The 144,179-nt window shown below is 40.3% G+C and overlaps 3 protein-coding genes and 2 long non-coding RNA genes across 7 annotated transcripts in view; 2 read left to right on the top strand and 3 right to left on the bottom strand.

The window, feature by feature from the left end:
- Nucleotides 1–13,930, bottom strand: part of LOC148147927 (uncharacterized) — a 15,310-nt gene extending 1,380 nt beyond the window's left edge. The window contains exons 1-5 of the long non-coding RNA XR_015759364.1: nucleotides 13,802–13,930; nucleotides 11,946–12,024; nucleotides 8,476–8,512; nucleotides 5,341–5,599; nucleotides 1–956 (exon numbers count right to left, since the gene is read on the bottom strand). The exon at nucleotides 1–956 is cut by the window's left edge and continues 1,380 nt beyond it. This is a non-coding gene — a long non-coding RNA (uncharacterized LOC148147927). The remainder of the gene's footprint in view (nucleotides 957–5,340; nucleotides 5,600–8,475; nucleotides 8,513–11,945; nucleotides 12,025–13,801) is intronic.
- glyctk (glycerate kinase) lies at nucleotides 585–15,055 on the top strand. The gene is made up of 4 exons (XM_043707689.2): nucleotides 585–976; nucleotides 3,414–3,565; nucleotides 5,878–6,053; nucleotides 8,813–15,055. Exons 1-4 carry the CDS (start codon nucleotides 585–587, stop codon nucleotides 9,725–9,727), a joined length of 1,635 nt encoding a protein of 544 aa, XP_043563624.1. The 3' UTR covers nucleotides 9,728–15,055.
- Nucleotides 15,056–21,876: 6,821 nt separating this feature from the next.
- Nucleotides 21,877–42,663, bottom strand: tcta (T cell leukemia translocation altered). The gene is made up of 3 exons (XM_043707691.2): nucleotides 41,184–42,663; nucleotides 27,670–27,724; nucleotides 21,877–25,701 (listed from the first exon to the last, which is right to left on the bottom strand). The coding sequence occupies exons 1-3, from the start codon at nucleotides 41,395–41,397 to the stop codon at nucleotides 25,659–25,661; spliced, it is 312 nt and encodes a 103-aa protein (XP_043563626.1). The 5' UTR covers nucleotides 41,398–42,663; the 3' UTR covers nucleotides 21,877–25,658.
- Nucleotides 42,664–57,946: 15,283 nt separating this feature from the next.
- Nucleotides 57,947–75,528, bottom strand: LOC148147926 (uncharacterized). Its single transcript, XR_015759365.1, has 2 exons — nucleotides 75,426–75,528; nucleotides 57,947–61,422 (listed from the first exon to the last, which is right to left on the bottom strand). It is a non-coding gene; the product is annotated as an uncharacterized LOC148147926 (long non-coding RNA).
- Nucleotides 74,711–128,640, top strand: LOC122558846 (transforming protein RhoA). Of its 3 annotated transcripts, none has more exons than XM_087994092.1 (5): nucleotides 74,711–75,184; nucleotides 116,614–116,771; nucleotides 119,333–119,453; nucleotides 125,116–125,246; nucleotides 127,566–128,640. In XM_087994092.1, the coding sequence occupies exons 2-5, from the start codon at nucleotides 116,616–116,618 to the stop codon at nucleotides 127,737–127,739; spliced, it is 582 nt and encodes a 193-aa protein (XP_087850218.1). In that variant the 5' UTR covers nucleotides 74,711–75,184; nucleotides 116,614–116,615; the 3' UTR covers nucleotides 127,740–128,640. The 3 variants fall into 3 exon arrangements, with proteins under 3 accessions (XP_087850218.1, XP_087850219.1, XP_087850217.1); XM_087994093.1 differs by lacking the exon at nucleotides 74,711–75,184 and adding an exon at nucleotides 103,344–103,482 and having other exon boundaries at nucleotides 126,679–127,701; XM_087994091.1 differs by lacking the exon at nucleotides 74,711–75,184 and adding an exon at nucleotides 103,460–103,482.
- Nucleotides 128,641–144,179: the final 15,539 nt, after the last annotated feature.

The raw sequence follows: 144,179 nt of genomic DNA, 5'->3' as shown, positions 1-144,179 counted from the left end.
TTTCTCCTGAATTTATGATCATACTTTAACTTGCAAAGATGTTGACACCATTGTGGAGTAGCTCAACCTGACGATGAGTCCGCTGTGAAAGGGAACATTTTTAACTTTATGTGATTTATTGCACTTGCAATTATTTAATTATTATTTCTTTGTCACCTTAATGAACACTGAATGAATTCTTATCCAAGAACTCTGAAATAACAGCTGTGAGAATTGAAGGTACAAGTCAGTAATTTACATGGTATAAATAGTTAAAGTACAAATATAGTCTTAGTTGTCAATCACACCCATTTCTAATTTCCAACACCTTTTGTAGCATTACAAGAAATAAAAATGATATTTGGAAATATAAGTTTTTGAAATTCACTGGGATGAGAATATGGAAATTAGAAGGTAAACAAACAGCTTGTGAAGAATTACGATCTAACCATCTCTTGTGGAATTTACTCTACAGGTTTAAGTTGTGATGCTGCAAATGGACTTATTACACTGCAGAACGGAATAACTTCTTACTGGTTCCCATTTGTTCTCTGGCAGGATGATATCACTTAGAGCAATCTCAGTGATTAATATCAGTGATTAAGATGATCACTGCATTTGGAAGATACTTCTGGCTTCATTTCAACCATCAACACATTTACAAGACCTGGAAGCCAAAGAAGCTTCATCTTCACAGTGCCTCTGTAATTAACAAAGAAATGTCCCTTCGACAGCACGGTCTGCAGATCTTTCAGGCAGCAATCAATGCTGTTTTGCCTCAAAACATGATCAAGAAGAACATTAACATAGAAGGAGACAGATTGATGATACAAAATCAGTGCTTCCCTGTCCATAAAAATGTCTACCTTGTTGGATTTGGGAAGGCAGTGTTGGGAATGGCGGCTGCTATGGAAGAGATCTTGGGAGACCATCTGCTGCAAGGCGTGATCAGTGTTCCACTTGGCATCCAAAAGATTCTTAGTGAGACAGGAAAAGAGTAAGAAACAAAAAAAAAAATAAAATCACCATGTGGATTATTTCTTTTCTATTCACTAGTAGTGCTCCCCTTGATCCTTCCCTAATGACCACCCTATCCGTCCCATTGACATCAAGCCAGAAGGCACAGTATCTGTTAATTTTGTGATTGCTTAAATAACTTAGTCGGTAAATTTTGTCCAGTATAAAATAGTTTTTCTGCTCACTATCTTTGCAGATTCAATTTCTGGTCTTGCTGATTTAAGTAACCTCAGCGAGGGGAGAAAATTTGGAGCTAGTTTGTCTCAGTATTCCTGTGAAAACTGAACTGGTTTTCAACACTCACTGTCCACACTCCAATTATAAAAAAACTGAGACTTTGACATGGTACTGAGGATGCCCAATAAGCATTGAACCTTACTACAACTGGTTACCATCTTCAAGACAGGAATTGGATCTTATTGAAACTTCTAAGATTCTGAGGATTTGATAGGGTAGATGCTAAGAGGATATTTCCCCTTGTGGTCTAATCTACTTCTGCACTACCCCTCCAACTTACTTTTGTGTCTTATCCTATACCTGATTCCAGTGCAATCAATGAATAAAGGCGCTACAAATAAACCATCATTGCACAGATAAATTGAAAGTCAAGGCTCTAGACATTCGATGTAGCCTGCCTTCACTCCAAATTTAAGCTCCAATTTATGCTGTAACTAAAATAATAATGCAAAGTGAAATCTCTTAATACCAACACTTTGTTGTCGTTTAAATCTGCAGTAAAATGTTGGAAACTGCAAACATTAACATATTCATTTCTAGCATATTAGTATGACAGTTGTGTTACTGAACTAGCACTCTGGAAACCTGGGCTATTGATCTGGAGAAATGAGTTCAAGTCCATCATAGCTGCTGGAGAATTTAAACTAAATTATTTACATTATGATCTGCAATAAAAAGCTGTAATGGGTACTGTAAGACAACCTGATTGTCATAAAAACCCATCTGGTTCATTGACATCCTTTACGGAGGAAATCAGCCATCCTTATCCAGTCTGGACCCAGGAAATTAGTTGATGAGAAGCAATTCAAAAATTGAATTGCATTTCAAATTATACATTTGGAAATGTAAATGAATAGAAAGGGTGGAGTTGGTCAATGTAATTCACATCAACCATACTGCATAACTGCTTCATCCTTGATGATTCCATTGGGACATGTTTTTAATGTAATTGACTGTTAGGTGCCTCAAAATTCAAGCACATTATTCAGTTTGGCACATCACCAACAGCATTCCCATTATAATGTGTTGTTGTGGGTGGCCAAAATTCTTTCCTGTGCAGTGTTCTGTTCCAATCTTTTTGTACACCATTTTGTGTACATTAATTAACATGGAACAAGGTCACAAGAACATTGTTCACCACCACCACCTTCTTGAGGAAATCGGGGATGGGCAATGTGTTGACCTGACCAGCAATGCTCAAATTTCCAAGAATGAATAAAAACACTACACGAGAATTGTTTGTGCAGTTAAAGTCTTGTAGCGATGCAGGTGCAAAATTTACAGGATTGGTCTCCCACTGTGCACAGCATAAAACAGACCTTAGAATTGTTAGAACACAGAAAAAGGCATTCAACCCCTCATTCATGCTAGCTATCATAAGGAAAAAATTCATGTACTGCTATACCCTCCCATCCTTCTCAAATCCCTGCACATTCGTCCACTTGAGATATTTAACATAATTAAGAATAACAGCATGAGGTTTCCCCAGTAGCTAAGTGAATACCTCAATTTGCAGACCTTTCATTTTGTTTTTATTCCCTTGTATGGTATGGGCATCGCTAGATGGCGACCATTCCATTGCCCATGAGAAGGTGATGACAAGCTACCTTTTTGAACCATTGCAGTCTGCATGCTGCTGGTGCATCCACAATGCCATTAGGGAGGGAATTCCAGGAATGGGTTTGATTATCTCAACAATACCACTGATAGAGATAGTACTATCAATCAGTCTCGGTGTACGTGGGTTCAATCCGACATATATTAACTAGGATCGCATCAAGTTGCCTTTGGTGTTGAGTGGAACTGTTGTTGAAGTAAATATGTTTGGATTTTTTTTATTCACTCATGGGAATTGGATTGCGCTGGCTGGCCAGCATTTATTGCCTGACCCTGATTGCCCTTGAAATTAAGATTAAGTGAACTTAATCATAGTCGTGATACCCTCCATGGTTTAATAAGCACTATGAAAGTTGTGCATTATTCACACACTATTCAAAATGTGTACCTAGACAAAGTACTTGTGGTCAATGAATTGTATTCAAGAGAAATCAAAACCTCCAGGAAAGGAAGAAATTTTTATTGCATTATGCTTTGCAAACGGCTATGAAGTAGTGCAGTTCATCGATGTATTCCATGTTGTCACGCACTGTTTAATTACTTCACTCTGGGTAATTCCACAGGGACATGCTTTTGAAACCTCAGACAAAAATACAAGCAATGGAAGGAGCCAAACATAACCTCCCTGATGAGAATTCTTTAAAGGCAGCCAACAGTATTCATCATTTAGTGGAAGGACTTACTGCAGATGACCTGCTATTTGTGCTTATCTCAGGTACATAAATTCTCTTTTTCATTGTCACAGCAAATTGACTACAGAGATTAATCCACCAGCTACAGTTTAGCACAGATCAATATCCAACAGTTCTACAGCAGGCTGACTGCAATGCAGTACCATCTATAGAACTGGTGCTAAATCCGATCGCTGTTTATAATAAAATGAAGTACTGGGGAGGGGGGAGAGAGGGAGGAAAGGATGAGAGAGAGAGAAAGTAAGTGAAAAACAGGAGATATAAATGAATAAGGGAATGATAGGACTAATCAGATGAAATGAAACTGAGACAAGAAAAGTAAAAGATGAAACGAGATGAGGTTTAAATGGGAAAAGTGACTCATTTCCACCAGCAGCTCTGGTCCAAACAAGAGTTGTATCTGAAAGAGTTGAACCCAGTGTTGAGTCATGGAAATTTTGAAGTGCTGAATCGAAAAATGAGTTGGTGCTGTTGAGCAGTTGATAGTTTTTAAGACTTGATAATGCATTCGACACTTTCTTGCCCTCCCTGCAGCCAAATTTCTCTGTATTGTGGATAATATTCTAACTGTACTTTCTGAAGACATTGTCACCTACACTGACATTCAGCACTGAGTACCAGTCTTTGGGCTCCACATTCCGAAAGGAATCTTCTGAACTCTGTAGCCACAGGGTAGTCATAGAAACATAGGTGCAGTAGTAGGCCCCTTCTAGCCTGCACCACCGTTCAATATGATCATGGCTGATCATGCAATCTCAGTATCCCACTCCCATTTTATCTCCATACCCCTTGATCCCTTTAGCCACAAAAGCCATGCCCAGCTCCCTCTTGAATATATCTAATGAACTGGCCCCAACATCATTCCACAGGTTCTCAACTGAGTGAAGAAATTCTTCGCATCTCAGTCCTGCATGGCGTACTATTTCTTCTTCGACTCTGATGCCTAGTTCCGGTCTTCCCTAACATCAGGAACATTCTTCCAGCATCAAACCTGTCCAGTGCCATCAGAATTTTATGTGTTTCTGAGGTCCCTCTTCATTTTTCTAAACTCTAGTGATTACAAGCCCAATCAATCCAGTCTTTCCTCATACATCAATCCTGCCATCCCAGGAATAAGTATGGTGAACCTTAGTGAAACATGCTGTCCACAAAGTTCTCATTCTTAGGGCTTGACAGAGCAGATACTGAATTGTTGTTTCCCCCTTAATAGCCTTGGGATAATAAGCTAGCCACTTTAGATTGATACAAGGAGAAATGCACTCGAGGTTCATGAATCATTGGAGTTATCTAGTACAGATGGCTGTAAATGCTCAGTCACTGAGTATATTCAAGACATGACTGATAAGAGTTTAGGACACCAGCATGTAGGAATAGGGTAAGAAAGTGTATTGATGTGGAGCATCTGTCTTAATCTTTTTAAATAGAAAAGCAAATTTCAGTGCGCCTTAAGGGTTTTTTTTCTCTTTCACGTGCACGCTGATAATACTACATGCCTTTAAATAACATTGGAGCAATTGGATATATAGGCTGCATGTGTATAGGGATGGCCCAGCCATTCTGCTATGTTGCTTTCCACTTATTTAGCCTTGTTTGTTTTGCTTAACTGCTTAGTTAACATGAGAAACATGAACCAGTTAAATAAATAAACTAGTTAAACAGTAACCTCAAAATACTTAACTAAATACCAATCTATTATTCCTTGGGTTAAAAAAAAGGAGCATTGCAGTTGTATTCTGATTTCAAATTTTTGCTAACAGATGTCCAGAATTTGTAGTATTTTGCTTCTATTTGTAGCTACCTGTGGATAAGTATCTGAAATACTTGACACTCAATGTAATTTCCTTTCTGTTCTCCAAGGATAATGGTTTCAGTTCACTCTGTCCCATAGATGTTTGTAAAATTGTAGGCACAAAGCTATATGAGGAGGTATAGAACAAGGATAGGCTATTCAGCTTATCAAACCTTTCCAACCAGAATTTGCATTTAATGAATCTCAACATAAACGGTCATTCAAATATGTGATGATCCTCCACTGGAATATAATTTCCATCCTCTACCTGCAGTAAAAAGGGAAAATCAAACATTGTTCAATATCTTAAATCATAATTCCATTTTTAACAAGTTTCAATCCTTTCAACTGCTCCAGTTGGCCACAATTTAACTTCCTTCTGTACAAGTTCATATGCCCACTAGTTTCAGAGAGGATTTTCTTTTTCCAATTCTAACATAGCCTGAGTGAACTCTATTCTTAAACTTGCATTATGCCACGCAATGGTAGTGTGCTGGAGACATGGTATGGTCATGACCATAACAACTTTTTAAAACTGCTTTTTAGGTGGAGGGTCAGCTTTATTGCCAGCTCCAATCCCCCCTGTCACTTTAGAGGAGAAGCAATACCTGACCAAACAACTTGCTGCTAAGGGGGCAACAATTCAGGAGCTCAATACAGTCCGCAAGATGCTGTCGTTGTTGAAGGGTGGAGGTTTGGCAAGGGCTGCCTATCCTGCACAGGTTTGTAACCTTTCTGTTTCGTGACTGAAAGTGTTGATTATGAAACTTTGAATGGGATTATGATCAATATTTAGCCTTAATCTCTAATAGGGGTAGTCAATATATCAGCTGTGTGCCAGATTACAAGTTCAAGTCCCACCAGTGTACAGAGCACAAAATCTAGAAAGACACTCCAATGCAATTCAGAGCAAGAGCCATACTGTCCGTGAGAAATGGATGCAAAAAAATCCCTATAAGATGAAGAGTTTCCCAATGGCTTAAGCAATATTTATCACCACTTCAATGATTATTCAGTTATTATCATGATGCTATTTGTGCAACTAACTTCGATTTTTCCTACATTATATCTATCACATTACGTGAAGTGATTGAGATGTTGTGAGGTTATAGAGTAATAGAGATGTACGGAACGGAAGCAGACCCTTCGGTTCAACTTGTCCATGCTGACAAGATATCCCATATTTATTTATTTATCTATCTATCCTATCAATGCCCTTCATGATTTTATAAACCTCTATGAGGTCATCCATCAGCCTCTGACACTCCAGGGAAAACAGCCCCAGCCTATTCAACGTCTCCCTATAGCTCAAAACCTCCAACCCTGGCAACATACTTGTAAATCTTTTCTGAACCCTTTCAAGTTTCACAACATCCTTCTGATAGGAAGGAGACCAGAATTGCATGCAATATTCCAAAAGTGGCCAAACCAATGTCCTGTACAGCCGCAACATGACCTCCCGACTCCTGTACTCAATACTCTGACCAATAAAGGAAAGCATACCAAGCGCCTTCTTCACTATCCCATCTAACTGTGACTCCACTTTCAAGGAGCTATGAACCTGCACTCCAAGGTCTCTTTGTCCAGCAACACTCCCGCGTACTTTGCCATTAAGCTAATATTTGCTTTCCCAAAATGCAGCACCTCTCATTTATCTAAATTAAACTCCATCTGCCACTCCTCAGCTCATCTGTTCAAGATCCCATTGTAATCTATCGTAACCTTCTTTGCTGTCGACGACACCTCCAATTTTGATGTCACCTGCAAACTTACTAACTGTACCTCTTACGCTCACATCCAAATCATTTATATAAATGACAAAAAGTAGTGGACAAAGCACCAATCCTTGTGGCACTCCACTAGTCACAGGCTTCCAGTCTGAAAAACAACCCTCCACCACCATCCTGTGTCTTCCACCTCCGAGCCAGTTCTGTATCCAAATGGCTTTTTTTCCCTGCATTCCAAGAGATCTAACCTTACTCCCATGTGGAACCTTGTTAATTGCCTTACTGAAGTCCATATAAAAGAGGTGAATTAAATGTAATTTCTTAGTATGTAACAAAGAGGAAAATTCCAATTTTCTGTCTCACCCACCCAGCCAGTGACCCCTGCTGGTGATACTTATTCATGCTGTCAAAGTCAGAAGTTACACAGTGCCAGGGTATAGTCCAATCGGTTGATTTGAAATGACAAGCTTTTGAAGCCTGGTCCCTTTGTCAGGTGAAGTGGTGATGGTGGAGAGGTGATCCCTGAGCTTATACTTCTTTTGTACTTCCCAGCTAAAAAAATAATGATTTTTGATTACTGCTCACAAATCCTCATTTCTATGAGCACCTTACCCTGTCTCACTGAATATATCCTCACTCACATTTTCCATTAAAGGACTACATTTTTGGATATTCTAATACTGAGCAATGAATTCTTGTAATAAAAGCTTCCTGCTTTCTAGCCTGATTCTTTACCTTCATTTGGTTCCACCATGTTAACTAAGTTATCCAGAAATTTTACATTCTTTAAAAACTATATACCCCACTATTTCTTTGATGTCCAAGTGACAATCAGAATTCATGGAACCGTTCCCATATGTAAGGTGCCTGAGTTATCATTCAAGGCCCTTAATTCAATTTCCTTCACATCCAGGGGTCAAAACTGGGCACAATAACTCAAGTGCAGAAATCTGAAACGTGTCATCTTAATCTCTTAAAGTTAAAGGTACTAACTATAAAATCTGAAACTTTCCTTCCGTACAGGCATCTTCTCCTGCTTTGAAATTGGTGGAGTCTAGAAACTGAGAAGTTTTTAGTTTATTTTCTATTGCTGACCCCCACTCTTTTCAGTTAGGTACCTAATTGTGGTCAGGTATGATTCACAGTGCTGACTGCCTTAAGTTCCTGAACCAGGTAGCTATTATCTTTGGATGAACCTGAACAATTCATTGCAGCAGAGAAACCACTCTTAAAATTTTGTCAGTCATAGAGATGTACTTGCAGTAAGGGTAGACATGTGGCAGTAAAGAGCAGGAATTAAAAACTTGTTTACTCCTTTTTAGTTTGACCTATGCTGAGCTCACTTGTAGCCCTTCCATCTCTTTTCCTACACCACATAATTTAGGAATTAAAATTGGAATGTATGACAGTACTATACCATGTAGAGTGTTCACCCATTTTGCTTATGGACGTCTCTGTTGATGGATTACAAAATGATTTAATGACAAGTTTAGTAAGCAAACAGTATTTATATATACACACACTTGGTGACTGTTAATTCAATATAAAGGTCAGAACATTACTGCATATAATCAGAAATACAAGGTAAAGTGTCCATGCAATAGTCCCTTTTGATCAGAAATTGTATTAATAATTGAGTTCATCTTTGGAGTTAAAATTCTAAACACATTTCAATTAAATGTATTGTAATTAGATTTGACTGGACAAGAAATTGAAATATACAGAAATATAAAACATGACTCTTTATTTGGCAGGTGGTGAGTCTCATCATGTCTGATGTTATAGGTGACAATTTGGAGTATGTGGCCAGTGGCCCAACTGTACCTACCTTACACAGCAAGGACGACTGTCATAAGATACTGTTAAAATATAACTTGTTATCATCCATGCCAGAATCTGTAAAAGAAGTTCTGTCTCAGTCCAGCATGAAAATGGACAAAGAGGAGACCCAAACATTTGCTCATGTTTGTAATTTTATTGTGGGATCAAATACAATTGCCTTAGAGAAAGCAAAATGCAAATCAGAAAGCTTGGGTTATAATACTTCTGTCCTATCTAGTGTAGTCAGTGGAGATGTCAAGACTGTGGCTAAATTGTACAGTCTTTTGATTAGATATGTGTGTTCAGTTCTGGCAGCTGCCAGTTCAAAATATGTACATGTAAGCAAAATGAAAGATGAGATCCTGCAGATGGTCGTAAACATGGAGCTTCCTGATTTCCAACTAGATGGCTGTTTGGAACTGTTGGAGGAGACACAGCATTCCAAGAAACCAATATGCCTTTTGGCAGGGGGGGAAACTACAGTTCGACTCCAGGGTAAAGGTAAAGGAGGTCGAAATCAAGAGCTGGCCTTACATCTAGCCTTGGAACTTCACCATGCAAAATCAAAGATTCCACAAGATCTACTTACAAAGTATGAAGTTATTTTTCTTAGTGGCGGGACTGACGGACAAGATGGGCCCACTGAAGCAGCTGGTGCATTCGCTTACAGTGACCTGGTTGACAAGGCCTTTGCTGAAGGGCTGAACGCAGAGGACTTTTTAAACAACAACGACTCCTTTACCTTCTTTAACAAGTTTAATAATGGAGTGGACCTTATTGTGACAGGGCTGACAAACACTAACGTCATGGATATGCAAGCAATTATTATTCAACCCAATGAAATTTAAGTCTAATATTAGCCTTTCATGAACAAAGAGAGGTGAAGAAGAATTTAATTTCTTTATAAAGGGACATAATATTGTGCTCACATAGTATTGTATCATCAGTATAGGGGACAGGGATGCATGTATAATTTTAATGTGTTGAACACTGGCATTACAAGTTAAAGCAAACAATGTTGGATCATATGTGCCACAAGCCGGCAGCGTTTTGACAGCCATTATCGCTGACCTTACAAACAAAGCTATTTAAATAAAAATGTAAATATTCAAGCATTTCTCAAATGAGTGCACTAAGAGGTAGTCAACATTTTGCAATATTTGTAATTTTTTAAAGATTTTTAGGGGTTTGTAAGTTACTCCCAGTAATCCAAAACAAAATTGAAGTGGAATTTATATCCACAATCAGCAGAAAAAGCAGATTACTGGGAATTGTTTTTGATGTATGGTATTAGGGAAGACCCTTCAATACCTATTTGCAACATCATGTTGAGTACATTTAGATAGATCAGAAAGGACTCAAACTCAATCTCTTGTTTTAAGACCATAAGATATAGGAGCAGAATTAGGCCAATTATTAGGCCAGAAATAACCATTGAGTCCTTCGGTCATGGCTAATATGTTTCTTTACTTCATTTTCCTGCTTTCTCCCCTTAACCTTTATTAATCAGTAACATATCTATCTTTGTCTTAATGCCTCCATAGCCTTCTGCAGCAAAAAATGTTCCACAGATTAATCACCCTCTGATGAAATTCATTCTCATTTCAGTTCTGAAGGGTCGTCTCTTCACTCTGAGGCTGTGCCCTCGGGTCCGAGTCTCTTCTACTAGTGGAAGTATCTTCTCCATGTCGACTATATCCAGGTTTCTAGTATTCTATACATTTCAATGAGATTCCCCTCTCTTTCTCTAAATTCCACTGATTACACACCCAGAGTCCTCAACCACTCTTCATATGATGAGCCCTTCATACCCAGGATCATTCTTGTGAACCTCCTCTGAACCCCCTCCAAAGCCAGCACATCCTTCCTTAAGTGTGGGGCACAAAACTGCTCACAATATTCCCAATTTGGTCTGACCTGAGCCTTCTACAGCCTCAGCAGTAAGCCTTATTCTTGTATTCTAGCCCTCTTGAAATGAATGCTAATATTGCATTTGACTTCCTAACTGCCAACTGAAGCTGCAGGTTAATCTGAAGACAATCCTCAACGAGGGACTCCCAAGTCACATTGCATTTCAGATTTCCAAAGCTTTCCCCATTTCGAAAATTGTCTACATCTCTCCTACCAAAATGTATAGCTACCTCACACTTTCCCACAGTGTATTCATCTACCACTTCTTTTCCCACACTCCTAGCCTGTTCAAGTCCTTTTGCAGTCTCCCTGCCTCCTCAACACTACCCATCTTTCACCTATCTTTGTGTTACTTTCAAACTTAACAACAATGCCCTCTGTTCCTTTGACCAGATCATTAATGTTGTATAGTTAATTAATTAGGAATTGGGATTAGCACCCTTAAATTGACTTCCCACTCTTCATTGCAATCAGTGACTCTTTCTCCATGTGCATAAATCATTATGATCCTATCTGATGCTAACATTGGACAAGACATATTCCAGATGAAACCTGACTTGATGGATCAAAAATTTTATTTCTGTAATTTACCTGGTAGTCAGTCATTGAACATATACACATGAGGTTGTCAATGTTCTTTTAATAAAAGAACCTAAGCTTATTTTACCAAAGAAAGTAAAACAAAAAACAAACGGATATTATATGGACACAATTGGAAACAGAAAATAGGTACAGTGGACCATTCAGCCCTTTATGCCTGGCCCACTATTTAATATGATCTTTGGCTAAACAACCAACTCAGTATCTTGTTCCTGCTTTCTCCCTATATCCTTTAGCCACAAGAAAAAAATTTGTATCATTATTGAAAGCATAATAGAAATAGATTATGAACAGCAAAAGGAAGAGCCACCACTTTTCAAAGCAATAACCATGATAAGTACTCAAGTTCAGTGAAGTATCATTCCTATTCAGACTTGAAATTTTCTTACTCAGGTAACAAGATCACAAACCTCTCCTTTCAAGGACTTTCTACAAATACACCAGATTTGGTTTCCTCCACTGCTGCCACCCTCTAAAACACACAGCCACTTATGCCCAATCACTGCTTTTTTCTCACTAATTTTTTGAAGAAATAAACTCAAGGATTTGACTTACTTTTAAGTTGCAAGAAAGCACATCTGCTGATAGGGGTCTTCCAAACTGCAACCTGCTTCTTAGCCCCAGCCAACTCTTTCTGTAATTCACAAAAACTCAAGTCAACAATAAACATCAGTTCTCTAACCGAGTAGCTTGTTGAGTCATTTGACATATTTCTTGGAAAGGCTGCCTTTCGTTGTCTGTTCAAAAAACCTTCTGACCATTAAAAAAAAATCTTCACAGCACTAAATAAACAAAATCCCATTTTCCTCACCAGTATCCAAGTTCCCAAATAGTAGATAGAACACAGAGATAGCAAAAGAAATCATGGGACAAAAACAGAAATTGCTGACTTCAGAGTTATATCAGAAATTATACATTCAGCTGTGGTCCTTTGAACCTAGCCTTATACGATTTTTAGACAAAGTGAAAAGACTTGAACTTCACAAGCACCACAACACTCACATCAGAACACACTGAAATTTCATGGTGTATTCTATTGGCATGTGACTTCTGTTTTCACTTCCAAGTTTAAAAACAGCAAAGCCTTCCAGTAAATAAATACCAACTAATTCATCTGCAATAATCTGCCATTTTCAACCAAAGGAGATTTGTGAAGGAAAAGTATTTTTGCATCAAGTTAAACATATTTTCCCATTTTAATTAAAAACTACAGAAGTAAAGCTTTCTCCACAGGAAGGGGCAGAAGGATGACTTGACCGAAGTTAACAATTTGGGCAGCACAGTGACTCAGTGGTTAGCCCTGCTGTCAGGGATCTGGGTTCGATTGGGTGACTGTCTGTGTGGATTTTGCACCCGGTCCTCCAGTTTCTTCCCACAGTCCAAAGATGTACAAGTTAGGTGGATTAGCCATGCTAAATTGCTATGAAGTGTCCAGAGATGTGCAAGTTCAGCTATGGTTTACCATGGTTAATGTGGAATTACAGGGATATGGTGGAGGGCTGGGCCAAGGTGAGATGTTTTTTTGAAGGGGCAGTGCAAACTTGAGGGGCCAAATAGCCTCTTTTCATGCTATAGGGATTCTATGCTTCTATGATAAGAGTCCGATGTGTAACACCGTTTCCACTAATAAATTAGGGTAGTTTTTGGGAATGTGAGCAGTTCCCCCCTCAACATTTTAGCTGGGGTAGGGAGGGGACAGAAAGGACCACCAGTACTCCACAAAACCCAACTCTCTGCATTTTCCATTATTCAGCTATTAACATTGCTCCTACTCAAAAATCTATATCCTACTGCTTACTGACAGAAAATGTGTCAAAAACTGCCATTGGGGGCTTCGACACATGTTTAAAGGACAAGAACACCTTTCCTTTTGTAAGATTACATTATTGAAATCACATACAACTCATTTCCTGTGTAATTGAAACTGTGTAAATAGATTTGTTACATAAGCATAAAATCACAACAGTAAATATTGCTATTATGTAGAATGTGGACATGGCTAGCTGGGCCAGCAATTTTGCCCATCTTGGATTGCCAGCCCACCCCAGCTGAAAATCAAAGATGGGGGAAGTCTGCTGTTGTAATTTAACGGTGGGAGGAAGTGCTGCTTTACAAAGCTCCCAGCCAAATTGTTTCTCTGGCAGCTCTGTAGGCCGAGCAGTGCCTACTGAGAGTGGTGGCTACTGCTGGGGCTACAGAAACTGCCGCCACAACAGGAGCCCAGCAAAGTCCAAAGATTGGGTAGTGGGTTCAAGAGGCTGGAGGGAGGGTTAAAGATGAAGGAATGACCAATGTGGATTGTACAATATAGCTGTTGGATTTTACGTGAAGTAAAATGTTCCTTTTTTTAAATTAGCGAATTTAAAGCATTATAAAATAATAAGTATTAATGTAAATTAATCAATACTTACTCAAATTAGCAGTCGAGTAATTGTTAGTAATGATGTTCCACTTGTACAGATTGGTAATTCCCACATAACATACATAGGTAACAGTACATGGCTCAGAGTCCCATGAGGTTGACTGTTGATCATAAAAAGTACAGAAGTACTCATGTTTACAATGATACAACCCCCACTTTCTTTTGAAGCTAAGTTTTAAGAAATCCCCAACTCTTTGAAATGTGAATTAAATCGATGTGAAAATGGAGTTCACAAAAAATGCACAGAACATAGGTGCCGTGTTAAAGCATGCATTAATAATTTAGATTGCGTAAACAATGTGCAGGTGTGAAAAAAAATACAGAGATTGCAAAATGTGGCAAAACTATTTTGTGTCCTTAATTGTGACGATTTCTTGTAATGTAAAAAATGAAGGCGTTAATGCAAATTACTGATTGTTGAAGATCAAAATTTGTGGGCAGCTTATGCAGACATTAGGTGGATTTTACATAGATTCCTTTGCCTAACAAGAATCTAAGTTTATTGGGGTAGATAGAAATGTTGAGTTCAAAACACAATCAGATCAGCCATGATTTATTGAATGAGAAATAAGCCACCGAAAAGCCTACGTCTGCATCTAATTCACAGGTTCACTTGTATTTTGACATCAAAGGCAACAACAAAAAATGGCTCATGAGTTTGACACTGTTAGTTATTCTTAAACATTAGTGAAAACAGATCAGTGTAAGAATCTACTTAAAGTCTTTGTCATTAATTGTGTTTGGGTGAATTCCAAGTATAATAAATATATATTGTAAAGGCTGTATTCAAAGGGAAATTTCCTTCCCAAATAGGTCTTTTTAAATTTCATTAACAGAGCTAACCATTTGGAAAAGTTATTCAGATTTTTACATCACCGAACCAAATTTCTAAACATCCTTCTGCTGAGTACAGCAGCAATTAAACGATTTTCATCTTACTTACTAACAATTGTTAGTTAGCCAGTGATATTTATCTTCAGTAGACACAACACAAGATAATTGTTCTTCCTTTTTGGTTTGGGAGTACAGCCAAAAAGAGAATAAAAAACTATAGAGCAGCTGTCAATTTATAATTGTCACCCAAACTGAGACAAGATTACAGCCTTGAAATACCATCTGCTATAAAATTGTGATGAGTTTTAAGTCTTCCTTTTGGCAAAGGCAATTCTTGGTGCACACTCAAGAGTATTGTGTCAGGATGTGATGACAGCCATGCTATAATTAAAATAGCCATATAACCTTCTATTAGTCTACTCAATTCCTGCCATGTTGCAATGGAAAATAATCCACATGTAGTGTAATCTTACCAGAATTTTTAAGACAAAGGTTCCTGATGGACCTTTATTTCTTGGCCACTTGCACATTCAAAACATTGTTTGCTGAGACCTCGAGTGACAAATATACAGATATTAACCCAGAAATAGCTTGATATACATAAAAGTTAACTAATTTTGCACAAGTTGTGTAGGATTAACATTACAGAATTCCTGTGAAAATGTTTTAATCCCACCACTACCAAACACATGAAAGGCAAAGTCACCATAGTCCTACAGGACCACAGGGCTGCTATTTCTACAGAAAGAGACAGCTGGTGGTGGTTTCACCTAAGGGTCACCATGCTTCAGACAAGGGGAGAGGCTGAGGAGAGTCCTTCATGGTAACCTCGTTAAGAGACCTTATGGGTTACAGGGAAAATACAGGAAAATATGCGTGAGGATTATCAGCTCAGTCATGGTCCTATTGAATGGCAGAAGTGGCTTGAGCCACTGAACAGCCTGCTCCTGTTCCTATTTCTTATGGTCTAATAGTAAATATGTTCAACAAAAATATTTTCTGCAACTTAACTTTGCACCTGGATTTTTCTGCTGGAAGAACTACAAGCCTGTGACCTAAATGCTTGGTAGTACAGAACTTAAGCATTGCCAAAAGGAGACCATAAGTTGAAGCTCTTTGTCTTCAGAACTAGGATACAAGAAACAGCCTTGAAAAACAGAAACACCAGTTTTTTTTTGTGACTAAATTCAGAACTCAAACCATAAGCTAAGTTTAGTAGGTTTAAACAATGACATGAAGCTATCATTGAATCATATTGAACAATCATTTGTAAGTACAGTGGCACTCATTTGCCAACATTTGCTGAAACAGGCATAATGTCAAGTAACAGTGCAAAAGTGACTTCAAGCACGCAAAGATCACACACAACAGTGCAAAAGCCACAACTAGGATCCCTTGCCACAAAAACCTACATAAATTATTATACAAGTTTCATTATACAGGAATATTCAACGTCGTTTATAGTTCACAATAGTCCAGTGTATTTTGTAAATTTAACTTTCCAATGTTTGTCAACACTGCAACTTATTGAACTTTTCAAACTTAAAGAAAAAAACTCGGATTTTCTTGGCACCAAATAAAGGATACAACCTAGAGTCAGGCTTACAGTTATGCCATTTATCAGATGGCAAATATGGTCGGAGGGATTCAGCTCTACAATCTATGAAGTAGATTTTACAAAGCAACAGCAGCTTGAACCTTGTTAAGCTTGGATTGTTTTCTTTTCAGCAGAGAGGACTATTGGGGGGAGCGGGTGGGGGGGGGGTGGGGAAGAGAACATGATTGAGGTGTATAAGATTATGAGGGGCATGATCAGGGTGAATAGAGAGCAGCTGTTCCCTTTGGTTGAGGGATCAGTCAACAAGAGGGTACAGTTTTAGGGTAAGGGGCAGGAGATGGAGGGAATTTGGCAAAAACAGTTTCGCTCAGCAGGTGGTGGGTATCTGGAATGCAGTGTCTGGGAAGGTAATGGAGGCTGGAAACCTTATAACCTTTAAATATTTTGCACAAGCACTTCAAATATCACAACATTCAAGGAAATGAGTCAAGTGCAGGAAATTGGGATTAACACATTTTTTAAGTGGCATTTATGAAGAGCCTTTACTGCACTGCATGAATCTACGAATGCACTTTTAACAGCATTTTTAAAAGATCCAAACATCTGGTGTTAAATCAGTTAGATTGAACCCTTATTATATAAATAGGTTTTGCTTATAGATTCATACAAATCTACAGCATGGAAGTAGCCATTAGAACCCCTCACCTCTTTTTAACAACTGTCCAATTTAGTCCCAAACATTATTACAATTTCAGAGTAAACCAATCAATAACAAAAAGGTCCAAAAATTGAGCAAGGTCACAGAACTTTAGCATTTCCAGTTGTTTATTTTAGGGGTAGGAATTACACTTTTCTGTTTTCAATCTTAAACACATCATTATAAGGAGTTTGGAGTTACATATAAGGGAATATGTGAAATACAGTCAATGTCTGGATCACCCAAGCTTCCCTTATTCATTTTCTGTGAATGTTTAAAATGACATTAGCTAACACCCAAGACCTATTTTTATTCCTCAACTTGGGATCAGCAGGTAGAAGTTAATAGATTAAAAAATTAACGGATAAAGGCAGCAGCTGATGAAACACTAGGCAAAACTAACACTAAGTTTTAGGTTTAATTCTTCTTGGAAGTTTTTACATTATTTTTGGTCTGGGTGACCTAGGGGTGGGGAGGTAGGGAAGAAAAATAAAACAATTCAAAAGCGGAATTTCTATTCCCATTTGTTATCCGGTGGCCCTTGGAGAAATTGGTACATAAAAAACTAAGAAAGTAAGAAGTAGGTCATTTGGCCCTTTGAACCTGCTCCACCATTCAAAATGAATCGTGGCTGTTCATCCAACTCAGTACCCTGTTCCCACTTCCTCTCCCTACTATTTCATCCCATTAGCCCTAAGAACTATACCCAAGTTTTTCTTGAAAGAAATTGCAGCAAGACATCCCTAACTCCTGTACTTGAACCCTCTCGAGATGAAGGTCTTTTTAATCTCAGGTTGCAAGTGTACTGCTTTCTTACTTTCAATGACTAATTTAATGTCTGGTTGCACATAGCCTTTCTCAATCTATCACCACTCAAATTTTATTGGTACAACCTCATTTATCCACATTATACTTCATCTGCCATGCATGTGCCAACTCACTCAACTTGTCCAAATCACACTGCGGCATCTCTGCATCCTTCTCAGTTCCCCCTCACACCCTGCTTTTTTCGACTACCGATGTCAGGCTAACTGATCTATAACTTAGTCTACTTTCTTTTTTAAATATTGAGATACATTAACTACCTTCTAATCTATACAAATTACTCCAGAGTCTATGGAATCTTGCAAGATGATCACCAATGCATCCACTATTTCTAGGGCCACTTCATTGAATATTCTGGGATTATTGGGCAATGGAAATTTATTGCCTTTAATCTCATTAATTTCTCCAACACTATTTCCATACTAATAATGTTTCCTTTAGTTCCTCTCTCTCACAAGGCCCTATGTTCCCCAACATTTCTGAGAAGTTATTTGTGTCCTCCTGTGTCAAGGCAGAAATAAAGTTTGTATTTAATTAGTTGTCATCTTTGTTCCCTTTTATAACTTACCAACAGGAAACTGTATTTGTCTTCACCAATCTTCCTCTCTTCACATACCTATAGAAGTTCTCACCATCAGTTTTTATGTTTCCCACAAACTTGCTCTCGTACTATTTTCTCTCTTAAATCAAGCCATCTTTGCTGAAATCTAAAAATTGTTCCCAATCGTAAGGTCTGCTGTTTTTTTTTGACCAATTGTTTGCCTCTTCCTTGGTTCTAATGTATTCCTAATTTTTCTTGTTTAGCCTCAGTCAGATCACCTTTCCCTCTTTATTTCTGGGCCAAACAGAAATGAATAATTGTTTCAGTGTATCCACGCCCCAATGCCTAACCACCAACATTCTGTTAAGCAATGTTCTCCAATTGTTCATAGTTCAAATGATATTGCGTCTCATATCATTGCAGTTTCCTTTATTTAGATTCAGGTCCTGATTCTCAGAATCAAATAAGTCACCCTTCATCATAATGTGATCTTACACAGCTAGACTGTCAAATCTGTTTCCCCTTACACAATACCCAGTCTGCAATGGCCTGATCTTAGTTGTTCCTCAATATATTGATGCAGAAAACCATGCCATACACATTTCAAGAAATTCTCCTCAACAATATTGTTACTGGTTTTATTTGCCCAATTTAAATATAAATTAAGTTTGCTCAGAACTCAGCTGTACTCTTATTGCTTGTGCCTCTAATTTCCAATTTCCCCAGGTGACAATACAATGGCTTTTAGAGATTTTATCCTGTGTTTTTAAAAAAAAATCAAGGAAGATTGAGAGGGGTATCAAATGGTCTGTTAAATGCCAACAAACAGCTTGTGAGGCCTTGTTTTATTTTCTTAAGTAGGAATAATTGAAGCAGCCTGAATGGGTGGGATCAAGCTTCCACAGAACTATGACCTTGTGGCTTTCAGCAGGTCCTGGGGTCTTGAAGCTGGATATGGAAGCTCTTAATTCTCTTTCTGGAGTTCTCTTCCTGCTGCTAAAATTGCATATGAGACAATCTTTTTTACTGAATTTGCCTAAGTGTGTGTTTATGGAATGTTACTATAATATTGGAACAGTTCATCAGTAGTAATTAATGTATTATTTTGTTGAGCACTTTGACAGTCAACCAATTCTTTATTTTCAGTTTGTCTGTATTTTACCTGTGGTGTAAAAATAACATTTTGCTTAAAGTCAAGTAGCTTGACCATCAAAATGCATCTAGAAATGCAATGCCTTATTCTTACTTTTAAAATAAGAAAATGTTACGGTCTAGGCTAACTTCTAAATATATTAAGAGGGGGGTTTGGTCTGGTCCATTGCATCCAGCAGTACCACTAAAGTTTGGGAGTCTACACACAGTCGCCAATATCATTTTCTGCTCCTGGTTGTTTCAAAGCTCTACCTATACATATACCACTTCACTCAAGCTACAGGAGAATCACTAGTCTGTAGGATCAGTCCAGTTGCAAACAAACAGTCAGTGACCTGTACCATCCATCATTAGAACCTAGCACACAGTGCATAGTGATAAGCTTCTAGGACTTACTGGCAAGTCACCTCCATTGCCTGTCAGAGATGGGCTTCAGAACAGTTTCACCTGGTAGACCAAGAGTCTGATGAAGATTGATTACTTAGACAAGATGCTGGTGAGCTCCCTTGAATCAAACACCTTACAAGAGGTTGGGGAAAACTGTGTGAAGAAAGAGTCAACCAGAATAAAACAGGTGAAGAACTCAAAGCAGCTGTGCACAGAGTTGCAAAGTTTCAGATGAATGGCCTTTTATCCAATAAGGAGAAAGTGAGGACTGCAGATGCTGGAGATCTGAGTCAAAGAGTTTGATGCTGGAAAAACACAGCCAGTCAGGCAGCATCCGAGCAGCAGGAGAGTCGACGTTTCGGGCATTAGCCCTTCATCAGGAATGAGGCTTTTTCCAGCACCACACTCTGACTTTTCATCCAATCAGCCACCTGAGTAAATTAGAAAAAGCAAAATTGACAGTATTTTTGCATTTGTGCAAATCTCAATAAAACAAATATCAATTGTAAGGCTTATATAACTTTACAATGAGATAACACTCTGTGACTTTAAAAACAAAAGTATTTCATGCTCAACCAAGTTCAAAATAGCTCATAAAGAGATTAAGTGATAAAAGAAATTCCCTCCTGCTACAGTGTCATTTTGCTCTCCAAAGATTCTTAGCTCCTTCTTCCACTGGACCTAATTTCTTGTTTTTTAAAATTAGTTGTGTTCAATAAACAAGCAGTGACACAATGTACTACAGCTCTCCGATTCAGCCAGACCTACTACACAGCTTGCATCCAGTGCAGCAAGCCTCAGAAACATATGATTAAATCACTGAAGGAGCTAGAAACTCAAATCCTCTTTAGTGCCAGGTTGTTAGAATTTTGGAAGTTGAGAAATTTTGCACTTTAGTAATTAGTACAAGAAGTAACCTTCAAATGATCTTCAGCGAAAGAATAAAGTACAAACAGTCAAGTTTTGTTTCTGCAACTCCTTTTATACAATTAAAAACTATCTAGTACCGTCCCTCCCAAAACAAAATTAAGGATAAATATACATATATACATACACACATATAGCAGTTTTTCTGATGTACAGCAGTCAGGAAACCTTTACATTTTCAACATAAATAGAAGTTAATCAACTTTAGGGGCATATGTTTACAAAGATTATCCAATTTAAGGATTACAGTGATTTACAAAATCTACTGTATATATACAAAATATTTATATTAGAAAAATGCATTTCAGTAGAGTATAAATTACTTCAGTACAATTATTCCAGGGACTCTAGAGATTTGAGACTAACTCTTGGCAAACTGCTGTCTAAATCCAAAGTTCCTCTTTTATTTTTTAAAGTGTAACATAGCAATGGTGTATCAATGCCGCAGTTCAAAGGGGACCAGTAAACAAATAAATTATCCTTGTATTCATGTAAACGTTCTGCATAAAACTGAAAAATATGGCTACTTGTCTTAAAAAAAAGAACATTTACTTTTGGATTTATTTCAACCATTTCTATCAGCAACATTTACTGAAGCATTTAAGTATTGCCAGTGGGGGAAAGAAAACACCCAAGAAACGTATGCAACATGGTCGCAAATCACAGAATACATGCAAGTATTGAGTGACTAATCTTGTTGCTACTGCAAACAATATTGACAAGCAGAGGCCAAGCACTTCCTTTCAGAGTAGAGAGACAGAGAAATAGAGAAATAAATAAGAATCAGTCTCCCTGGACTGCATGCACACTAGCATTCAGTTAATGGAGGCTTCATTAGAAGTCTCAAACACCTTTCTCCTTGCACTTGTTGTTACACTGAACATCTAAAAGGAACTTTAAAAGGGAAAGAAAATGAATCGAAGCAGCTATGTGAGGCTTTCCTGCATCAAGAAAATATAAATACATAATATTGTGATACTGAGCCTTGGAATCCAAAAAAAACCTCAGTCCGCATGCTCAGTGATGGTATTATATAATTGACCCTCTTGGGCTGGGGCACTGGGATAGGGGATTGTACTAGGAAATCATAGGAAAATATAAGTGAGAGAAATTCATTACAAGTAAGATCAGTACAAAACATGGTGTGAGAGAATATCACAACCATCACCCAACTTTTATTTATGTGAGGACGAACATTCAACAAGCTCAATCAAGCAAAGTACAAGTGCTAAAGGCCATCTGTTTCAGGGAGGGAAAAAAGCATGAAACAAATTACAAACAATTTTTTAAAAAGGGTTTAGAGAAGAAAACTGAATAGCTTCATATGACTATTTAACAAAACAAAACTCTTCTTCCATCACATTCCATTACTATGACATAGAAAGACAAGGGTGTGTCTTTTGCTGATTTTTTTCTATCATGAACACAGTCAGTGATACAGAATCCATGTCTTTTAACATAGACAATATCTGACACAATGCTGACTAAAATTGTAACATCAGGTACGTTGGACGGAGAATTGGCTTAAGGTGTGAGAATCAGCAGACTCTGGACTGTAGTCTCTGTAGTGGGGCCAACATATGACTCCAACCCAGAGTAACTGCTCAACTACACTGCTAACCTGGGGAGTTGTAGTTTTCTGTTCTGAGCTGAATGGTCTAATTAATAAAATGTCCAATTCAACCCAACATAATTTGGTGTGTTTGTGTGTGTAGATGAACACTTAAATTGGATTAAAATATGTAATCTCTTTCATTCCACCATATTTTGAATTCGGATCACTCCTGATACAGTAAAAAAAAGCTTAATTATACTCACTTGTCATTAACAAATTTTCAGAAGTAAGATTTATTGTACTATCATGTCACCAATTATCTTTTGAACTCAAACACAACCCTTACATTTTATTGAAAGCTGGCTCTAAGCACAACTATTCAAGGATACTAATGGCCTTTTACTCAAGGAAAAAAATTTGTCAATGCACCCATGTAATTCATCATACAACGAAATGGGCTGTGCTCCTCAGAGCTCAAGTTTACACAGCAGAGAAGAGAATCCTCAGCTTTAGGTTTGGATAGAACAAATAAATCAAATTTGTAGAACTAACTTTTTGACAAAAAACTCTCATTACATACTCTCTCTCTCTTCACGTACCTCAACCTCAAAACCAGCTATATATTATGTCAGAATAATCAACCCCACCACTTACTGAATAAGGAATAAATAGTTAATGATTTATTTTCATGAATGCAATACTATCTTGTAAACTTAAGTCCAGTGAAACAAAGTGATTCTAACTGAAAAGAACATAGAATAATAAAAATGCAAGTAGAATCTAAAACATCAAAATTAGAAATGTACTTATGGTTCTGTTTGCTCCTGGAGATTTTTAAGCAATATACAAACAGAAGATGCCTGTTTACATCTTAAACTTCAGTCCTTCTTTTGGTGCACTGTTGAAAAACAAAGGTAAATTGCTTGGCATACACTTCATGAGTTGCTCTCAACTTAGATGGTCTTTGTATGGACGGCAAAATAAAATTTTCCTTCAAGAATTTTTTGCTTTGAAATTACACAATGTATCATGACAGCAACTAAAGATACAATATCACTTCACTCCAGCTGGCAGATTGCATGGACTTAAATATTCATTCTGTGCAAGGTAACCATGTTTCTATATTGTTACATAACATTGCATCACTATTCCCAATAGTTTTGAGGCCTGGCAAAAGAAAACATGGAGACAGATTGCCAAAATATAGAAAACTAAATGGCAACTTGTGATTTATTTGGAATTTAAATAGAGACATAAAAATCAAGATTAATGGAGATGAAGAGTCTACCATTATGTATCTATTTCTGCTATGACAATGTCCTTCACTATAACTTCCTACTGATTTCTTAAGATGGAAAGTTAACTTAAATTATGGGTTCTTGTCCTGACTTTCCACTTAGAGTTGATTTTTCTGTGGTACATTGTGGACTTTAGCATTTCAGGTTTCTTAGACATTATGTATGTAAAGTCTATTTCATTCACATAATGTTAAAGCGAGTAGTAAGTGCACGATAATCCAGTCAGCAGATTGAAGTGTGTTAGTTAAGCTTTGTGGAACAGGGTGAGCTGAACCAAGGACTTATCCAAACCAACACCTTTGACAAAGCCAAGGTAATGCTTTACCTCCCTGTAGAAAAGCAATGTGACAGTCAACAGGTACGAATACTGGTTCTGCTCATGCAGTGTGCACCTAACATGGTTGTTGGGAAACAAACCATGCCCTAATGTGGGTCTCAGTAACATTCGGTAGCTAAATTGGGGGTACCAGAGGGTTCAGTTCAGTTTACTAGTTTTCCATGGTGAAAAACCATGCAGCTGGCAAGTAAAGCTTGTCAGTATGTTGGCTTACACAGTTCAGGAAATGGGTCCGTAGCGGGCTACATCATTATTGTAAGCCAGTTAAGCACTCCTGCTTTTCTGAATTTTAAAAAAAATAACATTTCCAGAAAGGGCATCCCTTTATAGAGAATCAATGAGGCCTCTTAAGGTATAGTCAAAAAGTACTTGCATGCTCTGGGAGGTCCACCCAGTATTCTTTTAAAAGTTAAAATCTGGGTTTTACAACAGGTATGGAATCCTGATTCGAATGGATGAACAGCCTCTCAGCCGTTCTGGGCTCTCACTTTACAGCATGCCTGAAAAGTTGGTTCAGTCAGGCAAATGAGTACACAAGATACACTATAAGCAAGGTGTCATGAATTTTTCATGTAAGAGACAGGGTACCATCATTTGAAAGTTTCTCCTGAAAAATATTTTTCCCAACAGCAAGATCAAGATTAGAATTATACTATGTAGGCCAAGTTACTGACATGAGCTCACCATTCTAACATAGAACATCATACAGGCATACCAGAATCATGCCACCCAATAATTATTTTACTGGATATTGGTAATAAGGTCCTCAGTTTCTCACCAATTGAAAGACTTAAATTGAAATCAGCTGTTATAGGTCCTCAACAGGTTACAGGTCATTAACTTCCTGCAGGACATACAGTTGCCAAAAGGCGTTCCCAGCATGAAGAATTAATGATATGTGTTCACAGGAAGATTGAGCAATTGCCTCAGATATTAATACTTCACTTTATTTAGCTCCTTCAGAGGTCATCCCATTCTCATCATTGATAATGCTGCAGAGAACTGTTTTGGCCATGTCTATACACAAATCAGCTTGGGTTCTGCCATTATTTGCATGCATACAGAGGACAAAACAAAAGCAAACTCAAACTGGTCTGTTTTAATTCCTACCAATGCCTCTTTTGGGTCTACAAAACGATCGCATTGCACTTTGGGATCAACATGAAAACAATTTATAGATTGGCATGTAGACATTTTACCAGAAGGATCTGTTTTCCCTGATGTTACCCAATTCAAATTAGTATATCCTCAACAAACTGCTGCAGAACATCATGTCATTGCTACGAAAACCTTGTTAGTTCTTTGATAATCCACTTCTGGGCTCATCAAATGACACCCATCACTACTTGATTTTAATCTTTCCAAATAGAATCATATTGTTTCTTTTCATCTCCTACGGATAAGATCCATTTTATAGCACTATTCAAAATCCTGGGGAGTTGCGTTAGCACAACACATTTAAATAATCAACATTTTCATTGCTGGTACCTTTCAATTGACTTGTGCCAACATATACTTCCCTGGATTCTCAGCAAAGCCTAAGAATATTAGGAAAGAAAAATAAAATAACGGCACTGAGTCACAATGGCACATTTCAAGTCATCAGGCGCAACATACAATATTTTGTAAAGTTTAGCACCCAACAGCAGTTTGAACATTCCACAGTCTCAATAACTTTACTCCACACAGCAAGCCACCTCATGTCTCAGCTGCAGGTTTCACACATCTTCATCACTCACTCCCTGTGACTTTTAATTGACTCGCCACTGGCATTGTCCCTGTAGAAACAATTAAAAACATTTTAGGAGTCAAAATTGGAATCATTTTCTTACACTGGTTGAGGATTGCATTCTGAAAAAATGTAATACGACACTTGGTCTTCAGATTTCCAGAAGAGGAGCTTATGGTTTCAGTCAAATTCCACATTATAGGCATTTTCAAAACTTGATTAACAATACAAACACATTTAGCAGGTCTACAACTGGCCCCATCATCCTTAGGGTAGGGGAAGCAAAGCCCTCTCAATGCTATCAAGAGATCCTGTTGCAAAGTTGTGAACATAATTTGACATCACTATGAAACACACTATAGTTCAACATTTACCTGTAAACTCTCAATTTACTTTATGATAAATACTGGAAGACCAGGTGCGGATAGTAATCCAGCATGTTAGCAAATTCTAGGGGCTGGCCACTCGAATGGCTGTTTATTAAGGCAGAGAGTACAAGTGAGGAAAGTCAACGGTTCATAGAATTATAAAGTAGAGAGGCTCTTTGGACCATCAAGTCTGCACCAAAAAAACTATTCTAAATTTACATTGCTCCCACTTTCAAGCACTTGGCCCACTCCTTTCAAATGTTATGATACTACAAGGGCTAAAAATACTTTTTAAAAGGTTGAGGTTTTCTGCCTCAACTACCCTCCAAGCTATGCATCCCAGATTCCCACTAACCTCTGGGCAACATTTCGACCAATTCCTTCTAAAACTCTGGCCTTTCCACCTTAAAATTATATCCCCTTTTTATTGACCCTTCAACTCGGGGATCAGCTGGTTTTTATCCAACTTGTCCATGCCCCACAATCAGGTCTCCCCTCAGCCTTCTGTTATAAAGAAAACCTCAGCTTATCCTGCCTCTCTTAACTAAACTACTCCATCCAGGCAACATCCTGGTGAACCTCCTTTGCACTCCCCCCATTACCTCATAAAATGTGCACAGTGCTCCAGCCATGGCCTAACCAAAGTCCTGTACAGCTCCAAAATAACCTCCCTGCTCGTATAATTTTTGTCACAATGGATAAAGGCAAGTATCTCATAAGCCACCTTAACCACCCGATTAACTTGTCCTGCTGCCTTCAGGGATCTGTGCCCGAAACGTCGATTTTACTGCTCCTCGGATGCTGCCTGAACTGCTGTGCTCTTCCAGCACCACTAATCCAGAATCTGGTTTCCAGCACCTGCAGTCATTGTTTTTACCTCAGGGATCTGTGGACAAGGACCCCAAGATCGCTTCCTAGCATCCTGCCATTCACTGAGTACATCCTTATGCTGTCTACACTGAAGGTTAAATTCCATCTGCCACTGATCTGCCCGTCTGACCAATCCATCTATGTCCTCCTTTCACCTAAGACCTTCTTCCTCACAGTAAACAATCCAGCCAATCTTTGTGTCATTAGCAAGCTTACTTATCATCCTCCTGCCCACATTACATATCAATAACATGGAAAATATTCATAAACAATAAAGGACCCAGCACCAATGTCTGTGGTATGCCATTGGACACCAGTCTTTAGTCACACAAACGGCCATCTACCATGATCCTCTGACTTCTACTACTGCAATCAATCTGCAGACTATGATCAAAAAGCTAATTTCATTTATGAGCTAGTTGGGGCAATACAACTGGGCTTTTCTTTTAGTGCCTCATTCACATCAAACAGGTTTGAGTCAGAGTTCATATGTATGTATTTTTCAGCAACTTACAAATGTGCTCTAATGGGAATTCAATTACTAAAAGCACTCAAATCATAAGATAAAGTTCCCAAATGCAATAGCACCTTGAGACTAGCAGATTTACTTTAACTGCGTACTTCATGAACAAACATATTGAGATCTTTAGCAAAATTAGCTTTCAGATCAAGGTAGAAATTGAACAACAAAGCTGTTTTAAAAATGTTCTATTGTATCAGCATTTCACAATGTGTGATGTACCACATTTACAAAAGTTTCTTTAAAAAGAAAAACATACCAACTGGTAAAGTTTGAAGAGCTGTCTGGAGTACCTCCATTCTGACCTCCAATACCTGTAAAATAAGCTCAAAGTCAAACAGCTTGTTCCACCACAGACGAAAAATCACAATTTGTATTTTTTAACAGCTGGAATGCACTGTGCAGCCCTAGGAATCTCTGACAACTTTTTTATTCTCAGGAAAATATTTTCTTCTGAAAGAAAAAAATCATTCGCAGGAACAGGACATCACCTGTAAGGGTCGCATTCACTGCGCATCTCTCTTCAACTGAATAATTTGCTGGGCTGTTTCAGAGTCAGAAATATTGCTATGGGTCTGGAGCTACGCATAAGCTATCAGAGTAAGGATGGTAGATTTCCTTTCCTAAAGCACATTACTGAGCCAGATGGATATTCAAGGGCAATAAACTGTAAGGTATAAAAGAGAATGTGACTCACTGGATTGCACTAGAGACATATAACTTGGGCTTAATGGGCAAAATGACCTCTTCTGTGCCATAAGGACTTGTAAACTGCATTGTAAACAAGAATGTCAAAATAGAATTAAACTATACCTCAAAAAGATTTAGCTCCACAGCTTCTAAGGATCTAAACTTGAGCATCTCCCTATCAGTGCTCAGTGACACCATCTATAAGCATGGTATCAGCTCCCATGTACTTTGACAATATCCACCTCCACTTCTCTTCCATATGTCTTGATCTCTATGGCATCTGTACTGTCAACTGCTCATTTGATATTCAGTCTTGAATAATCCACAATTTACATTCGATGAACATTAATTCCATTCCTCTTATCACCCTGAATGCTTATCCTAACTTTTCCCCACTTTTATTGGCCATGCCTTCAGCTGACTAGAAATTTCACTCTCTTACTCTCAAACCCAGACCGTTGACTAAGTTTTTCAACACTTTCCCTAAGAGCTTCTTCTTTGGCTTGGCACCTATTTTCTGGTTGAAATTTCTAAAGTGCAATGGGACACTTTGTATCTTAAAGGCATAATATAAATGAAAAACATTGATACACAAATTGGCATGAGCACATTTCAGAGATGTAACACATATCAAAGTTCTGATAAAATTTTAATGATGTTTTCTACTTAAAAACAACAACTTGCTTCAGACAGTGATCAACAAACTGATAACAAAGATGTCATTCTGCCTCACTTAGAAATAATCATGAGATGAATGATTAGTTTATGCTTTAGATTGGTAATGGTTGCTTGAGACAACTTTCTGCTCAAATAATGCTATAGGATATTTTACAGACCAGCTTGAATCACCAGCAGAGAAATTATGAGACACCACCTGCAGTGTTCTGGAGCATTAGTCTCGGTCCTGAGCTCAAAAACTGCTCTGGGCTACTTTGCTGTGACAGGCTCAAAGTTATCATATTCTGCACCGGATCCTTAATAGTTTGTGGACATTTTTGGTTTAATTAAAAATAACTTGAAAAAAAAAATGACTGTACAACTGTCCAGTCCCCGTGTCACAATTCTTTGAACCTCACTTACACTGCACCACCTCAAACAAGTTCAATGATTTGTTTTATGGTTAGCACTGCTGCCTCATAGCACCAGGGACCCAGGTTCGATCCTAGCCTCGGACGAGTGTGTATGGAGTTTACACATTCTCTCCATGTCTGCATGCGTTTCCTCCGGGTGCTTGTGTTTCCTCCCACAATCCAAAAGATATGCAGGTTAGATGAACTGGCCATGCCAAATTGCCCATAGTATTCAGGGATGTGTAGGTTAGATGCATTAATAGGATAGGGGATTGAGTCTGGGTGGGATACTCTTTGGAGGGTCGGTGTGGACTGGCTGGGCCAAATGGCCTGTTTTGACATTGTAGGGATTCTATGACATCTTGATAAGGAAAGTGAAAATTTAACTTACATTATACATTCCAAATGTCTTGGCAATGAATTTCAGTCAGTCAGTTTGTTTAGAATAAGGCAGAGAGTCCGATATTGATATTAGAAATAATGCAGACAAGAAAACAAAAACGAATGTACAAACCTGCCTCTCAAAATCCTCAATGTTCCAAACCGCTTTACAAATAATTACTTTGTCACATATCATGAGACCAGTCCCTGAAGTCTGTTCTGCCATTCCATAAATTATGATCAATCTGTACCTGCAGCAGCATTTACCTTGCTTTTGATCCATATCCTTCAATACCCTTACACAAAAAAAATCCTATACATCTCAGTCTCAAAAGCAATGATTGGCTTAGCAGCCCCAGCCTTTCATTTGGAGAGATGAGGGGGGGTGAGGAAAGAAACACGTTTTGGATTTCTGTTATAGACTTGCTGGGAAAGTGTTTCCTGATTTCAACCTTATATACGCATCACCCCTATTCTGATACACCCAACCACAAACAAATTTTGCTTCAGCTATTTCTGTTCAAATGTACTTTTTAGATTAGATTAGATTAGATTACAGTGTGGAAACAGGCCCTTCGGCCCAACAAGTCCACACCGACCCGCCGAAGCGAAACCCACCCATACCCCTACATTTACCCCTTACCTAACACTACGGGCAATTTAGCGTGGACAATTCACCTGACCCTGCATATTTTTGGACTGTGGGAGGAAACCGGAGCACCCGGAGGAAACCCACGCAGACACGGGGAGAATGTGGAAACTCCACACAGCCAGTCGCCTGAGGCGGGAATTGAACCCGGGTCTCTGGCGCTGTGAGGCAGCAGTGCTAACCACTGTGCCACCGTGCCGCCTTGATTTTGTTTCAAAAGGCAGAGGCAACCACAAAAATTTCGTAACAGCATCACTAATGAGAGCTGTATTAAGTATGGATCACCAGTTTACAGACATTCAACTTATAAATGTAATCCTATACAAGGATGTAATTTTAAATATCCAAAATACAACCATCTGTACTTATGAACGGCTGTTTTATACTGTCTGGACTGTGTTCTGACTTGTGCACAGAACCCGTTCGCAACCCACAGACCGTCTGTATTATAATGTATCTATTTTCCCTATATAATAATCATCACTATCTATCCATCCCCCATCTTTCCTCCACATTTGTTGTGTATACCTACAGCAAATGGACAGATGTTCAAAGAGGCAATTCACCAGCACCTTAACGGCAACTAAGGAGAGGCCATAAATGCTGGCCTAGCCAACAATGCCCACATCCAATGAATGAGTAACTTTGAAATCTCAACCACATGTTGCACATATTGCCATTGCTTCTTTTGCCAGTTACCTTAAACTTGCACTCTCTTGCTCTTGATCTTTATACCAAGAGAAACAGTTTTCCCTTACCTCCATACCCATACATCTCATGAGTTTTTAAAATAATTTTTTTTAGAATCTGTCAGCTTTTCCACATGACTCCAAGTTTGAATTTGTTTCATGTTTCAACCAATGTCTGATTAATGCACAGAAAGTTGCCAAAAAGTAACTATCTTGCCTCAAGTAGTTCAAGTAAAAACTCTATTCTTCCAGTGACTGAAGGACTAATTTTTCATCAAAGTCTTCTTTGAACCACTTCTGGTTCAGTCTCCTTGGAAATATGAAAATGGCAGATTTTAAATCTCAAATATGTTTCTCTCTCTCTTCTCAGTTCAAAAAGGCAGCTGTCTTTAATGTGTTCCTTTGTCCTTCAAATCTTTAGAAGATCTTAAATACTGCTCTCATCTTGCAGCTTTACAAAAGTTAAAGTCACAATCATTCTTTTTCCCTCATGGAAACTAAACTAAAACCAAAATGCCATCATGCTTTCTGAATTCAACTAAAATGAATTACAGTAAATTCTATCCTCTTTCCAGGCCCATTTCTTACCCATCTCATGATTTCCTGGCAAACTTCAGCCTGAGATACCATTCCAAAGGCACTATTTAGACTATTAAAAAAGATCTAAAAAATATCCATATTTAGATATTCAAGTTCATCCTTTCATTTTTCTTAAAAGCTGTTATTAAAAGTCAGTAAGTTCAACATTTTTCAGCTGTCAACCTCCAATTCATATTCCACACTAATCCACTTTGCAGGACTGGGTCATTGGAAAACAACTTGGGAAGAAAACGACAGTCAACTTTAATCAATCTCTCTCAACTGAAGCTAATGCAAGATCTTTTACTGTTTCCCTGGAGATGACCTTGGTATAGATGGTTTAATTACAGAGCCAAAATGAGTCAGAGGGTAGATGGAGATTTGCTGAACATTTAATTAAATGTTCCTAAGCAGGTTGAGAAATTGTTTTGACATTTATTTGAATATATCAAAAAAATTTTTCTACAATTTATTCAGTAAGTGAAAAGGCGAGACAATCTGGCTCAAATACACAGTGCTACCTAGACATCAGTCACTTGGCATATGCATAGTAGTAGTCAGGACTCCTCCTAACATTTTTTTCTCTCCGTTAAAACTACATTGTCCATAATTGTAGCCAATTCACAAAATATCACATTTGAAAGGTGAAAATTGGCAACTACACATTTTTATTTCTGATTGCATTATGTGAATGATAGGAGAGATCCTGAAAGCGACCAGCTGACCGATGTGTTAATTTACTTTATATCTATTACTGCTACTGCCAGAAAGTTGTAAATCCAAGCAGTACATCATGACCTGTGGATCTAATACAGCTGACTATCAGTGTACAGCTGAAAAGTTAGTTGTCTTTCAGATTACACATTAAATCAACAGTCCCATTCAGGTGTTGGCACACTTTTCAAGCAGAAATTCTTCTAGAGTCTCAGTCAACCTCAACAACACCTACACCAACACCCGGTCACCCCTTCTCTGTTTGTATTGCCAAAAGTGACCCAAGTGCTAGGGAACTTGAGCAGGCCTGACAGCATATTTGGAAAGAGAAACAAAGTTATAATGGAGTCCAGTGTGAGATTATGGCCATTCCAAAGAAGAGTCACACTGGATTTGAAATGTTAACTCTCTCGTTCTCTCTCCATAGATGATGCCAGACCTGAAGTTCTCCTACACATTGTTTTTTATCAGTTTTTGAGAAGATTTTAACTCAGGTCTGAGTAGTCTCGAAGTCATTTCTGATATGTCTTTGATGTAAAGTAATGTGGCTATAGATTTTGGTTGCGCTGTGCCTGCTTGTTGGGCTTTGTTTCTGTTCCAGACTACTCAGACCCCTTGGTATCATGGTAGCCCACAAACCTACCAACACAATTAAACAGCAACGAATAAACCTAAAGGATCGATTAGATACTATCAGCAAAACTAACATCATTTACAAAGTACCATGCAGAGCTGTAAAAAACAACCCACTACATCAGACACACAGGAAACTTACCACCAGGATACACGAACACTAACTGGTCACCAAAAGACACGACGTACTATCACTAGTTTCCATACATGCAGACAAAGAAGGACATCACTTTGACTGGGACAACACACACATCCTGGGACAGGCGAAACAAAGACACGCACAAGAATTCTTAGAGGTATGGCATTCTAACCAACACTCCATCAATAAACACATCGACTTAGACCCTTTCTACATTGCCTTGAAAAAAAAACAGAAATGACATCACCCACCTTAAGAAACCAAGACCTATAGAGGCAAGGCATACCACCAGCGCTTCACCGGAGACTCTCACTGGTTATGTTACCAAGTCATGGTGACAAAACGTCTGAAAACAAACCTTACAGCTCAGTAAGCTAACTTACATACTTACTTTAGTTTTTATTTCAGAATCCTAGTATCTGCAATATTTCGCTTTTATTTGAGTGCCATTTATCGGATCCTGCTCAGTTCAAAATGGTTGCTCTATTTATAGAGTCATCGAGTTGTACATCATGGAAACAGACCCTTCGGTCCAACTCATCTATGCCAGCCAGATATCCTAAATTAATCCAGTCCAATTTGACCACAGAACATAGGAGCAGAAATTAGGCCATTCAGCCCATCGAGTCTGCTCTACCATTCAATTATGGCCTCTTGCTGAGATATTTGTATCATCGATAGCCACAGGTGAGTTGCCGGAAGACTGGAGGTTGGCAAATGTGGTGCCACTGTTTAAGAAGGGCGGTAAAGACAAGCCAGGGATCTATTGACCGGTGAGCCTGATCTCGGTGGTGGGCAAGTTGTTGGAGGGAATCCTGAGGGACAGGAGGTACATGTATTTGGAAAGGCAAGGACTGATTAGGGACAGTCAACATGGCTTTGTGCGTGGGAAATCATGTCTCACAAACTTGATTGAGTTTTTTGAAGAAGTAACAAAGACGATTGATGAGGGCAGAGCAGTAGATGTGATCAATATGGACTTCAGTAAGGCGTTCGACAAGGTTCCCCATGGGAGACTGATTAGCAAGGTTAGATCTCATGGAACACAGGGAGAACGAGCCATTTGGATTCAGAACTGGCTCAAAGGTAGAAGACAGAGGGTGGTGGCGGAGGGTTGTTTTTCAGACTGGAGGCCTGTGACCAGTGGAGTGCCACAAGGATCGGTGCTAGGCCCTCTACCTTTTGTCATTTACATAAATGATTTGGATGCGAGCATAAGAGGTACAGTTAGTAAGTTTGCAGATGACACCAAAATTGGAGGTGTAGTGGACAGCGAAGAGGGTTACCTCAGATTACAACAGGATCTGGACCAGATGGGCCAATGAGAAATGGCAGATGTAGTTTAATTCAGATAAACGTGATGTGCTGCATTTTGAGAAAGCAAATCTTAGCAGGACGTATACACTTAATGGTAAGGTCCTAGGGAGTGTTACTGAACAAAGAGACCTTGGAGTGCAGGTTCATAGCTCCTTGAAAGTGGAGTCGCAGGTAGATAGGAAAGTGAAGAAAGCGTTTGGTATGCTTTCCTTTATTGGTCAGAGTACTGAGTATAGGAGTTGGGAGGTCATGTTGCGGCTGTACAGGACATTGGTCAGACCACTGTTGGAATATTGCATGCAGTTCTGGTCTCCTTCCTAGCTGAAAGATGTTGTGAAACTTGAAAGGGTTAAGAAAAGATTTACAAGGATGTTGCCAGGGTTGGAGGATCTGAACTACAGGGAGAGGCTGAACAGGCTGGGCTGTTTCCCTGGAGCGTCGGAGGCAGAGGGGTGACCTTATACAGGTTAACAAAATTATGAGGGAAATGGATAGGATAAATAGACAAAGTCTTTTCCCTGGGATCGGGGAATCCAGAACTAGAGGGCATAGGTTTAGGGTGAGAGGGGAAAGATATAAAAGAGACCAAAGGTGCAACGTTTTCACACAGAGGGTGGTACGTGTTTGGAATGAGCTGCCAGAGGATGTGGTGGAGGCTGGTACAATTGCAACATTTAAGAGGCACGTGGATGGGTATATGAATAGGAAGGGTTTGGAGGGATATGGGCCGGGTGCTGGCAGGCAGGACTAGATTGGGTTGGGATCTGGTCGGCATGGACAGGTTGGACCGAAGGGTCTGTTTCCATGCTGTACATCTCTATGACTCCATGGCCGATAAGTTTCTGAACCTCGTTCTCCTGCTTTGTCCCCGCAGAAAGTTGGTAGCCTTACATCTGCTAAGGAGATGCAGGAAAGCACTCGACCGGGGTGGGGGGAATGAGTTAGCGCGCGCGAGAGCGACAGAGCGAGCGACAGAGTGAACATCCTTCTTGAAATTACATTCACTGGCTGAAGGGTTCGGGGGGAGGGAGGGGGTGGGGGTGGGGAGAGACAGAGCTCACAGGAGAGAGTATATGCCTGTTTTTATATTCAAGTCCTATCAAAGAGCGAGCGAGAGAGAATAAGTGTGAGAGAACATTCTTCTTGAAATTACATTCACTAGCTGAAGGGTTCTGGGCGGGGGAGAGAGAGAGCTCACAGGAGAGAGTATATGCCTGTTTTTATATTCAAGTCCTATCAAAGTAAATGCCATCACTGCATTTGCCCCCTACTAACTACTGGCTCAACCTGTGAGTTTACTTTGAGAGAATCCAGGATTAGAACTCCCAAGTCTCTTTGTACAAATAGTTCAGACTTCTGAACTTTCTCCCCATTTAGAAAATAGTCCATGCCTCTATTCTTCTTACCCAAGTGTATAACCTCTTATTTTCCCACATTGTACTCTATCTTTGCCTACTTCTACTCTCTACTTCTTTGCCCACTCTCCAAAGCTGTCCAAATCCTTCTGCAGCCTCTCTATCTCCTCAGTGCTACCTGTCCTCTTATCTATCTTTGTATCGTCTGCAAACTTAGAATGCCCTCAGTACCTTCATTTTGATTGTTAATGTATAAAGTGAAACGTTGTGATCCCAACACTAAGCCTCGTGGAACACCACTTGTCACCCCACCCTAAGAAGGGCCCTTTCATCCCCACTCTCTGCCAGACAGCCAAGCTTCTATCCATGCTAGCACTTTGCCTCTAACACCGTGAGCCCTTACCTTACTCAGCAGCCTCCTCTGCGGAGCCTTTTCAAAGGCCTTTGTTTTTTTTAAGTCCAGGGATGTAACATCCATTGGTTCTCCTTGGTTTAACCTGTTCATTACTTAGCGTCGCAGAGGTGTACAGCATGGAAACAGACCCTTCGGTCCAACTCATCCATGATGACCAGATATCCCAACCTAATCTAGACGCACCTGCCAGCACCTGGCCCATATCCCTCCAAACCCTTTCTATTCATATATCCATCCAGATGCCTCTTAAATATTGCAATTGTACCAGCCTCCACCACTTCCTCTGGCAGCCCATTCCACACACGCACCATCCCCTGCATAAAAAAAATTGCCCTGAGGTCTCTTTTATATCAATAGACAATAGGTGCAGGAGTAGGCCATTCTGCCCTTCGAGCCTGCACTACCATTCATTATGATCATGGCTGATCATCCTCAATCAGTATCCTGTTCCTGCCTTATCTCCATAACCCTTGATTCCACTATCCTCGAGAGCTCTAACCAACTCTTTCTTAAACGAATCCAGAGACTGGGCCTCCACTGCCTTCTGGGGCAGAGCATTCCACACACCCACCACTCTCTGGGTGAAGAAGTTTCTCCTCATCTCTGTCCTAAATGGTCTACCCCTTATTTTTAAGCTGTGTCCTCTGGTTTGGCACTCACTCATCAGTGGAAATATGTTTCCTGCCTCCAGAGTGTCCAGACATTTAATAATCTTATACGTCTCAATCAGATCCCCTCTCAGTCTTCTAAACTCAAGGGTATACAAGCAGAGTCGCTCCAATCTTTCAACATGATAGTCCCGCCATTCCAGGAATTGACCTCGTGAACCTACGCTGCACTCCCTCAATAGCCAGAATGTCTTTCCTCAAATTTGGAGACCAGAACTGCACACAATATTCCAGGTGCGGTCTCACCAGGGCCCTGTACAGCTGCAGAAGAACCTCTTTGCTTCTATACTCAATCCCTCTAGTTATGAAGGCCAGCATGCTATTAGCTTTCTTCACTACCTGCTGTACCTGCATGCTTGCCTTCATTGTCTGGTGTACAAGAACACCCAGATCTCTTTGTACTGCCCCTTTACCTAACTTACCTATCTTTCCCCTCTCACTCTAAACTATGCCCTCTAGTTCTGAACTCTCCCACCCTATGGAAAAGACCTTGTCTATTTACCCTGTCCATGCCCCTCATGATTTTATAAACTTCTATAAGGTCACCCCTCAGCCTCTGATGCTCCAGGGAAAACAGCCCCAGCCTATTCAACCTCTCCATATTGCTCAAACCCTCCAACCTTGGCAATGTCCTTGTTAATATTTTCAGAACCCTTTCAAGTTTCACAGCATCCTTCCAATAGGAAGGAGACCAGAATTGCATGCATTATTCCAAAAGTGGTCTCCTCAAAGAATTTTAGTAGATTTGTCAGACATGACCTCCCCTAGATGAAACCATGCTGACTTTGCCCTATTTTACCATATACTTCCAAATATTTAGAAATCTCATGCTTCACAATGGATTCCAGGATCTTACCATGACAGAAGTTAGGCTAATTGGTCTGTAATTGTCTGTCTTTTGCCTTCTTCCATTTTTGAACAAGGAGTGTCATGTTAGCAATTTTCCAGTCCTCTGGGAACTCTCCCTGATTCTAGCCAGTACTTAGCCCATATTCCTCTAAATCCTTCCTATTCATGTACCCATCCAGATGTCTTTTAAAATCTATATATTTTATCTGTAAAATAATTCCAAAAACAATTTGGTGTTATGGACCATCCTGAACATATAACCAAACAAACAGTTGCTCAATTAAGTTGGATTTACAAGAACAAATATTTATTTTTAGCCTATAGGGCAACAGCAGTGATGGCAGGGAGGAAACAAAAGACTAGAAGCCATTTGAGAGATGCAGGGTGTAAAGGTGATTGTAGTAGTGGTTATGGATAGTGTGGTTATAGTGGGACAGATACTGTTTTCTGCAACTGACTGTCGGTAGCCAAGACCACACTGCTTGTCTGGTACTAATATTAAGAGCATCTAGTCTGAGCGGAGAGGAACTTGAAATAGAAGAGGAAAGATCAGGTTATTATGGTCCATAGAAGAGGAAAGATCAGGTTATTATGGTCCACATACATATCAATAACACTGAGGAGAAAAAAAAGAGGCTGTTGAAAAAAATGAGAAGTTAGGAACTAAATTATAAAACAGATCTGTAAAAGTGACAAGTTCTGCATTATTACCATGAGCAAAAAAGCAAAGTCTGGAAAAAGGTTATCCACTCTGATAGGCAAGTTGGTGAAGTAAAATATTTTTTACAATTGATAGACAGAATGCTCCAGTCCAGAGGGATCCTTACATGAGACATGAGACAAAATGCTAGCATGCAGATACAGCAAGTATTTTACTGTATTCATTCATTGAATGAGGACATCATTAGCTAGGCTAGTATTTATTGCCCATTCCTAATTGTCCAGAGTGTAGTTAAGAGTCAACCACATTGCTGTGGGTTGGGAGTCACACAGAGGCCAGACCAAGTGAGGAAGACAGTTTCCCTCCCGGAAGGACATTAGTGAACCAAGTGAGTTTTTCCAACAATCATCAGTCTCTTAATTCCAGATTCTTTATGGAATTCATCACCTGGCATAGCAGATTTGAACCCAGGTCCCCAGAACATTACCCGAGTCTCTGATTTAACAAGCCAGCGATACTACCACTAGGTCATCATCTAGCAACGAAGACAAATGGAATAGTGGCCTTCTTTGCAAGCTGAATTGGAGCATTAAAACAGCAAAGTCTTTGCTCGGAAAGTTGCACAAAACACTCCTGAAGTACTATGTACAGTTTTGATTCCATATTTAAAGGAGGGATGTATTGCATTGGTGACAGTCAGAGAAAGTTGATTATAGGGATGAAGGGAGTCTTTTCAAAAAAAGGTGAGCATGGTAAGCCCATTCTCATCGTAATTTAGAAGAATGATATAATTTACAACATAAATTATGAGAGCGCATGACAGGGGATCAGGCTGTTTTCCCTCATGGGAGGACCTAGAACAAGGGGGAGGAGGAGAAAATGGAAGAATTTAGATTAGATTCCCAACAGTGTGGAAACAGGCCCTTCGACCCAACAAGTCCACACTGACTCTCCGACGAGTAAACCACCCAGACCCATTTCCCTCTGAATAATGCACTGAACACTATGGGCAATTTAACATGGCTAATTCACCTGACCTGCACATCTTTGGACTGTGGGAGGAAACTGGAGCACCTGGAGGAAACCCACGCAGACACGGGGAGAATGTGCAAACTCCACACTGACAGTCACCTGAAGCTGGAATCGAACCTGGGACCCTGGTGCTGTGAGACAGCAGTGTTAACCACTGAGCCACTGTATTTGTTGTTTCAGAGAGGATTAGGATTCTCTTCTGCAGGGAACAGAGGGTGAGTGACTGAAGACATTCAATGTTGAGATAAACATAATTCTGAACCATAGGGGAAATCGACGGTTAAAGGGAACAGGTAGGAATGTAGAGTTCAAGCCAAAATCTGATCAGAGAGGCCATTTAGAGAATACTTCACACACCGTTTTCCCTGCAGGACATGGCTTTGACCTTCAAATAAACTTAAAGCAAAGGGAATATTAATTGGTCAGCAACTTCATACAAGTAAAACACATCAGTGCACCTGCTCAACAATGGAACCATGGAAAGAAAAATATCATGCTTGGATATCAAACTTCACAGAGAGTTAGCTGAACTCAGCTAGCAAAATATTACAGACAAATGTTACTGAATCTGAGAAGAGACAAAAGTTGGCTTTAGCTATTATGCAGAAGGCTGGGACAAGTTACTGTTCTTGACATTCCTGGTTCTGACAAAAAAAAAGTTCATTTAAATTACCTGCAATTATTACCCAAAGTGTTTGTGAGAGGTGACCACTTCCTTGATTACCAATGTTCTTGGGACTGTCAGCATCTTCAGTTTTGGGGCAGGAGAACAGAGGTTACAGAATATTGACTTTTTACTTTTAGAAAAAGCCTTCAATTGCACAGGAAACCACTGTTGGTGAAAATGGTAAAGATGAAGACAAGAATTCACAATGAGTTCACACAGGCAGCTCAGTGGTTAGCACTGATGCCTCACAGCACCAGGGACCCGGGTGTGATTCCAGCCTTGAGTAACTGAGTAGAGTTTCTACATTCTCCGTGTGTCTGGATGGGTCTCTGCCAGGTACTCCGGTTTTCTTCCACAGTCCAAATATGTACAGCACGGAAACAAACTTTCGGTCCAACTCATCCACGTGCAGGCTATGTGGATTAGCCATGGTAATAGTAGGGATAGCTCGGGTGCTGGGTTTGGTTGGGATGAGTTCTTCAGCGAGTTGGTGCAGACTCAATGGGCTGAATAGCCTCTTGGCATAATTATCTGATTTTATGTGAGCAGCAACACAAAACTTTAAGCAATTTGTTTTCTCAATGTTTCAAGTCATCTGCCCTTCCAAGTGAACAACTTCTGGGCTACAGTGCTAGCTGTGGCTCAGTTGGAAGCACTCACCTCCAGACTACAAGGTGTTGGGACAAAGTCCCAAACTAGGGGTTCAGCACATTAAAAAAAACAAGACTGACACTCCACTGCAGTAGAGGAAGCAGGCAACTGCCAGAAATACCATCTTTCAGATGAACCCAGGTCCCATCTATTTGTTCAGGCAAATATAAAAGATCTTTGGCACTATTTCAAAGAAGTGCAAATGATTTATCCCAGTTATTAAAAGTAAAGCATTGCTCATGCTGAAGAGTTGAAACAAAAAAAAAACTCGAATCCAGTAGCATCTATGGAGGGGAGAAACAGAGCTAATATTTCAAGTCCAAAGTCTTGGAAACTCAAGTGATTCCTGGTATCCTGGATAATATCTATCCCTCAAACGACATCATACAAAAAATGTATCTAGGTCGTTAACCACAAATATAATTTACAAAAACGTTGGCGAGACACAGATATTAGCGTGAGATGCCCAAATCGTACAGAAGCTTTAATTAGCAGTAGTAACTTGATATCAACAACACGGACTAGGGAAGTGTAAAATTCGAGTGAATCCCCACCCTACACACTCCCAACAACAACAGCCGCCGCACACCGTCCCCCGACACACACACACACACCTTGCCTGTAGTACATGTCATTGACTGTCGCCCCATAAAACTTCCAGGCCATGTGGATAGCCACCAAGCTGCCCAGCAGCCAGCCCAGTAGGATCTTGAAGATGGTCACCCTCATGTCGTTGCTGCTCCAGTCCTGAGCGAACTCGCTGCAGAAGGAGAGGAGACGCTCCAGCAAGAATGAGAACAGCCCGAGATCCCAAGACGGCGCATCCATCGCCGCTCCGGGAGCTGCATCACTCGGGAGTGGAACCTTCCCTCGCTCCTACCTGTCCGCTAGTCACTGACTGGGACACTGCCGCTACTGGAAGCACCGAACCCACCCGGGACAAGGAGGTGATTGGGAGGGGGATGGGGGGAATGACCAACCGACACGGCCTCTCCCGACAACCGCACTTTCGACACAAATTCCACAAAATCCAACCTCCTCAATAAACCCACCACCTCTAACACATCTTATTTCATCTTTGGGGAGAGCATGGAAAATTCCTGTTTTTAACAAGCATTCATCTCTTGTGGAATCTCAAACCGAACCGGCTTCACTGATGGCGAATCTGTCAATGTGAATGGAAGGTTAACGGCTCCAACTACAGTATCCGAGAACAGACAAAGTACAGTTACCTGGCAACGAGAACGCGTTTCGTTTTATCTCTCACATTAATTCCCAATGATATGGAATTCCCAGTGTTGGACTGGGGTGCACAAAGTTAAAAATCACAAAACATCAGGTTATAGTCCAACAGGTTTATTTGGAAATACAAGCTTTCGAAGCGCTGCTCTTTCATCAGGTAGCTAGTGCTCAGGATACACAGGACAGAATTTATAGGAAAAGATCAAAATGTCATGCAACTGATGTGATGTATTGAACAAACCTAGATTGCTATTTAATCATTTAGAATGGGGGATGCAGGTTTCGATTGATTAACATGTAAATTCCAGAACTTCTTTCAAGTCACAGTCCCAAGATAACTTAAGTTTTTATTTTTAAAACTTTTTTAAAAAGTGACATCTCAGTTCAGACAATGTATTAAAGGAGTGAGGTTAGAGTCAGTCTATAGTAGAGTGGTGCTGGAAAAGCACAGCAGCTCAGGCAGCATCCGAGGAGCAGTACCTAGAGTCAGTCTATATCCCAACCTTGAGTCGGTCTGGTTCTATTTCCAAAGTAGGAATTTTAAAAATGTCACCTGGACTGACTGCCTACAGATTCTAAGTGATTAAATAATTAACTGCAATCTAGGTTTGTTCAATACATTGCATCAGTTGTATGAAACTTCGATTTTTTTAAAGATAAATCCTGTCAAATGATCCTGCCCCACTAGCTATCTGACGAAGGAACAGCTATCCAAAAGTTTTTACTTATAAATAAACCTGTTGGACTATGTAAAGGTAAAAACAAGGACTGCAGATGCTGTAAACCAGTCTCGAGCTTAGAGTGGTGCTGGAAAAGCACAGCAGGTCAGGCAGCATCCGAGGAGCAGGAAAATCAATGTTTTGGGCAAAAGCCCTTCATCAGGAATTTGAACGGCTTTTTGCCCAAAACGTCGATTTTCCTTCTCCTTGGATGCTGCCTGTTGGACTATAACCTAGTGTTGTGTGATTTTTAAATTAGATACCATCCAACAAAAAAAATCATGTTTTTGACAGCAATTTTGTAGTAAATTTTTCATGTCGCATGCTATTTTTGAAACAATTAAAGGAAAAGAATTCTCAATTAATTGAATTTTGTTTAAGAACAAAATGACATGGCCATCTAAGGCAGTTGCGTTGGTCTTTAGATAACCTTGTTGGTTTTAGAATATAGTAGCAATGACATATTCATAAATATCAATACAGAAAATGAGCAAATGCTGACCATGTACATTCAAGGAGTTACCAATGGAAGCTTGAATATCTGATCACATTTCATGATTGGATTACATTATTGGACTACAAAAGTTGGATCCCCTATAGTCAAGATTGGTTGCCCAGATGTGAGGTTCCAGGAATACCAGGAGAACCGTGCACATGGGAGAAGAGATGGGGGTGCCACTCCATCCAAAACAGGCATGTCTTTTGTGGTAATAATCTTTATTGTTTAAATGTCCTGTCACTCTACTGGTTTCTCACAGTGTTGTGAAATACCCCTGGCTGTTCACCCACTCACAGAGTTGGTTGTAGGATTGTATCTGGCTGTTTTGACCACAAACATTTTAAGTGCTTAGTGGGTGGAGATATGAGAGGGAAACTGGGAGTGGGATGAGGTAAAAATAGAGACTATGGAATGTGTATTGGACAGCCAAGATGCACAAGGGATAAAAGAGTAATTACAATCGGGCATCTACGTCAGGGAAAAAGAGAAGGTTTGATTTGAAAAGGAAGATGAAGCTTGGATTAGTTGGAGAGTGATGTTGGGGTTAATGGGAAACTAGAGATCAAGCTGAAAAGAAAGATGAAAATAGAGGAATGGCAGAATAGGGAACAGCTTTTTCTACTATTCATTTGTGGAATGTAGGCATTGCTAGCGGGCCAGCATTTCTTGCCCATCAGGAGGTGGTAGTGATCTGCTTTTTTAAACCAATACAGTCCACATGCTTTGGATTGACTCACAATGCCATTAGGGAGGAAATTCCAAGATTTTGATCCAGTGACAGTGAAGCTACAGCAATATGTTTCCAAGTTACAATTGTCAGTGGTTTATAGGGGAACTTAAGAGGTGTTGGTGTTCCCATGTAATCTGCAGAACTTGGAGTAACAGCAGAAGTAACCTGACTAGTGAGGGTAATATTTCAGAAAAGTAGCCAGCAAAGAGATTGCAAAACCTTGGGATCTTGCTGCAGATAAGCAGCAAAATATAGCTTCCACTGTGATTTGTGGTTTGATTTGACTCTTGGATGTTGCTTTAGTTAACTGGTGGCTTAAATTAGTAAGTCTCTGTACCGAAGAGTGACTATAGGCTGTTTCTGGTGAGTTCTATAAAACTCTTTTTATTTGCACTATTAGGTAATAGATCTCTCTTTGGACAGACTATCCCTTCTCTCTTCTTTTAGTCTAACATGATTGTTGATATCACTGTTACATCATCCTATATATCACTAGTTCATATAACTCATAAAGTTAATAAAGGGCAACTAGTGAATGTGGTTCAGTTGGACTTTCAGACATATTCGATAAAGTCCCATGTAAGATTTTAGCATGTAAAACTAAAACACATTGGATTTAGATGAGTGTACTTGCATAGATGGAGAACTGACTAGTAGACAGGAAGCAGAGAGTAGGAATAAACAGGTCATTTTCTGAATGGCAGCCAATGACCAGTGGGGATCAGTGCTTGGAAACCAGCTATTCACAAAAAAAAATTTGATGAGGGAACTAAATGTAATATCTCCAAATGTTCAGGCGAGACAAAGTTGGGTGGGAGAGTGAACTGTGAGGATGCAAACATGCTGCAATGTGATTTGGACAAATTGAGTGAGTGAGCAAATATGTAGTAGATGAAGTATATTGTTGATAAATGTGAGACTATTCACTTTGGTAGCAAAAACAGGAAGGTGGGTTGTTATGTGAATGGTGATATATTGGGAAAGACTTGGGTGTCCTTTTATACCAGTTGCTGAAAGTAAGCATGCAGGTCGAGCAGGCAGTGAAGAAAGCAAATGGTATGTTCACCTTCATAGTGAGAGGATGTGAGTACAGGAGCAGGAATGTCTTGCTGCAATTATACAAGGCTTTGGTGAGACCACATCTGGAGTACTGCGTGCAGTTCTGGCCTCCTTATTTGAGGAAAGATATTATGGTTATGAGTGCAACAAAGGTTTTAATTCTGAGATAGTAGGACTGAAACATGAAGAGAGACTGGACCACTTAGAATTGTACCCACTGGAGATTAGGAGAATGAGGTGGGATCTCATAGAAATCTACAAAATTCTAACAGGATGAGACAGGGTAAACTCAGGAAGGATGTTCTCAATGACCAGGTGTCCAGAACCACGGGTCACACTCTAAAGATACAGGGTAGGCCATTTTGGAGTGAGATGAGGAAATATTTCTTCACCCAGATACTGGTGAGTCTGTGGAATTTGCTGCCACAGAAAGCGTTGAAGTCAAAACATTGGATGTTTTCAAGAATTAGATATAACTTTTAGTGCTAAAAGGATCAAAGAAAATGGGACGAAAGATGATCAGCCATGACTATATTGAATGGATGAGAAAGCTTAAAGGACCAAATGGCCTATGCTTCTATCCCCCACCTGCCCTCCTACCAAAGTACAATTTCAAATTTACAACATAACCAAACAATTTTGTCCAAATATTTCCTTGAATTATTCATATTCCCATCAATTCATCCTCCCCAAAAGTCAAAATTTCAGAGATCAAGACTTGCAGTGCTTTTATTGCTCTCCCTGATCTTGTTCTTATCAACGTTAATTGAAAGTGATTACCTTCAGTAATTTCACTCATTAGATCATCATTTTATGAGGCGATTGATGTAGTCTTCCTGTCATCTTCCCAGACCTTGTGATATTCAAACTAAATAATCCTTGCAGCTTTTAGTAATGTGAAAGTCTTTCAGTTTCTTCTGAATATTCCAATCAGAGTTTGAATAAGATAGCTCATGGATATTAAGTTTGCCTAAGGGTTATACCTCTGATCCCTGCTTTGAGAACAAATGGAAATGTATCAGTTCTTCTGTTTTTTTTTGTTGATTCTTTCCAATGTTTCTCGTTCATTCATAGTCATCCACTATAATAATTATCTTAGGTTTTGCTTCAATATTGATATTTATGTTCTCTACCTTCAGCCCATCAGCAACCCTGCCAGTGTGAACCTGTTGCTTGCGGATGTCATCCTACAATTCAGGAGGGCTAAATCCCAATCACCAATCTTAGATTTTCATCACTTTTTCTATCTCACCATTGGCTTGTGGGTGAAAAGAATTGCTGATGATTGATTCCAGTATCTCCTGCAAATTCATGAACTGTGGACCATTCTCTGACACAGTTTTGCCTAGGAAATAATACATCAAAAAATATTCGTTATTATTAATTTTATTATTAATGTTGATTAAGCTTCAGCATGTGAGCTTCAAACCACCCCTACATTCAATCCATTCCTATGTTTATCATAGCATGTGTGGAAAAGTAGATAGTTCTGTTGGAATTTAGCAATTTGTTGCACTAGAATGACAGATCAAAATTCCTGGCCACCACACAGAGCTCTACACTTCACTATCCATAAATGACCATTAAGGATTGCATGAAGAATTTTCTCCCTCGTGGCTTTAGTATTACAAATAATGATTGAAGACTAGAAGCTTGTCCACTGTTACTAGGTGTTTCCTTTGCTAGTTCCTTCACAGGTGATTGGACACTACCTTGACCAGCTAAATTTCTAAGTCCGCAGACATACCACATCCTCCTTTTGTGTTTTCCTAATTTCTTGTAGCTTTTTATCAGAAGTTGGCATCAATTTATGTTATGACCAGTGAAAATGCTTTCACTTCTGAACTAAGTGTTCAGTCTGGAGTTTCTGTATGACCAACTGTGACTCTTGACAATGTGACTGCTGTGGTCTAATTTCTTCATGGTATGTGCACAATTGTACAATGCTAACACATCAATCTGAGTCTAAAATGTTCTGCATACAGAGGCATTTTGACTGTATCTTTGGAATTCAGCAAAATGACCAAGGGATTATGGTTTGTCTTAATTTGAAATTGCAATCCCATTAATTAGAGAATCTTTTACATATCTATGGTACTGCCAAATCTCTCTCCTTTCCCTATTGATACCTATGTTGTTTCAGTTAATGACGTGGAAGCAAAGTCGGCTGACTTCCTTTTACCACCTTCCTGAATAAGCACATCTCCAAGGACTGCTTGAAGATAAAATTGCAGCCACCACCATGAAAAATCTGGTAATTCTAATGTGCCAACACATCTGAAGAGATGAGCCTCTCCTTTGAAATTAATTAACTTGCTCAATTCCAAAAAGGCCACTGCTTACCTTTCTCGCAAAAGTTCTCACAAGGGTGATTTTTGCTAAGCTCACAATGAATTTTCCAAACTGAGTGACCATTCTGAGTAATCTCTGAACAACATTAACACACATTTGCTGTGAAAAATTGTTGAATATTGGGTCCCGTAAAAATTGAATTTTCCTAGTATTTACTGTGTAGTATGAGATTTCATTTAACAGATAGTGCAGCAGTAATTAACTTTCCAAACTTTGAGCATGTGAAAACAAAAGGAAAGAATTATCAGGAACACAGACGTCATCATATGAACTGACCTAGCGTCAATAGTTTATCTGGTGCCAATTGTGTCCTTGCACTGTTGTCAAAAGTAAGAGGGTGTTGTTCTTAGAAGGATTGAAAAGTATGGAGCTGGCTAAAGGGACAATAGTCATCCAATGCCATTGGCCAAAAGGGTTCAGATATTGATTGACACAGCATAAGCTACCTGCTCCCAGAAATATGATAAAACAAGGAAGTGCTTAGGGTCAGAGGTGAGTTTTTTTTGTCAGCAGTTCTTATGAAGGGGACCTTGTAGGCAGCAGTTCTTATCAGGTAGTCCCTAGACAGTAGTCTTCATCAAGCAACCCTGTAGATGGAAGATAGACTAAAAGAAGTGGAACATAGACTAAAATAAGAATAGAACATATAACAGTACAGCACAATACAGGCCCTTCCGCCTTCGATGTTGTGCCGGCCTTTAATACTACTCTAAGATCAGACTAACCTACATATCCTTCATTGTACTATCTTCCATGTACCTATCCAAGAGTCACTTAAATGTCCCCAATGTATCTGACTCTATCACCACTGCTGGCAGTGCATTCCATATACCGTCCACTCTCTGTGAAAAGAACCTACCTCTGACATCTTCCCTAAACCTTCTTCCATTTATCTTAAATTTATGCCCCCTCCTGATAGACATTTCTGCCTGGGAAAAAGTCTCTGGCTATCCACTCTATCTATGCCTTGTATACCTATATCAAGTCACCTTTCATCCTTCTTCACTCCAATGATAAAAGCCCTAGCTCCCTCAACCTTTCGTCATGCCCTTAATTCCAGGCAGTGTCCTGGTAAATCTCCTCTGCACACACTCTAAAACTTCCACATCTTTCCTTAATAAGGTAACCTGAACTGAACACAATATTCCAAGTGTGGTCTAACCAGGGCTCTATATAGCTGCAGCATAACCTCATGGCCCTCAAACTCAATCCCCCTGCTAATGAAAGTCAACACACCATGTGCCTTCTTAACATCCCTATCAACTTGGGTGGCAACTTTGAGGGATCTATGGACATAGACCCCAGATCCTTCTGTTCTTCCACACCGCCAAGAAACCTTCCTTTAACCCTGTATTCTGCATTCAAATTCAGTCTTCCAAAGTGAATGGATTCACACTTTTCCAGGTTGAATGCCATCTGCCACTTATTAGCCTAGTTCTGCATCCTGTCAATATTCCGTTGCAACCTACAACAGCCCTCCACAGTAACCACAATTCCACCAAACTTCATGTCATCGTCAAACTTACTAGCCCACCTTTCCACTTTCTCATCCAAGTCACTTACAAAAATTGGTGCCAGAACCGATCCCTGCGAAACACCACTGATCTCCGAACACCAGGCTGAATACTACCACCCTCTGTCTTCTATGGGCCAGCCAATTCAGTATCCAGACAGCCAGATTCCCCTGTATACCATGCCTCCTTGCTTTCTGAAAGAGCATGCCATGGGGAACCTTACCAAGCACCTTGCTAAAATCCATGTACACCACAGCCTCTGCTCTACCTTCATCAATGTGTTTTGTCACATCCTCAAAGAATGAAGTAAGGTTTTTGAGACAGCTTTTTGTGACCTGCCCCTCACAAAGTCATGCTGACTATCTCTAAACAAACTATGGTGTTCCAAGTAATCATAAATCCTGTCTTTCAGAATCTTCTCCAATACTTTGTCCATCACTGACGTAAGACTGACTGATCTGTAATTCCCAGGATTATACCTACTCCCTTTCTTGAACAAGGGAATAACATTTGTCACCCTCCAATCATCTGGCACTACTCCAGTGGACAGTGAGGATGCTAAAGGCGCAGCAATCTCTCCCTTCACTCCCTGTAGTAACATAGGGTATATCCAGTCTGGCCCAAGGGATTTATCTATCCTTATGTTTTTCAAAATTTTCAGCACATCCTTCTTCCTAACATCAACGTGTTCTCACATATCAGTCTGTTTCACACTATCCTCAGAAACACCAAGGTCCCTCTCAGTCATGAATACTGAAACAAACTATTCATTTAGGACCTGTCCTCTACTTCCTCCAAATCCAGGCGCAAGTTCCCTCCGCTATTCCTGATTGGCCCTACCCTCACTCTGGCCAGCTTCTTTTTCCTCACAAATGTAGAGCGCCTTTGGGTTTTCCTTAATCTTACCCGCTAAAGCTTTTTCATGTCCCCTTCTAGCTCTCCTTAGTCCATTCTTCAGTTCCCTTCTGGCTACCTTGTAATGCTCTATAGCCCTGTCTGATCCTTGCCTTCTCAACCTCAAGAAGCTTGCTTCTTCTTCTTGACTAGATCTTCCACATCCCTTGTCATCCAAGATTCTTTCAACCTACCATCCCTTCTTGCCTCCGTGGAACAAACCTGTCTAGCACTATCAGCAAAGGCTTCCTAAACAGCCTTCACATTTCTATCATGCATTTACCCGAGAACATCTGTTCCCAAGTTAGGCTCCCCAGTTCCTGCTTATTAGCATTTTACTTCCTCCTCCCCCAATTAAATACTTTCCCAAATCGTCTGCTCCTAACCCTCTCCATAATGATAGTAAAGGTCAGGGAGTTGTGATCACTATCACTGAAATGCTCTCCCACCCAGAGATCTGACATACTGGCACAGTTCGTTACCAAGCACCAAATCCAATATGGCCTCTCCTCTAGTCAGCCTATCTACATATTGCATCAGGAACCCTTCCTGGACACACCTGACAAAAAACTATTTGAACTCAATAGGTTCCAATCAATATCAGGGAAGTTGAAGTCACCCATGACAACAACCCTGTTACTTCGACACATTTCCAAAATCTGCCTCCCAATCTGCTCCTCCGTGTCTCTGTTGCTATTGAAGGCCCTGTAGAAAACTCCTAATAAAATGACTGTTCCTTTCCTGTTTCTGACTTCCACCCATACTGACTCTGTAGACAAATTCTCCTTGATGGTCTCCCTTTCTGCAGCTGTGATACTATCCCCAATTAGCAATACAACTCCTCCACCTCTTTGACCTTCCCCGCTATTCCTTAGAAACATCTATGCCCTAGGACATCCAACAACTATTCCTGCCCCTGTGATATCTATGTCTCCGTAGTGGCCACAACATCATAGTACCAAGTACTGATCCATGCTCTAACTATGTCACCCTTAATCCTGATACTTTTTGCATTAAAATAGACACACTTCAAACCATCACAATGACTGGACCTTTGCCCTATCAAGTGCCTATCCCTCCTCACTGCCTCTCTGAACACTGTACCTGGCTGTTCACTACCTACTCCATCATCTGATCCGTAGTTCAGGTTCCCATCGCCTGCCAATCTTGTTTAAACCTAACAAAGATCTCTAGTAAACCTCCCGCCCAGGATATTCGTTCCCCTCCAGTGCAGGTACAGCCTGTCCTTCTTGTACAGGTCCCACCTTCCCCAGAAGGTATCTCAATGATCCTCCCTCCCTCCTACATCAGCCCTGCAGCCACATGTTCATCTGCATTCGCTATCTATTCCTAGCCTGACTAGCACATGGCATCACTAGCTCAAGCTAACTCCCTATATTCCCTTTTCAGGTTCTCATCACTTTCCCTATCTATGTCAATGGTACCAATGGAAGGCCCAAGGAAGATTTCCGTAACAATTTGGGTATGCAATTGGATGCTGTCCCTACCGCTTTAACAAGACCAAAACATTTCTGCCAGCAGCCTGTTGTCTTAATCAGCTGGAATATCTGGATACCAAAGACAAGGCAATTAAAGCAGAATCGCCTGAAAGTTGCAATGAACAATGTTAACAACTGGATTTAAAGTTGAGGAATATCTGCCAAAAATCTACTGTTAGCATCAAATTTGGTGGTTGCAGGTTTTGATAAACTACTATCCCTCTTGACATGAGATGGATTTCCATTAGGCCATAAGACATAGGAGAAGATAAAGGCCATTTGTTCCATTCAGTCTGCTCCGCCATTGAATGAGATCATGGCTGATCTGATAATCTTCAATTTCATTTTTCTGCCTTTTTCCTATAACTCCTGTACAATTTCCTTACTGATTAAAAATCAGTCCATCTCAGCCTTACATATTATTAATGACCCAGCCTTGACAGCTCCCTGGTAAAGAATTCTACAGATTCACTACCCTCTAAGAGACAAAATACAAACAAAACCAATTTTTACCCTGTCAAGTCCCTAAGAATCTTATGTTTTTGTAAGGTATGCTCTCATCTTTCTAAATTCCAATGAGTATAGGCCCATCTTACTTAACCTCTCCTCATAAAAAAATCCCTTCCTCATCCCAGGATCAACTTTGTGAATCCTCTATAGACTGCTTCCAATGTCAGTATATCTCTCTTTAGGCAAGCCCTTTCGACTGCTTTATTTATTTAATTCTGTCAAGTCCATATGGAGCCTGAGTGAACCATTCAACTTAGGACTGTCATGAACCCTGAGCCTCACTGCATACAGGAACAGACTAACTTGGTGCTCAGCAGCAGGTAATATAATACTTCTATGTAACATTCTGCCAAATTCTTCTTTAACATTCTCTAGAGATGGATGTTGTAGCACCTTGGAGTGTATAAATATACGGCTTTAGCACTGTGAATCAATACAGTATTATTTTCATCTTTGAGTCAACTAGGTTCCTGAAAGAGCTCAGAGGATTCGTGGCAGACCGTTGTCCTGTTGGCTTGCAGGGTTCTGTCTGCTTTCTTCAGAAGACCCAGTATACAAACAATTCTCCTCAGTAAAGATGTCTTTGATTGTGTAAAATATAGACACAGTTTCATTGATCTCTTACCTCCTCCTGGTAAGTATAGCAGTGATCTGACCTTTTACTTAAAGATCAATGGCACTTAGATCTTGTAATTTAGTTCTTGATGGCTAGATAACTCTGCTTTAAGCCATTCTAAATTGTCAGTCAGACCATAACACCTATGACTATGTCAAATTCGAATACTGTTTTGAATTCTTAAACTGGCCAAAATTTTGACCATTGTCTTTTAGTTCTCCTAGGAAATCTGTATTCTCACCTATTTCTTAATTTGCAATTTCCAGAATTTTCTGGGTTTCAAACATATTTTGTTGTTTTCTTCCTTATTTGTGTGTTTAGATTTGCAGATCTGTTTGTGTTGTCCTGTCTTTCAACATTGGAAGCAGCTCCTGTTAGACAATTTGTCTTGGTTATTGTTTTCTGGCTCCATCACATGAACACTTGAAAATAGCTTCCAAAAAGATTCCTCCTGTCTGGCAGGCCTTTGGATTGGACTGGGCTTCCACTTTTGGTCCAAATTAATGAATGGAGTTAATCCAACGGAGTTAATTAACAGAGTTATCCAAAGCCTTGATATTTTCACATATTATGGCCCAGTTTTGTGCCCTCAGTTCAGCTTGCCTAATGTAGTGGACCGCTTGCTCGAGTGTTAGATCATCATTTGTCTCCAAAATCTCTGACAGTTTGGATGTAAATTAGTTTGTCTTTCAATTCAGTATATCTCCGACAACTGGCTAACCTACACCCATTGGTATTGATTCAAATGACTCCCCTAGCCATTCGGATCTCCAATTGAATCGTACTTACTGAATTACAACCTTCTGTTTTGGGCCAAAGTTCTGTTTTGGGCATCAAATACACTTCTGACAACTTTGAAATCCATCGGGGTCTGTTTTTTATCCTCTTGTTGCCTAAGAACATTATCTGCAATGAACTCCACTGTATTTTTGCATATCTGATGCTATTACACACCTCCCATCTTTCAATATTTCTTCAAAGAAGATTTCTTTTAATCGCGCCTTGTGTATTCTATTGGCGTGATCAATTTAGATTTGTCGATCTCACCACCCATTGTTTCTATGGTTTTTATTCGGTTCCACTTATGGAACACCCTATTTGGATGTCTCTTCAGGTAACTTATGATCTGGTATATGTTAGAAATGTTTTCTCTACCAATAAGTAATTTTTTTCTGGCTTTGATAGGTTTCTGAAAAACTCTTTTTAAAAATTCATTCATGGAACGTGGAGTTAACGGCTGGGCCAGCATTATTGTGCATCCCTATTTACCCTTGAGAAGGTGAGCTACCTTACTGAACTGGTACAATCCATAGATGTTTTAGCACTTATGGCTTGCAAAGACATTTTAGATGGTCGCTGAGAATCAGCCAGTTGCTGTGGATGTGGAATCATACATAGGCCAAACTAGTAAGGACAGCACATTTCCTTCCCTAAAGACATTAGTTTGTACATCAACCATCAATGGTTTCATGGTTATCATTAAACTTTTAACCATAAATTTTTATTGAATTCAAATTGCTCTGACTGTCAATGGTGGGATTCTAACCTTGATCCCCAGTACATTACAGTACTTAGATCTACCATTGCTAGTGTTATGGACCTGACCAAACTCCCTCAAAATATTCAGAAGATAGTCTAGACTCTGGCTGTCTCTTATTTTAAAGGTAAATGTAAGATGTTGAGTTTAAGATGCAATCCAATTGATCAAACTACTGGATTTAAAACACTATAGTTAAAATACAACAAAAAAAAATGAATTGTAATAACTTGATTCTACTGGAAAATTTAACAGAATAATAGATACAGTAACTGTTACTAATTAACTGTTCCAATATAGTAACATCCCATAAACACATCCTTGGAAATGACAATTTCAGAAAACAGATTGTTTAAACTTGAAGAATTTGCTGTAGCAACATCAGTAGCAGGAACAGAATTCCTAGTATTTGGCTGTAACCGAGAGAGGGAAAAAATAGCTTCTACTTTTTCAAGACACCAAAAGCAACTGCTGAAAACTAAAACTAAATATCCTAATTCTGAGGGAGGTTGACTACACCCATTCTGGTTGCTTCTATTATTTCAACTTGTAAAAAAAACACAAACATCTCTCAAACTGATTACTATGGTGATTCTGGTAGACTGCTTGACACACCTGCCTTCAAACCTCTCTTCAAAACAAAAACAGGACAAAATACACCTCTTAAAGTCACATTAGTCCAGCAATAATGCCTCCTTCATATATCCACATCATTATACATAGTTTACTAAAAGGTGGATATTTTTAAGGCAGTTTCTTGAGATTGAAGATGCCTTTCTTCCACTCCAGAGTAATGGGTCCTGAATCAACATACCCTGGCACAAACAGGCAAATGATGTTGGAGGAGGCAGGTGGGTGGGCTGCTTGGATTTTATGTACGCTCTTTCTTGAGCTTGGCCTCCACTTATACCTTTCATAGATGCTCAAAATAGCTAGCACCATCATAAATACTTTTTCTCCAATCTGAGAACCTTTGGTCAAAAGATTTCCATGAATTGATGAGGATTTTGCATTTTTCAGAGAGGCTTTGAGAATGTCCTTGAAACAGAATCACTGCCCTCCTGGTAATTATTTGCCATGGTGAAGCCCAAAATAGAGAGGTTGCCATCTTATTAGGCATACAAACAATGTGGGTCACTTAATGCAGCAGAATGACAATAACCAATAACTTAATGTTGGCCTAAGAGGGGATACTGACATCGAAACCAACCTCTCTGAAGTGCATTCCTCCCCAGAGCCACTCCCATATCCTATCCCCTGCATTTCCCATGGCTAACCCATCTAGCCTGCACATCCCTGGACGCTATGGGCAATTTAGCTTGGCCAATCCACCTAACCTGCACATCTTTGGACTGTAGGAGGAAACCAGAACACCAGGAGGAAACCCACACAGACATGGGGAGAATGTTTAAACTCCACAAAGTTGCCTGAGGCTGGAAGCGAACCCGGGTCTCTAGTGTTGTGAGGCAGCAGTGCTAACCATAGCACTGCTGCATAATTTCACATCAACTAATTCAATACCTATTGTGGTCCCTTTTTTTTTGCTGTGGGCTCCTGCAATGTGCAGAGGATCAGTAGTTAAAAGTGAAGCTGTTTGGTTCTCACTTATCTGAGCAGATTAGAACTGGAAACAAGTTACAGAGACACAGACAGAGGAAAGGCAGAGAAGATCATGCTGTTGTTCTTCCCAGCAGAAGTTGTCTGTTCTCTGTAGTAAAGAATTCTGTTTTAACTTGAAGAAAACAAGTTATCTTCGCTATAGCAATTGTCTCAAGCTGACTTTGTACTTGATAATTCAGAGACATTTTCCAAATGAATCAGTGCTCTGTACTTCTTACAACCATAGGAAGATAAGTGAATTGGAATCAGGAAGCAAAGATTATCAAACAAACTTTCTAGGTTTCTCCACCATTTTCTCTTGGAAGTGGTGTGCAGATCACAATTAGATAAATTAGATTGACATGACCTTATTAAATGAGGAAACAGGTTAAACACGCTGAATGATCTGTGCCTGCTCTTGTTACTTTTGATTTTAAGAACTTATTGCAATATAGAAAGGAATCCACCTGAAAGATTTTGCGTTTTCTAGAATTAAATCTAGTTGCGTCAATTTGGAAAAGAATTGTATTATTACATTAAGAGTTATAGAGATCTTACTAAGTGAATCCTGTATTTTGTCCTCTGAAGCAACTCAGGAAGGAGGGTTCCACACACCAACACTTACAATCATATGAACACATGGGAGGAGGAACAGGCCATTTGGCCCCTTGAGCCTGTACCACCATCTATTTGTGGTCTCAACTCTATTTTTTTCTCTACCCAAGAATCTATCAGACTTAAAAATATTCAAACACTGTGTCTATGAAGAAGAATATTCCAGAGACTAATAAGTCTCGAAGGGCAAGGAATTTCTCATCTCAATCTTAAATAGGAGACCCATTGCCTGTGAATAGTGTGACTTAGTTTAGTCTCTTCAACAGGGGAAACATCCTTACAGCATCCACCCCATAAAGTCTTCCCCAAGGATCATAAATGTTTCAATAAGATTATCTTTCATTCCTACGAATTCCAATGGATACTGACCCAACCTGTCTCACCTTCCCACATACAACAGTCCCTTTATTCCAGGAAGCAGTTGAATAGATTTTCTCTGTACTGCTTATAAAGCAATTATATCCTTTCTTAAACAAGGAGACCAAAGCTGTGCATGATACTACAAATATGGTATCGTCAATGCCCTGTAGAATTGTAGCAAATCCTTCCTTCTTTTATTTTCCATTTCCTTAGCTATAAACAGCAATATTCCATTGCCTTCCTTATAACCTTGTTTCTAATAAAGGTCAGTTCCAGCTTTGCTTGGGTCTCATGAAGGCATGGGTTTTTGACAATTTAGTGCAACAATGTTGCTTTTGCACAGTAAAATTTCCAAGGTACTTTATGGGAGTGTCACTCAATAAGAACAAATGTTGTTGACCAAAAGCTTAAGGAGCATTTTAAAAGATGAAAGCGGTACAAAAGATTTAGGGGGAACAATTCAGAGGCCTAAGAGCTAAAATGTAGTTCTTAATAGTGGGAAAAGTGATAATCAAAAGAATGCACGATGCTTGGATAGTTGCAAGGCAGGAACAGATTAGAGATAGAGATGGGCAAGACCACAGACAGATTTGTATACAAGAAAGGGATTTTTCAAGTACCAGAAGCCAAGGTACATCAGTGGACAACGGGTAATAAGTGAAGAGAACTTGCTGCGACCGATGATGGGGGTAGTAGTTTTGGATAAGCTTAAATTTGTGGAAAGTAGAGATGAGAGACTAGCCAGTGATGATTTAGTCTTAAGGTAAGAAAGGCAAGGAAGACAATTTCAGGTGCAAAAGGGTTGAGGCAAATGAAGAGGCAGATGACATTAATTGAGGGGAGAATGGTGGTCTTTGTCAGACAATCGACTTGGCACTAGTTCAGGAGTTTAGATTGCAAACACTATAAATTATTTAATGAAAGCATGAAGTGACAGAGAAGGTAAAGAGGTATCAGAGGAACATAGGCGAGTTAAATGATTGGGTAAGAAAGTGACAGATGGAATATAAAGTAGGAAAATGTAAAATTGCCTCTGTAATAAAGAATGGAAGAGCAAAATATATTTCAAAAGGTAAGAAACAAGTAAATCTTGGGATTCAGAGGGATTCTGGGATTTTTCTTCACAAATTGCCAAGAATAAAAAGTTAACTGCAATAAACAGTACAGAAAGCAATTAGTAGGAGGGAGTGGGTTGTTTGTCTTTGTCACAAAAGGAGTAGGAATCGGAGATGAGCAAGTCAACTCTAACAACTTACATTTATATTGGGCTTGCATAATATCAAACCACACAAAATGCTTAATAGAATAAATAAAACTTGTTCAATCACTTAGGGAAACTATAATAGATGAATAAAAGCTTGGTCAATGGTGAACAGATGGAGGAAGAGAGATTGGAGTACAGAGTTCAACGTTTTTTAAAATTACTTTTTACTACTTGGATGACATGTAAAGTCACGGAGTCATAGAGATATACAGCACAGAAACAGACCCTTCAATCCTGCAGAAAAGTCTGAAGAGAATGCCAAGACTGTACTGTGTGCCAGAAAGAAATTAGCAGTGCACCCTAATGCTGTTATAATTCTTTGTTTGCAGGTTTAGCAAAATTTGAAATAAAGATCACACAGCTTGAGCCATAGTACACAATAAGTAGCTTTTACGGTGTAACTGTTAAATGCATTGTAGAGACATTAAGAGTTGTTCACTTAATGTTCACAGTTTCAGGGGATAAAGTATGAAGTCTGAACAAATATAATTGCAAACGTTAGTTAGTTTCTCTCCCTCTTAAATCTGGCCTCGTTCAGCACAAAGTAGAATTAATTTACTTTCAAAGCACAAATTAGTGAAATTTCCACCAGCAGTAAGTATTGAGACCATGTCAGTAAATGCCCCTTTTTGTGAAACCTGAATGAAATAGGCATATCTCACAAGCGAACTTTGGCTGATTTGTTCCTCGAATAAACTCTGGATTTCCTCATGTTAGCTCCACTGTTTAAACAAGAGGCTGGGTTTAGGCTGAGCTATTTCCTTGTTGAAGGGTGTGTGCTGCAGTGTTGAGTTTAATTGCCTGACCCTATACAGGTGCCCTATGATACAGGACTTTAGCTTAAAGTTGTAAATAATTTCCCTCCATGGAACACTTGGTTTCTTTCATAACTGAGCACACTGGGAATCATACGTGAACAAGTATGGTGTCCATAAATATTGACTCAGTAACTAGAAATTATTTACTAGGTTTCTCAGAAGTGACTTAATCTCACAAGATAACTGGGTAAGCAGGAAGTGACTGTACATCTGCAGTCCATCCACCAACATCACATTTCTTATATTGTCATCTACTAATTCATTACCGGCTATTTGTCCAATTTTTAATTAGCTTATAGGTTTTATTTAATTTAGCTAGCTAAATCAATATGTAGTCTATCAAGTGAATAATTTAAAATGATTAAGCTGATTAAAAACCTGAGAAAATAGCTGATGAGAGTTAGCAAGACTGTTGTCTTTAGATCACTGACCAACAATAATTTGCATCTATATGGTGCCTTTAATACAATTCCAATGCACCTACAGAGAGGTTATCAAATATCAAGCTACCCAAGATGTTTAGGAAAGCAGACCAGAAACTTGATAAAATAGGTCAAATTAAATAAGGTTTTAATATTTTCTAATCAACCTGTTCAGAGATGTCATTACACAACTCTGGAGAAGGTGGAACTTGATGTCAGGCCTCCTGGATCAAAGATATGGACATTACCACTGCACACAAGATCCCTTATAAAATATGTATTCAATTTTGTTAAATTAGGCCAGATCAGCAGTTAAACTGATAATTCTCTCCAATTATTTGGCTAATGCTTGTGTCAGAATCTACTGCCTATTTAGATCCAGAAGCAGGCACAGAACTAAAAGCATCTGCCTTTTTCAAAGCCAGTGGTGGAAGCAGAGTCAATAATTTCAAAAGTAATATGAATAAGCACTTAACAGGAAAAAAATTGTCAGGCAATGGGAATACTCACATTTGGCCAGGCAAGGTAAGGATTGGCGATTTCCTTTCCTAAAGGAAGATGAAGGGTTTAGGGTGAGAGGGGAAAGATATAAAAGAGACCTAAGGGGCAACATTTTCACTCAGAGGGTGGTACGTGTATGGAATGAGCTGCCAGAGGAAGTGGTGGAGGCTATTACAATTGTAACATTTAAAAGTCATCTGGATGGGTATATGAACAGGAAGGGTTTGGAAGGATATGGGCCAGGTGTTGGCAGGTGGGACTAGATTGGGTTGGAATATCTGATTGGCATGGACGAGTTGGACCAAAGGGTCTGTTTCCATGCTGTACATCTCGATAACTCTAATTGACAGCGGTTACATGGCTATCACGAGAGTGGCTTTTTATTCCATTGAATTCAAGTTTCACTCGCCGCCATGGTGGGATTCAAATCCAGGGGGTTAGCCTAGGGATCTGAGTTACTAATTTGATGTCTCTGTGTTGTCAGCAAATTAAGAGTAAGAAATAGACCTGCCATCTGATTATTATCTTAGAAATTACATTTTTTGCAACGCAAGTCATTAATGCACATGAAAAATAGCAATGGTCTTGGTTGTTAATTGTATATTAATTTAGTATTTAATTGTATTCAGGTGCTGAGCAAATTGAAAACATGGTTGTTAGATTCGGAAGTGCATGTTTTTGTGTGTTTCCAGAAACAAACGTTTATAATTGTATAAAGATTACATTTCAGTTCGACCCTTCATTACCTGGCTATCTGAATACCACACCCATAAGAAAAACTGAAAGAACTGTGGATGCTGTCAATGAGATACAAAAATAGAAGTTGCTGCAAAAGCTCGGCAGGTCTGGCAGCATCTGTGAAGAGAAATCAGAGTTAATGTGTCAGGTCCGGTGACCCTTCCTCAGAACTGATGGTAACTAGGAAAATGTCAGTTTTTATGCAGAAGATAGGGCCTACTCCTTTTAAATGAGCTTTAACAGTTTAGACATCCCTGGTGGGGCATCTCTGATTTCTATCTCTTTGCTAATTTTGTATCAATGCTACTACTGGCCCATTTATTACAGACTTAAATTTGGCTAACAAACTTAATATGTGGCACTTTATCAAACATCTTTATTCATGACGTAAACAATCAAATTAGTCAAACATGATTTGACCTTATAAGATCAAAATCGCCACTATTTATTAGTTTGTTTGTCAAAAGGACTGCTGGTTATCTCTAGTTGTTGTTTCTAAATGCTTCCTCCACCACCAATGTTAAACTGACAAGTCTATAATTCCAGGTTTATCCTTCTTTTTTGTACAAGGGTATAACAATTATAAAGAGTATCTTGTGGTGCAGTGGTAGTGTCCCTCCCTCTTGATAGAAGTTTTAAATTCAAATGGCACCTGCCTGGTACAACTCCTGTAACTAAGGAGGTTTGGAAGGTTGTGGTCAGGACCTATTAAAACCTACCCCATTCAGCATCCTAAAGTGCATCCCCTCTGGACTGGTTTACTTACTCACTTTGAGTGGAATTAGAATTAGATTTATTGTCACATGCACTCAAATGAGTACAGTGAAAAGTTTACTCACTGTGCCATCTTAGGTACAAAGGTAACTAGTTATAGATTCTTGACTACAAATTCTTCCAGCAAAAGAAATTAGAAAAAAAATTAAAAGTTCAGAATAACAGTCCTTCCAACCCAGTGCACACAGGCACCTATTCTCCAGTCTGTGCCGGGCCTTGACTCCAGACCATGTCGGGCTTCAACTTGAGGCTCTTGAGTCCAGGAGACTGCTGTGGAATCATCTTGAGGCTGGATGTCCATGCTGAGGCCAGGCCAGGCCAGGCTGAAAGACTGCTACAGTGGGCTGCCAAGAGACATCCACACTAGGCCGGGAGATGGCCAGGCTGGGAAACCACCACATTGCTTCGGGAGACCACCACGCCGGGAAGCGAGGCCGCCATGCCATGCCAAGAGACTGCCATGCTGGGCCAAGAGGTTACTATGACAGGTTGAGAGATCAGCATGCCACGTCCATGCTGAAGCTGAGAGTCCGAGTCCACACTGAGTCCATGAGTTCAAGTCCACACTGAGGCTGGAAGTTCAGGACATTGCTGAGAAGAAGGGAAATTACACAAAAAAATTTAAAAAGGGGAATAAAAAGAAACGGACAGAGTAGATGAGTTTCGGCTGAGGAGTCCTACTCCGCTAATATCTTAGAATACTGACAGTCTCTATGGAACATCCTCTGTACCTATTTTTATCTCTGTTACAGACAGATTGTGACTTTTAACGTGATTGCCTCTCCCTATTCTCACCACCTGTCTTTTAGCAGATTGAGATTTAATTTCTAACCATGCTTAAACAGTGGTAGCATATTTCCCCACTCCCTCTGTTTGTTGATTCTGACTTTGTAAGGAGTGCAAACACAATGTTATAAATTTAAACGAGAAGTAGGGTTTCTTTCATACACACTTAAACATAGCGATGGAGGGGAAATACTCCCTTACACAGGCAAACTTGCAAACAAAAAAGAGAATTTTAATCAAAAAGGATAAAGAGATTATTCAATCTTATAATTCATTCACAGGATGAGAGCACCACTGACTGGGGCATCATTTATTGCCCATCCCTTACTGCCCAGAGTGCAGTTAAGAGTCAACCACATTCCTGTGGGTCTGGAGTCACACGTCAACCAGACCAGTTAAGGATGGCAGTTTCCTTCCCTCAAAGACATTAGTAAACCAGATAAGTTTTTCCAACAATCAATAATGGATTCATGGTCATTATTAGACTCTTAATTCCAGATTTTTACTGAATTCAAATTCTACCATCTGCCATGGCAGGATTTGAACCCGGGTACCCAGGACATTACCTTGGCCTCTTGACACTCTCTACACTTCACTGATGAATGAGCAGTGCTTTGAAAGCTTGTGATTTCAAATAAACTTGTTGGACCATAACTGTTGTGAAATTTGACAAGTTTCAGAAAAGATTTACAAGGATGTTGGCAGGGTTGGAGGATTTGAGCTATAGGGAGAGGCTGAATAGGTTGGGGCTGTTTTCCCTGGAGCATCGGAGGCTAAGGGGTGACCTCATAGAGGTTTATAAAATCATGAGGAGCAAGGATAGGATAAATAGACAAAGTCTTTTCCCAGGGGGTGGGGGAGTCCAGAACTAGACGGCATGGACCTAAGGGGCAAGTTTTCTCGCAGAGGGTGGTGCATGTATGGAATGTTCTACCAGAGGAAGTAGTGGAAGCTGGTACAATTGCAACATTTAAAAGGCATCTGAATGGGTATATGAATAGGAAGGGTTTAAGAAGGCTATGAGTCAAGTGTTACTAACTTTCAAGTGTTACTAACACTCAACACTGGAGCCCCCCAGAGGTACGTACTCAGCCCCCTACTGTGCTCACTGTATACCCATGACTGCGTCGACAAATACCAGCCATTTACAAGTTTGCTGATGACACCACCATAGTCGGTCTAATCTCAAATGGCGACGAAACAGTCTACAGACGGGAGATGGAAGACCTGAAAAAATTGTGCACTGAGATCAGCCTAGCTCTCAATGCCAGCAAAACCAAGGAACTCATTTTGACTTTCGGCGGGATGTTACTCATGTTCCCCCTACACATTAACAGCACAGAGTGGAGCGAGTGGAGAGTGTCAAGCTCCAGGGAGCGGTCATCCACAACAAGCTTTCTTGGATTCTTCATGTGAACGCACTAGTTACAAAGGCCCAACAATGTCTCTTCTTCCTCAGGCAGTTGCGGAAATTTGGCATGATGGCGAATACTCTTGCCAATTTTTATAGGTGCACCATCGAGAGCATTCTGTCTGGATGTATCACTACCTGGGATGGCAACTGTACCATTCAGGATCGGAGATGGTTACAAAGAGTAGTGAACTCGGCCCGGACAATCACAAAGGCCAACCTCCCATCTATAGAATCCATCTACCAGGCCTGCTGTCAAAGAAAGGCTGCCAGCATTCTCAAAGATCCATCCCAGCCTGACAATGTTTTTCTAAAACCTCTCTCATCAGGCAGAAGGTACAGAAGCCTGAACACACGCACCAGCCGGTTTCATAACAGTTTCTACCCGACTGCATGTACTCACAAACTCTTAACATTCACCTTTATCTGTGTTTTTGTTTTTTGCCGCTGTTTACCTATTACTTACTATTATGTTACTTAACTCTGTGATCTGCCTGTGTTGCTCACAAGACAGCTTTTCACTGTGTCTTGTTACACGTGACAATAAATTCAATACAATTCAACTCAATTCAATTCAAGTGCTGGCAAATGGGACGAGATTAGGTTGGGATATCTGGTCATCATGAATGAATTGGACCAAAGAGTCTGTTTCCGTGCTGTACACCTCTATGACTCTACGACTCTATGTTGGTGTCGTGTGACTTCTGACTTTGAATTAGTGAGGCATAGAGCAGGTGATTGGAATTCTCCTGAAATGATGATGAGAGTTTGTTGTATTGTGAATGTTTTATGATCAGAGACAGCAAACCTTAAGATATTATCTTGCTTTTACTTTAGGATAAGCCCATTGATTGGAAAGCTATAGGCTTCAGTTCGCAGAAGATAAAGCTGAAAGAAGTTAATTAAAAACAGTTAGGGAATAGATTACCCCAGTATAAAGATTTTACTTTGAAAATTCCAGACCAGAGGTGTTTGGTTAGAAACCTGAATGGGTTATTTGAGCCTCATTAAATTTCATTGCGTGAATCATCAAAACCAGGAACTAAAAGAAACAGTTAAAGTAAACTTATGGATGTGATAGAGAAGGGAACTCCACTTGGTATTTGAGTACTGTAAAGTGATGGTGTTGGGATAAATGGGATTTTGTTCTGTCGTGCATTTCAAAATCTTTAACGTTGTTCAAATATGCAAATACCTTTGTTTGCTTTATTTTATCTTTATCACTTTTGTGTAACAAACCTCTGTTTTATTGTTGAAGCCAAATCTGTGATCTATCAAGCTGGATTTCAGTCTGGCATCAGACATCTCTAATAGTAACATCAACTGGGATCATAACATCTAAGTTGAAGTGACAAATAATGAAATACCTTCTTGTCCTATGATCGTTGTGTTGTCCAAGTCGAATTTATGGTCTCTGTCATCTGTGGTCATAGGACAAGCCAAACAGAGGACAGCCAGAGAATTCCTAGAAGCATGGCACTCATCCACAGACTCAATCAACAAGCACATAGACCTAGAACGTATATACTGGCCACTACAACGGACAACATGAACCAGTACCAGAAGCAGCAGAAACTGAACCAAATAAATTCCAGTAGATACAGTACAGCAGCACTTCACAGGAGGCTCCAAAGCAGTGAAGATGTCACCAGAGGATGAAACACTTGCACATCAACTTCCCATCTTGGCGAACATACATAACAGAAAGTGTATTGCTAAGTGTGGCAGTGTGGAATTGTCACTGGATGAGTAATCCACAGAGCCTGGCTAATGTTCTGGAGATAAAGTGCATAATCCTGCAATGGCAGCTGGTGAATTTTTGCATTCAATGAAATGAGGAATTAAAAGAAAGCTAGTCTAATGGTGATTAATTCATTGATATCCATTGGGAAAGGAAATCTGTCATCTTTACTCTACCTGGCCCGTGATTCTAGACCCATTGAAATACAGTTGATTCTTAACTGCCCTCTGAAATAGCCTAGAGAAAATATCAGTACAAAAGTTATTTGGGATAGGTTAAAAATGCCAGCTTTACTTAGCTGTGCCCATATCCCTTGTAAAAAAATAAGTCACATAGTATAAGTATAATAGCCATCTTTGTTGCACTGATTAATGTGCTTACAACACAGATGTATAAAAATTGTTTTTAATCCATTTGTGACATCTTTCAATATTCTGGTGACTTTCTTGTTCATCGTGGCTTTGGTAAAGTCCTTTTCCTCACAAGGCACATATAATACCTCAGCAATGCCCTCTGACTCCACCAAAACATGGATTCATTTTGGTCCCTATGCTGTTCAAAGCCAATAACTTTACAATGAAGATTAATGTACCACTTCACTTTCGGTTTGTTTGGCAGTTGTGACATACCTTCAGGTATTTTTGGGGATAAAGACATTTGATAAATGCAAGTAGCTCTTACTGATATCACGATATAGAGATTGAAATTGGATAAAAAGATAAAAGTGTTTCTTGAATTAGTCTAAAGATTTTGCTGTTCTTTTTCTACCCAGCACTATACTTTACATAAAAACATGCTCCCTGACATTAGTCCTGAACTTAGCAGTTAATTGTGCTCCCTTAATGGAAAGATCTGTGACCATCCTTCATTTTATTTCCAGGACTTAAATGCTGGCTTTGTATCAAAGATCAGAACTGAAAACCAAGTTGCAGCTTGAGCATAACTCTATGTGGATACCTAAAATTCATTTCTTTTAATAATATAATTCCACATTCTGTTTGATTTGTTAAACTGAGTCTCATGTGCCCTTGAAGGCAAACATGAAAGAATTCACAGAATCATAGAAAATTTATGACACAGAAAGAAACAGGCCACTTGGCACACTGCATCTGTGCTAGCTGAAAAACAAGGCCACAAAACCTAATCCAATTTTCCAGAAATTGATCAAGAGTCCTACAGGCTACAGCCCTACAGCTGTAAAAATGGACACAATTTTAAACATTGAGGGTTGCTGCCTCTGCTACCCTTTGGGGCTGTTACAGAAGTTCTGAATTATAGAATCCAACTACCCTCTCCATGAAAAGATATTTCCTTACCACCCCATCTAATCTTTCAACCAATCACTTTAAGATCTATGCTCCCTAGTCATGCTAAAGTAAACAAACCTCTTCCATTCACTTTACCTAGGCCTCTCACAATGTTGTACATTTCAATCAAACGTCTCCTCTGTTTGAAGCAGTACAACCCCAACCAATACAATCTTCTCTCAAAGCTGTATTTTTCCAGTCCCTCCAACACCATTGTAAATCTCTTCTGTACTCTTTCGAGTATAATTACAACAGGAAGGGAACAAGGGTTGACTTTCTTTCCTTTCTAGCCTGGGGACATTCAGGCCTTGTAAAATTGAATGGCCCGGATTTCTGGACTGTCAGGAAACATATCTGATACAGCAAAAAATGGACAAAATTAGGAGTCCCACCTCAAATCGGGGGGTAACACATTTCCGCAAGGGTGGCAGTGGAGTTGACTTCAAGCATGCAAAGTTCCCAGAGGCAGATAGTGATTTAAATGATCAGGATATTTTTGCTGGCCATGCAAAATGGGTGGTTAGGCATAGGGTAGCATTGGGGCTATAAAGGGCCATATAGATGTGTAAGTGGGCATAGGGGGCACAGGGAGTGCGAGGAGCCAAGGAATGGGGGTAGGTGGGGAATGTGAGTAGATTGTTACTGGTTGGTACAGGATGTATATGATATATGATGGATAGAGGGGTGTTGGATGGTATGGATGGGGCGTGTGGAGTTTGTGAGGGTGAGGAGGAGTGAGCAGGAGGAATGTTGAATTTTTTAATCTTCATTTTTAAATATTGAACTTTCTGCCCAGCCGGTCTCAGGAACTGGCAACCCTCTTAGGTTTTTCCTGGGTCACACAGTTCAGCTCCAAGACCAGACCATCCCTCACTCCTCCTTCTCCCACCTCCACCAAAAATTGAAAGTGCAGGCATCCATTTATAAAGTTTGGAGTCACAGAGCCTTTATCTCATAACTGAACTTTTTCTCAAAACAACATCTTGTATTTATATAGCACCAAAGAGGGTGAATCAGTTTAAGTTTGTTAAGGATTAAATTTTCAGTCATATTGTAAAAGCAAAGTGGACCACAAGTAGTGCACCTTCTGTATTACTAGCAAGATAGAGCCTGGTTGAAGGTAAAATGGAGACAATGTCTGTGAAAACCATAAGAAAGTAGTAGATCATGTATTATGTGTGCTATAGTAATTTATATAAAGCTTGGAGGTGTTTTTAACCTACCAGAATTAGCTTTACACTTCACAATGATGAGACTGGCCCACTCTGCTTATGCATAAAATAAATGATCATTAGCCTGATTTCCAGAGTTTTCTGATCAATTCCTTAAGTTATCCAATATCAGCATCTTCAATCAGGGAGCTTCAGTGGAGCACTGCAAAACAAAACTTGATGCCAAGGTGGCAGATAACCAAAAGCTAATTGGTTTTAAGGAATACAGTATTTCAAAGGAGGAAAGAAAGATGAGGAGGCCAATAAACTAAGGAAAGGAATTTGAGTTTGCAGCCTTGGCAGCTGAAGGGATAGTTTTTAATAGTGGAGCAATTAAAATTGGAGATGCTGAAAAAGACAACTCAGGTATCTCAGAGAATTACAGAGTTGGAAGAGCAGCAGAAAATATGAGATGATTTGAAAACATTGATGAGGACTTTAAAATCAATGCATTGTCTAACCTGGAACCAAAGTATGTCAATGAACACAGTGGGGGGATGGATGATTGGGACTTGATGTACATTACGATATGGGCAGTAGATGGTAGAATGTGAAGGCCACCAAGGAGAGTGCAAGTATAATTACGCTTCTAAGTAACAAGGAGATGGATTAGAGTGTCAGCTGCATGTGAGCTGAAGCAAGGGCAGAGTTGAGTGATATTACAGAGTTGGAAATAAGTGCTCTGGTGCTGGCATGAATATATAGTTGAAGTCTCGTGTAGAAACTCAGGTAGTGTCTTTTGATGAGACCTGTGGAATTTTCTACACCATGAAGTTTATAATAAGGTTAGGAGCTGAGTTGCTCTGCTGGAACCTAAACTGAGCATTAACAGGCAGGTTATTATTAACATTAGCCAGTATGTTGTTCCAGCTGTCTGCTAATTGATTTCAAATTTCAATATTTGCCATTGTGAGGTCCAAACCAATATCCCCAGAACATGAACCTGGGATTCTAAATTACTAGATTAGAGTGGTGCTGGAAAGTACAGCAGGTCAGCCAGCATCCGAGGAGCAGGAAAGTCAACGTTTCGGGCAAAAGCCCTTGATTCATGATGAAGGGTTTTTTGCCTGAAACGTCGATTTTTCCTGCTCCTTGGAAGCTGCCTGACTTGCTGTGCTTTTCCAGCACCACTCTAATCCAGACTCTGATTTCCAGCATCTGCAGTCCTCACCTTTGCCCATTCTAAATTACTAGTCCTGCGACATTACTTCTATGTCACTACCTCCCAGGTTACCAGCAGAAGGTTTCTTTCCTCATATATGATCTGATTCAATGAAAGTTCATGTGATCTGGAATGAATGTTGAGGACTTGGTCAGAGTATTGAGTACAGGAGTTGGGAGGTCATGTTGCAGCTATACAGGACATTGGTTAGGCCACTGTTGGAATATTGTGTGCAACTCTGGTCTCCTTCCTATCGGAAAGATGTTGTGAAACTTGAAAGGGTTCAGAAAAGATTTACAAGGATGTTGCAAGGATTGGACGATCTGAGCTACAGGGAGAGGCTGAACAGGCTGGGGCTGTTTTCCCTGGAGCGTCGGAGGCTGAGGGGTGACCTTATAGAGGTTTACAAAATTATGAGGGGCATGGATAGGGTAAATAGGCAAAGTCTTTTCCCTGGGGTCGGGGAGTCCAAAATGAGAGGGCATAGGTTTAGGGTGAGAGGGGAAAGATATAGAAGAGACCTAAGGGGCAACGTTTTCACGCAGAGGGTGGTACATGTATGGAATGAGCTGCCAGAGGATGTGGTGGAGGCTGGTACAATTGCAACATTTAAGAAGCATTTGGATGGGTATATGAATAGGAAGGGTTTTGAGGGATATGGGCCGGGTGCTGGCAGGTGGGACCAGATTGAGTTGGGATATCTGGTCGGCATGGGCGGGTTGGACCGAAGGGTCTGTTTCCATGCTGTACATCTCTATGACTTCCAGGGTAGCTATCTCCCAACTGCATATACCACTGTGCCACTGCCTCTGCTGGGTCTGTTATGCGAATGGGACAAGATATACTCAGGGACAGTGATGTTGTTGTCTGTGACACTGTGTGTAAGATAGATTTCTGTGACTATGTCAGGTTGTTACTTGACTAGTCTGTGAGTCAGCACTGGCCTCCAGATATTGATGAGGAGTACTCCGCAAGACCAATGGGGCTGAGCTTGCCGTTTTCGTATCAGGTGCCTAGGTTAGTGCAAGTTAGTCTGTCCAGGATTTTCTTTTGGGGACCTTTCAATGGTTTGATACAACTGAGTGGTTTGCTAGCTAGCTACATACATGTGAATATACAAATTAAGGAGCAGGAGTACGCTTTTCAGCCCTTTGAGCCAGCTCTGCCATTCATTAAGGTTGAATGTTGATTTGGTTGTAATATCAAATCCACATTCCCTGGTGGGACTGATGTACAAGGAGAGATTGACTAGGTTAGGGTTGTTTTCACTAGAGTTATCAGACGAATGAGGGAGGGAATCTCATTGAGACTTTTAAAATCTGAACAGGACGAGACAGGGTAGATGCAGGGAGGATGTTACTGTTGGTGTGTGTCCAGAACCAGGAGTCTTAGTCTGAGGATTCGGGATAGACCATTAAGGGCAGAGATGAGGAGACATTTCTTCACCCAGAAGGGAGATTACAGAGACTTAGGCATAGAACATAGAACATAGAACATAGAAGAATACAGCACAGTACAGGACCTTCGGCCCTCGATGTTGCGCCGATCCAAGCCCACCTAACCTACACTAGCCCACTATCCTCCATATGCCTATCCAATGCCCGCTTAAATGCCCATAATGAGGGAGAGTCCACCACTGCTACTGGCAGGGCATTCCATGAACTCCCGACTCGCTGAGTAAAGAACCTACCCCTAACATCTGTCCTATACCTACCCCCCCTTAATTTAAAGCTATGCCCCCTTGTAATAGCTGACTCCATACGTGGAAAAAGATTCTCACTGTCGACCCTATCTAAACCCCTAATCATCTTGTACACCTCTATCAAGTCACCCCTAAACCTTCTTTTCTCCAATGAAAACAACCCCAAGTGCCTCAGCCTTTCCTCATACGATCTTTCTACCATACCAGGCAACATCCTGGTAAACCTCCTCTGCACCCGTTCCAGTGCCTCCACATCCTTCCTATAGTATGGCGACCAAAACTGCACACTATACTCCAGATGCGGCCGCACCAGAGTCTTATACAACCGCAACATGAATATAAAAAGGAGATCCTCAAGTGTAGTAATATCTGGATTACTCCCAGTGCAATGAGCTAGTGAGGGCAGGAATGGAAGGATACAGCAGATGAATGCACGGCTGAGGAGCTGGTGTATGGAAGTAGGATTCACATTTTTGGATCATTGGAATCTCTTTCGGGGTAGAAGTGACCTGTACAAGAAGGACAGATTGCACCTAAATTGGAAGGGGACTAATATACTGGCAGGAAAGTTTGCTGGAGCTGCTGAGGAGGATTTAAACTAGTAAGGTGGAGGGGGTGGGACCCAGGAGATAGTAAGGAAAGAGGTCAATCTGAGACTGATACAGTTGAGAACAGAAGCGAGTCAAACATTCAGGGCAGGCAGGGACAAGGTAGGATTAATAAATTATACTGCATTTATTTCAATGCAAGGGGCCTAACAGGGAAGGCAAATGAACTCAGAGCATGGTTAGGAACATGGGACTGGGATATCATAGCAATTACAAAAACATGGCTCAGGGATGGGCAGGACTGGCAGCTTAATGTTCCAGGATACAAATGCTATAGGAAGGATAGAAAGGGAGGCAAGAGAGGAGGGGGAGTGGCATTTTTGATAAGGGATAGCATTACAGCTGTGTTGAGGGAGGATATTCCTGGAAATACATCCAGGGAAGTATTTAGGTGGAACTGAGAAACAAGAAAGGAATGATCACCTTATTGGGATTGTATTATAGAACCCCTAATAGTCAGAGGGAGAAACAAATTGTGAGGAGATCTCAGTTATTTCTAACAATAATATGGTGGTTATGGTAGGGGAATTTAACTTTCCAAACATAGACTGGGACTGCCATAGTGTTAAGGGTTTAGATGGAGAGGGATTTGTTAATTGCATACAAGAATATTTTCTGATTCAGTATCTGGATGTACCCACTACAGAAGGTGCAAAACTTGACCTACTCTTGGGAAATAAGGCAGGGCAGGTGACTGAGGTGTCAGTCGGAGAGCACTTTGGGGCCAGCGACCATAATTCTATTAGACTTAAAATAGTGATGGAAAAGGATAGACAAGATCTAAAAGTTGAAGTTCTAAACTGGAGAAAGGCCAATTCTGACGGTATTCGGCAAGAACTTTCGAAAGGGCAAAAGTAAGGACTGCAGATGCTGGAAACAAGAGTTTAGATCAGAGTGAAGCTGGAAAAGCACAGCAGGTCAGGCAGCATACGAGGAGTAGGAAAATCGACGTTTCGGGCAAAAGCCCTTCATCAGGAATAGAGGCTGGAAGCCTCCAGGGTAGAGAGATAAATGGGGGTGGGGGGGGGGGTAGCGCTGGGGAGAAGGTAGCAAAGAGTACAATAGGTGAATGGGGGTAGGAATGGAGGTGATAAGTCAGAGGGGAGGGTGGAGCGGATAGATGGGAAAGGAGATTGGCAGGTAGGACAGGTCATGAGGACAGTGTTGGAACTTTCAAAAGCTGATTGCAGGCAGATGTTCGCAGGTAAAGGTACGGCTGGAAAATGGGAAGCCTTCAGAAAAGAGATAACGAGAATCCAGGAAAAGTATATTCCTGTTAGGGTGAAAGGAAAGGTTGGTAGGTATAGGGAATGCTGGAAGACTAAAGAAATTGACGGTTTGGTTAAGAAAAAGAAGGAAGCATATGTAAGGTATAGACAGGACAGATCGAGTGAATCCTTAGAGTATAAAGGCAGTAGGAGTATACTTAAGAGGGAAATTAGGAGGAAAAAAAGGGGACATGAGATAGCTTTGGCAAATAGAATTAAGGAGAATCCAAAGGGTTTTTACAAATACGTTAAGGATAAAAGGATAACTAGGGAGAAAATAGGGCTCCTCAAAGATCAGCAAGGCGGCCTTTGTGTGGAGCTGCAGAAAATGGGGGAGATACTAAACGAGCGTTTTGCATCAGTACTTACTGTGGAAAAGAATATGGAAGATATAGACTTTAGGGAAATAGATGGTGACATCTTGCAAAATGTCCAAATTACAGAGGAGGAAATGCTGGATGTCAAAAAAGGGATAAAGGTGGATAAATCCCCAGGACCTGATCAGGTGAACCCGAAAACTCTGTGGGAAGCTAGAGAAGTGATTGCTTGGCCTCTTGCTGAGATATTTGTAGAATCGATAGTCACAGGTGAGATGCCGGAAAACTGGAGGTTGGCTACCGTGTTGCCACCGTTTAAGAAGGGTGGTAAGGACAAGTCAGGGAACTATAGACCAGTGAGCCTGATGTTGGTGGTGGGCAAGTTGTTGGAGAGAATCCTGAGGGACAGGAGGTACATATATTTGGAAAGGCAAGGACTGATTAGGGATAGTCACCATGGCTTTGTGCATGGGAAATCATGTCTCACAAACTTGATTGAGTTTTTTGAGGATGTAACAAAGAGGATTGATGAAGGCAGCGCGGTAGATGTGATCTATATGGACTTCAGTAAGGCGTTCGACAAGGTTCCCTATGGGAGATTGGTGAGCAAGGTTAGATCTCACGGAATACAGGGAGAACGAGATATTTGGATACAGAACTGGCTCAAAGGTAGAAGACAGATGGTGGTGGTGGAGGGTTGTTTTTCGACCGGAGGCCTGTGACCAGTGGAGTGCCACAAGGATCGGTGCTGGGTCGTTTACTTTTTGTCATTTACATAAATAATTTGGATGCGAGCAAATGAGGTACAGTTCGTAAATTTGCAGATTATATCAAAATTGGAGGTGTAGTGGACAGCGAAAAGGGTTACCTCAGATTACAACAGGATCTTGACCAGATGGGCCAATGGGCCGAGAAGTGGCAGATGTAGTTTAATTCAGATAAATGTGAGGTGCTGCATTTTGGGAAAGCAAATCTTAGCAGGACCTATACACTGAATGGCAAGGTCCTAGGGAGTGTTGCTGAATGAAGACACCTTGGAATGCAGGTTCCTAGCTCCTTGAAAGTGGAGTTGCAGGTAGATAGGACAGTGAAGAAGGCGTTTGGTATGCTTTTATTTATTGGTCAGAGTATTGAGTACAGGGGTTGGGAGGTCATGTTGCGGCTGTACAGGACATTGGTTAGGCCACTGTTGGAATATTGCGTGCAATTCTGGTCTCCTTCCTATCGGAAAGATGTTGTGAAACTTGAAAGGTTTCAGAAAAGATTTACAAAGATGTTGCCAGGGTTAGAGATTTGAGCTATTGGGAGAGGCTGAACAGGCTGGGCCTGTTTTCCCTGGAGCGTCGGTGACCTTATAGAAGTTTACAAAATTATGAGGGGCATAGGGTAAATAGACAAAGTCTTTTCCCTGGGGTCAGGGAGTCTAGAATGAGAGGGCATAGGTTTAGGGTGAGAGGGGAAAGATATAAAAGTGACCTAAGGGGCAACTTTTTCACACAGAGGGTGGTACGTGTATGGAATGAGCTGCCAGAGGATGAGGTGGAGGCTGGTACAATTGCAACATTTAAGAGGCATTAGGATGGGTATATGAATAAGAGGGACTTGGAGAGATATGATCCGGGGGCTGGCAGGTGGGACTAGATTGGGTTGGGATATCTGGTCGGCATGGACGGGTTGGACCGAAGGGTCTGTTTCCATGCTGTACATCTCTATGACTCCATGGTGAGCCTGTGGAATTCATTACCACAGGAAGTAGTTGATGCCAAACCATTGAATGTATTCAAGAGGTGGTTAGATATACTTGGGGCGAATGGGATCAAAGGTTATGGGAGAAAGCAGCATTTGGCTATTAAGTTGGACTATCAGCTATGATCGTGATCAATGGTGGAGCAGGTTCAAAGGGCTGAATGGCCTCCTTCTGCTCCTGCCTTCTATATTTCTACTCTGTAGATATTCTATGACTTATACCCTCGGAGGAAAAAAAATTGACTAATCTCTGTTTTAAATGGATGACCCCTGAGTTTTAAACAGCGACTCCTAGTTCTAGATATGTCATAACAGATATACTTTTCTCCACATCCACCCCAAGCCTCTTCAGGAGTTTTAATGAAATCACTTTGTGCTCTTCTAAACTCTATGATCAGATAATCACATTAGTGGTTCTATCCTCCTGAGACCAGGGCTTTTTTGAATGCAAATTTTAGTTTGACAGCCATTGAGTTGGCACAATGCCATTCGACTGGTGTATTTGTAATTTTTGCCAGAGCACTCACTGAGGTGGATGTAATCTTTATGCATTGAGTGCCACAGACCTGGGATTGAACCTGAAACCTTAAGAGTCTATGACTCAGATCCACGCTACAGAATGAATTTCACCAACTGAGGGGGTTAATTTCCTCTGGTAGCATGTTGGTGATTAATACGCCCGCATAAAATTGCTTTTATGGCAACTCAGTCATTAAAGCAGGCACTGAGGAATTTTCTCTGTAAATGTGTTAACCAGTGCAGTGCCACAGCCTTAACAAGAACAATCATAATTTGAAGAACACAGACACTAGTCCCCACCCTAATCTGAATTCTTGTGCTCTCTGTGTAGGTCCTTCACACGATCCATTACCAGCTTGCTGAGGAAATAGAGGCTTGTCTTTATCGAAGGGCTGTCTGTAGTGCTTTGAATTGTGGCTGCCACCCCCTCAGGCGTGGCCACATTGATCTGGAGGGCGCGTTGTCTGAGCCTGAGCTGTTTGGAACCGAGAGAGAAGAAAAAGGAAGCGGCGCCAGAGAAAGGACAACAGAACGTATCGTTAAATAGAGAGGGAAATAAAAAAAAAACCTTGTCGGTAAGTCACCTTCCCTTCTCTGTGACTGGGGAACTCCTCAGATTTCTTTTAGAAGTAGAAATTGATCCAAAAGGCCTCTTCGATCGACATAACTTCCTCCCTCCCCTTCTTTTGTTTTGGGGAGGGGGGGGGGACCATTTTTGTTCTTCTTTAGAATTGACAGGACATGTTTTTTTTTGAACACCTTCATTTGGCAGGGCTTTAAAAAGCAGTTTCTGAAATAAGAATTTTGAATTCTTACCAGTGAGATGTTGTGCATGTCTGGTGTTTTAGTCTTGGGTTGGATTTCAATTTTTTTTTGCCCAATTTTTCTCTTTTTTTTAAATCATCTGTTGCTGGCGGCCGCCATCTTGTGTTTGGAGGAGTTTTTTTGGGGGGGGCTGACCCAAGGAAAATACAAGCATCTTGAAAAGTAATGGTGAGGTATATATTTTTTTCAAATTGTTGTTTTTTTCAAAGGTTGTAATTTCTTTTTACAAAAAAAAGGTTAGCTAACAGTCCCCTAGCTCCTTCCTCTTTTTTTTCTCCCCCTCCCACTCCCAACTACAAAGTTAGTGTTTGTTTCCTTGCTGGGTCAGTATTGCTTTTCCTAATTGGCGAGGAAGAAGTTTCATTTAACTTTTTTTGTTTTTGTTTGTTATTTGTTTCTTTTCAATTTGGATTTCTTTTTTTTTAGATTGCCGCAAAAGGTTCGTGGTTTTCTTTTTAATTCGGAGGGGAAACAATATAAACGGAGGCCTCTGTTTATGAGGGGAACTTTATATTTTTTTTAATAATCCAGAAGTTTTTTAAGCGTTTTACATGGTGTCTTTGTAATGCTATCGTATTTCGCACGACTTTGATGTTTGGCTGTGAATTTTTTTAAGTATATGATCAACGTTGTTTTAGAAGTATTTTCAAAAAACGGAAATATCAGGACATCTAAAATGAGGTAATCTATTTTAAAATGGCAACCGCCCTAAATTTAGATTTTCTTTGGCTTCGGAGTCTTTTTTTTTTGGTGTGCTTGTCATATTTTTGTTGAGATTTTTCGACTTTTAAAAAGGGCGGGGAATTGAAAGCTGTTTTTTTGTGCCTTTTTGTGTTAAAATGTGGTCAGGCTTAGTGTATTTATTTTAAAAGAAATAAGCTGTCTGACGTGTACTATTTAATCTGTGTTCTCATTATGGGTTTCCTCCAGATAAAATCACGTAAACGTCCTTAATAAAAGTGAAATGTTAAGGTACTCGGACGTGGTGTCATTTCCCTATATTTTTTAAACATATTGCCTCCCCTCCATCGATTTTTGGAGAAGCTATTTAATGCTATTTAAGAGCTGCAGCCTGAATATTCATCCTTATTTTGAAATGGCTATGGCGGCTTTCCTGTGTTTTTTTTAAGCCACGTTGACTTTTTTTCCTTTCCCTGACAAAGATTTGTGAATATTAATTTTGATAGTTTATGAATTAGTAGACCAAAGAGAAAGAATAGAACTGAGGAGGTGCATCCTAAACAGTTCTGATGTCTTGGCTAACGCCACATCTCTGGGGATAACATTTTCTCAATGAAGGAAGCTTTTATTGTTTCCCATACGCAAAAAAGGGAACTGGTTCTGATGCTATTGGAACATCAAATGCAGTTTCTTGCCTATGTAAATCTTGTAAATGTTTTCATGTTTTATACGCACTGGGTTGATTAGTGTTCAACGTTTCTAGAGTGTTTGTTATTTAGTGTACTCCAGAATCATCCACCATTGTAAAATTTATTGTGCTACAATGTACCCTGACATTTGATCACTCAAACATGATATTCGAGTTGCAGTGAATTTCACAAAACCGAATTTGTGTGCCAAGCTTTTGAACCTGATCTCCTCCTGTAAATGTGACATAAACCAATTTTATTCAGGGGGTGGGGTGCGCTTCATGCGTGCTCAGAGATGGTAACTGTCTTGAGACTAGGACGGTTCTAGGTTTGAGCCTGTCTTTGATTTAGCTAATCTCTATTGAGACAGCAGTGTATGTACAATTGGCTGCAGTGCATCTCGTGAAGGGTAGGTTGATCGTGGCTGTCGCAACCAGTCATTGTGCAGAGAATCTTGCACGGTTTGCGTGGTGTTTGGCTGTGATGCCTTCCATAGTTGCACAGCTTACTAATGTCAGCAGTTGAAGACCCACACATCGGGGTGAAAAAAAATTATCACTGAATGTGAAATTTTGATAGTGCTTGGTAATATATAACTGTGTGCCCATAATAAAATGCCATGTCTGCACAAGTGGGAGAAATCTAAAACCTAATTCTCTATAAGGGGATTGGAGTCTGTTGCTGTGTTCTGTATTCCTGTATCTTTTTGCCAAAGATTAGTGGGATGTAAACATTGTTTATTTTGGTGAGGAGAGCATAGAGAATGGTCAGCTAAATAAGGAAATGCATTAACCTTTCTAATAATAGAAAAATGTAAAAGGAAAGTTTTGCTTATCCCTCCTAATATCTGCTCAGGATCAATTTATTTTCCTTTTTTCTTAAAATTCTTCATTGGAATCGTGGTGTTGCTGCTTAGGCCAGAACTTGGGGCCTTGGAGATCATTGTAGTATGCCACTGCTTGAACCTCAGCAGTCTTAGCAACTAAGTAAGGTATTTATAGGATTTCACTGGTGATGAAGGAACACTCTTTTATTTCCCAGCCAAGTGATGCTGTTTGACCTGGAATGGGTTGTGATCCCATGTGCTTGCTGGTCTTTCCTTCAAAGTTTAGGGGTTCATGAGATTAGGAAGTTGAAAGAGCCTTTGGTGAGTTAATGTTGTGCATTTTCACAGTGAATGTTGTGAAAATACGTAATTCTGCTGAGGCTGGTACAATTGCAACACTTACACCCATCCAGATGCCTTTTATGATTAGGGAAGGTTTAGAGGGATATAGGCCAAATGCTGGCAAATGGGTCCAGATTCGGTTAGGATATCTGGTCAGCATTGCCGAGTTGGATGGAAGGGCCTGCTTCCATGCTGTACATCTCTGACTCTGTAGAAGATCAAAAATAGTATGTAGAACAGTTGCCTTTAAAATCTGAGAGGAGCAACAGCCAGAAGAACCTTTGCTGTAGTAATTGTGAAGATTTTATGAATTGCCTCAGTGCAAATTCTGATCGCATTATATATATCAGAGAAGTAATCTATGCATGGTTCCTTTTCAATGGTGTTGTGCTAAAGTGTATTTTAAGTCCCTGGATTTTGTACAACTGTTGTTGCATATTGCAAAAATGATGCACTGATGAATGACTGAATGATGGAATGTTATGACAATCAATCAGGTTATGCTAGGAGTCCTGGGTTTAAGTCCCACCTGTTCCAGAGATGAGAGAACATTTTGAACAGGTTGATTGGAAAATATGTGGTGTCTTGGATGGTGTAGACCTTATTGAGTTTAAAGCGATGTTCACAGAGAAAAGTGGGGAGTATTTCTCCTATCATGCTCTTGACTTGTGTCTTGCAGGTTACACTTCCTCTGTAAAACTCCTTGCAATATTCATCTGTATAAGAGGTGCAGTAACTAGGTGCATAATCCAAATGTGCAATTCCAGAGTCGTCCTATCACTTCCCTGTTTTAAAACTTAAATTTAAACATTAGCTTTATACAAGTTAATGTCTAACCAGTGTCCTAGCATAAAATGATTCCTGCATGAAAGTAGCCTCATTACTGTGCCTTAACCCTGAAAACTGCGCAAAATAATCTACAAATCTGTTAGTCATAAAATTCTGTGTCGTGGTGATAAAGCAGGTATTACTGGACAAGTAATTCAGATGCCTGGACTAATGATCTAGAAATAAGGTAAAATATCATTTGGCTAATCATGAACCCACTGACTTGACAGAAAAACATCTAATTCAGTAAAATCGTTTTGAGCAAGGAAAGTTGCCATCCTGATTGGATCAGATGAATAATTGACTTCAGAACCACAGCCATAAGTTATGAAAGTTAGCTGACCTCTGAAAATACCTAACAAAGCACTCAGTTGCTTCAAGATCTGCAATAAATGTTGACCTGGCTAGTCATGTTCATACCACGCAAATAATTTTTTTAAATTAGAAAAAAATTGTCACCAGCCACAGAATATTGATGCCAATGAACCTCCAGTGAAGTGATTAAACCAATAGGTTTTTTAGTATGTGTTTTTTTTTATTCACCTCCAGTTTCCACGCTGCCACTGGCATGGACAAGCCTGCATCTACCAGCACTTTGAGTTGTACAATTTAAAGACACAACTTAAATTGGAGCTACAAAATCTGTAGTTGTACTGCTGCTTTTCCAGTGAATGTAGTGAAAATACACATTCTGCTGAGATGTCTGTAGCATCTCAAAAATAGTATGTAGAACAGTTGCAGTTAAAATTGGAGAAGAGCAACAGCCTGATGAATCTTGCTGCAGTCATTGTGAATTGTTTCAGTGCCAATTCTGATCACGTTATACGTATGAGACCAGCAATCTATGCTTCTGTTTCCTTTATGTTGTGCCAATCTGAATTGTAAATCTCTTGATTTTATATATCCATCATCTATTTTTCTTTTGTTTATACTGAAATATTCCAAAAGATGAGAACTATTTATTTTAAGAAGGCCAGGTATCCCAGTTGGAATGGGTGTGTTGCATTTTGAAAATAACCAAGCAAAGTTATTTTCAATCATTGGTGCTCTTGAACTATATAAATAGTGCTGAGAGTTCAATCATCCCAATCAATATTTAGCATCGCTCTAAAATCCTGTCTTCCTGCATCCTTTTATAACTTTTTTTTCATCTAGTCCTTCAGTGACAGTTTGCGCCTTGTGGTGTTTTCAAAATTCCATTTGATCTTCGTGATATGGAGGGGATTAATTTTGATTTGTCTCATTCGAGTAGTGATAATCCTCATTAATATGCCCGTTCTTATTCCAGTTTACCAAATGTTAGAACAACCTTTTGTTGCACACCTGCTTAAATAACTCCCAATTTTAAAACTCATGACAAGACCTCTTAACTTTCACTGAGAAAAGTCCAATTTCCAAGTGGTTCTTAATTCTTCTAATTGAAATGTTTCTGTCCTTCCTACAGCTGCCACAATTGCACGTGATACAGCATAACCAATATTTGTGCTAACTCCATATTACTTTCCTATTGAATATAAGACAGTAGTTGGACCTCCAACTCGAGTACTATGTGCAGTTATGAGTACCACACTTCAGGAAGGATTTGAATACATTGGCGAGCCTGCAGAAGTTTACAGTGGTTCTGAGGATGAGAACTTCATTTATTGAAATATTGGAGAAGTTGTGTCTGTTCTGGACGCAGATGGGGGAAAAACGACTCTAACTTGTAAAATGATCAAGAAAGATAGCACATTTTAAAGTAATTTGCCAAATATGATAGCATCTGGAATATGCATTATGGCAATGTGATGGAGGCAGATTCAAATGAGGCATTGAAGAGGCATTAGACAAGGAAAAGGCAGGAAAATAACACTAAACTATAACCCTCATTTAGAGAGCCAGCGGTAGTGTGGATATGACGGGCCACATGGCCTCTTTCTGCACCATAATGAAAAATGCAGTACATTTGTTTTTCTTCATCTTGATACCTACACCTGGAAAGCTCTATATCGAGCAAACCTTTTATTTACCCTGCACCTGTGGGATCAGGAATGTGCTGGTTGGTCAAATATTCCAATAATCAAGAGGTAAGCATAAATCCTGACCAAGTGAAGCTTCGCGACATCAATATCCTTCAAAAAACCTGTTTAAAAAGATCAACACAACTCCTGAAATCAAGGTAAAAACACATAGTAAGTAATAGAAACATAATGCTGGGGGTATACACATCACTGTACTTTATTTACAGCATAAACACTCAGACTTCGTGGTATTTGAGGTGTATAATTTTTGCTGGTTTATCAGGGGTGCTGCTTAAAACCAAGGTGCTGCTTAAAACACATCTATGTCCTTTTTGCTCTTTGTTAAGAATTTTATCTAGCATTTTTCAAATGACCCTGAATTTCCAAAGGCCCTGCTACGTCAACACACCATGTTCCCTGGCTAGCTTTTCTCTTAGGCCAGTTGCAGTGCTCCAGTGAAGCTCAGCACAAGATGGAAGGACAGCGTCTCATTTTCTGCTTGGAGACCCTGCTGCCTTCATTATTGGGTTAAATAATTTTAGAACCTGAACGCCTTCAATTTCCTTTTTCCACCCAGACACCCAGGCCCTATCATGTCATGGACTGCTTTCAGCACAGCCAGCCCATTTTCACCTACTTATTGTCCACATTATCGTCTTTTCTTTGTCAATGGCATGTTAACATTAATCCCTCACGCTTGCTGTCCATCTATCTGTTCACTGCCTTATGTCCCTCATCGCTGTCTTCAGCCTATAAACCACTTTTTCCAAGCAGTATCAGTTCTGAAGAAATTCTGGACTTAAAATGTTAACTCTGTTTCTGTCACCACAGATGCTGCCTGATCTGCAGCATTTTCTGTTTTTGTCTCAGATTTCCGGCATCCACAGCTCTTTGTATTTTAATATTTTCCGTTCTTTTATACAAAATATAACTGAGAAATTTCTCTAAGAGTGGTGAGATTATGGAATTCACTGCCACAGAAATTGGTTGAGGCCAAAATATTGTTTTCAAAAAGGTGGTAAATATTGCTTTTGTGGCTAAAGGGATCAAGGGATCTAGATAAAGGGCAGAATTCGTATTGAGCTTGATGATCAGCTGTAGTCCTATTGAACTGCAGAACAGGATTCAGCGTTGAATGATCTACGACTGCTCCTATCTTCTGTTTCTAAAATTTGGCATTACATTGAATCTGCTAGTTAGCTGTACTTTGGGCCAATTTAGTGCAAATCCTACTTGCATGCCTCCGTTTGTTTGAAAATAAATCCTGTTTTGTGCTCACTTCCATCCACAAAAATCCTGATTTTTTGACCCTCCCCTTCTTCTAAAATTATTTAGCCTTACTTAATCTGTTCCAAATGTAAGGCCAAATAGTCTCTTGTTTCATTTAATGTTTTTCCAATTATATTTGCTGGTATAGATGCTCTGTAATCTAACTGAAATTAGCTAGGTTCAATTAATTATCTCTATCATTGACCTAGCTTGTAATGTGACTTTAATCAGGTTACAGGTGTTAATTACCAAAATGTACAACCTGCAGAGTTTTGGTGCAGTGGGTAGTGTCCTTGCTTAGAGTTAAAACTCTAGTTTCTAATTCCACCTCAGGAGTTTGTAGCCAAGGAAGATGCATTCATGATATGGCCAAACAGGTTGAGTTGCAATCTACAAATCCTTTCAGGATACCCCAATGATGGGCAGTAACAGCAAGAGAAATGCCTGGTCAGCCATGTGATGGAGGTAATATTAGATGTTTCAACTATCACAACCTATAGCTCTGAACTGCAACATGTATATTACCAGAGCAACTGGGACTTGAGTGAACTGTGACACAGCACAAATGTTGGTTGCTTACTTTTTTCTGCAAACTAGAACAAAGGTCTATAACTTGGTATGTAATCAAAACAGCAAGATCATCTATACTCTTTTTTTGCCTTTTGTTTCCACAAGACTTTAAACGTTGCACTCATTTCTCTCTTCCTGTATCATATTTGGAATTGTTTTAGTTTAACAAAGTCAGAAACTTGTTTGGATTACTTTGGACTGCAATTGAAATTCTCAAGTAACAATTCAGTTTTTGTCTTGGGGCCATGTTAGCTTCTCAAACTAAAGTTGTTCAACATTTCAAAACTGTATAATGGCTTTTTTTTTTAATTCTCAAATTTCTGGAATAACTTCCATCCCTGAACAATGTTACAGCTGTTTTTCAGAAGAATGCAATATATTTAATTTTTGTTATGCCATAAGAATTCTTTTAATCAAGGCTGTTATGGATGTATGTGATGCCAATATAGTGGGTCTGTGTAGGAAGGGGTGGTAATCTGAGGGAAATGCAAATTATTGTGCTTGCAGAAATGCAAGTTGGAAAGCAGAACAAACAAGCATTACAATGAACCTAGAATCTTTTTTTACCACTGCAAGTGCCTAAAAGGTGAAGTACTACTTATTTTAAAACTTATTTTTAAACAAATTTGAAGGAGTGGATGATTTGGGATTTTTGAGGTAAAGGGTGGGTAGAAGGCGAGTAAGTATTTAAAAAGAAAAGGCTAAATAAACTATATTTTGCTGGCCTTAGGAGCACCAAGTAATCAAAGGCTTCATACAGGTTAATTATACTACTGTGTCGTAGTTGAGGGTATGCTCGCCGAGCTAGGGAGTTGATTTGCAGATGTTTTGTCCCCTGTTGAGGTGACATCCTCAGTGCTTTGGAGCCTCCTGTGAAGCTCTGCTGTATTGTCTTCTGGAAGTTTTTATGGTCATCTGGGAGACTAAACCCCTTCAGAATAATATATCTTAAATTCAGGCGCACTTTATGTAGGCATGAAAATTAAAGCTTCAACAGTACCATACCTAAAGTCTTGTCTTATATCAAACTGCCTCAGCAAGTAATGTACATATCTGTGAAACCCAGCTTGTGGATTTGATAATGTTTCACATACCCGATTTGTCACTGGAATGCACAGATGGTCCAAAGTGGCTCATGTTGGACAATTTTTGCCAATCCATTGCATTCACCGTATGTCTAGCAGTGCAGCTAAGATACTGGATTGTGCCCTTTTTATATAAAAAAAAATACAGAGGAACCTGATTGTCCGAACGAGATGGGCGGACACTATTTCGTTCAGATAATTGATTGTTTGATTAATCGATTCAATGCCTTTCCTCTGGGGCTTGGAGTTTTCTGTAAAGTCTGCTTCCTGTTCAGGAGATAAGGCAGCATTACAGCATGCAAGAGCCCTCCTTGCCACCCCATCCAACACCATGCTCCTGCCCACTCCCTAACCCCATCCAACACCGCCTGTCTCCTCCCCCACTCCCCCGCGTGGCCCCGCCCCCTTCTCCAGGATAGCCGGAATGGACAACAACAAGACTGTTGTTGCTGCTGTTGCTGCTACTGCCTTTTGGGGTGGGTGAGTCTCCAAATAGCACGCGCACAATGTTTTGACAGGTTCCACTTTTCCCCTGTACTGGACAATGTTGGAGAGATTATCTGGCGGGGGGCGGGGGTGTATGCGGGGTTTAGGGTACATGCCTGTGTAAAATTCCAGGGAAAGTGTGAGGAGAGAGAAAGATAGATAGATATCTCTATCATTTAGAGATGGTGCCTGCGCTCCCATCAGTCCAGGACTGTTCTCTGTAGCACTTTTAATCACTGTAAACAAAAGACTAGATCAGTGTTGAACACGTCTTTGATGTAATGTTTCTGTTGGGACCCCGAGATCTCCTTCGCATATTCTGATTTTCGGATAGTTGGTATTCAGATAATCAAGGTGCCTCCGTATACAAGTGATGCACCCATCACCAAGTTAAGCTTGATGAGGGTGCTGCTGTTCCTTAGTATGAGTAATCGCACATTTCGCAGTGTTGCTAAGCAAGGATCTTACCAGGAAACAACCTTAAATTTTGAAAACAAACTGTGTTTAATTCATAAGCTGTTTTATTACTTGACTCTGAGTTTGTTATGTAAAGCTTTAAATGTATTGCTGTTATGCAAATGATTACTTCATTCCCTAAACAGCAAATTATATTGAATTTAACTTGTGGATGAATCAAATTATGTATATATTCAAAGGTCTTGATATACCAATGTAATTTGTAGTGCTGCAGCCTGTCCTCTATTAACCTAAAAGAGAAAGATCAAATCAACTGTTATGTACTTCATGGTGTTCATCCAGGACATACTTTGCATCATTTTCTTAACACTTGAATAAATTGAGATGCGTTATTATAAAGTTTGATAAAGTAGTGTTGTTATGACTTATAGTCAGTCTGATTTTTAGCGCCAATGAAGCAGTTTCTCAAGTATGTAAAATAGAGCAAAGCAAAAGCATGTGGTTGAAAATTTAAACAAAACACTGTTTAGAAGAATATTCCCCAAAAATGCAAATTGCTCAAAGTATTATGTGCTGTCAAATGTACTGTTGACATGAAAACAACATGCTGGAGATCACAACGGGGTCAGATAGCATTCATGGAGAGAAAGCGAGCACGCTAATGTTTTGAGTCTAAATTACTGTTCTTCAGAGCTGAAGTGAAGCATAATTTGGCAAAAGGTGCCAGAATACAAAATTTTGGCTCTTTTGTTTGAATTTAATATTTACACTAGAAGGAGTACTGGTGAAATAATATATTGCCCAAGTGTAAAATAACAGCCATCCTATTAAATGTTTTCTTCTGGGGAAAACTCTAAGCCATTTCCTGACTCTTTCCAAAGCAGTTTGGTTGGCTTCACGATTGTAAATCTGATGTGATAAGTCCAAACCCATTGGATCTGAAATGCCATAATTTATTGACTTGGAGCTAAGACCTTGAATACATTTGGATTGTTTGCAAAATATGATCATTTATAAAATGTGTAACTAAAGTTAATGGTAGTTGTCTTTCCCTCTAGAATAGGGGTTTTCAAGACTATGGGACATATTTTTAAGGTGAGAGGAGAGATTTACAGACCTGAGGAACAAATCTTTTTTTCAGGGTGGTTGCATGTGGATATGAGCAGGAGCAGGTAGGTGTCAATTTAATTTGGGATTATGTTTGCTATGGACTGGTTGGTCCGAAGGGTCTGTTTCCATGCTGTATCACTAACTTGCATTCAATGGGGAGGAATTTTCACTGAGTCAAAGAGCAGCATTCCTTTCTGTAGGATGGAAAGACAAGGTTTTCAACGTTTAATTTACAAATCTGCACAATATTTTTCATGAATAAATACATGATCCCAGGCAGCCACATACAATAGTCAGAAAAATGTATCCTTTTTTTTAGCAGTACAGATTTGTATTACAACAGTGACAAGCCAGACATAAAATAAATGTAGCTGTAATCACTGACAATGTTCTGACTTATCCAAAACGCCTTCATGATTTTCATAAATTTCATTTATCTGGCCATGGATCAAAATATTGAGAAATTAAACAGTGTCTATGGGCTGCAAACGCTGGAATGTGTGATTTTAATACGTAAGGAATACTAGTCAGACCATAGATGGAACAGTTTTGGGTCCCTTTTATCTAAGGAAGGACATATGTATTGGAAGCAATTCAGAGAGGCTCACTAGACTGATCTCTGGTATGGTAGACTTGTCTTATAGGAGAGTTCAAGTAGGGTGAGACTCTATTCATTGGAGTTCAGAGGCTGAGAGGCAACTTAATTAAAACATGAGATTCTTGCATGAGGTAAGTTTGATTCTCCGTGTGGGAGAGTCTAGGACCAGAAGGCATAATCTCAGAATAAGGGATCACCCATTTAAGACCGATGAGTAAGAAGCCAAAGTGGACATCAGCCCCTTTTTAGAAAATGAGGCTTGGGAAATAATATTAGGGAATCAGAAATTGGCAGAAGAGTTGAATAAATACTTTGCATCAGTCTTCACCGTAGAAGACATTAACAGAATCCAAGAATATTTAAATATTCGGGGGGCGGGGTTGGAAAGGAGAGAAAATAATATGTTGTGAGAGGGGGAAAAACGTGTTTGGAAACTAATGGGGCTAAAGACTGTTAAATCCTCCCTCGACCTGATGGGATGTGTCCTAGGATGTTAGAAGTTGCTACAGAAATGGTGGATGCTCTGGTAGCAAGCTTTCAAGAATCCTTATACTGGAAAAGTCTGAGGATTGGAAAACTGTTAATATAGCACCTTAATTTAAAAAGGGATGAAAAGCAGGTAACTATAGGTCAGTTAAATGGGAAAATGTTGAGTCTTTTATAAAGCATATAATAGAGCATTTAAAAATGCATAATATGATCAAACAGTCAGCATTGCATCATGGGGCAAATCATACCTGAAATCTTCTAGAATTCTTTTGAAGAGTTAGTTACAGAGAGAAAGTGGGAGAATGGGGTTGAAAAACATATCAGCCAAGTATGAATAGCAGAGCAGACTAAATGGGCTGAGTGGCCTAATTTCTACTCCTATGTCTTATGGTCTTATATTTACTATTTCCTTTTTTGTTCTACTTGTGAAAACGTTTGGATTTTCACAAGATGTTTGAAAAGGTACCACACAAGGCACACATCAGATGAGAGGCCATGGAGTTTGAGGTGGTATATTGGCATGGATAGAGAATTGGCTAATTAATAGAATTGGGAGGGGGGAGACGTGCGTCTTTTTTTCAGGATGAAAACCTGTAACTAGTGTGCCAAAGGAATCCATGCTAGAATCACAATTACTTAGAATGTACTAATGACTTGGGGAAGGTGAACTATGACCAAGTTTTTGAGTGATGCAAAAATAGTTTAAGGCAACTGGTAAGGATGATGCGCACACAATCTTGCATTGTGGTACAGAAAGGTTAAACAAGTAGTTGAAAACTTGACAGATGGAATATAATGTGTAAAAATATAAAGTTATGCTCTTTGGCAGAAAGAATGTAGGGGTTGAATATTACTTAAATGGAAGAAAACTGTGGGAAACTACAAAACAGGATTTGGGTGTCGTTATCCGTGAATTATAAAATGCCAGTTTCCCCAGTTCATTGGGTGTTAGCAAGGGCAAATGGAATGTTGGCTTTTATTTCAAAGGGATTGGAGTATAAAACTATAGAGATTTTACTATAATTAAACCAGAAACTAGTCAGCCTATAGCTGGTATACTGTGAACAGTTTTAAATCCTTCTTTATTTAAAGAAAGATAAAGCATTTTGAGGTAGACTGGAGGAGATTCACTCTACTGATACAAAGTATGGATGGTCTGTCTTATGAGGAGAATTTGAGCAGATTGGGTTTGAACTCATTGGAATGTAGAAGAACATAGAAAACGTTCAAATTTATTTTAGAGAACTTGACAGGTAGATGTTGTTGAAAGATGTTGTTTCCTCTTGTGGCAGAGTCTAGGACCAGAGGGCAAATCTTTGGAGAAGGGTTTGCAGATTTGAATTGAGAGTTATGAATCTGTGGAATTCTTGACTACAGATGGCTGTTGAGGCTGGATCCTAAGTAAATTCAAGGCTGAAATAAACACTAAGTGAATAAAAGGTTATGGAGTAAAGAGCAGGAAAGGTAGAGAGAAGAATTATTGGATCAGCAGTGATCTCATTGATTGGCAGAACAAACTCTGGACTGAGTGCATGATTCTGCTCTTGCACCTTGTGGTTTTATGGGAGGTTTTAAATGCATCCCACTTGTATGGGCGACTACATGGATTACTTGCTGGGAGCAGTTAAGTCCCATTGTTTTTGTTCCAAAAGATCTGAGAGAAATTTAGATGACTTGTTGAGATACTAATTTGTAAGTCCTCCAGTCATCCCAAACTCTTTACTGCCAAGTCTAATACTTTTGAAATATTGCCTTTTTTTTCTAAAATATAGGAATGCAAATATTATAAGCTGTTACTTTGGGAACAACATAATCTACCTTGATGTAAAACCAGCCTGCTTTTAAAAACTGTTGTGTGGGGATGGACAGGTTTGCTGCTTTATTGACTTTGTGATATTAATTACCGGCTAGGATACAAGAACTAACTCCCTTCGTCTTCTGTGAAATAATGCTATACAGTCATTTACAGCCGAGGAAGGTAAATGGAATCACCAGTTGAAGATTTCACCCAAGAAATAGTACCTCCAACAGTGCAGCATTTCCTCAGTACTGCAGTGTGGGTATCCCCCTGGGCTCGCTGCTGAGGTCTCTGAAATGGAACTTTAGATCCGTAACGCTCTGTGATTGCCATGCCAGCGCTGAACCATAATAGACAGACTTGGGAGCAATGGGAGGGATATTAACTCTTTACTGTCTCAACCCAATTGCAAGCAGGCATTATTTCTGAACCAGAAAATGCAAATATATGTTCAGAATCCTTTTACAAAGTAATTGGTTTTCCAGGGCAGTTGAATAATCTGGAAGTCACTCAGCTCTTTTTAATTGGTCTTTCATTTGCACAGTTTGGGATAAAGGATCTTGACCAGTCCAAAATTTAAGAGTTTCTATGTAACAAGTTGGGATATTCAGAGGCAAGTTTTAAAACATTAGTTGAACACTTAATGATGTTTGGCCATCTATTGATTTGCCTTGAAAGATAAACTACCTTTACATATAGCTACACTTTCAACCTCATAATGGATATAATGAGGACGATGGGCATCTTTTACTGTTGTTTTGATACTGTTCGAGATCATTTGGGTGTAGGTATCACTGTAACGACCAGCATTTGTTACCCATCCCTAGGTGCTCTTGAACTAATTGGATCTCTAGGCCACTTAAGAGGACAGTTAAGAGTCATTCAAGTTGTAGGTCTGGAGTTACATGTGGGCCGGATATGGTAAAGATGTTCTTTTTTTATCTAAAGGATCTTGAACCGGATCAAATGAATTCCAGCTGTAATTTTCAGAGATGAGCAGCTGATCAAATTTAAGCAAAAACTTCAGAGTTTGGGTGGAGGGAGTGTAATTTTTTGTTTTGTACTTAATGTTTGCTCTTTACAATCTCTCTCATCTTGTCTGTAATTAGCAGAAACTGGAAATGACTGAAAGAAAATTAATTGTTCTGTCTGTCTTGCCAGGGCAAACATGTTTGCAGTAAACATTTGAAGTTTAAATCCCTTCAGCTCAGAATTTGAGCCAGAGGCTAAACTGCAACGTACCAGGAAGGGGGAATGTTTCCAGAACTCTCTGTACCAGGAGGCAGTCACGTTTTCCTTTTAGAAAAGGGTCTTCTGATTTGGCTAATGGCCAGGGACACTGAAAGCAGGTGTATCAAGTTCTGATATTAGGCAATTGGGAAGAGTCAGCATGGTTAGTAAATTTCCTTAAAAGATAAAGGGAAGCTTGTGGATGTATTGTACTTGGGGGGTGGTGTGGGGGTGCAGAGGTTGCTGGAAAGGCTCATCAGGTCTGCCAGCACCTGTGAAGAGAAATCAGAGTTAATGTTTTGGGTCCGATGAACCTTCCTCACAACTTGGATTTACAGAAGGCGTTTGATAAAATGCCATTTAAGTTTGGCATATCAAGGGAGGCATTGGCCTAGCCTTATCACTAGGTCATTAATCCAGAAATATAGTTCGTCTCATGGGGACACTAATTCAAACCCCTGGTTCAAAAAAAATCTGGAATTAAAAATTACTAACCATGAAACCATTGTTTGAAAAGCTCATCTTCATTACTAATAGCTCATGGGAAAGAAAATCTACCACCCTCGCCTAATGTGACTCCAGACCGACAGCAATGTGGTTTACTCTCGACTGCCCTCTGAAATGAGAGAAAAAGAGGACTGCAGGTGCTGGAAATCAAAGTCAAAAAGTGTGGCGCTGGAAATGCATAGCATGTCAGGCAGCATCCAAGGAGTAGGAGATCCCTGATGACGGGTTTATTCCTGAAACATCGACTCTCCTCTTTGAATGCTGCTTGACCTGGCCTTTTCCAGTGCCACACATTTCAACTCTGCCCTCTGAAATGGCCTAGCAAACCACTGTCGTATCAATTTCTAAAAGACTTAATAAAGAAATGAAGTTAGGTGGACCACAATGGGCCAGGCACTGGGAACAGCAGAAACAGTCCTGTTTACCCTGCAAAGTCCTCCATACGAAGCTGGTCAGACTATATTTGGAGTATTGTGCACTGTTTTCATCCCATATCTCAGGAAGGATGTACTTCTCTGGAGCATGTTCAGAGGAGGTAGAATGATCCCAGGAATTGAAAGCTTGACATATGAGGAACTTTTGAGGACTGGGTTTATACTTAATAGACTTTAGAAGGTTATGGGGAGACCTAATTGAAACAAACAAAATGCCGAATGGCCTGGACAGATTAGATGTTGGGAAGATTGGTAGGAGAGACTAGAACCCAATGACACAGCCTTATAGTAGAGGGAGATGAGGAGTAATATCCTTAGCCAGAGAGTAGTGAATGTGTGGAATTCATTGCCACAGAAGGCTGTGGAGGCCAGCTCATTGAGTATATTTAAGACTGAGATAGGTAGATTCTTCTGTATCAGAGGTTACAGGGAGAATGGAGTTGAGAAACATATCAGCCATGATTTGAATGGCAGAGCAGACTCGATGGGCTGCATTACCTAATTTCGGGTTTTATGGCCTCCTGCCAAAATTGGGACAGGTATCTCAGACAAGTCAAGCAATAGCCTGACATAATCACACTCATGGGATCATACCTTACGCATAATGTCCCAGACACCACCACTATTCCTGGATATGACCTGTCCCAGCAGCAAGCAGATGTGGTAAGTGGTATGCAGCCAGGAGGGAATTGCCCTGGAAGGTCTCAACATTGACAGCAGACTGCCATGAAGCCTCATGACCTCATTAAACATGGGCAAGCAAACCTGTTGATTACCAAAGAAACCATCCATGCTCAACAATGTTTGGAGGAAGCTCTGAGGATGGCAAGAGCACAAAATGTACTCTCTGTGGCGGATTCCACTGTTTACCACCAAGATCGCTTGGCAACAGTACCACTAATTGACCTGGTCAGGTCCTAAAGAACACAACTGCTAACCTGGGTCTGCTGCAGGTGATGAGGGTACCATCAAGGGAAAACATACCTGACTTCATTCTTTATCAGTCGACCGGCTGTTGATGCAGGTGCTCATGACAGTATCGCTAAGAGTAACAACGGTACAGTTATTTTGGAGACAGGTGAAAGTGGGCACAGCAGATGCTGGAGATCAGAGTCTAGATTGGAGTGGTGCTGGAAAAGCACAGCAAGTCAAGCAGCATCCGAGGAGTAGGAAAACCCTGATGAAGGGCTCCTGCCCAAAACGTCGATTTTTCCTGCTCCTCAGATGCTGCCTGACCGGCTGTGCTTTTCCAGCACCACTCTAATTTTGACTCATTTTGGAGACATAGACATGCCTTCACATTGAGGATACCCTCCATACGGTGTGGCACTATTACCATGCTAAATGGAACAGATTAGCAACTCGAGACTCTGTATCCACGAGGCCATGTGGGGCTACCAATACCAGCAGAATTGTACTCCAACACAATTCACAGCCTCATGTCCTGGCATATCCCTCACTCGAGCAGTACCATCAAGCCAGGTGTTCAACCCTGGTTCAATGGGGAATGCAGGACAGTATACCAGGAGCATTACCAGGCATCCCTGCAAATAAGGTGTCAACCTTCTCAAGCTACCAAACCGGTCTACATGCATGCTGAACAGCATAAGCAGCAAGCGATAACCAGCTAAGTGATCTTACAACCATCAGATCAGATCAATCCTGCCACATCCAGCTGTGTTTGGTAGACAAAGAGAAAACTCACTGGAGGAGGAGGCAACACAAATATCCCCATCCTCAGTGATGGAAGAGCCCAACACATCAATGTAAAAGTTAAGGCTGGAGCGTTTGCGGCAATCTTTAGGCTAGAAGTGCTGAGTGGATGATCCATCGCGGCCTCTGACAGTGGTCCCCAGCTTTACAGATGCCAGTCTTTAAGGAGTAAGTGAGGTCTGCAGATGCTGGAGATCAGAACTGAAAATGTGTGTTGCTGGAACAGCGCAGCAGGTCAGGCAGCATCCAGGGAACAGGAGAATCGACGTTTCGGGCATAAGCCCTTCTTCCTGAAGAAGGGTTTATGCCCGAAATGTCGATTCTCCTGTTCCCTGGATGCTGCCTGACCTGCTGCGCTGTTCCAGCAACACACATTTTCAGCTCAGATGCCAGTCTTTAGCCATTTTTTTGATTCATGACATCCAGAAACAGTTGGAGACACTGGATACTGCAAAAGCTACGGACCATGTCAACATTCTTGACAGTAGTACTGAAGACTTGTGGTCCAGGACTTGCTGCTCCCCTAACCTAACTGTTCCAGTACAGTTACAACACTGGCATCTACCTGACAATGTGGAAAATTGCCCTGGTATGTCTTGTACACCAGTGGAACAAATCTAACTGGTCATTTATCATCTCGTCTATATAATCTTGATCATCAGAAAAGAGATGGAAGGTGTCACCAACAGTGCTATCAAGAGCACTTGCTCAGCAATAACCTGCTGATCTTCAGTTTGGGTTCTGCCAAGGCCTCACAGCTCCTGACCTCATTACAGTCTTGGTTCAGATGTGGACAAAAAAGCTGAATTCCTGAGGTGAAGTGAGAATGATGGTCCTTGTCATGAAGGCCAAATTCAGAGTCTGGCATCACCTGACCCCCTAGTAAAACTAGAATTCATGAGTATTAGGGCAAACTCTCTCTACTGGTGGAGTCTTAGCTGGAACACAGTTGTGGTTGTTGGATCTCTGTCATCCTGCCTCCAGGGCATCTCTGCAGGTGTTCATCAGGGTGGTGATCTCGGCCCAGCATCATCATCTGCTTTGTCAATGACCTTCACTCCATCATTATGTCAGAAATGGGGATGTTTGCAGATGGTGCTGAACATTACACAAACATTAACAACTCCTCAGATACTGAAGCAGTCCATGTCCAAATGCAACAATAACTGGACAATATCCAGGCTTGGGCTGACAAGTGGCAAGTAGCATTCACACCACACAAGTATCAGGCTATGACTGTCACCAATAAGAGGCAATCTAACCACCGTCCCTTGACGTTCAATGGTGTTACCATCATTGAAATCCACAGAATGTTAATTAGTGGGGGATACCATTGATCGGAAACTCCACTGGACTTGCCACGTAAGCACAATGGCGACAAGAGCAGATCAGAGGCTAGGAATACTCCAGGCAAGTATTTCCCCTTCTGACTCCCCAGAGCCTGCCCACTATCTACAAGTCGGGGGTGTGATGCAATACACCCCACTTGCTGGATGAGTGCAGCTCCGACCACACAAGCTTGACACTACCCAGGACAAAGCAATCCATCTGCTACTGATGCTCAGTAGCAACAGTGTGTACTACCTACAAGATGTACTGCAGAAATTAACCAAAAATCCTCTAATCTTCCAAACTCGTGATAACTTCCATCTAGAAGTAAAAGGGCAGCAGATACAAGACATAGCGCCATCTGTAAATCTCCCTTCCAAGCAACTCTCCATCCTGACTTGAAATAATTGCTATTGCTTCACTGTCATTGTCAAATTCTTGTAATTCCCTCCCTAATAGCAATGCAAGTCAACCTGCAGCATGTGGTCTGCAGAGGTTCAAGAGGGCAGTTCGCCACCACCTTCTCAAGGTCAACTAAGGACTGGCAATAAATCTTGGTGAGCCAGCAATGCCAATGTCTCAGAAGTGAATAATAAGTTTATTGTGGAAAATAACAGCTCATTGTTTAGGGGTAACTTACGAGCATTTGATGGGTCCTTTGGCAGGATGTGACTACTTGTGGCCTGCAGGATTCTGTGCTTGGGCTCTGATGTTTTACAATTTACAACAATGACTTGGATGAGGAGAGCTGTCAAAAGTATTTTGTGAGTAAGAGACAAGGAAGTTACAGGAGGATGTAGGTTGAGTGTGCAAAGCTCTGGCAGATGGGCTATTAAATGGGAAAATGTGAAGTTCTTAACTCTGGCCGAAAGAATAAAGAATATTACCTAAACCGAGGACAACTTCAGAATTCCAAGCTGCAGAAGGATCGAGATGTTCCGGTGCAGAAGAAGTTATTATGCATGTTGGTAAAGGGAACTAGGGAGTACTGTTTTAGAGATTGAGATGAGAAATTGAGAGTTTGATTTTGCAACAGAAGGCAGTTGAGATTAGGTCATTCATGCAGATTGAGGGTTATTAGGGATAGATGGGAATGTGGAATTCCAAACATAAACAGGTCAGCATGACCTTATCAAATGCAGTACTGGCTCAAGTAGCCGAATAACCACCTGCTTCTCTATTTTGTCTTTCATGTGTTCCCTAGTTTGGAAATAAATATTGATACCCAAATAGTATGGCAGATTGCTAGACATTTGATTTAAGATGTCACAACCCATTTTTGGGGGGGTTTTAACTCCAAATCAGTTTGTTTTAGTTTTCAGAACAACTCATCATCAATGAATAATTTTTAGTTCAATGTGGGAATTGCAGTTCATTTGTAATTCTTTGTCCACCTTTTAAAATTACATGCCAGTTGTTTAAATGTATAATAGGCTTAGAGAAGTCGATGTTTTGGATGTAACCCTTCAGAAATGTCAATTTCACCACCACCTGATGCTGCCTGGCTTGCTGTGTTCTTCCAGCTTCCTGCCTGTCAACTTTTTGGATTCCAGCATCTGCAGTTCTTTTTGTCTTTAATTGTTAAATGTTCATCAGTTACATTTGTGCTAATGAACAGCATTAATTGGGATTTCACTGGAGTACATAACAGCATAGAATGGTTCTCTGTATGGACTGATGCTGTACATATTCCAATTCCTCACCTGTTCAACTGTCTGGATACACTTTTTGGCATTTGTCTTTTTTCTCTGGAGGTGGTGGGTTTCTCTGCAAGACCCTATACATGGGAAATCTACCCCTTTTACCTTCATGAATTTGGTGTGGGGGTTGTTTTAAATGCAGAAGTCACATGCAGTAGATATTAACATAGCTCATTGACTGACTCCAAGACTGCTTGTATTTTTTCAGCTTGTGAAGTCCATGTTCTATGTACATACAATTGTACTTGTTCTACAGCCATATTTAAAGGGGGAGCAACTTCAAGGGGGAGCAACTTAGACTGAACTCCAACCAAAAGGTTTATGTTCCATCCATCTAAAAGTTGAAGTTCGAAATTGGAGAAAGGCCAATTTTGATGGCATTAGGCAAGGATTTTCGAAAGCTGATTGGAGGCAGATGTTCGCAGGTAAAGGGATGACTGGAAAATGGGAAGCCTTCAGGAATGAGAACAAGAATCCAAAGAAAGGGTATTCCTGTCAGGGTGAAAGGGAAGGCTGGTAGGTATAGGGAATGCTGGATGACTAAAGAAAGTGAGTTTGGTTAAGAAAAAGAAGGAAGCATATGTCAGGTATAGACAGGATAGATTGAGTGAATCCTTAGAGTATAAAGGAAGTAGGAGTATACTTAAGAGGGGAAAAAAGGGGACATGAGATAGCTTTGGCAAATAGAATTAAGGAGAATCCAAAAGGTTTTTACAAATATATTGAGGACAAAAGGGTGACTAGGGAGAGAATAGGGGCCCCTCAAAGATCAGCAAGGCAGCCTTTGTGTGGAGCCACAGAAAATGGGGGAGATACTAAATGAATATTTTGCATCCGTATTTACTGTGGAAAAGGATATGATAGACTGTGGGGAAATAGATGGTGACATCTTGCAAAGTGTCCAGATTACAGAGGAGGAAGTGCTGGATGTCTTGAAACGGGTAAAGGTGGATAAATCCCCAGGACCTGATCAGGTGCACCCGAGAACTCTGTGGGAAGCTAGAGAAGTGATTGCTGGTCCTCTTGCTGAGATATTTGTATCATCGATAGTCACAGGTGAGGTGCCGGAAGACTGGAGGTTGGCTAATGTGGTGCCACTGTTTAAGAAGGGCGGTAAAGACAAGCCAGGGAACTGTAGACCGGTGAGTCTGACGTCAGTGGTGGGCAAGTTGTTGGAGGGAATCCTGAGGGACAGGATGTACGTGTATTTGGAACGGCAAGGACTGATTAGGGATAGTCAACATGGCTTTGTACGTGGGAATCATGTCTCTCAAACTTGATTGAGTTTTTTGAGGATGTAACAAGGAGGACTGATGAGGACAGAGCAATAGATATGATCTATATGGACTTCAGTAAGGCGTTCGACAAGGTTCCCCATAGGAGACTGACTAGCAAGGTTAGATCTCATGGAATACAGGGAGAACTAGCCATTTGGATGCAGAACTGGCTCAAAGGTAGAAGACAGAGGGTGGTGGTGGAGGGTTGTTTTTCAGACTGGAGGCCTGTGACCAGTGGAGTGCCACAAGGATCGGTACTGGGTCCTCTACTTTTCATCATTTACATAAATGATTTGGACGTGAGCATAAGAGGTACAATTAGTAAGTTTGCAGATGACACCAAAATTGGACGTGTAGTGAACAGGGTTACCTCCGATTATAACAGGATCTGGACCAGATGGGCCAATGGGCTGAGAAGTGGCAGATGGTGTTTAATTCAGATAAATGTGAGGTGCAGCATTTTCGCAAAGCAAATCTTAGCAGGACTTACACACTTAATGGCAAGGTCCTAGGAAGTGTTGCTGAACAAAGAGATCTTGGAGTGCAGGTTCATAGTTCCTTGAAAGTGGAGTTGCAGGTAGATAGGATAGTGAAGGCAGCATTTGGTGTGCTTTCCTTTATTGGTCAGAGTATTGAGTACAGGAGTTGGGAGGTCATATTGCGGCTGTACAGGACATTGGTTAGGCCACTGTTGGAATATTGCGTGCAAATCTGGTCTTCCTATCAGAAGGATGTTGTCAAACTTGAAAGGGTTCAGAAAAGACTTACAAGGATGTTGCCAGGATTGGATGATTTGAGCTATAGGGAGAGGCTGAACAGGCTGGGGCTGTCTTCCCTGGAGCATCGGAGGCTGAGAGGTGACCTTATAGTGATTTACAAAATTTATGACAGGCATGGATAGGATAAATAGACAAAGTCTTTTCCCTGGGATCGGGGAGTCCAGAACTAGAGGGTATAGGTTTAGGGTAAGAGGGGAAAGATATAAAAGAGACCTAAGGGGCAACTCTTTCACAGAGGGTGGTACGTGTATGGAATGAGCTGCCAGAGGATGTGTCGATTTTCATCCAGAAATGAGACAAATATCTAATTGGCCTATTAACTTTTGTTTGATGCATGTACTTAATTTCAATGTCTGTTAACAATTTGCATTATCCACTTTAATATATTACAATGTGTTTTAAGCACTAATATCTGTTTATACAAAGCCAATATAAACATGGGGGCTAGGGTGGGAAAGGAAGGAGCAAAGGGGAAAGGAGCCAGATATGATTTTAGGAAACAATCCTACTAACCCCATGTTTAGAGTTAAAAGCAGATCAATTGCAAAGTGTCCTTTTTTTAAATTAAGGAGAGTTGAGATTGTGGATATCTGTAATTCATGGTTACTTTCTCTGATCTTGTCCTAAACGCCATCTGTGGAAATATATAAACAGTCATATTTAAGCAGCTTCCACCTCATCAAAAGAACTGCAGATGTTTCTTGTAAACCATTTTTTAAAAAAACCTCTCACGACTACTATGCTGGATCGTCAATAGCAAATGCATTAAACATAAGTATAGTTAACTGAGTAATGTTGACTTTTTTTGTCATGAGTGGTCATTCAGCTTATTAAACAAACGAAGTATTGTTAATACTATTGAATAATGTCTTCCATTGGCAGATAGGATCCATCTAAGTGAATGGATTTAATTTACACCCAGTGCAAATGTGATAATCACTTGAGTTAATGCTCAAACTTAATTCTGAACCATTACAGAGGGTGTTATTGTTAATGTGCGGTAGCATGTTACTGTTATATCAGAAATATGTAAAATTCCTTTAGCTGTGGGACTACATACACTTTAAGATTCTGCCATGTGGGCTATTACCATTTTTCTGAAAAATTTTTGAAAGGCTGACTAATTTTTAGAATGTTGCCCCAAATTAAACTTGCTGTTGATTCTAAATGTTTTGAACTTCACAGTCACTGAAATTCTGCTCAAGATGAATATATAAAGCTCTTGGTAAAACTCTTTTGATAGACCTGTTTATGAATGAAAATAACTTGCCATTATGACTCTGTTATATTTTTTTGTTTCTGCCCATTTTTCGATCGGAAAGGTTTTTCAAGCTCTGGAACTTATAAGCTCTGAGACGTCTGGATTTAGGTTTAGAATATTAGAATCCCTACAGTGTTGAAACAGGCTCTTCGGCCCAACAAGTTCACACCAACCCTCCAAAGACTATCCTGCCCAAACCCATTGCCTGCTATTCTTCATTTTACTCCTGGCTAATGCACCTGACGTACCTCTGAACACAACGAGCAATTTAGTATGGCCAATTCACCTACCTGCACATCTTTTGGACTGTGCGAGGAAACCCACACAGACGCTGGGAGAATGTACAGGCTCCACACACAGGGGAAGAAGGTAGCTGGGAATGTGTTTAGTTAGATGAGGGTGGAGCGGGTAAGTCGGAAAGAAGATGGACAAGTAGGATAATTCAAGAGGGCGGTACTGAGTTGGAGGTTTGGATCTGGGAAAGCATCTCCAGCATGCTTTCTGTGGTGCAAGAAGCTTATCAGTGGAGCAACCTGTCAAAATCGCCCAAAGAGCAATCTATAAATGAGCCTCCTGGTCAAATAGAAAGGCATTGCGTCGTAAGCAGTAAATGTTCGTCTAACTCACATTGCTATTTTCAGAATAATTATTGAGAGTACAAATGCATAGGTATTTTTGTGTTTTTCAAATTTAAATTTCCTTTGTAAATATTTCACATTGTATAGGTTTGACTTTAATTATGTGTGCATCATTGTTTGTTGAGAGTAGCTGATTCACTGCGTACAGAGCACTTAGGGACATTTTTATTGTGAAATAAACTCTTTTAAATGTTAATGTTAGTTATTGTGTTCTTCACCATTCTGGGATGGGGCTAAGCCTACCCTCCCTTCTAAGCATTTTCAAAAAGACTGTCTGACATTGCACTCATTTGTGTTGATTTAAAGTATGATAGTGAACTCAAACCTGTGTTAAGAATTATGTCAACTAGTACCCTGAGAAGGATCAACACTGACCCTGCCCTTCAGGCCACTCATTTTCTTATCCTTTACTGTCCTCATCAGCCCAGGAAGCCAGAACCTCACTACTTCACTGCTTCATGCCCCCAAGTCATGTGATCTTATGTGGTGCTGACTTTAATTCCATCCTATCTTAGAGATAAAGTTTTTAAACTTAATGAGTATTCATCACATGCAAATATATTATAAGTATGACCCCACCACACCACAGAACAGGATGAAGCCCAACATGCTGCTGACTTAATCTTTGCAGCTCAACCCAGCATCAGGAAATTGAAATTTTGCATCCTGCCTAATTCAGTCACCCTGCACGCCATGTTTCCTGTTCTGTGGGCTCCATTTTTTTTAAAGAAAAACCCACTTAATGTTCACTTGTACTAAATTTTTCTAGTATCTGTCAGTGAAATACTAATCTTGCAAGCAGAGACATGAGCAGCGGTATGACGTTTTTAGAATGGAGTATAATTTGCTCTTTAAAATAAAAAAAACTCAACTTTTTTTTGTAATTTCTCCACCCTTCCACCCCACTTCCTCAAATCTCTCGAAAGACAGCTTAGCAGTATTCTTCTGATATTCCAGAAAAGCAGATTGTGTGCGAATCTGAGCTGTATATATCAGCTATGCACTCAATTATGGAGCCCATCACATCTAGGCTAAATTCTGCACTTGCAAAATATGTTGATACACTTTTCCAGCAAGGCTTGATGAACTGAATAGGAATGCTTCATGCTACCCCCTCCCCTAATCTTCTGGCCTGAGGTCAAAAACAATTCAAAATACAATAGTACAAATTCTTTTTGTGATCTTCCTACAAATTCTGCCAAAATATCTGTTGGGACATGTTTGTGGCTGTCAACAAATTAAAATTGCTAACTTTCATGACCTAACACAATTACACTATGTTTTGACCTATGTCAGTATATAAAAGTAAGACTGGTATGCAAAACCCAGTAGTTGATGTTTGTACTTACTTTCAAATGCATATTTCATTCACTAACATCTGGTTTCATTGAGTTATAGTTCTAGTTCACTAGCTGAAATAGCTTAGTTGGGAGAACATTAGATTGAAGATCTTAAAGGTCCCTGGTTCAAACTTGGGTTTAAGCTTGAGTGTTTCCTGACAGCACCAGCCTTTATTTTTGGGGCAGCATGGCGGTTCAGCACCAGGGACCTGGGTCTGATTCCAGCCTCTGGCGTCTGTCTGTGTGGAGTTTGCACATTCTCCCCATGTCTGCATGGGTTTCTTCTGCTCCTCCAGTTTCCTCCCACAATCCAAAAATGTTTGAGGTTTGGATTAGGTGAATTGGCCATGCTAAATTACCCATAGTGTTCAGGGATGTGTGGGTTAGGTGCATTAGTTAGGGTTAAATGTAGAGTAATAGGATAGGGGAATGTGTCTGGGTGGATTACTCTTTGGTGGGTTGGGGTGGACTTGTTGGGCCAAATGGCCTGTTTTCACACTGTAGGAATCCTATGATTTTAGTCCTTGATAATTCACAATATCTAAACACCCTTTTTAGTTTTGTTTTGTGACTGTACCGTATGCATGTTAATTCATTCCCTGTCCAGGTGTATTATCAAATGAAAGCAAAATGTTTTGCTTTCAATTTCTGAGTCCTAGAGTCAGTATGCAGCACAGATACAGACCCTTTTTTGGTCCAGCTCATCCATGCCACCAGGCAACGAGCTTTAAAATTTTTTTTGAATCTTTTTCATGTTTCACAACATGCTTCCAATAGCAGGGAGACCAGAATTGAATGCAGTATTCCAAAAGTGACCTGACCAAAGTCCTGTACAGGCACATGATTTCCCAACTCCTCTACACAATGCACTGACCAATAAAGGCAAGCATACCAAACACTACCTTGGCTATCCTGTCTACCAAGAACTCCTAACTTCAAGGAATTGAACCTGCACACCAAGTGTCTCTTGTTTGGCAACACTCCCCAGGCCATTTTATCATTAAATGTATAAGTCCTGCCCTGATTTGCTTTACTAAAATGCAACACCACACACTTGGCTAAATTTAAGCTCCATCTGCCACTCCTCAGCCCATCTATTCAAGGTCCTGTTGTACTGAGATAACCACCCTCACTGACCACTTCACCACAATTTTGGTGTCATCCATCAATTTACTAACCATTCCTCCTACATTCGCATCCAAGCCATTTTATATAAATGACTAGCAGAAATTTACACAACAAATAACAGATAATTTGGTTGTTATCACTTTTTTAAAAAGTAGAAATTAGCTCTATGTAAATTGGTGACTGTGTTTCTTACATGATGGTGGCTAAATTTGAAAGTAATTAGCTGTAAATCACTTTGAGATGGTTTAAAATCTCACAGCACTGGGTTATAGTCCAACAGGTTTATTTAAAACCACAAGCTGCTGGAGCCCCCACTACTTCCTGAGGCAGCTGAGGAAGGATCAGGGCCCCCTGAGGGCCTGCAGTTTCAAATAAACCTGTTTGATTATAGCCTGGTGTCATGTGATTTTTGATTTTTATCCACCCCAGTCCAACACCGGCACCTTCACATCACATCACATCACATCACTTTGAGATGGCCAGTGGTGAAAAATACTATATTAATGCAAGTCTGTTTATTCTATTTACACTTTTTTAATATATTGTAAAGCAACTTTAAATTTAGGCCCTCCAGTGGATGCAGATATCCAAAGGCAGTTCCTCTCACATAGTGGAGAGAAATGGATGCCAAGCCACAGGAGATCTTGGGATGGGTGACTAAAAGCTTGGTCAAAGAATTGGGTTGTAAGGAGCATCTTAAAGATCTTAGGTGACGATAGAGAGATGGAGTCACTGCAGAACATAATTAGAGCATGGGCCAAGATGACGGAAAGCACCACCGGGCAAAGGGATGGAAACGATACAAGTATTAGTGAATTTAGTGTAGGTCTTTTGTTTTCTTGAATCATCTTATTTAATTTCTTTTACCTTTGCTTTGTCATGGCCAAGATCAAACCTCTAACCCACAGGATTGACCATGCTCTAACCTGTTAACCAACATAGAGCCGTGACTGAAAACTGACCAGACCCCTTTTTCACGCAGAGGGTGGTACGTGTATGGAATGAGCTGCCAGAGGAAGCGGGGGAGGCTAGTACAATTGCAACATTTAAAAGGCACTTGGATGGGTATATGAATAGGAAGGGTTTGGAGGAATATGGGCCAGGTGCTGGCAAGTTGGACTAGATTGGGTTGGGATATCTGGCCGACATGGACGGGTTGGACCGAAGGGTCTGTTTCCATGCTGTACATCTCTCTGATTCTGTGATGCTTAAAACAAGTTATCTGGTCTTTTTGTTTAATTGCTATTTCTGGGAAATGGCTATGTGCAATTTGCTGTATTGCCTACGTCACAACAGTTGTTTTCTAAAATTGTGAAATATGCTATCTAAATACAAGTCTGTCTTTCTCCTCTTATTTCCTCCTCCCTCTACAGGAAAGAAGTTTGAGCTCAATCATATCCGCATCCTATATGGTGATCGGCTGAATGTTAATTCAGTCTAGAGCTTTTTGAAGCTTTTTCCTTTTTGAGTTTTAATGGAGGAATTGATTGTAAATCTGTTTTGTGCAACTTCAACTTCCCATGGGTACCAGATTTTGTTTTTAAATCATGTGATGATTGTGAAATAGCCACCCTTTAAATTGGGGTGTTTTCTTGATCTTCACTCTTTGCAGTTTCTGGCAGATGACAAGGATAAAAATATCTATTTCTGTCATTTTTCACATGGATGTAATTAAATCTAGCAAAGCCTTCCAGAGTCAGATGAGTATAATGCAGGATGAAATCTTACAGCATCCTTAACAGAGTGTACTTAATTGAATTATTACATAACTTTGATTCTTGCATATGAACATGTTTACCAGTACTTATGAATATTTCTGTCCCCTGTCTTGCTGTTTAGTACTTTGAATGTACTGCTGAGAGGCACTCCAGAGCTTAGCACTTAATTGCCTTGAAGTGAGGCCATAACAGGAAATGGTTTGAACTTTGAACCGAATTCCCTATTTGTAAAATGAAGTGGAGGAAATTGCTAGTTACGTCAGTCCATTACAGTACTTTTAGCCATTTAATCCGGATTGTGAAATACAGTAGAGGCAATGTAGGTGTACAATGTTTCATTTCTAATCTCTCAGCAAGATTAATGTTTTAGGTAACTTTGCGCATGAGACCATGCTTCTAACAAAATGTTAATACAAGAGCTGCACTTTTTATACATTGGATTGACTAAATGCATATATTTAACTTGGTTGAGCATTTGAATATCCAATATGAGCCAAATTTAGTGCTACATCACCTAAATTTGGAAAAAGTTTGCTTTCGTAAGAGTATTTGCTACAAACAACTAAATTGCAGAACTTAATTCCCTTAAGCTTTATCCAGGATAGAAACAGCAGTGTGGACATGGCAGTCTGAGTGGTGAATTTGCCTGTAAACTTTCACTTTTTCTAGAAACTAGGTCAGACCTCCAGAAAATGGAACATTCTATGGATTTGATATTTTCGAGTAGACCTGTACCATTTGTGTTAGTAACTTGAATTGTCTTTGTCTTTTTGTGTTGTGGCCTACCAAATAAAATGAATTCAGGGCATAAGTAGACAATTGAGTCTGCTCCCCTATTCTGTAAGGTTCTGGCTGATCTGATTTACTCCATGTTCCCACCTCCCCATGAGCAATACTGGCAGTATAAAGTAAACATCTTTAGTGTTTGAGAAATTGTGTTGTAAAGTTGTTAACAATTCAAATTACACATATTTAAGCGTTGTTTCCCTGTTTACATTATCCTAAAATGTATACCATGGGATCAAGTAATAGAATCTTCTTTCAGCACAGTACCAGTACTTCACTTAAGTGTGTGCGAGTGACTTTTTTAAAACAAAAAATTGGCAGACAGGTTTTAGTTGGATAAAAAGATAATTATTTGTAATTTCTGCAAACAGTGTTACAGGAGTGCTGCACTGTTGAGGTGCTATAGAATCAGAGCTGTACAGCATGAAAACAGACCCTTCGGCCCAACCCATCCATGCCAACCAGATTAATCTAGTCCCATTTGTCAGCATTTGGCCCATATTCCTCTTAAACCCTTCCTATTAGTATACCCATCCAGATGTTGTAATTGTACTAGCCTCCACCACTTCAGCGAGCATCAGTAGTAAGGTTTAAGCCATCTGGCATTATGCAATGTATGTTCTTAACCTTGTTAACTGGCATTACATAATGGATGCTTTTCACCTTGTTAACCCACTGCCCTTGCCTCCAGCACCTCATTGCTACTGCATGTTCTTATCTGGTCAAAGTCATGCTAACTGAGCCTTTTGTTACACAACCCAAACTTAATTCTTTCCCTACATTGGAAGTTACATTTCAAAGGTACTTTCATAAAGTGATTTGAAATGTCATATGGATGTCACGATATCATAAAGACACTTGTCTTTATGCAAGCTTGAGGCAGTAGTCCCTCTCTCTGACCCAGCGGTCCAGGTTCAAGTCCTGCCTGCACCAGAAGTGTGGCATGACCCATCTGAACAGGTTGATTGAAAATATCTATAAATGAAAGCCTTTTATTTCAAAAGAAAAATTGCAGTGGTAAAATTAATTGCTACGTGTGCAAGTTGGCTGTGATGATTTGTCCTAATATATTTCTCTTTGCCGCATGGCTTGGCATTTTATTTCCAATGTTGCTTTCCAGCTCAGTTTTGAAATAACAAAATTGTTATTCAGTGTTAGAATTTGTCCCTGAAATTTGGTCTCCGTGTTTATCAGTTGAATCATTACGCATGATGTTAACTCTTTAAACAGAAATCATGCTTGCTCATCATTTTAAGGGAGCCATAAGCCCAAAGTACAATTAGAATTTCTGATGTTAGAACAAAATGTTTACGCAGACAGTTATGCTGTGATCAGAAGCCTTTTGGTTTAGTGATAGAGTAACGTTTTTGCATGGCAAAGTCAGCAATAGAACGAGGCAAATTGTTTCTTACCTACATAATGTTAAATCAATTTTAATGCAGTTTTGTTGTTTCCAAGTGGCTTTATTTTAAAAAAGAATTAGAAATATTCCTGATGTGAGACTTGTCAGAGGACAACCTCCAATATGTTGGGTTAGTAGGCAGAGTTGTGGATAGTGCCGAAGGATGTTGTGGGTTACAGAGGGACATGGATAAGATGCAGAGTAGGCTGAAAAGTGGCAAATAGAGTTTAATGCGGAAAAGTGTGAGGTAGTTCACTTCGGAAGCAAAGTAACAGGAACGCAGAGTACTGGGCTAATAAAATTCTTGGCAGTATAGATGAACAGAGAGACCTCTGTGTCCAGGTACATAGATTCCTGAAAGTTGCCATCCAGGTTGATAGGGTTGTTAAGAAGGCATATGGTGTGTTGGCGTTTATTGGTAGGGGGATTGAGTTTCAAAGCCACAAGGTCATACTTCACCTGTACAAGACACTGGTAAGGCCACATCTGGAGTATTGCGTACAGTTCTGGTCATCGCATTACAGGAAGGATGTTGAAGCTTTGGAAAGGGTTCAGAGGAGATCTACTTGGATGTTGCTTGGTATGGAAGGAAGGTCTCCCGAGGAAAGGCTGAGGGAACTGAGGCTGTTTTCTTTGGAGAGAAGAAGGTTGAGAGGTGACTTAATCGAGGCGTATAGGATAATCAGAGGGTTAGATAGGGTGGACAGTGAGAGCCTTTTTCCTCTGGTGAAGGCTAACACGAGGGGACAGATTTAGGATAGGTGTCAGGGGTAGTTTCTTTAGTCAGTGGTAGGGGCGTGGAAAGACCTGTCTGCAACAGTAGTAGACTCGCAGACATAAAGGGCATTTAAATAGGCATTGGACATACATATGAATAATAATGGAATGACGTAGATTAGATGGGCATTGGATTAATTTCACAGGTCGGCACAACATCGAAGGGCCTGTACTGCGCTGTAATGTTCTATGTTTCACCAAGATAAGCAGTCACTTTAATTTGTGAACTTGACACCGCATATGTGAACACATGAAGTATAATTAGAAGATCATATTGTCCATTGAGCTATATGTGATAATGGCTGATTTTGGGCTTCCACTCGACATTCCTGTCTACATCCCATATCTCTTGATTTTCTAAAAGACAATTTGTCTATCCCAACCTTCGGCATTGGGGACTTCACAACGTGTTGGGTAAAGCAACTTCTCCTCTTCCCAGTCCTAAATATTTACTTTTTTTTTTATCCTTAGGTTGTGCTCCAGTAGGTTGTTTCTGCAAGTAAGAGAATCAAATCTCTTGGCATCTAAACTATCGAGCCCCTCAGGATAATGTACGTTTTGAATGAAATTACTTGCCATAAATCCAGAGAATGTTGACTCAATTTGTTCAGTCTGTCACCATGAGACAATCCCCTCATCCCAAGGACTAATTTAGTTAATATTTGCTGTACTACCTCCACTGCAAGTTTATTTTCAATATGGAGACCAAAAATGCATGCACTACAGCAGATGTGGTCTCGCTTTTTTCTAGTTTGGTGTTCTAATTTTTGTTTTCATCTATCCATGTTGTCTTCTACCCAAGACAGATTTTTAGTTTGAACTTGAGCGGCTAGCTCAAAAAAAATTTGCACCACCTGCTACAACCCCAAACTAAAACTGCCAGAATTGTTTATGGCAGTGATGGAGGAGACATTTCTTTCAAACTAGGACATCTAGGCTGTGTAAATATATGTCACAGATCGTTCACAGACTTGTAACGTTGGTTTATAGCTGCTGGAACACGCACGCTGACTTTTGCAACATCACCATTCATTATATACGAACACTTGGAAGTTGATCAGGTGAACAACTATAACCCTAGCCTATTCAACCTCTCCCTATTGTTTCCTAGTCTCGCTGCTGTTTTCACCTTTTTTAAAAAAAACTTGCCAATATGTTCCAAGTCAGTGGGAAAGGTAATAACTTGCATAATTAATGGCTGTCATTTCACATTGTTGCCCCCCACCTTACTCATCCACTCAGACCTTTCCTTTCCAAGCACTGATAGGCTTATGTTCCATGATTTTTTTTTCAAAATCATTTCCTAATATGTTTGTTTTAAATCTTCATATTCTACATTTTCCAATATTAACTGAAGCCAGTATTGAGTAGCTACATAAAGTTGTATAAAAATCTACATAACATAACAGAAACAGACTCTTCAACCCAACTGGTCAGCACCAGACTGGTCTCTTTCCATTTCATCTGCGTATATCTGCATTTTTTTTTGTATCCCCTTTCTCTTGAGTCCTTTTGAGTTTCATGTGGAAAGCATCTAAAGTATTTAATTCAACCACTTCCTGTTGTAGCAAGTTTCACATTCTACTCATTCTCATTTAAAAATAAAGTTCTTATTTTCCTTTTGGACTTATTAGTTCAGTAACTATCTTGAATTTGTAGCAAATCCAGAATTGAAAGCTGAGGCCATATTCTGTCCATGTATCCACAAAGACCACCTGGGCTGCTTCTAAGCTTTTTCTATTCTTTTGAAAGAAAAAGGGGGGAAAGAAACTTTTCAACTTTTCCAAATAGCTATACTCTTCAACTTATTTTGCAATTTTTTGAAAATCTTTTGTATTTTCTCCAATTCCATTCTTTTTATCTAATGTGCATACAAAGGCCATGCATGACAGTTAACTTCAGTGTCTTGTATAACTGTGCAATTTACATGATAATCACTAATTTTTCATTTGATACCCCTAGAAATAAATTCCAGTGCTTTTGTTAGCATTTTAATTGCTGACTTTTGATTTCTGCTTGTCATTTGTTTGCCATATTTCTCTCTTTTTTTAGTTTCTCATTTGCTGAGGAGTAAGTGATCTTTCTCTTTTTGCTATCAAACTGCATCACCTCCAATATTGTTGCTAATATTCAGTTATCAAATAACTGTAGTTTGCAAGCTTTCTAATCTTGTGTATTATGTTGCATTCTTCATCTATTTCTCTCTCTTCCCCCCCCTGCCCCCAAGCCTGTTGATATGGTTACCTTTTCCAAAGTGCTGGTCCTCTCACCTTTTTTGTGTTATCCATATCTGAATGACTGTCCTTTTTATCCCTATTTTTTCCTTTCTCTCTCTCTCTTCTTTTATTGCTATTTGGATTCTGATTCTACCTTTGTTCGTAGCCAAAAGAGAGTCTTTCAAAAACCTGTTTAAGGCTAAAAGGAGTGGTTTTGTTCTCTGGAATTGAAGTTTTGACAAAAGCAAATTTAGAATGATTTTAGATCAATTTTCTGGTGAAAACTTTAAAAACAATATTTTAACAGTCTTCTATCATTGCAACTGGTTCTGCAATCTGTTTGTAGATGAGAATAACCAAAATGCTGTCTGTGTGGTGAGAAGTGAGGATATTTTCTCACCTTTTTTGTACTCAAGATTTTTCATTTTTCTTTTATTGCAGATTGAATACATAGAAATGGGAGAAGACTATTTAATATTAGATTAGATTACTTAGTGTGGAAACAGGCCCTTCAGCCCAACAAGTCTACACCGACCCACCGAAGCGCAATCCACCCAGACCCATTCCCCTACATTTACCCCTGCCCCTAACCGGACGGGCAATTTAACATGACCAATTCACCTAACCTGCACGTTTTTGGACTGTGGGAGGAAACCGGAGTACCCGGAGGAAACCCACGTAGACACTGGCAGAATGTGCAAACTCTATAGTCAGTCGCCTGAGGCGGGAATTGAACCTGGGTCTCTGGCGCTGTGAGGCAGCAGTGCTAACCGCTGTGCCTTGTGTTGTGGTAGTCAGATTCTGGTTAATTGGCGCCTCAACTCTCTTTACCCACCTTTGCTCCACACAAGGCCCAACAAAATTCTTTATTCATTTTGAATCAATTGAACCAGAATATATTGGCAAGAGAATTCCAGATTTGCAATATTGAGTCCTGATTTTGTTCTGACGTGCATTTTAGTACAGTACTCCCTCATCCTGGTCAAGGGTAGTTGCAGAGAAGCTATCAAAACACGAAACAATTTCCAAGAGTTTATTCTGAAATCTTAAGAATCAGACCAGAGTAAAAATACAGCCTGTATTTATAATTTAACCCTTGGAAATCAACATATCATTCTGGTGAACCCAGTCTTTTTCCTTCAAGACTGATATACTGTTCTTAAGGCGTGGTGCCTAAAACTGAGTGCAGCTCTCCAAATAAGGTCTGACCACATGTTAGCTCAATCCCTATGAGATAACGATCAAAGTTCTTTCAGCCTGTTTTAGAAGTGCACTAGTCATTGATCTGTACACATAGGGTCCTAAAACTGTTTCCTTTTCTGCAATTCCTGCTGTATCTCCATTTTAAGGAATTATTCTGATCTGTTTCTCTATTCCAAGCTTTATTTCTCCATGTTGAGCACAGTTTGCTGTAGTTTTACCTCCTTTTTTTTAACTTTCTAGTTCGGGGAAAAAAATTGCCACGCATTGACAGCAATGCTGTTTATTTTTTAAAATTCGTAATTACTTAATTTTATTTCAATTCCAGTAGAGAAGCCTACAGAACCATTTGTGTATAACTTTGGTCATTTCAGAATAAAATCTGCTTTCTTTTTAAGAACTCTATATTTCTATAAACCTTCTCCATCATAATCTTTTAAATTGACTTCTTAACCAACATTTCTACAGACATACCTTTTTATGGAACATAGCAACAGGTTGAAGATTGGTGACCACAGCAAACAATATTTTTTTGCAAGTCAATACAATTATTATAATACTGTCGTCATCTTTGTCATAGTCCTATGACGTGCAGCCATATAGATTATTGAAGTCATACACAATATTCCATATCTAAGCAATTGGGAATTAAATTTAAGCTTTTTATTTCTTTGTAGTTAATAAAACAAAGATTTTATCCATGCTTTAGAAGCTGGAGAGTAGTATTCATAACATATAAGCAAGGAACAAGAGTAGGCACTTGGCTCTGCGATTAAATAAGATCATGGCTGATCTGATTTTAACTCCCAATTCCAAATTTGGAAATCAAAAATTTACCTCTACCTTAAAAATATGAAACATTCTGCATCTTCTGTCCTTTTTGAGAAAGGGAATTCCAAAGTGAGACAACCTGAAGATTATAAATGCTGTCTGTCTGAAATGGGTGACTGTGTTTTTTTAAAAAACAATGACCTTAGTTCTAGATTCTACCACAAGAGGAAATATCCTTTCCATATCACCTCGTCAAGTCACTCCAGGAACTTGGTATGTTTTAATTAATTCATCTCTAACTCTTAGGCTAGGCCTGTAGGCTCTGGATTTATCTTGCTGTTCCTTTATAAGGCAATCTGCTCATTCCCAGTGTTAGTCTAGTAAACCTTCTCTGAGCTGCTAATGCATTAACAGTTAACAATTAACACATTAATGCAAATACAGTGACCCATCCTGCATGCAGTAGCCCAGATGTGGTTACACCAATGCCCTGCTTAACTGAAGCAAAACCTACCACTCTTGCATCAATTTCCCTTGCAGTAAAACCTAACATTCTTTTAGCTTTCCTGGTTACATGAAGAAGGGCTAATGCTTCAGCTTTCCTGAAGAAGGGCTAATGCCCGAAACGTCGATTCTCCTGTTCCCTAGATGCTGCCTGACCTGCTGCGCTTCTCCAGCAACACATTTCCATCTCTACATATATGAAAAGCTGATTATATAAAGTATACAAGATGTAGGCATCTATGGTTCAGCCCCCTGAGTTTAGTAAGAGTGGTGATGTCTGTGTATGTTGCTTGTACCTAAGAGACTGATGGAGATTTTGTTTATTGTGAATTTGATGTCAACTCGGTCCAAAATCTGAAAGGTCTGAGATGAAAAGTCTGCATTCAATATCATTATACATCACCATTTTATAACACCATTCGATCTAATAGCTGTAATTTATTTTTTCTTTAATTGCACTACCTTCCACAGGGTATCCTGGAATTTGGTTAGTTTAGTTGACTAGATGTCTAGCATATGGTGTTGAATAGCACCACTTATGTTCATTCTTTGTACTGACTGTAGTAGATTTTGGGCCCTGTCACCTCCATCATGCTTCATTATAAGGTTGTGCATGAGTCATGATCAGCAATTCTGACTATGATCCTGGATAGAAATCGTGGAACTTCTGTCTTGTTGAAATTACCTTAAATGTGCACCCAATTACAATTTATATGTAATCTGCAGCGCAGAAACTGTTTAACTGTTCTGAGCCAGTCTTTATTCTCTGAGTGCCCCCTGCCCTAATTGATCTTACTGTGTCCTTTCTTTCCTTTCTCCCTAACATGCGTGTCTATTTTCTGCCTGAAAGATATCTAGGCTATTCTTCTCTTCAACTTCATGTAGTTGCAAGTTCCACATTCTAGTCAGGCTCTTCCCAGGGATAGGACAAATTTTCTGAGAGAGTGGAGAATGATGAGTTGTATTCAGAAACCCAGGTGGCAATTTATGAATAAGAAATTCTACAGCCATAGGTGATTTTTTTTTTTGTGTATTAATACGCACCATGTTGGTATAATGTAGCAAATTAGCTTTGACCCCAACTATTTGGACTCCTGAATACAGATCCTTCAAATTATACAGCTAATCATGTTGCTAGAACACCACCACCAAAGCATTTCCAAGTTGGATTTTTTTTTGTAGTATTGAAACTGTTGTTTATACAGATGCATAAAATTATGAATTTATATTGCTGCACAAAAACTGGTTCAGTGGGTAGTACCATGAGCGGCAGGAGTGCCTGGAGGAGGATACTTTAATGGCTCTTGGTTCCGCATGCCATTTCCGTCTGGTTTTGAAATGCAATCCACCTATTTGAACTAGTATCTAGGGTTGCTTAGCAGTGTTAAGTATTCTGGAGGTGGTGGAAAGAACATACTAACTTAAATAGTAAGTGTGGTTCAACCATTATGCTTTCTTTTTCTTTTCAATTTGTTTTGTAATGTCTTTGTCAACATGTTTTCTCATGAGCTTTTGAGCCAAAAGTTAAGGTTTCTTTTCCTGCAATATCCGTACTAGCTTGAATAGTTTTTTTTTCAGTGGAAATACCCTTTCAGTCTGATATGTCTGGAATAAAGAGCGATGCAGGTCAGACTGTACAAGCGCCCTCTGTGTTGCACTGGGGGAAAATGCCTTGTTTTAGCAGAACAGAAAAAGTTGCAATAATAGCTCCAATGATGACGCTAAACTAAAGGACTGCATTCTGCAATTTTTCAAACACTTCGCAGTGTAAACCACAAGTTAGTTTTCTTTTGGAGAAAAGAAAATAAACCATTGAAGACAAGGTACTGAAATCAATTTAGAATACTTCACTTGCAAAATGACACTGATTTGTTGAGGCAGAATGGCTGACAGTAGCTCTGGGCCTTCAGTATGAAACTGTTTAATGTGTTTGGGCCTTTTTTTTGTGTTCAGCATGCTTTGCTGGGACTAGATGAAGATGACCTTTGGCAGCCTTCCAATAAGTATGTTTGCTTGGAAATTTGTGGTATGAAGAGAGTTGTTTTGTTTAAATTGTATACTTGTTATGCTATCATAGTTTCTGAATTTTCAGTCAGTCAACTTGTTTGTCTCTGGAGTGGTCAATTTATAATGTCTGTTAGTACAGTATAGATCTGTTTTGGAAGGTTTTCGTCAGTATTCACTCAGGAACAGGACATTGTTGCCGATGTGAATATTGAGTCACAATTAATTAGAATGGACGGCTTTGAGGTATGTAGGGAAGAGGTGTTGGAAATTCTGGAAAAGGTGAAAATAGATAAGTCCCCTGGGCCTGATGGCATTTAGCCTAGGATTCTCTGGGAAGCAAGGGAGGAAATTGCAGAGTCCTTGGCCTTGATTTTTATGTCCTCGTTGTCTATAGGAATAGTGCCAGAAGACTGGAGGCTAGCAAATGTGGTTCCCTTGTTCAAGAAGGGGAGTAGGGATAACCCTAGTAACTATAGGCCGGTGAGTCTCACTTCTGTTGTGGGCAAAGTCTTAGAGAGAATTGTAAGGGATAGGATTTATGAACATCTGGATAGGAATAATGTGATCAAGGATAGTCAGCATGGTTTTGTGAAGGGCAGGTCGTGCCTCACAAACCTTATTGAATTCTTTGAGAAGGTGACTAAGGAGGTGGACGAGGAGAAAGCGGTAGATGTGGTGTATATGGATTTTAGTAAGGCATTTGATAAGGTTCCCCATGGTAGGCTATTTCAAAAAAATACAGAGGTATGGCATTGAGGCTGAGTTTGAGGTATGGATTAGGAATTGGCTGGCTGGAAGAAGACAGAGGGTAGTTGTTGATGGTAAAGGTTCATCTTGGAGAGCAGTTACTAGCGGTGTTCCGCAAGGATCTGTTTTGGGACCATTACTGTTTGTTATTTTTATAAATGACCTGGAGGAGGGGCTAGAAGGTTGGGTGAGCAAGTTTGCGGATGATACGAAAGTCGGAGGAGTTGTTGACAGTGAGGAAGGATGTGTCAGGTTACAGTGGTTGCAGAGCTGGGCAGAAAGGTGGCAAATGGAGTTCAATGTAGATAAGTGTGAGGTGATTCACTTTGGTAAGAATAACAAAAAGATGGGGTACTGGGCTAATGGTCAGATACTTGGTAGTGTGGATGAGCAGAGGGATCTTGGTGTCCATGTACACAGATCTCTGAAAGTTGCTACCCAGGTAAATAGTGCAGTGAAGAAGGCATATGGTGTACTGGCTTTTATTAGTAAAGGAATTGGGTTCCGGAGTCCTGAGGTCATGTTGCAGTTGTATAAGATTCTGGTGCGGCCACGTCTGGAGTATTGTGTGCATTTTCCGTCGGCATGCTATAGGAAGGATGTGGAGGCACTGGAACGGGTGCAGAGGAGGTTTACCAGGATGTTGCCTGGTATGGTAGGAAGATCGTATGAAAGGCTGAGGCACTTGGGGCTGTTTTCATTGGAGAAAAGAAGGTTTAGGAGTGACTTGATAGAGGTGTACAAGATGATTCGGGGTTTAGATAGGGTTGACCGTGAGAACCTTTTCCACGAATGGAGTCAGCTATTACGAGGGTGCATAGCTTTAAATTAAGTGGTGGTAGGTATAGGATAGATGTTAGGGGTAGATTCTTTACTCAGCGAGTCGTGAGTTCATAGAATGCCCTGCCAGTAGCAGTGGTGGACTCTCCCTCTTTATGGGCATTTAAATGGGCATTGGATAGGCATATGGAGGATAGTGGGCTAGTGTAGGTTAGGTGGGCTTGGATCGGCGCAACATCGAGGGCCAAAATACTGCGCTGTATTTTTCGATGTTTCTATGTATGTTTTGTGGTATATTTCTGGAGTACAAAGTCAAATGGCAAAATAGAAAGGAAATGTTCCAGGTTTACACTGAAAATAATTAACAGTAGGTTAAATAACCAGTGTACTTTTTTTTGTAGAATGTTAACAATTTGTTTTGTATGTAATACTTCTGGATTTTGTTTACTGTTCCTACGTCTACTTCTGTGCAACCAGCTGAAAATGTTGCTTTGTATCTGCTGAATAGTGCATTCATATAACAATTCTGTTTGCTACTTTTTTTTTCTAACCTTGACTTGAATTGCTAATTCCTTTGAGTGTGCAGAGAATACGTTTGCACGATCTTTGATATCGACGTTAATTGATTTAGAATCTTTTTGTCAGGCAGAAATTTGTTACCACAGAACATTTTATGCATGTGAGCAAATTAATATTTTATATAACCAGTGACCTAAGTGGTAGGAAAGCCTTTTTTAAAATCCAAGTTTGACCTGAATATTTCTAACTACGCTATTGTTGTCAGGAAATTGGGAGCTGATTTTGAAACTAAAGATTACATTTCACGGTAGGACATCTAGGTTTGAATATTGTGTCAGCATGCAAGAATGCTATTCTCGACCGCACTGCTATAATATGAGCCCCACTTGTGAAGTTTTAAAAAATTATTTGCTGTTTGCTAGCCACTTCAGTACTGAAATATTCTACAATATTGGATCGCCCCGGCCACCACCTTTCTCATCTCCGGTTGAGAGGAGCAACTGGAGAATTCCTTTTGGGTTTCTGCCAGCTGATAGGATCTTTATTTGCTTTCCTTGATGTTGCCTGGTGTTCATGTACTATTCACATGCCATTATAATGTCATGATTAGCAACCTCATAAATGGAGAATCTACAGCAACTTGTGTGATGACCACAGTATACTGAAGCTTTGACGCACTAAGCTATTGCGCCACCCACATTTTTCAAATACATTGCATCAATTAACTGATGCATTCATTGTGTTTCCTGATAATTGTCTAAACCTTTTAAACCAGAAACCTTTATTATTGGCAAGCAACAAATGAGTGCCTGAAAAAGATGCTTCTCATTTAAGTACAGTAGAAGTATTGGCAACTATCTTACCTAGTGCTGTATCACAAATACACTATTCATCTGAAAAGCCAGATAATTGGATCAGTGTCATCATAAATAGACAGTACAAATTGACCACTTTCAAGATAAACAGGTCACCAGAAAGTCTCAGATTCATTTTCTAGTCTGTATTAAATTTTTGTCATTCCCTCTGTGTTTCCACAGAGGTCACGCTCAAAAGCTAACTGCAAATTTTACTGCACAATTTTTTTGAAATGAGCTTATAAATTAAGACCACAAATATCTGAAGATTTTAAAATAAAAAAAAGTCTCCTTACTGTTGGAATCATATGAATTTACAATAGAATTGATTTTTGTCATTCAGTGCTCTTATAACTGTAATTTTCACTTTACAGTGATGGCTGCCATACGCAAAAAACTGGTTATAGTTGGTGATGGTGCCTGTGGGAAAACATGTCTACTCATCGTCTTCAGTAAAGATCAGTTTCCTGAGGTGTATGTTCCAACAGTTTTTGAAAATTATGTAGCAGATATTGAAGTGGATGGAAAACAGGTTGGTAATAAATGATATATGGTTCTGTTTGCATAATACATTGAGTATCATTTGCAAGTTTTTAATTACTGTATTGTGTTGCCTGGTATTCCCTGTATTCCCTGTAACTTTTTTCATATGTTAATGGTTAGATCTCAGAATTGAGTGGTAGTGGAAGGAGCTAGTGGTTGGAACGTTGAAGGAAGTGCAACCAAAGTTTTATTTTCATATGAACTACTCATGTCAATCCACATGATCTTCTCTTGTTCCTATGTTGAATAAATTCTGCAGGCCAAACCCCTCTTTCTCCTCTTGGTAAGACCATTAAGATATGGAGCAGAATTAGGCCCATCGATCATGGCTGATATGTGTCTTAAACTCATTCTCCTGATTTCTCCCTATAATCCTCGATCCCCTTGCTATCAAGAACATATCTCTGTCTTAAATACACTCAATGACTTGGCCTCCACCACTACCTATGAGAATGAGTTACACAGATTAACCATGCTCTTCTTTTTTTGGCTGAAGAAATTCATCTTCCTCTCTGTTCTAAAGGGTCGTCCCTTCACTCTGAGACTGCCCTCTGGTCCGACACTCTCCTACTCATAGAAGCATTTGTTCACATCCATTTTATCTAGGCCTCCTGGAATTCTGTAAGTCGCAATATGATTGTTACCTTTTATGCATGTGCCCGAGTACAGCCCCAGAGTCCTTACTGGGACAATTATTTGTGTAAACCTCCTCTGAATATTTCCTTTCTCCTCAAACCGCCGACCTCCTCTTCAACCGCCCCCTTCCATACCGTTCTTAGGTTCAGGGCAATATTCCAAATGCGACCTGGCCAAAGCCTTCATACAAACCTTGAGCTGTAGTAGTACATTCTAGTTGTTCTGAGATGAATGCTAACATTCCATTTACGGCCTTAACTGCATGTTAACCTTGAGAGAATCTTGAACAGCATCTCTCAATCCCTTTTGTGCTGCGGATTTCCAAAGCGTTTCCCCATTTGGAAAATATTCCATACCACCTCTTCATACCGAAGTGCATAACCTCACACGCCTTCCCACACCTACCTGTCCTTTCACCTATCTTTGTGTCATCTGCAACTTAGCAACAATGCTGTAAGTTCCTTCATCCAGATCTTTAATGTATAATGTGAATAGTTATGATCCCAACTTTGAACTTTGCAGAACTCCATGAGTCTCTGGCTGCTATCCTGAAAAGGGCCCTTCATACTCAATCTCTGCCAATCAGCCAATCCTCTGTCTGTTTCAGTACCTTTTCCCATAACACAATGGGCTTTCATCTAATCTGGTAGCCTCCTTTTTCGAAATCTTGTCCAGAGACCTTCTGGAAAATAGATCACATCCACTGACTCCCCTTTGTCTAACTTGCCTGCAAGTTATCTCCAAAGAATTCTAACATTTGTCAGGCATGCCCTCCCCTTGGCAAAGCTGTGCTGACTCCGGCCTATTTCACCATGCACTTCCAAGCACTGTGCAACCTCATCCTTAATAATGGGCTCTTTAAAATCTTACGGCAATTGAGGCCAAGATATCTGGCCTATTATTTTCTGTCTTCTGCCTCATTCTCTTCTTTTTAAACAGGGTTATGTTAGCCATTTTCCAGTCTTCTGGGACCCTCCCTGACTCCATTGATTCCAGTGGTGAAGTCACCTTACTTGAAGTTACAAACATCTTTCAGCACAGAAACAGGCCTTCCAATTGAACTGATCTGTATATTTTTGAGGAGGAAGTGAGGACTGCAGATGCTGGAGATCAGAGCTGAAAATGTGTTGCTGGAAAAGCGCAGCAGGTCAGGCAGCATCCAGGGAACCGGAGAATCGACGTTTCGGGCATAAGCCCTTCTTCAGGAGGGCTTATACCCGAAATGTCGATTCTCCTGTTCCCTGGATGCTGCCTGACCTCCTGCGCTTTTCCAGCAACACATTTTCAGCCCTGATCTGTATATGCTCCACTCCAGTCTCCTCCCCTCATCCAACCCTAACAACAGACACTCTTTTGTACCTCAGGTTTTATTTACTGTATAAATGCATTCTGCCATTTGTCTCAGTTACTCTGCGGCATCAAGTTTCACATTTTAACCACGCTCCTCTTGTATTCCCTGTTAGATGTATTTATGATCTGTAGTTTTGTTATGGAATTATGATGTTGGTGGGTTGAGGCACAATAAGGGAACGCTTCAACATTTCTGTGCTTTATCTGATTGGTTAGGATAGACTTCTCCATGCAAAAGGGAACTGTATTGCATTCTTCAGATATCATCCTTGCTGACCTTAATTTTTCAACAATCTCCACATTAGTATCTCAGTAACTCTTGAGTATAATATTCATCCATTATTTTGAATGGCTCACAATATGCAAGCTTGCTTTTCTCTCTGAAAAATTGGGTTTAGCAGACACTTGAGAAAGAATAATTTAATACGAAAGAGTGAATTTCCTTGAAGGGAATAAAACATTTTAAAACAATTTGACTATCAGTCCGGTGTATACAAGAGTTCATTTGAGAGAGTGTTTTAACTATTCCACATTTGATATTCTGAAAATTATTTTGTTCTCTAGGTTGAACTGGCACTTTGGGACACGGCAGGACAGGAAGATTATGATCGGCTTAGGCCTCTCTCCTATCCAGATACAGACGTTATTCTAATGTGTTTTTCTATTGATAGCCCTGACAGTTTAGGTAAGAGTGTACTACTTATTATACTAGATTGTATGTGTGTTTAATCTTAGTTCTTACAGTTGGTTACAGATACTGGTGTTTGTTCATTGTTAGGTTTTACACTTCATTCTGGTTAGCTTATGTAGAAATTAGTGCCCTTTTTAATGAAGGGTAATTTTAATGCTAATACAAAAAAGTTATGCCTGTTGAATAAAAATTAATGATGTTATGGTTTAACATACATTAGCTTTGTAATAAGGATTGTACAATTGAGAGCACCCAACTTGCCACTTAGATTTCTCAAAACAAAAGTTCAGTTTCCAGGTTTCATCATTCATTATCTTTTTATATTTAAAAGATTAATAGCTAGTGCACTAACTAAAAGCTTGCCTTAGCCTCACAGCTATTAATGTATAATGTCGTTTGCTTTAATTCTGTTAGTGTTCGTGCAGAAGTCTTTTTTAGTTCTCTTCAGCTATTGCTGTTTAGTAATGTCATTGGTTTTGACTTTTCATTGCTGTTCTCAAAATCTTGTTGGGAATCTTTATAACTTGAAGGCATTTGTGTGTCATTTATCTGGGAATTGGAAGCTGCTGTGATATTAATAGCATCTTACAATACAGAACAGGCTCTTTTGGTCCATCAAATCTGCTCTGACAAAAACTACTGTAAAATCTACATTAGTCCAACTTTCTAGCACTTGGCCCATAACCTTTGAACATTAGGACATTTTGAGTGTTCTTCCAAGTACTTTTTAAAGGTTGTAAGCTTTCTTCCCCTCCCAGGCAGTGCTTTCTAGATTCCCATCACCCTCTGAGTGAAAAGATTTTCCTCAAATCCCCTCTAAACCTGCTTTTTGTTTTTTTTTTTTAAATGATGCCTCTTGATGATTGACTTTTTAACTGCTTTCTATCCATTCTGCCCATATCCCTCACAATCTTTACAGTTCAATTCCTCCCTCAGCTTTCCCTGCTCTAAAGAAAATGACTTTCACTTATACAGCTTCTCTTCATCACTAAACTGCTCCATCCCAGGAAAGATCCTGATAAATCTCCTCTGCACTCACTTCAGTACATTGCATCCTTCCTGTGGTTACCAGAGATGTGCAGAGTACTCCAGTTGTGACTAGTGACAGTGAGGAAGTAGGTCTTCGGTTACAGAAAGATATAGACCAATTGTTCAAATGGGCAGAATTAGTGGCAGATGAAATTTAACCTTGATCAGTGCGAAGTGATGTACTTCGAAAGAAGTATCACAACCAGGGAGTATTCAATGAATGGCAGGACACTAGGAAGCTTGGAGAAATTGAGAGATCTTGGAGTGCAGCAGACAGCACACCTATTAGAATAGATAAGGCTTACTGTTGTGGCATAGATTATTAGAGCAGGGAGCTTATGTTGGAGCTGTACAAAACTTTGGTATTTTCATATCATCCACAAACTTACTAATCATCCCTACATTTTAAGCTCTCCAATACCTCTCTCTCCCCACGTCAAACTGCTAAAGACCCTCTGTCCTGCTTCCAGAATTCTGCAACCTAATCCGCATCCTCTCAGTGAAAAAAAATGTGAAGACTTGTTTACCACCTTACCATTGTCCTCCAGCTGCACACACCAATTGCCTCCATGGTCCTGAGAGGGACCTGACTCTTAGCCTGGTTAGGGTCCAGATTAGAGTGGTGCTGTAAAAACACAGCAGTTCAGGCAGCATCCGAAGAGCAGTAAAATCGACGTTTCGGGCAAAAGCCCTGTATTCCTGATGAAAGGCTTTTGCCTGAAAGGTCAATTTTACTGCACCTCGGATGCTGCCTGAACTGCTGTGTTTTTCCAGCACCACTCTAATCTAGACTCTGGTTTCCAGCATCTGCAGTCATTGTTTTTACCTCTTAGTCTGATTATTCTCTTTCCTGTGATATACTTACAAAATATCTTTGGGATTCTACCTAATCTTACCCACTAGTTTATTTTTTTTTCTTTGGTCTCCCAGTTGCTTTAAGTTCCTTGCACTTTCTACATTTCAGTAGGATCTTCCTGATTTGCTCCTTTTGTTTCTGTTAAAAGCCCCTCTTTTCCTCTTTATCCAGTCTTGAATACTCCTAGAAAAACAGTTGGCTGTGCTTGTTGCTCATATATTTCATAAAGGGCTGTTTCTAGACTACTTTGGCCCGATTTCTGCCTTTTTAAATAAAAATCTGTCTACCCTAATCCAAAGCCCTTCTTTTTCTGCAGGCAATCTTTTTTTTTTCATCCGAGCACAGTACGATAAGTTTGTTTTGGTGGTCAGTAAAATGTTCTCCCCATTCTTCTGGAGTTCAGAATGATTGAAAGGTAAAATACAGTTAGTCACCATAGTCTTCCCAGACCATAGGGCTGCTAGAGATGACAGGTGGTGATTTAGCCTGAGGATCACCACTCCACACCTCAGGTGAGGGGAGAGGCCAAGAAGGAGAATCCTTCATAGTAACCTCAGCTGATGATGGAATTGAATCCACACTTTTGGCAACACTCTGCGTTGCCATCCAACTGTCTATCCAATGGCTAAACCATAGACATACAAAGGTATTCCCATTTAAGAATATCTATGATCAGGCCAAAATCTCATTAAGGGCCTGCCCATTTAGGACCAAGTGAGGAGGAATTTCTGCTGAGGATGCTGAATGTGTGAAATCTTTTACTGCAGACGGTTATCATGACTTGTTCATTGAGTGAGTACATTTCAGGCTGAGCGAGACACATTTTCAAGCAGTAAGGGGATTAAGAGTTAGAACATAGAAAAGTACAACACAGATCAGGCCCTATGGCCCACGATGTTGTGCTGAGGGTTAGAGTCATAGAAATGTATAGCACAGAAGCAGACCCTTTGGTCTCACCTGTCTATGCCGACCAGATATCCCAACCCAATCTAGTCCCACCTGCCAGCATTCTTAATAGATTCTCTCATTTTAATTTTAATCTTTTGTTTTACACACCTATTTGCAATGTATGCTCCCTTTTGTGTTATATTCACCTTCAGTGCTTTGTTTCTTCATTGATTCCTTTACATGGGATATTATTCATTCCCACACCACTTCTTTTAGATGAAGTCTTCCCATCTATCTTTCTCCAGGGCAGGTTTGTATGTGGTTCAATCATCTTCTAGAATAACCTCAAGTTCTTGCTTTATTAAGCTAGCTCCTAACTCCTGATAGTATCACAGGAGGAGCTAATCACCTATGGCTCAGCAGTAGAGATTCATGAGGTGGAAAATTATGGGTAAAGTCCTACTCCAGAGACTCGAGCACAAAATTCTAGACTGACAATCCAGGTTTGTATAAAGCAAGTATGACATGAAAAGCAGAACCCTTTTTCTAGAGGAGTCGTCAAAATTGATGTCATCTTTCTGATCTTACCCGAATGTGAAGTATCTCTCTAATATACCCTTTTCAAAGAGAAGTAGTCAAGTAATTTTTAATGTCACAGCCAATATTGGTAATCAATAAAACAGGTTCAGGTCATTATCATACTGGGGTTTGAGAGAACATGGTGTTTAAAATCTGGATGCCACATTTCTTAGATTGCAACAGTGACTACACTTCAAATATACTTGAAAGACAGTTAAGTGCTTCTGAATGTCCCAAAAGATTAAAAGGAACTATATAAATACAAGCTGTTTTATTCCACTCCCCATATTGTTTGTTCTAATATGGACAACAATATTACTGTCTGCTGCTAAGATATCCCTTACCCTAGCAATGTGTAGACAACACATTTCTTCAGAATTAGTGGTTGTGGTTATTGACATCTTTATCTATCCCCTTAATTGCAAAATTCCCTCATCACTACTATATTTCAAATATAATGTTGGACCGACTAATAAATGATCCACAATGCGCAAAATGACAATACTCTTGCACCACATTAACCTTCTCTGTGGCAAGATGCTTACCTAACACCTTAGTAAAAGACCACAATTGCAAGCTGCATTTGGAAACTCTACATAAAACTACAATTTTTACATGGGCATTGCTGAAACAAATCAGTACAGTTCATACAATTTGTACTCTCACTTTAGAGCCAAGTGTTGTCATAGCTGTTTGAATAAGGGGCCCTTAGTTTTCCGATAGATCCAAATAGCAATCACTTATTTTGTCCAGGTGTTCAATGGTATGGCGAGCAGCCAGTTCATAACCATCAGCTATGCGAATAGGGTGAATACCACGGTCCAGTAACTGTTCAGCTTGTTCCAACAGGGCACCAGCAAGAACAACTACACCTGTAGTGTAATCCTAATGTAAAATAAAATAACTTAACCTACGCTCCCCTCAACTCACTGCTACCATTTGCATGTCCAGCAGTCGCTTAAATGTCCCCAATGACTCTGCTTCCACCACCACCGCTGGCAACGCATTCCATGCATTCACAACTCTCTGCGTAAAGAACCTACCTCTGACGTCTCCTCTAAACTTTTCTCCTAATATCTTTAAAACTATGACCCCTTGTACCAGTCAGTCCTGCCCTGGGGAAAAGTCTCTGGCTATTGACTCTATCCGTTCCTCTCATTATCTTGTATACCTTGATCAGGTCACCTCTCTTCCTCCTCCTCCAGAGAGTAAAGTCCGAGCTTATTCAGCCTCTCTTCATAAGGCAAGCCCTCCAGTCCAGACAGCATCCTGGTAAACTTTCTTTGCACCCTCTCCAAAGCCTCTATCTTTCCTATAGTAGGGCGACCAGAACTGGACACAATATTCTTGTGTGGTCTCACCAGGGACTTGTAGAGCTGTAGCAAAACCTCGCAGCTCTTAAACTCGATCCCCCTTTTAATGAAAGCCAAAACACCATATGCTTTCTTAACAACCCTATCCACTTGGTTGGAAACTTTGAGGGATCTATGTATTTGCACACCAAGATCCCTCTGTTCCTCCACACTGTCAAGAATCCTGTCTTTAATCCTATATTCAGCATTCGAGTTTGACCTTCCTAAATGCATCACTTCGCATTTATCCAAGTTGAACTCCATCTGCCATTTCGCAGCCCAACTCTGCATCCTGTCTATGTCGTGCTGCAGCCTGCAATAGCCCTCAATACTATCAACGACACCTTCAACCTTTGTGTCATCTGCAAATTTGCTAACCTACCCCTCCAGTTTCCTCATCCAAGTCATTTATAAAAACTATAAAGAGCAATGGCCCAAGAACAAAGCCCTGCTGGACCCCACTCAACACTGACCCCAAGGCAGAATACTTTTCATTTACAATCACTCTCTGCCTTCTGCCAGCCAACCAGTTCTGAATCCAGATAGCCAAATCTCCCTGTATCCCATACTTTCTGATTTTATGACTGAGCCTACTATGGGTAACCTTATCAAATGTCATGCTGAAGCCCATATACACCGCATCCACTGCTCGACCTTCATCAACCTGTTGTTACCTCCTAAAAGAACTCAATAAGATTTGTGAGGTATGACCTGCCCCTCGCAAAGCCATGCTGACTGCCTTTATAGTGGTAACACCATGATCAGATCAGCCGAGATCTCATTGAATGGCAGAGCAGACTCGATGATCTGAATGGTCTACTTCTGCTTCTATATTTTATGGCCTCAAAGTGTTGGCATAGACTTTATTGGCAGAGTGGCCTCTTCCTATGCTGTGATTTAATATTATAAAGAAAAATGTTCCTGTTTTTAACATTTTTTTTCTTCAAATTAGAAAATATCCCTGAGAAATGGACCCCAGAAGTGAAACACTTTTGCCCTAGTGTGCCAATTATTCTCGTCGGGAACAAAAAAGATCTGAGAAATGATGAGCACACACGGAGAGAATTGGCAAAAATGAAGCAGGTTTGTAGAGGAAAAATTTCAATATCGGCTTTTACAAGCAGTGGATTGAATTTCATCAGCCCATTAATGATTGGGTGGGAGGGCTGAAAAAGTGGCACAGGGAAATATCTGAATGAAAGCCTGAAATTATTTGCTGCCACTTTGTATGTGATGAGAAGCCTGATTTTTCAAAACCACTTCTTGCTTCTGCAAGTTTTTAGTCTCTGGCAGGTGACCCTGCTTCTATGTGGGGAGACGGCCAGTATGTATTCAGGGTTGGTGGGGGTCACAGGTCCCTTTTGAGAGACTCTCCACTCATGGGAGAGAGACTCAGTAGTTCATTGTCAGTGCTCCACACTGGGTCTGAATTTCCCTGATCTTTGAGGCTGCCGCCTTGCCTGTATTGCAGTGTCAACATTACTGCTGCAGAATTTGACTGCCCTCTCATTTGACTCAGTTCTTGAGAGTGGGACTCCATCCTTAATTAGACAGCAGCCTCTGCAGGATAATCTGAGGGTTCCATCATTAGCCAAAATAGGATCAGCTCCTGCTTTCAGATATGGTGGTGTGAATTGACTATTGTCAATAAAATTCAGCTTAGTGATTTGATGCTTCTGTTGTGATAAAGGAATCCTATGGTTTTTTTCTCCTTTGGTCACAAGTTTCTTCTTGTAACTTTCATTTTCAAATTTTCAAAATATATGGTGTTTGTTTTGTTAGGGAGAATAAAAAAAGCAGTATTACTTAATGAGTGAAATTCTGATAAGCAGAGGGATTTGGGTGCTCTAGTGCACGAAGCATAAAAGGTAATCTATGGGTACAGAAAGAACAAGAAGGCGACTGGGATCTTACCCTTTTGAGAGGAATTGAACATCAGGGTGGATATTATTTTTGTTATACAGGGCATGAGTGAGACTGCATCTTGTAGTGTGTATGCAGTTTTAAGTAAGAATATAAATGCATTGAAAGCAATTGGGGCAACTTAATAGATTGCCTAGAATGACTGGGTATTTTAATGACAATAGCTTGGACAAGCTGGACCTCTGTTGGAGTTTAGAAGAGTGAGGGTGACTGGATTATAGTGTATAAAGGTCTTAAATAGTCTTGACAAGGTGAACTTGGAATGGATGTTAGCTCTTGCGGATCAATCCAAAACACTCACAGTTAAGATTGCCCTTTTTAAGATCGCAATGCCTATTTTTCAACCAGTTGTGCAACTTTGTAATTTTCTGCCTTACAAGATGGTAGAAGCAGCACCATTTGAATTCTGTTTAAGCTGAAGATGGATCTTTTTTTTACTGGGTAGTTAGGAATGTATATTTAAAAGCTGTGATCTTGTTGAATGGTAGAGCAAACTTCAAGCTGAATAGACTTTTGCTCCTATTCCATATGTTCAATATTCTTTTTCCCTTCTCCTCCTCCCCCCCCCCCCCCCCCCCAAAACAAAACCAAGAACTGCGGATGCTGGAGATCTGAAACAAAAACAGAAATTGGTGGAGAAACTCAGCAAGTCTGGCAGCATCTTTGGGAAGAAAGCAGAGTTAAAGTCCACTGACATGCTATCAGTACTGTTAGGAAGCTAGGAAAAAGTGGCATTAGTATTGAAGATGCCTCCAATGGGATGCCACAACGAGCCACATTCTCTTCCCCTGTCCTCGTAGTCCTCCCAGCATTCCGTAGGGACCATTTCCCTCTGGGACACTCTTCAGTAGACTCCTCTGCCATTCCCAATATCTCCTCCCGTTCCATGGCACCTTCCCGTGCAATTGCAGAAGGTGTAATATCTGTTTGGCTACCTACTACCTGTTGCTTCTCTTCATTACCACATGCCACCAATGTCATCCATGGCCTCAGACTCACCTTCCAGGTGAAGCAGCAAGTATTCTGCACTTCATTCAATCTAATGTAATGTTTTGCTGTTCACAATGTGGCTTCCTCAACAATGGGGAGACTAAACACAGGCTTTGCAGAACGCCTATGTTCTGTCATCAAAAATGACCAAGGTTTGAGTTTCTTGCTACTTCAACACCACTGTGTTCCCACACCAACATTTCTGAATGATGCTGCGAAAAGATAGTTGGTCTTTTTTTTAAACGTTAGTCGAACTTTCAGCATACAGCATTCATTCTTAGTTAACTTGAATATGTTTGTGCTTTTTTTATAAAATAAAAATTCACCCTACTAATAAGTAAATTTGATAACTTTGTGCTATGCAATTTGGGAATGTGATAGTGAATACTAGAACTGTTCTTTCTGTTTTCTTTTTTGAAGGTTAACCAATTATGATAGGAATTATACATTCTTGTTTTTTTTTAAGTAATCCTTGTCTCATTCATACAGGAACCTGTAAAACCCGAAGAAGGCAAAGAGATGGTCACCAAGATTTGCGCATATGGATACATGGAATGCTCAGCAAAAACTAAAGATGGAGTGAGAGAAGTTTTTGAAATGGCCACACGGGCTGCCTTGCAAGCTAAGCGCCCGAGGCATAAGGCCTTTTGCAGTGTTCTATAAAGCAAAAATGCAAACCAAGTGCATCCTACCACACACTTACAGTCACTTGATTTCTAAAGAGAATCTTGAATTGATGTTTGTTAAACTTAGTATGATAGTGTCTTGATTATATTGGCCTCTCATTTATCTGTAATACTGTTCCTGACTATTCCATTTGCTATCAATATTTAAAAGCCAATCAAGGTTTTTATTTCCTAGCTCATTGGTGTGCTGATGTATAGCTCTGGTCAATTTTACAATATGCATGTATGCACCTAAACTTTGGTTAGCCATTATTGTAAGTTTTTTTTTGACCTATCTACTTTACATAATGAACAGGTGCAGCCTTATTGGTAGGAAATGGCACTCTGTCAGCCTGTATTTCTCAACATAGAACCAAACCAAGAAGTCAATTTGGCACCATTGTTTATAGATGTAGTTTAATTCAACTTTTGTATAATTGGATTTCATAACGCTAATACTGCAGCCTCCACTGAAATTTTTAAAAGTGTAATGGAAAAAAATAAAAGTTGAATTCATTTGTATAACAGCTTGGTAACTTTCTGACATTGATAACTGATGTAAACCAAATCGGGCTTTAACATACTTAAGTACAACGTGGAGATTTTAATTGGGGAAGGGCTAAGAGTTGGGGAAAGGCGGGAGTTCTCTCTTCGATCTCAGACACTTTGCTGATTAAATATGAGATGCTGTTCAGTTTGAGGAGTAAAGCTGGCTAGTAGCTCGGTAAACAGATTGGCATGGTCAACCACGCCATGCGTTCAATGCCTTCTATTTATCATATGTTAGTATATGTACTGCCTGCCTTTATGATTTGTTTTTAACATTGGAGATATATCTGAGGTTCTGAATGTACCTCACCTGCAGTTTAATAGGTGTGTTTTTTGGCTGTATCAGTAAATAGTTACCAGCAATACTAATAGCAAAATAAAAGCCGTTTTTTTTAAAAAAAAAGGTCTATTCTTTACACTTTCTATAAGTCTGTGGGTGTGTTCTTAACAAAGTCACTGTGCTTTTTTTCTTTGTGTTTAAATAACTTTTAACCTTGAAACACCAGGAAGGAATTGCATTAGCTGCTCTCAGGCCAACAGTTCAAGAAGGTTGCTCATTTCCACCTTCTCAAGGGCAATTAGGATGGGCAATAAATGCTAGTCTTGCCAGCAGCACTTGTGTCCCGTGAACTTATTAAAGAAGGTTTTTTTTCTTTGGCCTTCACCCATGCACATTTTTAAGGCACTCTCTTATACTCACTCCTTTGACCACACTTTGGTCACTTTTGCTAATTGTCCTTTTGGTTCAGTACCGATTTTTGTGTGAAGTGCCTTGGAATACTTTGATGCATTCGTGAATGCAAATTGAATTTGAACGTTGTAACACTGCTTGAAGGGTAGTCCATTTGTCTGGCTTTTGGGAGTTCACATTGGAACAGAAAAAAACCTTGTATTCAATGTGGAGGAAATACTGTCTTAACATATCAGACAGGACTGGTCCTTTAATCTTGCTGAATTTCCCATTCTAAGAATCTTTTCTACTGCCAGTTCAAATATATTGCTCTAATTTTGCTACATGATCCTTTACTGTGCTGTAATGGGGAAATCCAGTATCGACAATGTAATCTTGCGTTTAAATTTCTGTGAAACCTATTACACCTGGTACTTTTTGGAAGTATCTTTTGGTATTCTAATGGGATATAGAACATAGAAGAATACAGCGCAGTACAGGCCCTTTGGTCCTTGATGTTGCGCCGAACCAAGCCCACCTAACCTACACTAGCCCACTATCCTCCATATGCCTATCCAATGCCCGCTTAAATGCCCATAAAGAGGGAGAGTCCACCACTGCTACTGGCAGGGCATTCCATGAACTTACAACTTGCTGAGTAAAGAACCTACCCCTAACATCTATCCTATACCTACCACCCCTTAATTTAAAGCTATGCCCCCCTCGTAATAGCTGACTCCATACATGGAAAAAGGTTCTCACGGTCAACTCTATCTAAACCCCTAATCATCTTGTACACCTCTATCAAGTCACCCCTAAACCTTCTTTTCTCCAATGAAAACAACCCCAAGTGCCTCAGCCTTTCCTCAAACGATCTTCCTACCATACCAGGCAACATCCTGGTAAACCTCCTCTGCACCCGTTCCAGTGCCTCCACATCCTTCCTATAGTATGGCGACCAAAACTGCACACAATACTCCAGATGCGGCCGCACCAGAGTCTTATACAACTGCAACATGATCTCAGGACTCCAGAACTCAATTCCTCTACCAATAAAAGCCAGTATGCCATACGCCTTCTTCACCGCACTATTTACCTGGGTGGCAACTTTCAAAGATCTGTGTACATGGACACCAAGATCCCTCTGCTCATCCACACTACCAAGTATCCGATCATTAGCCCAGTACTCCATCTTTTTGTTACTCTTACCAAAATGAATCACCTCACACTTAGCTACATTGAACTCCATTTGCCACCTTTCTGCCCAGTTCTGCAGCTTGTCTATATCCCGCTGTAACCTGACACATCCTTCCTCACTGTCAACAACTCCTCCGACTTTCGTATCATCCGCAAACTTGCTCACCCAACCTTCTAGCCCCTCCTCCAGGTCATTTATAAAAATGACAAACAGCAATGGTCCCAAAACAGATCCTTGCGGAACACCGCTAGTAACTGCTCTCCAAGATGAACCTTTACCATCAACTACTACCCTCTGTCTTCTTCCAGCCAGCCAATTCCTAATCCAAACCTCCAACTCAGCCTCAATGCCATACCTCCGTATTTTTTTGAAATAGCCTACCATGGGGAACCTTATCAAATGCCTTACTAAAATCCATATACACCACATCTACCGCTTTCCCCTCGTCCACCTCCTTAGTCACCTTCTCAAAGAATTCAATAAGGTTTGTGAGGCACGACCCGCCCTTCACAAAACCATGCTGACTATCCTTGATCACATTATTCCTATCCAGATGTTCATAAATCCTATCCCTTACAATTCTCTCTAAGACTTTGCCCACAACAGAAGTGAGACTCACTGGCCTATAGTTACTAGGGTTATCCCTACTCCCCTTCTTGAACAAGGGAACCACATTTGCTAGCCTCCAGTCTTCTGGCACTACTCCTGTAGACAACGAGGACATAAAAATCAAGGCCAATGGTTCTGCCATCTCCTCCCTTGCTTCCCAGAGAATCCTAGGCTAAATGCCATCAGGCCCAGGGGACTTATCTATTTTCACCCTTTCCAGAATTTCCAACACCTCTTCCCTACATACCTCAAAGCCATTCATTCTAATTAATTGTGACTCAGTATTCACATCGGCAACAATGTCCTGTTCCTGAATGAATACTGACGAAAAGTATTCATTCAGTGTCTCCCCAATCTCTTCAGCCTCCACACGCAACTTCCCACTACTATCCTTGACTGGACCTATTCCTACCCTAGTCATTCTTTTATTCCTGACATACCTATAGAAAGCCTTAGGGTTTTCCCTAATCCTACCAACTAAGGACCGTTCATGTCCCCTCCTTGCTGCTCTTAGCTCTCTCTTCAGGTCCTTCCTGGCTACCTTTATAATTCTCAATCGCCCCAATTGAACCTTCACACCTCATCTTTACATAGGCCGCCGTCTTCCATTTCACAAGGGATTCCAATTCCTTATTAAACCACGGCTCCCTCACACGACCCTTTCCTCCCTGCCTGACAGGTACATACTTATCAAGGACACTCAATAGTTGCTCCTTGAACAAGCTCCACATATCAATTACGCCCTTGCCTTGAAGCCTACTTTTCCAAGCCACGCATCCTAAGTCATGCCTCACCGCATCATAATTTCCCTGACCCCAGCTATAACTCTTGCCCTGCAGTGCACACTTATCCCTCTCCATCACTAGAGTAAAAGTCACCGAATTGTGGTCACTGTCCCCAAAGTGCTCACCTACCTCTAATTCTAACACCTGGCCTGGTTCGTTACCCAGAACCAAATCCAGTATGGCCTCACCTCTTGTTGGCCTATCTACATATTGTGTCAGGAAACCCTCCTGCACACATTGGATAAACACCGACCCATCTAACGAACTAGAGCTATAGCTTTCCCAATCAATATCAGGAAAGTTAAAGTCCCCCATAACAACCACCCTATTACTTTCACTCTTCTCTTGAATCATCCTCGCAATCCTTTCTTCTCCGTTTCCAGGACTATTAGGAGGCCTGTAAAAAAAAACTCCTAACAGGGTGACCTCACCTTTCCTATTCCTAACCTCAGCCCAAACTACCTCAGGTGGCGAGTCTTCATCCATCGTCCTTTCCACCACTGTAATACGATCTTTGACAAGCAATGGCACACCTCCCCCTCTTTTACCCCCACCTCTGACCCTACTAAAACATTTAAATCCTGGAACCTGTAACAGCCAATCCTGTCCCTGTTCTACCCATGTCCCGTAATAGCCACAACATCGAAGTCTCAGGTACCAACCAACGCTGCAAGTTCACCTACCTTATTTCGTATACTTCTTTCATTGAAGTATACACACTTCAAGCCACTTTCCTGTTTACAGGCACCCTCCTTTGGGATTGATGCCATGTTCCTAACCTCCCTACACTCCAGGTCTTGCACCCTAAAGCTACAGTCTAGGTTCCCATGCCCCTGCAGAGTTAGTTTAAACCCCCCCCCCCCCCCCCCCCAAGAGCACTAGCAAACCTCCCGCCAAGGATACTGGTGCCCCTCAGGTTCAGGTGTAGACCATCCTGCTTATAGAGGTCCCACCTTCCCCAGAAAGAACCCCAGTTATCCAAATACCAGAATCCCTCCCTCCTGCACCATCCCTGTAGCCACGCATTTAGCTGTTCTCTCTCCCTATTCCTCGACTCTCTATCACGTGGCACGGGTAACAAACCAGAGACAACAACTCTGTTTATTCTAACTCTGAGCTTCCACCCTAGCTCCCTGAAAGCCTGCCTAACATCCTCAGCCCTCCTCCTACCTATGTCATTGGTGCCAATGTGGACCACGACTTCGGGCTGCTCCCCCTCCCCTTTAAGGACCCGGAAAACACGATCAGAGACATCACGTGTCCTTGTACCTGGGAGGCAACATACCAAACGTGAGTCTCTCGCCCCACAAAACCGTCTATCTGTGCCCCGAACTATCGAGTCCACAATTACTATTGCTCTGCTCTTCTCCACCCTTCCCTTCTGAGCAACAGGGACAGGCTCCGTGCCAGAGGCCTGAGCCCCATTACTTACCCCTGGTAAGTCGTCCCCCCCCACAAGTATCCAAAACGGTATACTTGTTCTTGAGGGGAACGGCTGCAGGGGGTCCCTGCACTGGCTGCTTCCTCCCAGTCCCCCTCACTGTCCCACATCTGTCTGCAATCTTTGGAGTTACTACTTCCCTAAAGCTCCGATCTATGACCCCCTCTGCCTCCCGAATGATCCTAGGTTCATCCAACTCCAGCTCCAGTTCCCTAACACGGTCTTGGAGGAGCTGGAGATGGGTGCACTTCCTGCAAGTGTAATCAGCTGGGACGTCCATGGCATCCCTCACCTCAAACATGTTGCAAGAGGAACATTGCACTGCCTTCACTGCCATCCCTCTAAAAGTAACCTTTTTTAAAAAAAAAATCTGGGTCTAAAGAATAGAACAAGCAAAATGCAGCACTTACCTACTTACCACAACGGGTCTTATTATTAGGTTAGAGGAGGAGGGAGGGTGGGAGGCACTACCTCTATAGTGCCTCGGGTTCTTCTCCTGCGCGCTTTTATAGGGAAAAACCCGGCTGCCCCTCTGGTCTTCGTCACTTCCCCCTGCTGCTCCGGCTCTGTGAAAAGAGAGAAGAAAAACACCGCTGCCCGCTACTGGTAAGTAATTTTAAAACAAACTGTCTCACCTTAGCTGTAGCCTTCCGGGTTCCTTTACACTGTGCTGCTGCTCGCACTCAAAATGACCGTTGGCGTCGAAGGGTGAGTATTTATACTCCATAGGGCAGGACTTTCCCGATGGGCTTCTGAACCCCGCGATCAGGCTAAAATGTGACTCCTGTTCTCACCTTTGTAAGTTTATCTCACATTGTGACTTTTTCCCAATGCCATTTATTAATGGCCACCGGGTCGTCTCACTGTCCACTTGAAGACAGAAGATGGGTTGTTTAAGCTGGAGTCAATCAGAAGGTTTCAATGAAAGTAAGGGATAGAGCACTTCGGAATAGACTTGGCCTGTCCAATTATTTAAAAATTTCAAAAGGGAAAAACTACCTTTTCATGCCAGCTAGCATGCCCTCGCAAGCTAACCCTGACTCCCATAACTCCAAAGGCCTGAAATCCTGCTCAGCTTTTTAATTGGCTATTAGAGGTTGATTTGAGTTTAAACAATGTCCTGCCATATGTGAGATGCCTGCCAGCCTGCCTGCACAACAATGGGCAGGATGGAGCCAGGGAACTGGTATCCAGGCTACTGGTGGTATTTTTGGTACCCATCCACCTCTGGTCCTGATCACTAGCCTAATCCTGACCCCAGCAGGTCCTATAAGTCAAATACCTGGGGTACGGTTGGAGGTTGCAATTTGTTCAATTTGAGCACTGCTTTTGTGAATTTGGTATTCTGGCGATAAGGGATACGATGAAATTCAAACTTCCTCTCCATCGTTTTTAACCTTATTTAAAAACCATAACAAGACTTGTGGTACTTGCTGTTTCATTACCCTGGTGGATTCAAAATGAAGAAAAATTGTATTTTCATTGGAGTGCCACAAGGATTGCTGTTGGGTCCTCTACTTTTTGTCATTTACATAAATGATTTGGATGCGAGCATAAGAGGTAGTGTTAGTAAGTTTGCAGATGACATCAAAATTGGAGGTGTAGTGGACAGCGAAGAGGTTTACCTCCGATTACAACAGAATCTGGACCAGATGGACCAATGGGCTGAGAAGTGGCAGATGACGTTTAATTCAGATAAATGCGAGGTGCTGCACTTTGGGAAAGCAAATCTTAGCAGGCCTTATACACTTAATGGCAAGGTCCTATGGAGTGTTGCTCAACAAAGAGACCTCGAAGTGCAGGTTCATAGCTCCTTGAAAGTGGAGTACCAGGTAGATGGGATAGTGAAGAAGGCGTTTGGTATGCTTTCCTTTATTGGTCAGAGTACTGAGTACAGGAGTTGGGAAGTCATGTTGCGGCTGTACAGGACATTGGTTAGGCCACTGTTGGAATACTGCATGCAATTCTGGTCTCCTTCCTATCGGAAAGATGTTGAGAAACTTGAAAGGGTTCAGAAATGATTTACAAGGATGTTGCCAGGGTTGGAGGATTTGAGCTATAGGGAGAGGCTGAACAGGCTGGGGCTGTTTTCCCTGGAGCGCGGAGGTTAAGGGGTGACCTTAGAGAGGTTTACAAAATTATGAGGGGCATGGATAGGGTAAATAGGCAAAGTCTTTTCCCTGGGGTTGGGGAGTCCAGAACTAGAGGGTATAGGTTTAGGCTGAGAGGGGAAAGATATAAAAGAGACCTAAGGAGCAACTTTTTCCACGCAGAAGGTAGTACGTGTGGAGATGAGGGTGGAGGCTGGTGCAATTGCAACATTTAAGAGGCATTTGGGTGGGTATATGAATAGGAAGGGTTTGGAGAGATATGGGCCGGGTGCTGGCAGGTGGGACTAGATCGGGTTGGGATATCTGGTCGGCATGGACGGGTTGGACCGAAGGGTCTGTTTCCATGCTGTACATCTCTATGACTCTATTTTAAAAGAGCTTGGAGGAAGGAACCTCAGCCAACTTCTGTTTCTTTATTTTAATTATCTGGTGGTTTGATTTCTAAATGCTAAATTCTCATTTAAATTTTACTAATTATTTTGTAGTTAAATCATAAGATAGAGACTAGGCCAAATTCATCCAGGTATTTGGGCATAGCTTTAAAATTTTTAAATTAAACTTTGATTTTGTTCTGTGCACATTAATTCTTAAGAGACAATATTCTGAACAGGCCTGGTGATAAACCAATGTCTCTACTGCATCCATTGCACCTGATGTGGTCTCCTCTAAATTGGGGAGACAAGTTGCCTTCTTGCGGATCGTTTCAGAGAACATCTCTGGACACCTGCACCTACTGCCCCATGGCTGAACACTTCAACTCCCCTTCCCATTCCATCAAGGACATTCAGGTCTTGGGCCTCCTCCACCACCAAACCGTTATCACCCAACGCCTGGAGGAGGAACGCCTCATTCCACCTTGGGACCCTGCAACCACACGGGATAAATATGGATTTCAATAGCTTCCTCATTTCCCCATCCCACGTTATCTCAGTCCCAAGCCTCCAATTTGGCACTGCCCTCCAGATCTGTCCATCGCTCCCCCCCCCCCCCCCCCCCCCGACCTATCACCCTCTCCCTCACCTTCGTCCACCTATCACTTTCTCAGCTACCTTGTCATGGTTGGAGGATTTGAGGATGTTGTCATGGAGGATTTGAGCTACAGGGAGAGGCTGAATACACTGTGGCTGTTTTCCCTGGAGCATCGGAGGCTGAGGAGTGACCTTTATAGAGGTTTACAAAATCATGAGGAGCATAGACAGGGTAATCCGACAAGGTCCTTTCCCTGAGGTGGGGGAGTCCAGAACTAGAGCGCATAGGTTTAGAGTGAGAGGGGAAAGATATGAAAAGGACCTAAGAGACCACTTTTTCCGCAGAGGGTGGTGGGTGGGTGGGTGGGTGTGTGTGTGTGTGTGTAATGAACTGCTGGAGGAAGTGGTGGAGGCTGGTACAATTGCAACATTTAAAAGGCATCTGGATGGGTATATGAATAGGAAGGGTTTAGAGGGATATGAGCCAAGTGCTGACAATGGGACTAGATTAGGTGAGGATATCTGGTCAGCATGGACGAGTTGGACCGAAGGATCTGTTTCTGTGCTGTATATCTCTATGACTATGAGTAGGCTACATTTATACAAGATGTTCCCAAATCTTATACGTATTGTTTGGAGTTCAGGACAGAAAACTATTTACCATCATGGCTAAGGAATAATGTACACCATGTATTATGGTAACTAAAAGGAGGGAGAACCTTTTTCATAAAATCTTTTAGTTTTGGTCATGATATACTTGAGGCAAACTGGTTCAGAGAAAATTACAACACGTTTTAGATGCAAGACAGGCTCTTGACTTGTGTATGTAGCGAAGAGCTACTGTAGATGTTTTAAAAAGGCATGCTTTTACCTACTGTAGATGCATGTTGGTGGATTAAAATCCTTAGCCGTGGCCAGTAGCAAACAAAGAAGAATGCTCTTTTTTTAGTTGAGAGCAGAAATTCAAGTTCAGCAAGTCCTTTTAGAATTTACAAAAGGTTAACTAATTATATATATATGTGTGTATATACATATAGAATAATAACAATAGTCATTGAATCCATAGTGCCTACGTAATTCAAAATAATTATATTTCCTTGAAGTTTAACTGAGAATGACATTGACGTGAAAATCTGCATATAACGTATTCTCTTCCCATGTAGAGCCAAGAAGATAATGAAGCTAAGCTAGTGAATAATAATCTTATGTTTAATGATGAAGGTTATCTTTCTTCAGCTCCTCTGTGTTAGAACTTGTGTGATAATAGGACTGAACTTATGAATGATTGATTCACAAACACTTTTCTCCCCGACACATACAAACCACCACCACCTTCTTCCCGTAGGTCATTATGCTATGCTTGTCATGAGTAGAAATTGAATTGACCTTTTTGAGGGATATTTATATTAACTCTCAAGGCAACTTGCTGTTCACCACCTAAATTGTGTCTCCAAACTTCCGAATCAATATCATGAAACCAGATTGGCTCAGGGTTCAGCTAATCCTGAACAATGGATGAAAGTAGTAATTCTGTAGAATGGCTAGAAAATGCTAAAATGTGCTGGAGGTAGATTAATATTGGGAGGTTAATTGTTTGAATGTAATTCTTCATCTGAAATAGTAATGTGAAGGAACACAGCACAAAGTAGAGATTACACTAACTTAATCGTTCGTGCTAAATAGCAATTTGGTGGAACACAAGCTGCAGATGATGTCATTATAAAAATGTTCGAGACAAGATCAAACTGATACAATGGATAAAGTTATCAGAAAATAATCTGAATGTGCTGGATGTCTATAATTAGAGGATAGAGTTTTCTTGCTGAATGGAGATTCATAAGGTAAAGATCTGTCTTAATTTAAGCCTCCCAACTTCACTGCCAAAAAAAAGCAAACCTTTTGACTACACTTGCGTTCATTGACCACCCTCTTGGACTGCTGCATTCTCTGGGGATAGGTACATCCATAGTGCCGGTTGTGATGGAGATCCAAGATTTTGATTTAGTGTCTGTAAAGGAGCAACGACATATTTCCAAGTCTGGATCAAGTCAGATTTGCAGGTGGTGGAGTCCTCATATATCTACTGCCCTTGTCATTTTACATATTAGTGATTTGGGTTTAGAGGGCGTTTTGGAATAAACCTGCATGAGTTGCTGCAGTGTATCTACTAAGTGTACACACTACTGCTGCTCTGGTGGTGAAGGAAATAAATGTTGAAGTTGGTCGATGGGGTGCCAACCAAATGTGCTGCTTTGTCCTGGATGATATTCAGCATCTTGAGTGTAGTTGAAGATGCACTTACCCAAGCATCTGTCACACTCCTGGCTTGTGCATTGTAGGCGGTGGACAGACTAAAGAGTGTCAGGAGGTGCTCACTACAGAATTCCTAGCCTTTGACATGCTCTTGTAGTCATGGTATTTATATGGCTTGTCCAGTTCAGTTTCTAGTCAATGCTGACTCCAACAATTTTGATCGTAGGACATTCAGAATGGTAATGAACATCAAGGGGTGATAGTTAGGTTGTCACTTGCAGAGATTCATTGCCTTACACTTGTGTAGTAAAGCATTACTTGCTACTTTTCAGCCCAAAACTGGAATTTGTCCAATTCTTGCTGAATATAGATGCAGTTACTTCAGTATCTGAAAAGTAATGAATACTTCTGAAGCTTGTGGAATTATTAACCAACATCCACACTTCTGACCTTTTATGATAGAGCTCCTTAGTGCAGTGGTGAGCAGGTGCCTCTTGATAGTCCACTGTCAATGATATCCTTTCCATCACTTTGTGGGTGATACAGAGTTCATTGATAGTGTGATAGTTGGCTAAGTTAGATTTGTTCTACTTTTTGGGCACAGGACATGCTGGACAATTTTCTACATTGTTAGGTAGATACTGGCGCAGTCAGTTCTGGAGCACAGGTTTTCAATACTATTGTCAGAATATTGTTAGGACCTATAGCCTTTGCAATATCTAGTGCTTTCAACCATTCTTTGAAATCACGTGGAGTGAATTGAATTGGCTGGATACTAACACCTGCTGGGGATCTCCTGGAGGAGGCTGAGATGAAACATCCACTTGCAGTTCTAGCTGAAGATGAATGCAATTGCTTCACCTTTGCCCTGATATGCTGGGTTCTTACGAAATTCAGGATGGGGATATTTGAGGAACCTCCTCCTCCAACTGGTCGTTTAATTGTTCATAACTATTCACTACTGGATGTAGCAGTACTGCAGAGCTTAGCTATAGTCCGATGGTTATGGGATTGCTTAGCTCTGTCTATCACTTACTGCTTATTCTGTTTGACAGGCCAGATGTCCTGTATTGTAGCTTTACAAGTTTGATACCTTATTTTTAGTTATCTTTAGTGTTGCACCTGGCTTGATGGTAATGGTAAAGTGGCCATTAGAGTTGACAGGGTCAGTTTTATCATTGTCATTCAATGGTTTGTACATGTCCCATTTCATTCCATTCTTTAGGTTTCATAGTGGTTTAATATAGGTGTTTGGCGTGTGAGGCTATTTTGTGGGCAGTTAAGAATCAACCTCCTTGCTTTGGGTTTGGAGTCATATTTGGATTATACTGGTAAGAACATAATCGTGAACTAAAAGGGGTTTTCATAATGCTTAAGTGATTACCAATAGCCTAGTTTATAATTCCGCCCCTCACCTACACCTCTTTCTCTGGGTTTATCGATGATATAATCGGTGCTGCTTTCCTCTCTCGACTGGAATTGAAAAAGTTTGTCAATTTCACTTCCAATTTCCACCCTGCTCTCACTTTCACCTGGTCCATATCTGACTCGTCCCTTCCCTTCCTTGACATCTCTGTTTCCATTTCTGGGGATAGGCTGGCCACCAATATCCACTACAAACCAACTGACCCCCACAATTACCTTGACTAAACATCTTCACACCCTGATTCCTGTAAAGACACTATCCATTCTCCCAATTCCTCCACCTGTTATGATGTCAATATCGACAAGGGGGACTCCAAATATCCACCTTCTTACTCAACTGAGGACTCCGGGGCATCGTAATTGACAGGGCTCTTAACCAGGTCTGACCCATCTACCGCACTTCAGCCCTCTCCCACTCTCTTCCTCCCACAACAGTGATAAAAGTCGACCTTGTCCTCACCTCCATCCCACCAGCATCACATCCAGAGGATCATTAGCCACCATTTCAGTCACCTAGGAAGCCTGACCCGAGTCCTTTTTGATTGCATTCTTCCAGGTCATTATACACCTCAGTTACCAAACAGTTACCTAAGGGTGACTCAAGTGTAGCAATATTTTGATTAGTTTTCTCTCTCACTTCTTCCAATTTGTTTCTAGCAGGCTTGGAGTAGCACCTCTCCATATGATATAGTTCAGATTGGGAAATATGAGCAGTGGCCAACCAAACCTACACCTTCCATTCCTCCCTGCTAAGCATTACATTCCACACCCTCTTTGAATTCCTACACATTATGATCACCACCAATACCTGTATTTAAAAATATAAAGCTGTGAGCATAACAAACTGCATAGCTATGAATCAACACACAAAATATCTCACTAAATGAGTCATAACATTCTTTCCAACCGATTTGAAACATAGTACATTGGCAGGGTCAGTGGAAACCTAAGGTGGATGACATATTTGCAATTTTTCACTGAAATTATTCAGCTTTCATGTATTAAGCAGAAACACATGATCTAGATTGGTCACTTTAGACTTCAGTATCTTTTCCAATATTTATTAAACGAGCTTGGAATAGTCTGTCATCCCAAGTGTCAGGATCAAATGAATGAAATTCAAATCCAGAAAAGGTATCAAAGTTCCTTCACAATGTTCTACACGGTAGACTAGTAGAGACAAAAGCTCAGTAATCCATTACGAAATGGCAAAGGATGTTTGTTCTTTTTTGGAAGAGTCAGTAATTAACCCTGTCAGTCAGGGCACCCTGAATGGCCCAGATTAACAACCTCAATCAAGTCATAGTCAATGTGATCCACCTGGCCCTCGTTCCATTTGTTACATAGATATGGAGGTATTTGATTAAAAGGACAGGGGCTCGCACCTATTGACTGGAAAACTATGAGAGCTCTGTGTCACTTTTTGAGAAGGACCATCTAATTAAGCTCTGATTGAGCACGCGACTACGCAATGGAGGGCCTTACGTGGGCTCAAGGACCCCAGAGGTGGATGTCCCATCCCTGAGAACTGGCAGCCAATCAGAGGTTGGCAGCTGGGCACGCACCGGTGAAGCAGTAACTGCTGTCGCTATACACCAACCTGAGGTCAACAGCCAGTGGCAGTGGATCAAGCCATTAATTGCCCACTTAAGTGCTGCAATTGTCACTTCCCTGTCCCAGACTTAATTTGGAAGGTGGCCAGGTCCCAAACTGTCAACCTCTTGCACAATTAAAGGCATCCCTACCACCAAACTTACCTTGGGGAACAGCCTTCATTTCTGGCCACGCTTTCTGTGATTGACCATTGATGCTTGGACATCAAAATGGACCATAGCTCCTGTGATGAATATGAATCACCAGGACCCTGTTCAGTGAACTGGAGAAAAAAAAGAGTCCTACTTCAATAGCCCATACTTTCGGCAACACACAGAATAAGTTATCCACTAGGATCATTTTGCCTCTTAAATGAGAAAACTGTGTCTCAAATTTCTGCAGCAGGGTTTCAACAAGTGATCAAGATTAAAACTTAGAATCATAGAATGGTTACAGGTAGAGGTCATTTGGTCCATCCTTTTCATACCTGCTCTCTGTAAGAATGACTCACCTAGTTCCACACCTCTGCTTTTCTCAGAGCCTTGCATATACTTCCTCTTCAGATAGTTATCCAATTTTGTTTGGAAGGCCCTGTTGGAATCTGTCTCCACAACATTCTCAGACAATGCTTTACAGATCCTAACCACACACTGCATGCAGTGAGGAAGTATTAGATTAGATTACATTACAGTGTGGAAACAGGCCCTTCGGCCCAACAAGTCCACACCGACCCGCCGAAGCGCAACCCACCCATACCCCTACATTTACTCCTTACCTAACACTACGGGCAATTTAGCATGGCCAATTCACCTGACCTGCACATCTTTGGACTGTGGGAGGAAACCGGAGCACCCGGAGGAAACCCACGCAGACACGGGGAGAACGTGCAAACTCCACACAGTTAGTCGTCTGAGGCGGGAATTGAACCCGGGTCTCAGGCGCTGTGAGGCGGCAGTGCTAACCACTGTGCCACTGTGCCACTGTGCCACCGTGCCGCCCACTTCAACATTTCCCACCAGTTAACTAAATAGTTACATATTTCATACTTGCGAGTGATCATTACTTAGAAATACTTTTGGTAAGCATCTGCATGCTATACATGCATCTTCACAGTCATGAATCACAAGATGCTTGCCATGATAGTGAATCAACTTGTTTAAAATGTTTGGTTTGCATCCACTTCTTATAGACAAAGTTGTACCTGTGGTTGTGATTTAGCCCATGATGCCCTCAACAAATTAATAATCTGCACGTTAAAATACAAACTGCAATATTTTCTATGATGACATGTTAAACTCATTCAAATAGAAAATTCCCTAATTTTATCAGGCACATGTCAATGTCAAAGAAAGTCAAAACAAGGTTAATTTCCATTCAATCAGCAATCTACTAATTTCACTCAGCTCTGTGGGTTTTTATTCGCGAGTAATTCAAAAACAGATTAGGTGAGTGATAGCATTGGCAGAATTATCCAAGTATTGTCTGGGCTTTTTTATATATGTTGCATGAATGCTGGGAAATCCTTGCATCAGATTTTCTTGTCAATTAACAGAAACTAACTTAAATATAAACTCAACTTGGAATGGATGTAACCTGATCCCTCAAATAAAATTAGCAGTAAAATTTTCAATTCAGAAAATGCATTTTATGATTTATTTTTGCAACAATTTTTTTTTAAAAATAATTTTTGGGATGTAAGCATCACTGAAAAGCTCAGCATTTATTTTACATCACTAATTACCTTTGATGGTGAGCTACATTCTTGAACTTGAACACTCTAATTGGTATAACATTACCCATAGAGCTGAAGGGATGGAAATTACAAAAGTACAACTCATTGTCATTGAAGAAATAGCATACAAGTCCAAGTCAGGATAGCATGTGAATTGGAAGGGAATTTTCAGTTGGTGCTACTGTGTGTTTCCTGCCCTTGTCCTTCCAGGTACTATAGATAGTAGATTTGGAATATGCTGTCAGAAGCATCTTGAGGAGTTTCTCCAGTGCATCTTGTAAAAAGTAGATACTTGGTGTGAGTGGTGGAGGGAGTAAATATTTAAGATGGTGGATGGGATGCCTTGATCTTAATCATGTCAAAATTCTTGAGTGCCATAAGCAGGTGAATGCAGAATACATGGTCATAATCATGACACATGCCTTGGGGGAGTAATAGGTGGAATTCAAAAGATCCTCCCACCACTTCATGGAGGTATGTTTGGAGCTGGGGGATCTATGTAGTTCGGTGAAAGAGTGGAAATCCCATCACCATTTAAGGACTATGTTCAATCAGCAGAGGTATGCAAACAGAGGCAGCCAGGTTACTTGTTATCCAGGGATACCGCCCACCAAACCCTGCTGAGTTTGCTTATGTCTTTTTAGAAAGAAGTTTCCTCTTTCAAAGGTCTTCTGCCTGATTGAGAGACATTGCATTGCATTTAGAGGGCTCAAAGAAAGCCACCACCTTGCTCTTGCTGTTGAAACCACTCCCAATTTCACAACCAGTAAAGCTGAGCAACTGGCCTAATTGACCAGTGATTTATTTTCAGCTTGTTTGTGCCTTAATTCAGTAAGAAACCCAACACTGTTCAGTTAAGTGTCTGACCTTCGAACAATGTCAATCATCACATAGAGGGGGAGGGTGGAGTTTTTTTGATTCATAATCCATATCACTATCACCAAATTTTGCCTGGGAGGTAAGTTACTGACTCCAATTCCCAGACTCTGATCAATTCTTGTAGCTGCAGTATTTATGTGGTTGGTGCAGTTAAGTTTCTAGCCAAAGGTGGGATATTAATGCTGGGGGTTTCAATGTTGTTTATTCTGTTGAACGTTATGGGAA

The sequence above is a fragment of the Chiloscyllium plagiosum genome, unplaced genomic scaffold (genome assembly GCF_037043375.1).
Source record: "Chiloscyllium plagiosum isolate Xiang-an unplaced genomic scaffold, Cpla_swu_hap1 HiC_scaffold_14, whole genome shotgun sequence".
In the NCBI taxonomy this organism is placed as follows: Eukaryota; Metazoa; Chordata; class Chondrichthyes; order Orectolobiformes; family Hemiscylliidae; genus Chiloscyllium; species Chiloscyllium plagiosum.
Note: the sequence above shows the minus strand (reverse complement) of the source record. Positions and strands in the feature narration are given on the sequence as shown.

What these genes read in the sequence shown, in the direction of transcription:
- glyctk (XM_043707689.2), top strand. Translation starts at nt 585, where the DNA reads ATGATCACTGCATTTGGAAGATACTTCTGGCTTCATTTCAACCATCAA. An exon ending in CTTAGTGAGACAGGAAAAGA is followed by an intron (nt 977 to 3,413) that starts GTAAGAAACAAA and finishes GTAATTCCACAG; the next exon opens with GGACATGCTTTTGAAACCTC. An exon ending in GGGCTGCCTATCCTGCACAG is followed by an intron (nt 6,054 to 8,812) that starts GTTTGTAACCTT and finishes TTTATTTGGCAG; the next exon opens with GTGGTGAGTCTCATCATGTC.
- tcta (XM_043707691.2), bottom strand. Translation starts at nt 41,397, where the DNA reads ATGGATGCGCCGTCTTGGGATCTCGGGCTGTTCTCATTCTTGCTGGAG. An exon ending in TGACATGTACTACAGGCAAG is followed by an intron (nt 27,725 to 41,183) that starts GTGTGTGTGTGT and finishes CTTATTTTACAG; the next exon opens with GTATTGGAGGTCAGAATGGA. An exon ending in TCTTCAAACTTTACCAGTTG is followed by an intron (nt 25,702 to 27,669) that starts GTATGTTTTTCT and finishes TTGTTTCTACAG; the next exon opens with GGACAATGCCAGTGGCGAGT.
- LOC122558846 (XM_087994091.1), top strand. An exon ending in TTGAAGTGGATGGAAAACAG is followed by an intron (nt 116,772 to 119,332) that starts GTTGGTAATAAA and finishes TTTGTTCTCTAG; the next exon opens with GTTGAACTGGCACTTTGGGA. An exon ending in AATTGGCAAAAATGAAGCAG is followed by an intron (nt 125,247 to 127,565) that starts GTTTGTAGAGGA and finishes TCATTCATACAG; the next exon opens with GAACCTGTAAAACCCGAAGA.